The 144,179-nt window shown below is 33.9% G+C and overlaps 9 protein-coding genes and 1 pseudogene across 13 annotated transcripts in view; 6 read left to right on the top strand and 4 right to left on the bottom strand.

The window, feature by feature from the left end:
* The window catches only part of LOC136217275 (uncharacterized), a 12,981-nt gene extending 12,113 nt beyond the window's left edge, over positions 1 to 868 (top strand). Inside the window, exons 17-19 of the mRNA XM_066003872.1 lie at positions 1 to 33; positions 276 to 398; positions 658 to 868. The exon at positions 1 to 33 is cut by the window's left edge and continues 249 nt beyond it. Coding sequence (XP_065859944.1) covers positions 1 to 33; positions 276 to 398; positions 658 to 790 — 289 coding nt within the window. The 3' untranslated portion in view covers positions 791 to 868. The remainder of the gene's footprint in view (positions 34 to 275; positions 399 to 657) is intronic.
* Positions 869 to 1,485: 617 nt separating this feature from the next.
* LOC136217273 (glucose-1-phosphate adenylyltransferase large subunit 1-like) lies at positions 1,486 to 6,089 on the top strand. Of its 2 annotated transcripts, none has more exons than XM_066003868.1 (16): positions 1,486 to 1,739; positions 2,355 to 2,633; positions 2,730 to 2,855; positions 2,931 to 3,104; positions 3,197 to 3,289; positions 3,405 to 3,488; positions 3,583 to 3,638; positions 3,804 to 3,897; positions 4,014 to 4,126; positions 4,556 to 4,628; positions 4,833 to 4,913; positions 5,003 to 5,089; positions 5,173 to 5,277; positions 5,383 to 5,489; positions 5,568 to 5,628; positions 5,753 to 6,089. In XM_066003868.1, exons 2-16 carry the CDS (start codon positions 2,394 to 2,396, stop codon positions 5,852 to 5,854), a joined length of 1,596 nt encoding a protein of 531 aa, XP_065859940.1. In that variant the 5' UTR covers positions 1,486 to 1,739; positions 2,355 to 2,393; the 3' UTR covers positions 5,855 to 6,089. The 2 variants fall into 2 exon arrangements, with proteins under 2 accessions (XP_065859940.1, XP_065859942.1); XM_066003870.1 differs by lacking the exon at positions 1,486 to 1,739 and adding an exon at positions 1,858 to 2,128.
* On the bottom strand, positions 6,003 to 9,313 carry LOC136217274 (mannan endo-1,4-beta-mannosidase 4). The gene is made up of 5 exons (XM_066003871.1): positions 8,897 to 9,313; positions 8,399 to 8,593; positions 7,489 to 7,608; positions 6,723 to 6,919; positions 6,003 to 6,436 (listed from the first exon to the last, which is right to left on the bottom strand). Exons 1-5 carry the CDS (start codon positions 9,203 to 9,205, stop codon positions 6,082 to 6,084), a joined length of 1,176 nt encoding a protein of 391 aa, XP_065859943.1. The 5' UTR covers positions 9,206 to 9,313; the 3' UTR covers positions 6,003 to 6,081.
* A 30,634-nt stretch (positions 9,314 to 39,947) lies between these two features.
* On the top strand, positions 39,948 to 42,672 carry LOC136220240 (uncharacterized). 2 transcript variants are annotated; one of them, XM_066008026.1, is made up of 6 exons: positions 39,948 to 40,123; positions 40,479 to 40,553; positions 40,650 to 40,796; positions 41,030 to 41,103; positions 41,185 to 41,322; positions 42,316 to 42,672. In XM_066008026.1, the coding sequence occupies exons 2-5, from the start codon at positions 40,506 to 40,508 to the stop codon at positions 41,318 to 41,320; spliced, it is 405 nt and encodes a 134-aa protein (XP_065864098.1). In that variant the 5' UTR covers positions 39,948 to 40,123; positions 40,479 to 40,505; the 3' UTR covers positions 41,321 to 41,322; positions 42,316 to 42,672. The 2 variants fall into 2 exon arrangements, with proteins under 2 accessions (XP_065864098.1, XP_065864099.1); XM_066008027.1 differs by lacking the exon at positions 40,479 to 40,553.
* A 15,157-nt stretch (positions 42,673 to 57,829) lies between these two features.
* Positions 57,830 to 59,104, top strand: LOC136220239 (putative expansin-A17). The gene is made up of 3 exons (XM_066008025.1): positions 57,830 to 58,008; positions 58,096 to 58,417; positions 58,510 to 59,104. Exons 1-3 carry the CDS (start codon positions 57,885 to 57,887, stop codon positions 58,817 to 58,819), a joined length of 756 nt encoding a protein of 251 aa, XP_065864097.1. The 5' UTR covers positions 57,830 to 57,884; the 3' UTR covers positions 58,820 to 59,104.
* Positions 59,105 to 72,351: 13,247 nt separating this feature from the next.
* Positions 72,352 to 76,491, top strand: LOC136220872 (putative expansin-A17). Its single transcript, XM_066008701.1, has 3 exons — positions 72,352 to 72,489; positions 75,498 to 75,810; positions 76,068 to 76,491. The coding sequence occupies exons 1-3, from the start codon at positions 72,381 to 72,383 to the stop codon at positions 76,255 to 76,257; spliced, it is 612 nt and encodes a 203-aa protein (XP_065864773.1). The 5' UTR covers positions 72,352 to 72,380; the 3' UTR covers positions 76,258 to 76,491.
* Positions 76,492 to 80,852: 4,361 nt separating this feature from the next.
* On the top strand, positions 80,853 to 86,675 carry LOC136216736 (putative expansin-A17; annotated as a pseudogene).
* A 4,655-nt stretch (positions 86,676 to 91,330) lies between these two features.
* On the bottom strand, positions 91,331 to 92,643 carry LOC136217267 (germin-like protein subfamily 2 member 4). Its single transcript, XM_066003863.1, has 2 exons — positions 92,140 to 92,643; positions 91,331 to 92,026 (listed from the first exon to the last, which is right to left on the bottom strand). Exons 1-2 carry the CDS (start codon positions 92,258 to 92,260, stop codon positions 91,479 to 91,481), a joined length of 669 nt encoding a protein of 222 aa, XP_065859935.1. The 5' UTR covers positions 92,261 to 92,643; the 3' UTR covers positions 91,331 to 91,478.
* A 1,145-nt stretch (positions 92,644 to 93,788) lies between these two features.
* LOC136217266 (protein phosphatase 2C 32) lies at positions 93,789 to 100,522 on the bottom strand. The gene is made up of 4 exons (XM_066003862.1): positions 97,457 to 100,522; positions 96,909 to 97,022; positions 95,372 to 95,636; positions 93,789 to 94,563 (listed from the first exon to the last, which is right to left on the bottom strand). Exons 1-4 carry the CDS (start codon positions 99,620 to 99,622, stop codon positions 94,448 to 94,450), a joined length of 2,661 nt encoding a protein of 886 aa, XP_065859934.1. The 5' UTR covers positions 99,623 to 100,522; the 3' UTR covers positions 93,789 to 94,447.
* A 32,528-nt stretch (positions 100,523 to 133,050) lies between these two features.
* Positions 133,051 to 138,094, bottom strand: LOC136217264 (uncharacterized). 3 transcript variants are annotated; one of them, XM_066003861.1, is made up of 4 exons: positions 137,946 to 138,094; positions 135,355 to 135,569; positions 135,094 to 135,261; positions 133,051 to 133,373 (listed from the first exon to the last, which is right to left on the bottom strand). In XM_066003861.1, the coding sequence occupies exons 1-4, from the start codon at positions 137,959 to 137,961 to the stop codon at positions 133,167 to 133,169; spliced, it is 606 nt and encodes a 201-aa protein (XP_065859933.1). In that variant the 5' UTR covers positions 137,962 to 138,094; the 3' UTR covers positions 133,051 to 133,166. The 3 variants fall into 3 exon arrangements, with proteins under 3 accessions (XP_065859933.1, XP_065859932.1, XP_065859931.1); XM_066003860.1 differs by lacking the exon at positions 137,946 to 138,094 and adding an exon at positions 135,771 to 135,957; XM_066003859.1 differs by lacking the exon at positions 137,946 to 138,094 and having other exon boundaries at positions 135,355 to 135,957.
* Positions 138,095 to 144,179: the final 6,085 nt, after the last annotated feature.

Raw genomic sequence — 144,179 nt, 5'->3', positions numbered from 1 at the left:
AAGCAAATCAGATGTCGACAACGTTATTGACAAGTATGCAAATTTCTTTTCTTTCCTTTTTCTTGTACTAACTAAATAAGAACTTAAGTGATAATCAAGGCTTGCCAAGTGACAGGCTTTTTGCTTTTCTAATAAAAATAAAGAATTTGATCATGAATCATGCTGTAGACTTTCCTTGGTGGTTCAGTGTAGTTTTCTGTTTTGATTTCATTTCTACTTGGTCCTTGTTCTTGTAATTTAATTTCGAGTGCTGAAGTTGTTCCTCCGTTTTACAGGTGTGGAGGTGCCGGGCATTTACGTGATGACATTCTATATTACAATAAGAAACTCAGAAATTATCCCGACGATGATGACGAACAACACGTGCACCTCAGGGATATGGGCATTAAGGCATTACGGTAAATTCAAACACCTTTGCTATTCAATCTTCCATATTTGCTTAGTAGGTTAATTTAATGCTCCGCCTTCAACAAAAATGTGCTTAATAATGCATAGTTTGTCTTTCATTCAGTACGATTAACTTGAACAGACTCGCAATATTTCCTTTGTAATTGTAACTGAACAGAGTTGGTGCAGCTCAGTTTGTTAATGTTAATGTGCATGAATTATGAAGGTAGCAGACATATTTTTGTAACAAGTGTGTTTGTCCATTTGCAGGCGGTACTTCTTTCTCATTACATTCAGATCCTACCTATATAGTTCTAAACCAAGTGAAACAAAATTCAAAACTTGGATGGATGCAAGACCCGAATTAAGATATCTATGTAATAATCTCCGAATCGATAAGTAAATTTTTCGGATATAGCAGTCTCCAAATGTATTTACACATGTATCTATGTACAGCTAGTCAGGCTTTGTTCTAGTTTTCTTTGCTAATTTCCCCTCTTTTCCATTGCTTGCTTGCATGCAAATACATAACATATCACTAAAACCAACAAAACCCTTCTCAGCTAAGGGTGTGGTGCCAAAAATTTCAATATAATTCGGGTAGTTGCAGGAAATTATTCAGTCAAGCTGGAGTGTTTGTGATATTTGGATTGAAGATTTGACTTAATGATAAAATTCATGTAATTAAGCAGTTATTGGAGTGTTGTATCTCATTTGCATTTTATTATTTTAGTGTATATTCATAGCCAAAAGTACAATTTTTTTTAATCAGCAACAGTTTATGATTAGTAAAAGCTAACTATAACGGTAAAAAATTGCATCAATCCTCAGAAGATTTATTTGCTTTTTAGAAATTCTCGATCTTTTTTCTGGTACTAGTCAGTCAGTGACTGAATTATTACATCTCTATCAAATAAATAAATAAAAAACCCATGATTACTTAATCAATAAAGTATGATAAAGGCTTTGCATGTTTTTTTTTTAGTTTAGGAAGAAATAATTTAGCATGTAATTAATGTTAAAAAAGAAAACATCCTCGAAATACAAATTAAAGCAATATACCAAAAAAAAAAGTATAGAAATTGGTTTAAAAATTGGATTATCTGGGTATCCGTTAAACTTAGGTCTGAATTACCCGCTTCTTTTCAACATTTGGAAACTGCGGAGATTCTCCTGGGCCGTTATTCTATAAACTAATCGACCCTTCTTTTCGCTCTTCAAAATCGGACTCCAAAAATCAATTTCAACGAATCCATTATCATTGTTAGTCGGCTTTCTCTGAACGTGAAAAGTTCAATTTTTAATGGAATTTCTCTTAAAAAGGAAGCAATGAGAGTGGATATCAAGAATCGGTAAGTCATTAATTCCCTTTTTAGCTCTTATTGGGAATGATGGAGCTTTGAGAGGTCTGAATCTTTATAGATTAAAATAATAATAATAATCTGCAAATGCACATGTAGTACGTTATTGAATTTGAAACAGAAGCCCCGAGAAGAGGGAAAAACCTACGTTCTTGGCGTACGATGGACTTCGTAATCGCATAAATGGGAATGTGATCGTGGGGCGGCTTTTTTTCTAAGTTGCTGCGAATCTCGATAACTTAACTTTGATTGCTTTTTTACTTTTAATATTTTATTTAGGAGACACAAAAGACGGTGATGGTTATGGTTTTTGTGCTGCTGCCATTCTTTGCTCCATCTTGAGGCAACTCAAAACCCCAAATTTATTGTAATTTATAAATGTAATTGCTTAATTTTCTGAATCCTTTTTCTTCGGTTTTCGTTTTTTTATTGATTAGCTCGTTAAATTTTGTACAATTCGAGTAAGGTCTTTATCTCATCTTCATGCACGTAGATTCAGATCATCACATTTTGATAGGCTGTATTTGGTTTTGTGGAATAATTGGGGGTTGATCATCGGCACATTCCTGTTGGCACTATCAATTTATTTTCATTTTTGAATTGCAGTAAGAAAAAGCTGCTAAGGAATTGAAGCTGGGAATCAAAATGGCAGTGGCTGGTTTACAAGGATTCATGTCATTATCTTCTTCTGGGATACATTCATCTCATTACGATATGTGTCTTTCATCCTCATTCCTTGGCCAAAATGTGATCAGCATTGGACATTCACAATGTTCAGTTTCTGGTTTTCAATTAGGAAAGATCAATTTTCCAAGGAAAATGTACAAGTCTACCACAAAGTTCTCTATTACTTCTGTTCTAGCTGATGTTACTAACGATTATATGGTAATTGCATACGGTTTTTGAATGAGTATTTTGGTTGATTATGCTTTCAAATTTGAAGTCTTATGCATTTGGCTCTAATTTTGTACTGGAATATAGAATTACCAGCAGCCACAAGTGATTGGAAAACCAGATGCAGACCCAAAAACTGTTGCCTCTATCATTCTCGGTGGTGGAGCTGGAACAAGGCTTTTTCCTCTCACTCGCAGAAGGGCTAAACCCGCTGTAAGCTAACTTGATTAGATAAGTATTAATTGAAATCTTGTCGATGGACTTACAGATTTCTTGATTACATGTCAGGTTCCTATTGGGGGGTGTTATAGATTGATTGATGTCCCAATGAGTAATTGCATTAACAGTGGAATCAACAAAATTTACATCCTTACACAGTTCAATTCTCAATCTCTTAACTGCCATATTGCTCGAACATATAATTCGGGGAACGGTGTAAACTTTGGTGATGGATTTGTTGAGGTTTGAATCTCATAATAGAGACCATAGTCTATTTACATTTCGTGGCTACCTTTTTGCCTGTGCATGTAATTTTGCTTAGTTCGACACTGCAGGTATTAGCAGCTACTCAAACGCCGGGAGAATCTGGAAAGAAGTGGTTTCAGGGAACAGCTGATGCTGTAAGACAATTTATCTGGTTGTTTGAGGTATGGGGAAATGTAGTGCTGATGCAAAATGAAGCTTAATCACATTTCGTAATACGTTAGCTTATTGGCATTTGGTTTTATGTATTCTGAACTACGATTGTGGAAACTTTTGTAGGACACTAAGCATAGCCACATTGAAAACATTATTATACTGTCCGGCGATCATCTATATCGAATGGATTACATGGACTTTTTGCAGGTTGAAACTCCATTTCTAACTTAATTATCAATTTGGTTTGTTTATTTTATTTTTCGCCCTCACTCACACGATAGTAAATGCTCTGTATCTACAGAAGCACATTGATTCAGGTGCTGACATATCTGTCTCTTGTCTCCCAGTTGATGACAGGTAGCTAAATCTAAGCATGGTTTTTTCATCCTCTACTGAATTTACTACTGCCTTTCACTTTCAATATCTGTTCAAGTTTTATTCAAGATTGTGCTCTGACCTGCAAAAAGTTATTTGAATTTGATCTGTTCTATGAAAAATATTTTTCTTCCTTCTTAACTGCAGTCGTGCCTCAGATTTTGGGTTGATAAAGATTGATGAAACAGGACAGATCAGGCAATTCCTTGAGAAGCCCAAGGGTGAAAATTTGAAATCTATGGTTTGTTAATTAATCTTTTTTTTTTCTGCTTAATGAGATAGTAAGCAGAAATTTAGCATAAGCTTAATTTTTTCATTTTTAGAATAACAGCTAATTGACGATTTTGGCTGCCACAGAGAGTAGACACAACTGCCCTAGGATTATCTGCTTCAGAAGCAAAGAAACTCCCTTATGTTGCATCAATGGGTATATATATGTTCAAGACAGATGTTCTACTAAAACTTCTCAGGTAATTTAGATCTCTCTTAAAACAAAACCGACCTAGAATATGTTGCTTTTCCCCTTTTATGTTGTCAATAATAGTAGTAAATACGACCAAAGTAATTCGAGTATGGTATCATGGAACCATCAATCATATGAACTTATTCCACTAATATATCCATATAGTGGGATGAGAAAAATGCTTTAAGAATCATATGCCAGGGTTTTTTTGAGCTTTTCATAGATTGTGGCATGTGATTCCTTCTCATAAGTGACAGTTCGGGATTGGTAGCTTGAAATGCTTTTGTAGCCTGAAGTACTGATGATTTATCTCTCTGCTTTATAAGTGGATTAATATTGAAACCTTTTGTTAATGGGAAGTATTGCTTTTCCATTGTAACACATTACCTCTCAAGTAAGGAAGGCTGATGTACTAGTCTTTGGTATGGTACCTTAGGTGGCATTATCCAACAGCGAACGATTTTGGATCAGAAATTATTCCATTGGCTGCAAAAGATTATAATGTTCAGGTAAATGTTCTAATATTATCTTATAGTTTACTCAATTATAGAGCTGAAGGCCGTATATTAATCAAGTTTATGACACTTTCTGGCACTGTTTACATCAACATATTGATGTGAATTGTGAGATTGTGCCTGAAGGAGTACTTGAACGAGCAAATATTTCCATTTTAGTTCAAACTGCTGATTTGTGAGTTGTTCATTTCATGATAGGCATACCTATTCAATGGCTACTGGGAAGATATTGGAACAATAAAATCTTTCTTTGATGCCAACTTGGCTTTAACAGATCAGGTAGTTCTCTTTTAAGTTTGAATATAGTATTGTTCTCAGGCAAAACGAGAGATTTATAAGCTATCATTCCTTTCTCCATCTTTTCGAAGCCGCCCAGGTTTCACTTCTTTGATCCACTCAAGCCAATCTTCACATGTCCCCGGTTTCTACCACCAACTAAGATAGAGCAATGCAGGGTATGAATTCAGTTTTCTTGCTTAACATAAGCATTCTTGAGGCTATGTTATGTGCTGAGCTAATACAGTTACTCTTACCATAGGTGAAGGATTCTATAATTTCACACGGCTGCTTCTTGAGGGAGTGTAGCGTTGATCATTCCATTGTGGGGATCCGCTCAAGACTCGAATATGGTGTCGAGCTGAAGGTAATAAGTATTCCATGTCCTAACATCCTTGTATTTGGAATGACAAACTGAACTTTAATATGGAAATAGAGCTCATCGAAGATGTTTCTGCTTCTTTACATGCAGGATACAATGATGATGGGTGCTGACTATTATGAAACTGAGGCAGAGATAGCAGCCTCTTTAGCCGAAGGAAAAGTTCCGATAGGCGTTGGACAAGATACCAAGATTATGTGAGTGAATAAACATAGGTTTACAACATCCAAGCACCTTTATTTGTTTATATGATAATATTGATCCAAATCATGTAGGAATTGCATAATTGACAAGAATGCAAGAATTGGGAAGAATGTGGTCATAGCAAACAAGGATGTAAGTAACAACACTGCCTGATCTATTATTTTGTGACATTGACTCCCTAACATATAAGGAGACCTGTTCAATGTTTGTGTTTGATGACATAACTAATTGATCTCCTCTTCGGTTTGAACTGCAGCATGTGGAAGAGGCAGAAAGACCATCCGACGGATTCTACATTAGATCAGGAATAGCTGTGGTGTTGAAAAACGCCATCATAAAGGACGGTACCATCATATAGGAATGTTTTTTTTTTCTTTTTTTAAAATTATAATTATCATTATCAACTAGTGAAAAGGGAAAAAAGATGATCAGAGATGCATAAGAGATGTAGGTAGGAAAAAAAAAGTAGTAATCAGTGGAATAAGCTAAGCTGAATTTATATAATTTTTGATCTTTTTCTTTATCATGTAATAATCTACTCCATTTTTTCATAAAATTTATCATAACAATCCCATTTTAGATTTTTCATAACATAGATGATAGCTTTTGAGATTGTTGAGCAATAATAGCAGCAGTAGATGGGGAATCCTCCAAGATAATCTCATAACCATCACCTAAATTGTCTATTCCTTGGGCCAGGAGTTGCCAAAAAAGGCCACCACAAAATGGGCCTCCACTTCTAACACTGGTAAATATTGCATCATAGATTTTCTGGAAATACTTGTTCCTGTTCTCCAAACTGTATCCAGGATTCTTGAATGACTTTCCAAATTCCCCAACTACAAGTGGTTTCTTCAGCACTGAACCTGAATCTTCTACATGGCTCTGGATCCACTTATCCACAAATGCTGACTGCTCTTCTTCACTTGAGTTTGGCATCCTGCCATACCATGGATCAATTAGTCTCTAAAGTCAATTTCAATTATAGGCGGAATAGATATCTTGTTTCTCAATTTGCAGATATCTTGTTAGTCTCTAAACTTACTTAAAGTGATAGGATTAACCCTCAATTCAAAGGGTCTGTCTGTAACCACTTTAGCAAATTGAGGGCTAATAGATGATTTTAAGTAAGTTTAAAGGAGTCTCATTAGCGTTATGAAATTGACTAATATGATATGATTAGCGCTCTTGTTACATGTTGTGATGGAGGATGGATATGTTATTACCAAGTCTCGGGGTAGAGATGAATAGTTGCAAAATCAATGTTAGGGAGTTGATTGTTGGAGATAAAATCAGTTCCAACCAGATAAGCATAAGCATTGAATTGCTTCTTTGAGTCCCCATAAAAACCTTCTAGCCCTATCTCCAATAGATGATTGCTATCTATTGATTTTAAGTATGATGACATTTCTTCAATCCAGTCCTGAAACAAATCAAAATTATGAGTTTGACATGATGAGATGAGATCTCAACCATTGGATATATAAAGGTATTTTATTGCGTCAAGCAAGTATCATGTGAAATCAAAATATTCCAAAAAGGAAGAAAGATGCCTGATAATATACGAAAAAGAAAGGAAGTTTTGGAGACACGTTTCTTGCATACTTTATATCCATATATAACAGATTGAGTTGCTTTGGTCACTAAAAACAAGTAATTGACTTTCATCGCCTCTTTTTCTAGCCAAACAAATTTCCTCCATATATTCTTAACTATATATGCAACAAATTATACAAATCTACATATTCACCCAGCCTGCAATGCGGTTCACATCATGATGCAGAAACTGTATTGGAATGAATGCAAAATGTGTCGTAATGCCATATAAGCACATAAAGGGTACCAAGTGTTACATTTGTTGAGTTAAGGGCAAACTGAAGAAAAAATGACAATTTTAAGGGGTGCCAAGGTATAAGCCCATAACGAAAGTAAAGTCAAAGTTGAAGGATCATAAGTATAATTTGTCCTATTATGCGAAATTAGGAAAGAGACCTGAATTGGAACACCGGAAATGTCATTAGAACGAGGTTCATTGATAAGTTCCCATGAAAAGATGGTCGGATCATCTTTGTATGCCATTCCTGTTACTGTGTTCGTTCTCATCAACACAGTCTGCATATATTATATACATAATCAATAATAATAATAATTAAAAAAAAATTAAAACAACCGTGACACTAATAATTCTTATGATTGCTTTTGATATAGGAAAAATTGTATATTTATCTGTACGTGCTACAAAATTCAAATTGCAATATAATCTTGTGTTGCATTTTTTTTTTTTTTGGGTAAATATGTAGAGAAACTGTATTATAAGTATACTATGTTATTCGTACGTTAAACTAATAATTTGATATAAATATTATGTAGAGGCAGATCTAGGGCGACACTGGTATTTTCAGTAGCTAAAATTTCTCTAGAGTTTTTTCGGTGACTTGTTCCAGTGGCGGAGTCAACCGCCATTAGAGAATCGGGTACAAATTTTTCTAGCACTACCCCAAGTATAAGCGAATACAAACTTCAAAATTTGGGGTGCAAATTTGCACTCCTAGCATTCTCCTTTTGTGGAGACAGGGGTAGTTCCCGGAGACCGGGATGCTTCAACACCCCCAAACTCCCTATCTACATCTCTGTAGTCAAGTCAAAATGACGTTATTTTGGCTCTTGAAGGATAAAAAAAAAAGCCTAACCCTTCTTTTTTATTGAAGTGTTTTTGCACCACAATAGTGTCCTCCACCTCTGGCAAGAGGAAGAATCACTCCTAAAAGGGATGATTCCCAGCAGCAGGAGCATTCCGTGCCCTCCTACCTTTGCCCATGGGTCGTGGCTTGGTCTTAAGATGTAATTTGTACAACTTGAAATGTGAATTGTCACGTATTAATACAGTAAGTACTAAGTATACCTTGATATGATTTTTGTAAAATTGCTTGACAAGAGGGTTTGTGTAAAAATCATCGTCGCTCGTCAAATTTTGGCCACGTTCTCTTGCCCACTCTACGTACCGTGGTCTGCCTCCATAGTCTCCGAAGTTATTCACCAAGCTTAGTATCATATAAATCCCATTCCTCTTAGCTTCTGATATCACAAAATCTAACCCCTTCAAAAAAAAAAAAAAAAAAAAATCAACCTTAATAAACAAATATGGGTGATTTAGAGAAGATGGCTTTCGGTTTTTCGGTAACGCTAGCCAAGTCTAGGAAGGGAAAGGAAAGATTAGTCTGTCTGAAAGTTAGTGAAGTAACTCTCGGGGAGAGGGACGAACTTAAGGAGCTAACTTAAGCTTGGTTCTAGCCTTAAAGAGCTTTTTTTAAGTGAAAAATAAGGTCCTTCATAGCTCGATGTGCCCGTATCCTACTGGTAGTTTCATAAGGAATTCTTAAAACCCAGTTTTATAATATACCTTAAACATAGCCTCGTTGTAGGAACCCGGAGAAGTCTGCAAGGATCTATCTTCAGGACCGTCGCGAAAAGCCCAAGTTCTAGCAACATTAATCCCATATTTAGAGGCTTGTTGGAATGCAGAAGTGACTTTAACTCTTGTAGAAGGATCAGCAGCCATGTACATCATCCAATATGCATTGAAACCATTTAAGTAAAATGGTTTATTATTGGCGACGAAATTGGTTCCATTTGTTTTAGCAAAATTAATTGCATGAACCTGCAAAATTAGTGCTTCAATAAAAATAAAAATAATAATTAAGCACCTCATCTCTATTTTTTTATTATTTTTTTATTTTGTCACACCAAAAGAGTTGTGATTGAAAGCTTTTGATTTTGCTTATATAGAGGATAAAAAGTGGTGATTTGGTATGGGGTAGACTGATTTTATATAGGCCTTAGTAGCTCAATAACTCATCATCAAAATTGAATGACTCCTTTTCTTATAACAAATAAGAATATTAATACTTCTAATGAAATATTAAAATATTTGGGGTAAAACAGAAATTCCTTATTTATGGTGATTCCTAATTTTGGGTTATTATTGATAATAGCATTAATAAGTAGGCATCAAATTGAAAAGAGATTTTATTGAGATACAAACACTTAGCGTTCAAAAATGATAAAAGTTCTGTACTTGTCTTGTCTTGTCTTGTCCTCTCACAAGTTTCTTCTTTTCTTTTAGTTCTTGCATAAATGTTCATTTTTGTTCATCTAGAACATTATCAAGTAATTTTGAATAGTTGTTAGAAGATGAGGAGAATGCTGGAACAACGGTGCCGATAAAGATCTTAGTGTTAATCATCTTGATCTCAACTGGTCCTTTGTTTGAATGATTGTCTAGACTAGATGCAAACCTCATATTAGGGATGCTAATTGGCTTGTCAATGATGCAGGTGGTAGAGGTGGTTACGGTAGTTCTCCGATAGTAGTGGACGGATCTGGTATGGCCAAGATAATCAAGGTAATTGATAATTATGGTGGCGCTCAATTAAAAGCATTACTGGTAATTATGATGGCAGTAACTGCTCAATTAAAAGCGTAACTGATAATTGTGTTGTAGTAACTGCTCAATTAAAAACGTAACTAACAATTGTGTTGCAGTAACTGCTCAATTAAAAGCATTACTGGTAATTATGATGGCAGTAACTGCTCAATTAAAAACATAACTGATAATTGTGTTGTAGTAACTGCTCAATTAAAAGCGTAACTGATAATCATGATGATAGTAACCGCTTAATTAAAAACGTAATAACGAGAGTAGTAAATATGAAAGTTACTACTATTAATGTGGATTCAATTAAGGAAATAATTCAAGAGGTAGTTTTACAAATGGAATGAGTAGTTATCTCTGCGCCAAAACAACTAATGATGGAGATCTGCGAGGATTGCAATAACTTTGCGGCTATTTCTTTATTTGCCAACGAAGAGAAAGAGTCTTGGTTCTGGGCTCTAGAGCATAATGTGGCAGAGGCAATAACGATTCAGGAAGCATTATCGTGGATTAAATTGTCATGTAGAAGTAATCTGGTAGTTCAATCAAATTGTCTTTTGTTTGTTCAAGTCATTAATAAATCAGCTTATTATTTATCATATTTGACCGATGTGGTTCAGGAGTGTATCAATTTCAGTAAAGAGTTAGATAACGTGTCAATCTACTATGTCAAGCATTCAAGGAATTTTACAGCCCATTGCTTAGCTAAGATGGTAATTTCTGTTTCTGTTCGTGGAGTGTGGGAATCCCACCTCCTTTCCTTATCTATGTGTTGGTTTCAGATTTAATTTAATGAATTTTTGTTTCAAAAAAATATTAATAAATAAATTTATTGTTAGGAAACTATTATTTACTAACTAAAGTTAATTTTGAGTGGTTAAGAGCTCTCAAGTTTGAATCATAGTGTACTTAAAATAATTTAATTGAGAGATGATCACCTAAAAGAAATTTAATGAATACAATCTAAATAATCAGATAAATGATCAAAAGTCATTTTAATTTAAGGAAAGTATATTTACATCATAGTGGACCAGTATAATAATATCTACAAATATATGTATTAAAAGCATCTCCAACAAGTTCTTGAGTTTGATATAATCTTGATCGATATTTAGTCACGGTTAAGTAGGTCCAATCCTGACAATTTATGTCATAGATGAAATAAGAGATAAGACCTCATTTGATAAACAAATTATACTTGTATAAATTTATAATATATTTCAATAATAATAAACAAAAAATTATTTCTTTGAAGTATTATTACGTTCATCAAACCTTTATCTACCCAAAATCAAAAAGATATTTCGTAATTCCAACGATATGACTGAGGAATTTACTCCGTCTAGGGGGATCCGACAAGGGGACCCTATGAGCCCATTCTTATTCGTTATTGCTATGGAGAGATTATCCCACCTTATCCAAGAAGCTGTAGACAATGGGAGGTTCCATCCTGTTTCCATAAACAATTTCTGTCCCTCGATTACTCACTTGTTCTTCGCAGATGATGTTATGATCTTTGTGGAAGGTAATGAGGAGCAGATTGGGGTTGTTATGGATATCCTTAATTGTTTCTACTCCGCTTCTGGCCAGAAGATCAATATCCATAAGTCCCGGATGTTGTGCTCCAAAAACATGAGTAAGGGAGTCTGTAAAAGGTTAAGTGATATATCTGGTATCCCTCTGACGAATTCTTTAGGTAAGTACCTGGGAGTTCCCCTCCATAGTAACAGAGTATCCAAAACATCTTTTAAGGATATTCTGGACAAAGCTAATGGTAAATGTGCTAGTTGGAAAGCTAATACCCTTTTTCTTGCGGGTCGTCTTACTTTGATCCAGTCTGTCAATTGTGCAACCCCGAATCATATTATGCAAGCTTGTAGATTGCCGGAGCCTGTTATGAAGGATCTGGATAAAATCAATCAGCGCTTTCTCTGGGGGAACTCTGCTGAGGGGAAGAAGATCCACCTGGTTCCTTGGAAGGAGGTTTGCCAACCCAAAAACATGGGAGGTCTGGGAATCAGACAAGCCAAGGACAATAATAAGGTCTTATTAATGAAACTTCTGTGGAGAATGTGGCAATATCCTTCTTCACTTTGGGTTCGTTTCCTTTGTGGAAAATATAGAAAAGATAAGATCTTTGGGGGTCCTAAGGAGAGGGTGGTCAATTGTTCTTTTTTTGTGGAAAGGCCTCAGTTCGGTGTTTTCTGATTTTTGTTCCAACATAGGTTGGGAGGTGGGGAATGGTAAGAACATCAGCTTCTGGAATGACACATGGATTGGTGATAAACCCATTCTTGAAGTGTGTAACTTAGTTCCTCCAAGGAATATCCGCAATTGGATGATCGCTGATGTGGTGGATTCTGAGGGGGAGTGGATTTGGGACAAATTTGAGTCCTTTTTTAGTCTGGATACGCTCCTAAGAATTAGGGGGGTTAATATCAGTAATATGGAGGAAGATAGGGATATGCATTGTTGAGCTTTGACGAATAGTGGAGCTTATACTTGTAAGTCAGCCTTTGAGGCACTTAATCATCATGGGACGGATCCTCGGTCGGAAGTTTGGAATTTTATTTGTTCTTTAAAAATTCCTTACCGTATTAGGAGTTTCCTTTGGCTTGGTGTTAAGGATAGGTTGCTCACTAATTTGGATAGGAATAGACGACATCTGGTGGACTCAGGGGCTTGTAGCAGATGCAGAGGGAATATTGAAACTGTTTGCCATGCCCTAAGGGACTGTACTAAGAGTAAAGAGGTGTGGAGAAAGGTTCTCCCTCAAAACTTACTTTCTACTTTCTTGGATTATTCTGAGCAGGAATGGTTCATCGATGGAATTAGTGGTAAGTTATTGGCTAACCTTGAGCATGGTAATGTATTCTTTGCTATTGTCTGCCACCAGATTTGGAAGTGGAGGAATGAGGAAATCTTTGGAAGTAAATCTGTTTATACTCCTAATTTAGTTGAGTTCTTCTCGAGAAAATTACTCAATATTACTGATAGCTTCAAAGGTGATTCTTTGGTAAGGGTGTCACAAAAGAAGGCTGTTCATCTCCTTAGTTGGTGTAGGCGTAGGGAAGGAGTGATGAAATTAAACACTGATGGCTTTTGCCTCAAGAACGGTAAGCTTGCTGCTGGTGGCGTGCTGAGAGACGAGGGGGGTGCATGGCTGTCTGGGTTTACTCATAATCTAGGTTTGGGTTTGTCATTTTTGGCAGAGCTTTGGGGGATTCTTTCTGGTCTAAAGCTGGCCATGCATCTTGGTTTGAGAAAGCTGATTGTAGAATCTGACAACCTTGAGGCTATCAATATGATCTCAGATACTAAGGCTATCTGTCTGAATAACCTGAATCTTATTCAAGGTATTAGAAGGTGTATCTCGTCCTTTGATTTCTTAAAATTCAGTCATATCTTCAGAGAACAAAACTGGGTTTCTGATCGTCTGGCAGCTGCTGGTCATGATGGGATGTTGGGCGTCTCGATCCTTGCTTCCCCTCCTTCTTATCTTTCTTCTCTTCTTTTTGAAGATAGAGTGAGGGTTAGTCTCCCTAGGCTAATCCTAGGCTAGTTGTTTGTTTTTGTTTTTTCTTTCATTTCCTACAAAAAAAAAAGCATCTCCAACAAGTTCTCGAGTTTGATATAATCATGATCGATATTTAGTCACAGTTAAGTAGGTCAAATCCTGACAATTTATGTCATAGATGAAATAAGAGATAAGATCTCATTTAATAAACAAATTATACTTGTATAAATTTATAATATATTTCAATAATGATAAACAAAAAATTATTTCTTTGATAATTGTACGGTACGTATTATTACGTTCATCAAACCTTTGTCTACCCAAAATCAAAAAGATGTTTCGTAATTCCTTTAACTTAACTCTTAACCTATAGTCAAAAAATCAATCTGGCCTCTTTTAAATCTAAAATACCAATTATTTGGACATTTTAAAACTTAAATGGTATTAATATATGTATATTTTTTTTACTCCATATATAAATTTAGGGTAAATTCTAAAAACTCCTTGTGGTTACACCTTTTGTCAATCGCAAGTCTGTGGTTTTTTTACGACCAGAAGAAGATTGAGGTTTTTCGTTTTGCTAAAAACGATGATCCATTAGTTTGACATTTAAAAAAAATAACCATTAACGATCTTAAAATGAATATTTCCAATAATTAAAGTTGTGTTAGGCCCTGTTCTTTTTGACTTAATTTCAGCATAAGTAAGTTCAATTCAGTTAAGTTCAGTTCAGTTCAGTTCAGTATCATTCAGTTCAGTTTAGACCTGTCCATGGGCCGGGCTGGGCCGTGTTGAAACACCTTTCCACATGATTTTGATTTGACAAAATTATTTAAGTAATTGATAAAAAATATTCTAACACATTAAATTTAAATGCTTTGATTTATTCATACTAATGTGTTTGTTCAATGTTGAGTTTATTGATTTATAAGACATTAAGATATAAAGCCCATAAGTGGAAGTCAAGCCCAAGTCAACACATCAAGACCTCACGGCCCAAGAAGATGAAACGAAGTCGTATCAAGCAAAACGACGACTCAGCATGAAGAAGGATCGAGAAGCCTTCTAGCAAAAGCTTCAAGAGGAAGCTGCTGAGTTAAGCGACAAGCAGTCAGGACAGCGGTAGACAAGAACCAACTTCTAGACAAAGTATTTCTACTTTGGGTAAAGTTCAGAAGGCGCAGGAAGCTGTCTGGAAGATTTTGCCAAAAATGTCGAAACATTCTGTTTACCGGACGAAAAGCTGCCGAGCACTACCGCGGACAGAAGATGCAAGAATCTCATTGGCTAACGACACTGTGCACGTACTGAGTGACAATGACAGGAAGCCGTTTCCCTCCAACGGTTATTTCGAAATTCGAAATTAGCGGTGCCTCAAGTGTCACTATATAAAGGCCTCTCATTTGCTTCATTCGATGTAGATCTTCAATTAGTCGAAATGCTGACCAAATTCATACACGAAGTTCTGTGAGAAAAGCAAAGCAAAAACCTTACACCAATTTTCATATTATTGTGTAAAAGTCTAGAGTGATTTCAATAATCTAAAGTGTCTTAGCAATTGTTGTTTAGGACAAACACTTTATCATTTCTAGAAGAATAGAAATGAGAGGCTGAGTACTCGGTTATAGTACTCAGCGGTAGATATATGAGTGAGTAGAGGTATAGAGGAAGGTACTCTTGTATACTCAGCTTCTATTGTAAAAGGTTTCGTGCTCTACCCTTAAAGAGCTCAGTAGAGAATTCAAAAAGCTCGGAACGAGTTCCGGGGACTGGACGTAGGCGGAGAGGCCGAACCAGGATACGTCTGTTGAGTAACATATTTCTAACCTTTAAACTCCTTTATATATTGCTTGCTATAAAACTGACTAAGTAACAAACTCACGCTGAGTTGAGTGCACTAAGAAGCTGAGTTCAGGAATAGACTCTAAGTGCTATCTTCTGACTCAAGGTAAGAAACAGACTTAGTCACAAGTTGACTAAGCTTGTACCTTAGAATTACTTAGCGCCGCCCCCTTGGAACTAACCTTGTCACGTTATAAGGGACCAATAGGCCAGGTCTGACGGGCTTTTGTGTAAAAATGCTCGTCCCAAGCCCAGCCCAGCGCAGTATTAATTTAGGCGAGCTCGGGCCAGGTTGGGCTCGGGCTTAAAAATCAAATCCCAACCCCAACCCATATAAGCCCACCTAAAAAAATATACATAATTTTTAATTATAAAAAATCAAATTTATACTTAAAATAAAATTTAATTCTAAATATATAATTTTTTAATTAATATTAATAAGGCGGGCCGACCCGTGATATTTTCATGTGTCCCAAGCCCGTCCAAAAAATAGGCGGCTTTAGCGGGCCTGGACCTAAAAGTAAATTTCATTATCCAAGCCCGACCCAAGGGACACAAGCTTGGGTGGGCCGGACGGATACCCGAACCCGTGAACAGGTCTAGTCCAGTTCAGTTAATTTAATTTCAGTAATTATAATTATTTATTATAGTTATAATTATTTATATATAATTTATTATTATTTATATATAATTTATAATTTAGTATTATTTATATATAATTCATCATTATTTATTATAATTATTTATATATAATTTATTATAATTTATAATTTAATATTATTTATATTCATCATTATTTGTTATAATTATAAGTATTTATATATAATTTATATTATATATAATTCATCATTATTTATAAATAATGTATTATTATTTATTATAATTGATATATAATTTATAATTTAATAATATTTATATATAATTCATCATTATTTATTATAATGTATTATTATTTATTATAATTTTTATATAATTCATCATTATTTATTATAATTATAATTACTTATATATAATTTATAATTTATTATATATATAATTTATTATTTTTTATTATAATTATAATGTTTTATATATAATATATAATATATTATTTATCATTATATATATATATATAATTTATTGTAATTATAATTATTTATATATAAAATATATCATTATATATATAATTTATTATAATTATAATTATTTGGTGCATTAATAAAGAAATTGAATGACATTATAAAAAAATTAAGCTTTTATTGTGTTTGAGGATATTGCTTGGAGATTTCAAAAACTTTCACATTGCGATTTAAGTAAATCGTATTTGTTATCCATATTTATTTGGAGTTATTAATGAGATGTAGGATGATGGGTATAAGAATAATCTATATTGATTTTTCTTATTTTAAGGATTTGATTATAGAGGTTTTACGAAAATAAATAAGTCAATGTGATATTCATAGAGGAAATATGTTATCAATATAAGGTTTATATTTGAGTGATGCTGATGACTTGGAGTTCATATTAATTATGATTGGACTGAAAAATTATATATCTCATAGATATATGGTTGTATACTAACTATGAAACTCGCAAATATCAACTCCAAGTCATACTTAATATCATGTATGTAACCCATCGCCAAATATCCAATCATTTACGAATTTTCATACACCCAATATTTTACTCACCATCAAATCTCCCTCATTAGCTAGTTACTCAATCCTCGAAAAATTCCAAATTATTTCTTAGCTTTCACCAAATATCCATATTCCTCAATTACTATCAATCTAAGGTCCGAAGAATTTAACCTAGAGCTCTGATACCAAACTGTCATACCTGACCCTAAACGACCTCAATCGGCATCAGACGTGAAATAGAAAGATCATAAGCAATACGTAGGAGTCTCCAATTTAACCCAATATCAGTATATTACAATTGCAAGACCAAAGTTCTAACCATAATTCTAATAATAAGCAGCCAACTTCCAAATCTCGCCTAATCGGTCGGTAACCTTCTCTATATCCTGTACTTTCTCACCTAAAAACATTAAAACATTTAAAAACGTGAGACAAAAATCTCAGTAAGCAATTATCAACTATAAAAACCAACTTTACTTAACATAGGTACATTCACACCCGACCCTAAACGACCTCAATCGGCATCGGACGTGAAATAGAAAGATCATAAGCAATACGTAGGAGTCTCCAATTTAACCCAATATCAGTATATTACAATTGCAAGACCAAAGTTCTAACCATAATTCTAATAATAAGCAGCCAACTTTCAAATCTCGCCTAATCGGTCGGTAACCTTCTCTATATCCTGTACTTTCTCACCTAAAAACATTAAAACATTTAAAAACGTGAGACAAAAATCTCAGTAAGCAATTATCAACTATAAAAACCAACTTTACTTAACACAGGTACATATATACATTTATTCATCAAAACCTTATAAAACATTCTCAAAACTTAAGTTCATAAAATAAAATTTGTGTATGTGTAGCCATCCTCGAATTCCACCCGTATAGATCATAACATCAATCATAACAATATCAAGATATCTCATTTGTATCTCGCTCCTTGCCTAACAGTTAGGGCTACCAGCCATGCACTCTGGTCATACCGCCATTAGATATGGTCTTACAATTTACAACTCTTACCCCGGGCAATCCTTGATGGACAAAACCATTTTATCTTCCAAAATATCACAACTCATAAAAATTATATTTGGACTTCAATCCAAAATAATAACAACAATAACCGCAACAGATTTCTCAATCCAAAAATAATTCGTAAGAAATCATCAAATTCATTTTATTCAATATAGATATATATTGAAACCAAAAACATATATGTATGTATGTAAATCAACCAAATGAAGCCTTAAATCAACATAATCAAGTAAAATCTGAAATTCACAGAGAAGCATAGTCAATAGCTTCATTTGAACCATAATTTCACAATAAAAAGCAAAATCGTGAAAAATCCAAATTTTATAAAATTCCTGCATAACCTTAAAATATCAATTTCTGAAAATTTATATATATATATATATATATATATATATACACACACACACAAAACTCAAAATATAGTTGATAGGTACTTACCTTGGCTACTAATTGACCCAATCGATTCTTTTCTAAATCCTGTCTATGACGTTTCCCTCCAAACATTGCCGAAACTAAAAAAACTCTTCAGTTAGGACTTAGATATATGCATAAGGATACTATGGTTTCAATTTCGAGTGATTCGAACGGTCGAATCTTCGTAAATCAAAGAAACAGTGGAGAAACGGTCGAAGAACGATGAACAGAGAAAAGAAAAAAACACAAAAAGAAAAAGGATAATCATCGGTCACCTCTTGGATTTGTAAGATATATATCTAAATCCGGCAAAGATTCCATTTGGTCCTCTATCTTTCTATAATCTTTTAAAAATTATGCTAAACTTTTAATTTATACATAAAACCATCAAAGTAACTCCAAACTTTTCCTATAGCACCAAATTAACTTCACACACCCAATAATTATCATATATCCTAATATCAAAATATAAATTTTAGAAATTTAGACACAGACGTGACAATTCTCTCCACCTTAAGAAATTTCGTCATCGAAATTCACATTCTCTAATCTAAATTTTCTTCCTCAAATAATCTTCAAGCTCATGAAGTTATTTCTAATTATCAAGATTCCTCATAATCTGCATAAAACCACAAATTCTAATGTTTCCTTCCATTAACTTCATCCTTTATCCATATCCACATCACCGTACCAATTATTTATTCATAACTTTTAGTAACTCTCAATTTCAACCTAGTTAATTTCATCATCATAATCCACAATAAAACTTCAAATATCATTTATTCACCTTTATATAATATGATATACTTTATATTCATATCTTCCTCACATACACTAAATCTCACTTTAATAAATTTAAATCACAATTCCATATATATCAAATATATTTTACCTATCTCCAAGTTCTATAGACTTCAAAAATATCACTTTTAAACCGCTAATATGTACGATCTTATATTTTTCTTAAACTTCAAATAATTCGAATATTGATTTGCATCAATATATAATCTTACTTCATCATAATAATAATACTTGTATCTATAATTTTTTAGTCAAATCATAATTAATATGAACTCCAAGTCATCAGCATCACTCAAATATAAACCTTATATTGATAACATATTTCCTCTATGAATATCAGATTGACTTATTTATTTTCGTAAAACCTCTATAATCAAATCCTTACGATAAGAAAAATCAATATAGATCATTCTTATACCCATCATCCTACATCCCATTAATAAATCCAAATAAATTTAAGTTTCTCATCAAACTAGATGGATAACAAATACGATTTACTTAAATCGCAATGTGAAAGTTTTTAAAATCTCCAAGCAATATCCTCAAACACAATAAAAGCCTAAAATTTATAAATACTCAATTTGATCTTTATGTAAATTTAGATTATAATCCTCGAAACTTCAATCTTTTCTCCAAACCATAAAACCATATACCCAAGGAAGATAGAGTACCTAAATTACGATAATCAATGTTTTTTTTTCTATCTTCTCCAAACTCCAAATACTATCTTTACACTCATAAAAGTCAATAAATCTATAATATCATTCGATTTTCTTATGTGACCCATTAACACTCAATTTGATCCTTATATAAACTTAAACCATAATCGCACAAACTTCAACCATAGATCTGCACTTGAATTCAGATATCATTTATTCCAATTACGATTCCATAACTTGTTAAACTTCTATCATAATCTCCAATTTATAATCAACCTCCAAAACAATTAATTGAAATCTCCACATTTTCGCTTTCTTAATCACATATATATTAACTTCACAACTCATTATATCATTTCAAAGTCTCCTAACCTTACTTCACATCTGAGATACATATATTTTATATACCAGTAGCAGTGTCTCTCAAATAAGGAGAAAAATCGAACCAAAAACCAAATTCTGGTTTAACGCTAAAATGACCAACATATGCCGTTTCCAGCATAACTTTTTCATACGGAGTCTGATTAAGGCGATTCAGAAACCCCAAGAAACGTAAGATAAAAATAAAGAACTTTCATTTAGAACTCCATGACAGATTCGGCCTATATCTGATCGAAAAATGCATCACAAGATTCAGATACGAATCTGATTCTCCCGCAGCACCTATATAGACAATTCTCTATTATTTCTAGCTCAAAGTTCTAATTTACTCATATCTATCATATATCCTAATATCAAAATATAAATTTTAAAAATTTAGACACGGACGTGACAGTTAAGTTAAATTAAGTTCAGTTCAATTAAGTTCAGTTCAGTTCTGTAGCATTCAGTTAATTTAATTTCTATTAAGTTAATTTAATTTAATTTCAGTCAAAAAGAACAGAGCCTTAGTATCACATTGCTATAGAACCACATTTTTAATTTTTCAAAATCATAATTTTTAGAGCTTTCTCTCTCTAAACACTCACTTTCTCTCTCCTCACTAAACAACACCTAAATGACTTCAAAATTAAAAAATCGAAGAATTAAATTTGTTTAGAATATCATCAATTCTTGAAAAATTTCAATTTTGAAATCGTTAACGGTCAATTTAACAGTGTCAAACTAAAAGATCATCGTTCTTAGCATAGCAAAAAACCCAGTATTTTTTTGGTCGGAAAAAATACCACAGGCATGCAATTGACAAAAAGTGTAACCACATGAATTTTTTTTTTTTTAATTTACTCATAAGTATGTAGACGCACTAATTTCTTTTAGACCACTTCAAACCATAGACCATGGGTCATCGTACTCCTAGTCTAGGCCTAAAGTCAGTCTTGCATTTAAGTCTCGTCACTCTTTTCTACAAATCTATTTTGTGAGTCTAACCTGAGATCTACTCCGACAAGCTCAACATGCGATGCCAACTGAGCTTCAACCCATATGTTTTCTATTTTTATTCTAAGTTTTCACCTTTTCTCTCTTTGTATCAATTATTTCGTCTATTTTTATAATTCATAAACCCTAAACTCAACCTTTTTCTCTCCAAATAATATTTTTTTAGTGAAATTTTAATTTTTTTCATATAATAACATAAAACATTAGTATACTTAATTAATATAAAAATTGCATCAATTATGATTCATAAAAAAATCTTCCCCCGCCTTTAATAAAAAAATGATTCATAAAAAAATGTATTATTAGCCTAACCCTAAGTTTGGAATTTGAATGAGAGTATATCAGTGTAAAAATATTATTAAAAAAATAAATATGTACATATAGTTATATAAATATTTTTTATTCAAAAAAAATCTATAAAGATTTCCAAGGGGACATGATGGATCCCGTGGAGTTGGGAGAAAGGCCTCTCCCTACTCCATCCTCATCTTTGAGGAAATTTTGTTCCTCGAAATTTCCGGTTGCTAATCCCTACAGGGGACGGATAAGGTGCAATCCTATTTGACAACTTACAATAGATTTGGGTAAATTATATTCATAACCACTTAATTTTGTCCATTTTAATATTGTGATCATTGAATTTTACACTTTTTAACATCGATGGTTACTCAATGCCTCAAAACAACTGTTGATAGTCTCAAAAAAAAAAAAAAAAAAAAAAATTAAAGAGTTAATCATATTCTAAGGAACTTTAATTCTTGAAAGATTTGGTTTAGAGTTCATTTAGGTGTTGTTTGGTTAGGAGAGAGAGTGTGTCACATCCGACCCTAAATAGCATCGGGTATGAAAGGAAAACAGGATAACCAACGCTTATCAATCTAAAAGACGAACCGATTTTCTAATAGATAAATATTTATTTGGAATACCTAAAATTTTATTTATTATTTGGCTTGGACTTGATAATTCTATCAAGCTTCCTACGTATCCCGAACGTCTTTTGATCTTTAAATCGGGAATCAAAGCCACGTAGTTCTGCATATTTTAGGTAGTTCTCTTAACTTATTAACTCATTTTAACTTATTGACATGTTGATTAACTCGCTAATACTTTAATTGTATATTTCAATTGTTATAGTTTATATATATATAAATCATTTTATCAAAACGAATCGAATTAAATAACCGTTTTATCAAACCAATTCGTAAACAAATAAACGTTTTATCAAACCAACGCGTAATCAAATAAACTCGTAATCAAATAAATTGTTTTAACAACCAACTCGTAATCAAACAAATGTAAAACATTAAATTTCAAATCATCAAGCATTGTCAAAACGTAATACTAAATTTGTGTGTGTCCATCCTCGAATTACACTCGTGTAGCTTATCATAACATCAATCATATCAATAATCGAGATATCTCATTCATATCTCGCCTCGTCTAACATTAGGGTTACTAGCCGTGCACTCTGGCCATACCGCCCTTAAGTATGGTCTTACAACTTACAACTCCTACCCCGAACAATCCTAGATGGAGGAAATCATTTTGTCTTTCTTTCAAAACATCACAACATAAAAGTCATATTTGAACTTCAATCTAAATCACAGAAATAATAACAATAACAATCACAACAGTTTTCTCAATTCAAAAACAATTCGTAAGAAATCATCAAATTCATTTTATCAATCAAATTTTCAAAGTACCACGATAATAGTAATTATTTTTCAAATAATCAAAATCCAGAGCATTCATTTATTTCAAATAATCAAAATCCAAAGCATATAAATATTTTAAACAATTTAATAAAATGTATTTAAAACCACTTAAATAATTTTAAACTGAAACTTATTTATCTGTTACCAGAATAGCTATTTTAGACCGAATATAAAGACTCGTTATATTATCATAAGTCTATTTGAACTAATTTTGTATTCGAATTCTTATACCAATTGTATATTCTACTTTGTACCGACTCTAATCGGTAAATATCAGTATTAGTCATTCTAATTTGTAACTTATTTTAACTCGACAAATTAAAGTCATTTAAATATTGTATAAATAACTTAAAACTAAAATTTAAGCCAAACACTTTTATCGGACTATTTTCGTTTGTCACCGAAATTGTAATGTGTAAACTAAACTGATATCGTTAATTCCGACCAAATGTTCAGTTAGACTCGTGACATTACTAGGGGTCTATCCGTACAAATTTTTACTATCAATTTCTTTATATTATTTTTATTTTTCAATATAAAAAGATTTTAGACAGTGGCAATTTAATAATTAACTGGATTAATCTCTTATTTAGGATAGTTTTTATTAAAAATTACCCCATTAGGTTTGGTTGGGAAAAATTTCTCTAAAAGGGACTGTTTTTCCAACCATAGTTAACTTTTTAATTTTTTTTTTAAAAATATATTGTTATTATTTAAACAAATGGGTAGTGGCTACGCCACAACCCAAAAAGCATATATTAATATGTATTTGTTTTTGAATTAGTAATATGTATATAATTTTTATTTTTTTAATTTATTATATTATAAAAATAAAAATAAAATTATATATAAATTATATTGATATAGATTAAATTTATGTTTTATAAAATTTTGGTTAAAATTTAAATTTAATCTTGTTTGGAAATGTTAGGGTTAAATTTGTAAAATTTCATATGTTAGGTTAAATCTACACTTCGTTTGAAACGTTAAGGTTAAATATTTAATGCACTGTTGACAAAAAAAAATATTTAGTGTATTAACAAACTGTAAAATATTTTAAACAGTTTCAAGCAAAATGCAGATTTAACCCTAGCATATCAAATTGTGCAAATTTAGCACTAACGTTTCCAAGCAATATCAATTTTAACCATACGATACCAAAAATTTGAAAAGACTTGTTTGACTGTTATTTAGCCACATCGGGCCTTCTAAATCTGACACATATAAATTAATCACAATTTTTTTTTGAAATTGTCTAAAATATTTCACTATGTTATTAATGCGCTATATATTTAACCTTAACGTTTCAGGCGAGTGCAGATTTCATCCTAACATATGAAATTGTGTAAATTTAACCCTAACGTTTCTAAACAAGATCAATTTTAATTTTTAACCATACGCTACCGAAAATTTGAAAAGACTTGTTTGACTGTTATGGCTAAATCTGCACTTCGCTTGAAATTGTCTAAGATATTTTACTGTGTTGTTAACGCACTATTTTTTTTTGTCTATAACGCACTAAATATTTAACCTTAATATTTCAAGCGAAATACAGATTTAACCCTAACATATAAAATTATGCAAATTTAACACTAACGTTTCTAAGCAGGGTCAAATTTAAATTTTATAAATATAAATTTAATCCACATTATTATAATTTATATATAATTTTATTTTTATAATATAATAAATTAAAAAATTAAAAAATGAATATTAATAATTAAAAAAATATTAATATATATTTGTTTGGGTAGTGGCGTGAAGCCACTACCCATTAAAACAGTAACCATTCCGGCGCTAGGTGCGCCAGAATGGTTACTATCCTACTATATCACTGCACAAAAAGTTTTGTGCAGTGGTACAGTAATAATTCTGGCGTCAGATGCGCCGGAATGGTGACATTTCTCAACCATGGTTGAAAAACAGCCCCTTTTTTGAAAATAAATTTCAACCCAATCCAACCTTATAATAATTTATTATTTAAGCCCAAACAAAGATTTAATCCGTTATCTAGTGCTAATTCCATCCGTTACTGAAACCTCCAAATTATTCTTTCTATGACTGAACCTCTAATTAATCATTTATGTAACTGTTTAACTAGAACCCTGTTAAAGATAATAATATTAGAATCCTGTTAAAGAAAATAATATTAAATATTACCTGTAACGTTGTAGATTCTAAACTGTCCACACGAGACCTTTTACTCTAATTCAAGATCTTCATTATTCTTATTCAATAAAGAATTGAAATTAAATCTCATGAAAAATAATAAGTAATAAAAAAACCCATAAAAATAATAAGTGTTATTGAAATCAAAGCTTAATTTCTTTATATATATATCAATATTAATCTCTTTCCTTTTTTTTTTTTGTATATATATTAAAAAAAAGTGAAAATCATTATGTACCCAAAAAATTATAAAGAAATTAGCCACCTTCTTATTATGCAATCCATTTTCATAAAACTAATTTTTGTATAGAAAAACCATAAGGAAAATTCATTTCAATTTAAATGTACATTAAAATCATTTTTCTACGTAACTTTTTCCAAAATTATTTAAAACCATCTTTTTTCCCCTTAATTCCATTATCCATATATATATATATATAGTTGGTATGAAATTCAAAGATGCATGACATGTGTTACAATCATTGATATGTGGCCTTTAAATTAGCTAGAATTAGGATATGTAAGATAAAAGGTGTAAAAATGCAGAAATGCAGATTAAAGGCTGTCCTGAATAACATACTCGACTTCCAAAAAACTCTAAGTATAAGATTCAAGTCTATATACAGAGAGGCAAACCGATGTACTGATTGGTTAGCGAGAGAAGCTCTAAAGGCGCCATGGGAGAAGCACACACTGTGGGAACCTCCGGTACCTCTTAATCGGCTAATTGAGGAAGACTTTAGAGGCATAGTTCAATTTAGAAGGATCTCAGGTCCTAGTATTAGTTTGTCGTAGCTGCTGGGTTTTTTTTGTCCTTTCCTTTTCAGTTTTTCTTTGCTGTTGTGAAGCACCTTTTTTGTACCAAAAAAAAACGAAAAAAAATGAATCATATTACACATCTCTTGTAACCTACATATATGTTATACAAGTCACTTGTAATATATTGTGTAAGACATATCACATTCCACTTAAAATTTATCTTATAATAATAATAATAATAATAATAATAATAATAATAATACTTAAAATAAGGTCAAATGCATCAAAAGGTTTTGACCGTATATATATAAGGTCTAATTGGAAAAATATAGATTTTAATCCTTTTAATTTTATCTTTTTTATAAAAGTTACTCAAAACTTTTAATTTACACCTAAAACATTAAATTGAACCCTATAATATATTTAAATATATAAATAAGACTTAATAGGCACCTGTAGACACCGAGTTGGAGGACCTGTGACGAAAACCCATAACGGACGGTTAAAGCGGTTGATTCCAATAGTAAAAAAAATATAAAATAAAAAAACCACGAAAGGGTCTTGAAGGATTGCGTGTCGACAAATAGGCGGCTCGCGGGCGCCCAACGAACATGGGGCGTCGTCCAACGCATGCCGAAGGCGTTGGAGGCGCGCCTAATGATCGTTGGGCGAGCGCCCAGCAACGGTCGGCGCACGCCCGACGGCAGTTGGGTGCACGCCCAACAACAGTTGGACGCGCGCCCAGCCTGCGTTGGGAGTCCGCCCAGCGCCTGTTGGGCGTCCGTCCAATGTCTGTTGGGCGCGCGCCCAACCCAAAGTTGGGCATCGCCCAACTTGGTGTTGGGCGCACACCCAACTTTGGGATCCGTGCCTATAAAAAAGGCACGGATCCCCATGCAAAAAGGGAGAGGGAGGATTTTGGAGAGCTTCTCACTCTAGAATATTTTTTTTAGAGAGAGAAAGTAAATTTTTCGGAGAAAACATTTTTTTCCTAAAAATTGAAAATCTCCAAAAAGTTAAATATTTTACAAAAACACCGAGAAACCATAATTCGTGGAATTAACCGACTTCAGCCGTCAATACCGATCTTGAGGTATTATCCGAGGACTAGACTCGTTTTATTTATTTTGTCTATTTTATTTATTTATAGTTTTGTTTATTTATTTATTTAGTTATTTATTTATCACGTTTATTTATTTTTCCGAATTTATTTAATTTCCGTCTCGTATTAAATAAACGTTTGGTTTTGTTTTGAAATAAAAAACCTCGTTTTAAGTCCCAATACGAACCGTGACCCGATTTCAGGGTAGTTCGGGACTAAAACGTTATAAATATAGGATTTAAAAAGCTTTTTAAAATTAACGTTTTTAAATAAAATATTGTTTTGGGAGGCTCCGCTATAGACTATGACCCGATTTGGGTAGTTCGGAGACCAAAATGATAGTATAGAGTAGATCTAAAGCATTTTAATAAATCTGGAAAGTATAGGGGCTGTTTCCGTAACTTTGCTGTTTCTGTCAGTAAAGGCTGTTTACCGACGGATTTTACGTCGATAAAGCTGCGAATTTTAAAAAATGCCTTTTTAACCCTCTTTTCTTAACTTTTTGACATTTGGTCTTTTATATATATATATATATATGTATAATTTTGTAATATGTTTATTAAAAATTATTTTTAAGATATATAACTAGTAATTACTTATTATGGGGTTAGACTATGCTTACTTTGTTTTTGACAAAGTAACTCTTATTTTGCTTTTTCCACCATTGGATGGTGATGAACTTTGACAAAGTAAGCTCATCCAATGATAGAAAAAACAAAGTAAAGCTTACTTTGTAAAAAATAAAGTAAGCATAGAAGACACCACTTATTATGTATTTATTTATTTTATATATTTGGGCATAATTTACATTAATTTGGTTTTGTAAAGCTATTTGTATATATATATGTTTCCTTTAAAATCATTTAAACTAGATTAATTATGGTTTAGGGTGGGTTATTCTCTATATATTTGTTATGTAAAGAAAACACTACAAAAAAAGTGGTCTATTACGACACGTTTTTAGCGATGCTTATCGTACGTGTCTTGATTTTATTAAATTTAGCCACACTTTTGTATTTGTGTCGGATTTTGTTATCACTTAACGACGTTTTTTTATTATTTGATGGTATTTTTAGAAAATTAAATACGCTTTTAAAAAATGCGTCGTTATTTTTTTATAGTTAAAGACAACTAATAATTTGTGTCGTGATAAAGTGTCTCGATACCTAAAAATTCAACTATGCTTTTTTATTTTGTGTCGCCTTTTATAATCATTAATGACATTTGAAATTTTTTTTGGTGTTTTTTCAAATTTAACTACATATTTCAAAAAAAAAAAAGTGTTGGTACATGTTTCATTTATAAACAGTAGAAGAAGCTTTCTAGTTTTGTCCCCATATTTAAAAATTGGACTATGCTTTTTCTATGTGTCGTATTTTATAATCACTTAATGACGTTTTTTAATTTTTTGTTGCTACTTTTAAAAATTTAACTACAAAAAATCTTAAAAATTAAAATTTTTCAAAAAAAAAAATTAATATTAAATCTCGTTTATATCATAAATATAAAAAAAAATCCTATTTTTATATAAAAAATTTATTTCTCATTTTTTAATACTAGCATGTCTTACACGTTACAACCTATAAATTCGGTTGTGGTTAAACGTGATCCACAATGATAACCTCATTTGCAAAATAAAACCTAATCACTCCCAATAAATATTAACTAACCTCATCTCTCACCCACTAACTCAGCGGTTTAACATTTTGTCCCTTTGAATTCGCTTCCTCTTCTCCTCCATCTCTCCATGATAGGCGAAATTTATTTAACCTCATCTCCTCATGGTTTGTATCTCTCCATCTCTCTCAATCATTACAAAGTATTATAAATTTTGGCTTTTTAAAATTTCAATTTATCCTATGAGTTAATTTGTATTGATTTTCTTTATTTTTTCTTCAGAAAGAGCAGCAAGAAAAGCATTTGGCTCCACAAAAGGTTGCAGCAATAGATGACAAGCACACCTTAGTTTGAAAATTCTGAAAATTTGTATTGATTTTCTTTTTTTTTTCTTCAGAAAGAACGTGATGCTGTTGAGGAAAAGGGGTATAGGGCTGAATTCAGCTTTCAGTAGATCCAACGGTCGAAGCTTCAGATGTTGTTGTATATTGATACTTAGATCTATCTGAATATGTATTTATTTTTATTTCATTTTCAATATTTAGAATCTTTGTAATGATCTTTTTATGTGTACATATTTTTTTCGAGTTTAAAGTGGTTTAATAAAATATTTGTGTTTTATTGGCATTCAGATGCTGCATTGTAGATTCATTTTAGAAATACTATTTTATTAAAGAAATTTCATTACACTTGGAATAAAAAGAAATCCTATTGAAGTCTCTTAATTTTGGAAAGGTTAAAAAGAATGTATCATTAATTATTAAATGATATAATAGACTTTCATCTAGTTAAATTTAGATGTTTATATAACTTAATGTTGTGAATTTGGAGACATTTTAAATTAAAATGTTGATGTGTTTACGACGCTATGAATATTTTCTGAAGCCAAAGAGCGACGTAACAAAAATTATATGTCGTCAAATTTGCAACGATTTTTTATTAATACGTATTGGAAAATTATGACACTTAAAATACAAGCGTCGACAACATGACAACATTTGTATATGAAATGTCGTTAGATTTAATTTACCTACATAAGGTTTATGTGTCGTTAAATTTAACGACACGCGATTTAACGACGGTTGTGACGACACTTTAAAAAGCGTGGGTAAACACTTGGAGACGCTGAAAAGCGTCGTTAAACCATCTATTTTAGCGTCGTAATAGACTATTTTTTTTTTTGCAGTGAAAGCTATTTTGGATATTAAATTTAGTTTTCTTATTCATGAATTTTATTCATTATTTTTACATTGCTTTTTCTTAAATTAAAATCAAAGAATATTATAATTAGCATTATCTTTGTTTTCACTTGTATATATATTATTATTATTTTTCTTATCTTATTTTCTTTGATCTATAAGTATTATTATTATTTTTACCATAATGTATATTTATATAAATATGTATATTTATTCTTCTTTTGAATTTCCTATATATATATGTTTTAAAAGTATTTTGGTTGGGTGAATTTGGGTTTAATTTGTTAGTTGTTGTAATTATGTTCAAATGGAGGTTAATTGCGTGAAAAAGGGAAAATAAACCACAAAAAGAGAGTTCAATTTGCTTATTTAAACTAAAGGTTTCTAGAGGTGCTTAATGTAAATAAAATGTTTTTAGTTCTTTGCCATTTCAAACGACTTTCTAAAATCCCACGTTTTAAAACCTTGATCCGTTCCAATGACGGATTAAGCGAACCTTATAATTAAAATCGTTTTCCTTGTAAATAATAGAGTTTTGAATCGTTTTCCTAACTAAACGGTTTTGTACAAAAATAAATGGACTTGTATGCTTAATCACGTTTTTGGTTAAAACTTCTTATTCCACGTTTTCAAACACTCGAACCGTTCCAACGGCGATTTGAGTGAAAAACATGTAAATTAACGGGGTTTTGAAATGTGTCTAAATCGTTCCAACGGCGATTAAGGTACGAACCATGTAAACAAACACGTTTTTGGGGAGTGAGATTAGTTTAGACTTAATGTATAGCTTAAAGCATAATTCACGTTGTAAATAAACCAATTCTTCTTTCTATCTCTCTCTTTCTTCTACATACTTTAAATTCATGTAAAATGGGTGATTCTTTACTAATATGACTTATCAATAATATGCTCAAAACGGCTTTCAAAACGAGAAAGAAAAGGTTTCAAATGAATTTTAAACTTAAAGAAATATGCGATTAGTCCGTTAGCGCCTAACATGCTAAGTAGGAGGCCGGTGGTTCAGAACCAGGCGATGTCGGGGTGCCTAGTAGCCTTTCTCCGGAAAGGAGCTAGCCTTCTCGGCTCGTACCCAAATTTCCCGAACCCTCAGCGGTCTCTCGCAAGGGATCGATGTTCATTTCCCATTCGTGGGTGGCAACTCTTCCATACTCCGAGCTCCGGCCCAGCCGAGCAGCTTGATTCCGCGATTGGTTGCTTGCGGCGCCAATCACAACATCTGTCGTCAACGGTGTCCACCCCTTGGGTCTTTCGGGTGAGGCCGTGGCACCTACAGCACCCAACCCCCTAAACTTGTAACTTTTTTTCACCTGACCCCCTCAACTTAGGGGACAACCTCCCAACCCCCTCAACTCTCCAAAAACATCACATACAACCACTTACACCACTATGTTCGTGCGAGGTGCTGTCTGTCACACCCGACCCTAAACGACCTCAATCGGCATCAGGCGTGAAATAGAAAGATCATAATCAATACTTAGGAGTCTCCAATTTATCCAAATATCATTATATTACAATCGCAATACCAAAATTCTAACTATAATTCTAACAATAAGCAGCCAACTTCCAAATCTCACCTAATCGGTCGGTAACCTTCTCTATATCCCGTACTTTCTCACCTAAAAACATTAAAACATTTAAAAATGTGAGACAAAAATCTCAATAAGAAACTATCAGCTATAAAAATCAATTTTACTTAACATAACTACATATATACCTTTAGAAATGATTTAATCAAAACCTTATAAAATATACTTAACACTTAAATTCATATATATATATATATATATAATGTATCTTATCAAAACGAATCAAAATAGATAAACGTTTCATTAAACCAATTCATAATCAAATAAATGTTTTAGCAAACCAAGTAATCAAATAAGTGTTTTATCAAACCAACTCGTATTCAATCAAACGTAAAACCTTATATCAAAATCAATCATAATCGAAAACATAATCCAAATGAACTTAAAACATTGTATCCATCCTCGAGTTTCTCCCCTTAAATATCAATCCATAACCACATATATAGTCGAAACGTCTCTTAACATTGCCTATCCCATATGGTCTTACCTGACACTTCTTTCCCATACCCAATAGGTCTTTCAAACTGTGTACACATGCCATGTCCCTCACTGAACATGATCTTCAAATATAAAACCACCGATCCGGATAACTCTCGATGGATATAAAATCATAAAATCATAATGTGCTCAAATTTCCTTTCACAATCAAATTCCAAACTATTTCATAACCATAAATCATTTGGCTTCAATTAGCCCTTTTGTATCATAAAAATCATATTTGGACTTCAATCCAAAATAATAACAACAATAACCGCAACAGATTTCTCAATCCAAAAACAATTCGTAAGAAATCATCAAATTTATTTTGTTCAATATAAATATATATTGAAACCAAAAACATATATGTATATATGTAAATCAACCAAATTAAGCCTTAAATCAACATAATCAAGTAAAATCTGAAATTCACATAGAAGCATAATCAATAGCTTCATTTGAACCGTAATTTCACAATAAAAAACAAAATCATGAAAAACCCTAATTTTACAAAATTCCTGCGTAACCCTAAATATGGGGTCACAGCATCTGATATAATTTGGTGTTTGTTACTTTTATGCCATTAAAGTTTGAATCATGTAGTGTATTTGGTGTTTCTTATGCTTTGGATTTGCTAAATTTAAAGATAATTGTTCCAGGATGTTATTGATTGATGACAACATTTGGGCTGCCTGCTCTTAAACCAGATATCTTAGCTTATGGCTCTTATTTGGGCTGCCTGCTCTGTACATACTATGAAGTAGTAGTTTTAGTGTTCTACATTTTGGAATTTCCATTCCTACTTCCAAAAGATGTGCAGTTTATGCCTCAGAAACATGTAGTCAAACTCTTTCCTGATTGTTTTAGTGAGCAGCTAAATACCGCACTCAAATTACTATCACCGCCTTCATTTGGACTTTTTTGCCCTTCTCATAATTTTGATCAAAAACTAAAAATTCTCTCTCCAAAATCATAAACCCGAAAAACAATAATTGAAATTATGAAAATAATTGATGTGTAACAACCTGAACCACGAAAATGGACGATTACGAGTCGGAAACATTAAAATTTATGTTTTTTTATCAAAGAACTCATGAAAATAATACATATTTTCCATGACGATTTTGTATTTTTTGTCACAAAAAATTGGGGAATTTTGCATTTTTCGTCATAAAAAATTGAACGATTTAGTATTTTTCGTCACTAAAAATTTTACGATTTTGCACATTCAAAATTTGGCCTAAACGGATGCGGCATCCGTTCGGCCCATGGTGGGGGTGGACGTGGCACTCCGCCCCACCAATGGTGAGAACGGATGGCGCATCCGCCCGGCCCATGGTGGGACGGATGCGCCATCCGTTCTTGCCATGGGTCGGTCGGAGTGCCGCGTCCGCCCCCACCATGGGCCGAACGGATGCCGCATCCGTTTAGGCCAAATTTTAAATTTTTCTCTCAAATTTTTTTTCTCAAATTTTGAATCAAAAATTATGCAAAGGGTAAAATTGTCAAAAGATGGCGGTAGTAAGGAATTTAAGGGCGGTAAATAGCAATACCCCTGTTTTAACTATCATGTCTTCTGCTATTAAGAGCATTACCTAGAGAACAGATAAAGTTTTACATTTATGTTATGCTTTTGTTCTTGCTGCTTTCATATTTTGCAGTCCTCATATGAAATTTTCCATTGGATTTTCTTCAAGATACAATTGTGTCCTGTATGCACTATCTCATATTAAATTTTTTGAATACTGTAACTGGAATTTGTATGTTTTAGAAGGACACTACCTAGAGCTCGTAAATTGGTTAATAGGGATGAGAAGTGGACAACATGGGTTTTGCTCATGATTTTTCCTTCTAGAAAGAAATATGTATTTTCAACTAACCATCTAAATTTCCCGCAAGTTCACCCGAAATTTGAAGTAGAGACTCATGCTATCATCTTCTATTTTTCAGATAACTAACACCATTCCTTTTGGGTTTCAGGTAATTCTTCAGGTCTGTGTTTTCCACGGTTTCCTATTCTTTTTGTTCTGCTAAATATCTTTTTTTTTCTTTTGGATTTTGGTTATTAGTTGCAGTCTAGAAAAAAGCTTGTGGTTTTTTAGTTATAGATAATTAATTGATTTTAGTCTACATTGAATGAGATTCATTTGGGGTTAGAATCAGGTGAATAGTAATTTTCATTAGCTGGTTTACTGGTCATTCCTCTTTCCTGAAATTAATTGGTTTTGTATTTATTATTGTTGTTGATTAGCTTTAGTTTTGTATCTATCGCTAAGTTCTTACTCCTCAAGATACCACTGTATTCCTCTTTCATTTCCCTCTGTTTTGCTGATTAATTCCATTAATTGTGTACTTCCCTAATCTAGGCTTCGGAAACAATTACCCCTAAATTGATTGTGTTTGGTTTCTCTTTGATTTTTCCATAGAAATGTAGGGGGAATGTAAGCTCCCAACAGGAATTTAGATATGCTGTGAAGGAAGTTCTGGATGCGATGTTGCAAAAGGCTCCAATGAGAGGACCAAATTGGCGAGGATTTGCAGCAAAGAGAGCAACTATATTTGGTGCTACATCTTATGGCATGGATAGTTGCTAGAAGATTCTGGACAAAGAGTTGTGTGAAACCTGCCCTCTCTTGTTGTTTCCTCTGTATTGTCTTGCCTTTCATCAATGCAAGCTTGCATTCTGAATGCTGGATATTTTCTCCATTGTGCTGATTTCGCTTTTGCCAAAGAATCCTCATATGATAACAGAGGTTCGTGATTAGTTGCCGAATCGTTGTTGATGTTTGATTTTGAGATTTTTTTCCTCTTGTTTTTCAATTCGTTCCCTCTTACTCTTGCAGAAGAAGTATATACATATATAGCATTTTTTAGGGTATGCCAATGGTTTCTATAACTGCAATTTGTTGGTCTGTGGTTTGGCAAACACACCTAGAAACCAAAGAACATAAAAAAATTGAAAGGTAATTAATTAAGTAAATATGTATCATGTGGTGATATTTAGTAAGTGAATTGAAAAAAGAATGACTTGTTTCACTCATTTTTGCAGGGGTGGAGGACTTGCAATTGTTAGATGAAGGGCTGCACTTCTTACCGTTCAAGCATGCAATTTGGTAAGTTACAGAACAACTTTAGTTAAGGCTTGACCTCATCTTATTTGGTAAGTTGCAGAACAACTTTAGTTTCAGGAATAGAGGTTGTTGTATGCAGAGTTCGTATTATTCATCTTGACATTAAAGCTAGCAATATTCAATTAGACTTAAGATGTAAATGTTTCTATTCTTTCTTTGCCTAGTGATATTCAATTTTTTTGGGGTTGTTTTATGAATTACTTGTTTTTTAATTTTAATTTTCTTTTTTTCTGAGCCATTATTTATTTTTAAATGTTTTAGTCATTCGTTGGATACTTAATAGTTTAGTTATTTTCTCAATTGGGAAGGACTCTCTTCAATCCAAACTTAATATTGTGTTTTTTGTGCAAATTAATTAATTTTAAAATAAGAAAAATATATTAAGTTTAACGACGGAAACATGTGTCGCAAATTATGTCTATTCCGTCGGTATAGCAAGGTTCGGGGATAAATCAGAAGAACAGTTAACGACCACATTTTTTGTGTTTGCGACTGAATATTTAGTCGGTAATTTCGCGACTCTAGCCAAAAATGGTTACTAATAACTTACCAACCAGCTAGTTACTGACCGAACGATTTCAGTCAGTAACTCATGAAATTCGGTCAGTAAACGCATTTAGGGACTGAATTGCGACTGAATTTTCAGTCCCTAACTGCTGATTTTCTTGTAGTGATTAGTACGACCTTGATATGGTTTTTGTAAAATTTCTTGATAAGAGGGTTTGTATAGAATTCATTGTCGTCGGTCAAATTCTGGCCACGTTCTCTTGCCCACTCTACATACCGTGGTCTCCCTCCGTAATCTCCAAAGTTGTTCACCAAACTTAGTATTAAAAAAAATTGATTCTTTTGAGCTTCTGCTATTACAAAATCCAACCCCTAAAAAGAAAACAAGATCAACCTTACTTAACAAACAAATTGGGTGTGATATTTTATTTAACAATGTATATATTACCTTAAACATAGCCTCGTCGTAAGAACCGGGAGAAATCTGCAAGGATCTATGCTCATGACCGTCGCGAAAAGCCCAAGTTCGGGCAACATTAATCCCAGATCTATGGGCTTTTTGAAATACAGAAGTGACTTTATCCCTTGTAGAGGGATCAGCAGCCATGTACATCATCCAATATGCATTGAAACCATTTAAACAAAATTCCTTGTTATCAATCATAAAAAGGGTTCCTTTTGTTTTAGCAAAAATGTTGCTTGTATCATCAATATCTTTATCATGTCCTTGAACCTGAACCTGAACCTGTAAAATTAGTACTACAACAAAAAAACAAATTAAACACCTCATCTTTAAACCTACAAGAGAAAATAAACTTCTACTTATGATTCAAAGATTTTGATTTTGCTTATATAGAAGAGAAGGAGCGGTCATTTTGAATTTGCTATGTATGGGGTAGACACATTTTTTAGGAGCTCCACTCACTGATTTTCTTAACACAATAAGAATATTAATACTTCTAATAAAATACCAAAATATTTGTGGTAAAACAAAACTTCCTAATTTATTGCATTATCGAACTGGATGTATCAATGCTATAAGAACCGAATCGGACATCAAACCGGATTTATAGATGAGTCACGGTAACCAGGGGCGGAACCAGGATTTCTCTCATATGGAGGCAAACAATACAACTAAAATAATTTTTATCCAAAAAATAATAATTATAGAAAACGAGAGATCAATTCTCAAATTCAAGTAAAATAGTAGTAGAAATATAAAATCAAAATTCAAGTAGGAGCAAAAAAATACAAAAGCAGAGAGGCAAAGATCGGAGATGGAGTGCCAGATTTTGATCTAATGATCCGAATACGGAGGGATTGGCTGCCGATTTTGATATAATCTTAGTTAGGATTAAAGATTTCAATTTAGGCTTAAGAAGAAAGAAGAATTGAGGAAGAAGAACTAAAGAGATTAAAGAGAGTAAGAGAGACCGATAGTTTGTTTTAGGACATATTTAGTTTTACATTTAAATATTTACTTTTTATTTTTTTTATTTTTGTTTTAAACAAAACGACGTAGTTCTAATTAAATAAAACGACGTCGTTTTGCTTTAAAACAGAATTAAAAAATAAAAAGAAAATATTATATTAAAAACCATTCTTCATCCTCAATTATAGAACCAACAAACCTTAAACCTCCAGTGATGAAGGGGGCAAAACTCTAAAACTTCAAAATTAATACTTGAGTTTTTAAAAAAAATACAAATGTCAGCGGGGGCAACTGCGCCCAGTGCCCCATACTGGATTCTCCCCTGACGGTCACTTGGTCAGACCGGATGATGTAATAAATAAATAAATAAATAAATAATATTTATATATATAATTAATTTAAAGTTATTTTTATAAATTATATATATAAAAAAAATATATAAACAAATTTTGGTTTGTTATTTTTTTTTTACCAACTTGAAACTTAAATATACACGAGATAATAGAGTTTAGAATATAACTTGAAATACGTCAGTGTATTCTATGCCATTAGATCTTTTTAACGGTGTATTTTAAGCTTAAATCAGACAAATGATTAATGAGAAATTGATGCTCAAAGTGAACCACTTGAAATAATTTTTAAGAGATAAAAAAATTAAGCTTCCTCATCCTATGTAGAAAAGAAATTGTTTGTTGTTTTTTTTCTTTATTTCAAAAAGACTTTTACACGTGCATCTGGTTAGAGACGTACTTACATGATGTGTGAATGCCACACCGAATTGAGGTGCCTTAGAATGCCAGTTTGAGTTTTATAATTTATAGTTGGATTATAAGTCACTTTGGTTTAAGAGTCTTTTGAATTCATCATCACCAAGTTTCAGTTTGATTACAACCATTTCCGCAACAACAATAAACAATTTTGTAGGTTAAGCTAGTATTATTCTTAGGAAATTTACAAAAGTAGCCTTTGGAGAGTCCAATGTAAAGACCTATTTCAACACATGCTACCAAAGTAGATACTTTCAACCCGTATACCTAAAATGACTTTAAACTCTTCAACTTCTTATCCCAAACTCAATGCAAACTTCCAAAACATATCAAATTTCATTGGGCACCTCATCAACACGATCGAACCAGAGCATTTCTTTCCATTGATGTTGATTCTAACACCTCTAAGAAATACATTCTTTTTGTATTATGATATTTATTTACTCTTTTAATAAATTTGGTTCGGGGCTTTTTTGAGTCTGTGGTGGGGGTGCTAGCATAACTGAGATGTTCGCCGCTTGCCCTTCCTCGCTCACCAATCTTTAATATAAAAGAACACCTCTAAGGAATACATACATACTATAATTGGTTCGTGTCCTAAAATTTTAAACTGAATTCGAAATAGTCGATACTATGGAGAAAAGTTGAAACTGTACTTGACATCCACCATGATTATTGGTTCTCATTTTATGAAATGAGAAGCAAAATAGCTTCTCATTTCGTAAAATGCAAACCAAAACTATAAAATGAGAACCAAATATAGCTTCGCAAATCATAAATGTAAACCATTTTGGTTCAAATTTTATAAAATGTGAAGCAAAAAATCTCCTCATCTCATAAAATGCGAACAAAAATCATAAAATGAGAACCAAATATAGTTTCATAAATCATAAAATGCGAACCAAAATCATAAAATACAAACCATTTTGGTTCTAATTAGTGTTTTACAATTCTTCTCATTGTCTTTTTCGTTGAGATTATATGGAAATCTAGTTTCGATTCTATTAGTTTCTATTTTCTACGTTGTGTTTTAGTTATTTTTTAATTTACATTGAAGATATTTCTATTGAATACTGCAAAAATTATTGCTTCCTCTTCTTTAGTTTAAATTGCTTAATAGATTGTTCCGATAATGCTTCATAAAGTTTATGTCGGTGAAGAATATAATTGGGCGTTTGGTATTCTATTAGGATAGGGATAGGGATAAAGGTTGAGATATGGATAATGATATATCATTGGGATAAGGATAAAAATATATGATAGTCGAGAATTATTATTCAATGTTTAGTATGTGGGATAGAGATGAGGATAAAATAATACATTTTACTATTTTAACATTATTTAAACTACATAACATTAATTTGAAGGATAAGATGGACTTTTCCATCCTAAATTGCAGGAGCTTATCCCACATCCTTATACCACCCCCTCCTGGGTATAGGATTTGAGGGATAAGAAGCTTATCCCTCATCCGTCTCACTTTTCAATCTCCCAAACAAACGCGAGATAACTTATCTGATGTTTTTTTATCCCTATCTCACCTCCTATATCCCTTCTAACAAACACCCCGTAAGGGTTTGAAGAAGAAGATGATGGATTTGTGAGGTATTTTTAGAAAAATATATTAGAAGCGTCTAGTTTGGTAAATATGTCAAAACGAGTCTAAAAATATAAACGAACATCTTTATTGGACCAATTTTATAAATTTCTCTTATTTTTAAGCTTACGAACATATTTTTAAGCTTATTGTTCGTAGTGTCTCAATATAATTGACTCGTGACTAGTAGTACGCAATCATAGTTCGTTATGGGTCATGTTGAATTTGTTAATCTTCAACGACTTGACAAAAATCGGAGTAAACTTGAGATGGGAATAATCTCAATGGTTTATTTATTTAAAATAAATAAATAAAAGCCATCAATTTTGAAAATTTTTGGATTTTAAACATCGTAACTTTCATAATTCAATAATTTCTTTCTTTCTACCTAAATATTTTTTTTTTTTTTGAAAAATCTTTTTACGTTTTGGAAATTTTAAATCCCATCAATTTTTGGATTTTAAACATCCTAACTTTCATAATTCAATTATTAACTTTTAACCTTATTCTTTTGTTTATCAGCTTGTTTTGGTAGGCCCAAGGCCCATATCACCCAGCCAGTGTGAGTGAGGTATAAGGGTCCAAGGCCCACATTGCGCGGCCAGCGAGAGTGAGGTGTCGGAAACGCGAAATAGCGAATGCGTAATAATAGAGTAATGCCACATATAAAAGAACCCAGGCCAGGCGCGAGTAGACCTGATCCAGTTTCCTCGAGAAAAGAAAATTCCCGCGCATTTGTATTTCAAAATTTTTTTTTTCTGCGAAATCCCGTTTTGGTTAAAATATCATTTTCTCTCTCTAACAGAGTTTCAGTTATCGGCTGCAGATAAGATCGGCGATTTCAATTGAGGTAATAGTTTCATGTTTATCCGCAATTTGATTGGAAAATCGTAGTGTTGAAATATATTGGTCAATTTCCTGAGCTAGAAACTAATTTTGCAGGTTCATAATTAAAAGCATCTATTTCAAATCGCATTTAATCCGTTTTTAAGTCAGCTTCATGTTTGATCGATCATCCATATAGATATATGATTGACTTCCTTTTTTCCTTTTAAACAGAAAAACTAAACCGTGTTCAAATTGTTTCGGATTTTCTTATATAGATATTCATGAATTGATTTATTACTCTTTCGTAATAGAGGAGTAGGTTATATGCTACATAGGTAAATGATTTGATACGCTACTTCTGTGTCCACTTCTATCAGCTTCCGTGTTTCGCCGGAGCAACTGAAATGGACACTGAAGCAAATGAGTTTTTGAGCAAGCGCATGAAGCTTGGTGTACGCCTGTTCATCCTTCACTTTTGTACTCTCTTCCAGTTATGTGATTAATTAATCATGTTTTTCACTGGCACGATTAACTGTTCTGCTTTTCAGATGGAAGAGAAGGAACGTGAAGAAAGAGATGGAACGGCTCTAGAGATTGTAGAGATGGAAGAAGCTGAGACAAACACTTTAGGATCTGAAGAGATGCAGATCAATATTGCGCACATTCATGAGAAAATCGAGCACTTCACCCAAATGGTAACTATGCGGAAACGTGTTTGTTGTATAACTAAAAAAACTTACAGAAAAAGTGTTTCGTACGGTGTTTCCTGATTTTTGTGACATTTTCCCCAATTTCCAATTAGTTGAAAATGCTTATTGATTTGGTACTTTGAAATAGACATATGATCAACTCATAAATTCCGAGTGTACTTGTTCTTATACCCGCTTATTTCATTTCATGTTTTTAAATTCTTTTTCTGATCATGTAGGTATCTGAACTACTGGAATCAGGAAAAACAATGTTTAAGGAGCTGAGTAATGAATTTGAAGAGCGGTTGATTACGTCAGTTGTTAAGAAACTACATGCCTTACATTAATGTAATCGTGGATGTTTTTCATCTTATAATTCTTGCCTTGTTCATAGGTTGCATAAGGAACACATGGAAAAATGGCTTGAAGAGATCAAAGAACTCCGGATGATGGATGCCTCAAATGAGGAGGCCAGTGCTGTCCTGCATAATGCTAGATATTTGCTTCATAACCCTGCCATTGACTGTTGAAGGTAATTTCTCAATATACTTTTCATGGAGGGGTATGGATTTAGGGAAAGGCAAGTTTCAAATGATGCAACGTTCTTTTTATGTGATGATGCAGAAAGAAACGGAAGAAAGGATATGATATCCCTACAAATCCCCTTTGCTTTCTCCTCAATATTTCTTTAATATGAACATTTTAATCTTATTAATTATTTCTTTACATATGTTTATTTTATTCTTATTACTCAAAATAAGAGGTCACGGAGCGGCCTCTTGTCAAATAAATTGGTAGGTGAAGGCTTGCTCCCAGTACACCCTTATGGTGGGACCCCTCTCCGGCCTGGACGCATAGTGCACCGGGCCTTCCTCTATTACTCAAAATCTTTCATTATTCCCTCAAATATTCAAATATAACTGATCTTATAACCCTTCATTTCTTTCTTAAACAGAATGAATGTGCCAATAGAAATGAGGATAAAGAGAATTTGTCAGCAGTCATCCCTGCAACTGGGACTTAGAAAGAACCATATATTATTAGTTGGGTCAATCACTTGTGCTTGGGGGGCATCTTAAGGGCTTAAAACCGTCAGGCCCAAACAACGATGTAACTGTCAATAAGAACCTGGTAGGAGGAGTAGGACATCTTCTATATAGATAGGGAAGTAGCGTAGTGATAGACAGTGAGTTGCCCCCTATCTTGTCATTTGCATTGAAACAGGAATTTAAACATCTTCAACGTATGCAGTAGATAATTTTATCATCATAGTGATAAATATTTATTGCAAGCTGAGGAGGTCTGATTAAATAGAATGTTAATGCTCAGGTTGAAAAGCAAATTGTGCTGGGACAAACCGACTTAGCAGGGTAAACTTTGAAAGTGAAAGGGATAGCTTACTCTTAAACTGTAGTCTTAAACTGCATACAGCATCATTCACCAATTTGTGCCTTTTCCTTTCATCCACTGTGCAAAAGTAGCATGTGATTTGTGAAGAAACTAATGCCTTGATTCCATTCTACAGGTTTTGCTAGGCTGAAAGCCGAGTTCCCAGAGACAACGGCTTAAAGAAAAGAATTATCCTTACCATAGCATACTATGCATATATATAGATCCTTAGTTCAATGTGAATAAGTTGAAACTATATACAGAAGTTAAGTTGAAGATTCTATAGTTTCTGTTACCATTGTTAGCCAAGAGGTAGGCCAATGAGATATTATTTTCAGATCTCTCCAATTTTACATATATTTCTATACAGCTATAGGAAAAGACACCCCGTACATATGAACAGTCACCTGTTTATTCAAATCTTAGAGTGTTTGGTTGTATGTTTGTTGGATTTTCTTCTCATACAAATGGTTACTGACTTTTTTTATCTTGAGCTTAGAAACTTCATAATTTCTAGACAGATAATTCTATATCAGATAATACATTACACTTACACGATTTAGCGCAAACAGATGATGTTACAACAATTGTTGTTGCACCTTCAGTTTTTCAAGATCAACATTTTGTTAGTGATATGCCATCTTTTGTTTCTCGAACATCAACAAGAAATAAGAAAAGCACCACATTATTTTCATTGGAATTTAATAACCTCAAAAACATCTGCAGCTAAACCAACTTAAAGGTTGGTTATCCTTTATCCTCTTTTGTTTCCTGATAAGTTTTCTAATGCTTATAAGAGGTTGCCTTAACAGTATCAGTTGTTTCAGAACCAAAATCATATAAACAAGTTGTTAAAGAGCAATGTTAGAGGTTGCCTTAACAGTATCTCTTGCTAAACCAACTTAAAGGTTGGTTATCCTTTATCCTATTTCCCTTGCAGGCCGCCTTACTTTAATCCAATCTGTCAACTGCGCGGCTCCGAACCATATCATGCAAGCCTGTAAGCTCCCTGAGCCGGTTCTTAACGAGTTTGATAAGATTAACCGGCGTTTCCTTTGGGGAGAGTCTGGAGAAGGGAAAAAGATTCACCTGGTTCCTTGGAAGGACGTCTGCCAGCCGAAAAGCAGGGGGGTCTTGGTATAAGGCAAGCTAAGGACAACAATAAAGTCCTTTTAATGAAGCTTATCTGGAGAATGTGGCAATGCCCATCCTCTCTTTGGGTTCGTCTTCTCTGCGGCAAGTATCGGAAAGACAAAATTTTTGGTGGCCCTAAGGAGAGAGTTGTCAGCTGTTCCTTCCTCTGGAAAGGGCTTAGCGCTGTGTTTGCCGAGTTTTGCACGGGGATTGGCCTGGAGGTGGGTAATGGTAAGTCCATTAGTTTCTGGTATGACACCTGGATTGGTGACAAACCGCTTATAGAAGTGTGTAGATCCCCCCGCCTAGTAACATCCGTCCCTGGAAAGTTGCTGATGTGGTGGACTCGGAGGGAGACTGGATCTGGTCTAAGTTTGACACCTTCTTTAGCCTGGAGACCCTCCTTAGAATTAGAGGAGTGAAGATTAGTAATCAAGAGGAAGATAAGGACAGACACTGCTGGGCCTTGACCAACAATGGCGCTTATTCTTGTAAGTCAGCCTATGAAGCTTTTACCCCTAATAGGGTCGATCCTCCATCGGACATTTGGAAATCCATTTAGGCCCTTAAAATCCCTTAGCGCATTAGGAGTTTCCTGTGGCTGGGAGTCAAGAACAGGTTGCTCACTAACTCGGATAGGCACAGACGGCACTTGGCGGAGTCTGGAGCCTATAGTAGATGCAGAGGCCATGTGGAAACCTTGTGCCATGCTCTGAGGGATTGCCCTAAAAGTAAAAATGTTTGGGAGGAGATTCTCCCTCACCACACTCTCCCTTCCTTCATGGCTCATTCTGAGGTTGACTGGTCCTCTGATGGTGCTAGTGGGAAATTATTGGCCAACATGGAGCACGGTGACATTTTCTTTGCTATCATCTGTCACCAAATTTGGAAGTGGAGGAACGAGGAGTTATTTGCTGATAAAACTGTCCTTATTCCTAACTTACTTGATTTCTTTTCGAAAAAGCTCTCTATTATTACGAAGAGCTTTGAAGGGGATCCCCTTGTCAGACCTACCCAGGAAAAAGAGGTCCACCTAGTTGGTTGGAGCAAGCCTAGAGAAGGGGTAGTGAAGCTGAATACGGATGGCTCCTGCCTTAGCAATGGCGGAATTGCTGCTGGAGGAGTTCTTCGTGATGCAGGTGGCGCTTGGCTGGCTGGGTTTACCCATAACCTGGGGATGGGCTCATCCTTTTCAGCGGAGCTTTGGGTATTCTCTCGGGTATCAAGCTTGCCATTAGCCTGGGTGTTAAGAGGTTATCTGTGGAATCTGATAACTTGGAGGCAATCAACAGGATATCTGATAACCAGGCTTTTTGTCTTAATAGCCAAAATCTTATCAAAGCTATTTTAAAGCTTCGCCCTTCCTTTGAGGTCTTAAGTTTCTGCCATATCTACAGGGAACAAAACCGGGTTGTGGATCGCTTGGCAACTGTTGGGCATGAAGGGATGTTAGGTGTTTCTACCGTTTCTGTTTCTCCCATTTTTCTTTTGTCTATTCTTCTAGAGGATAGGATTGGGGTCAGCCTGCCTAGACTGATCTCAGGTTAGTCTTTTTGTTTGTTTGTTTTCCTTTCCTGTTTCTACCAAAAAAAAAAAAAAGAACAATGTTAGAGAGATGCAATGACAGCTGAGATTAAGGCACTTCAAATAGAAAATTTTATAATTCTCTATTTAAATCATAAACAAATAAGTGAAATATTTCCAAAGCATTCATAAAAATAAATTAAAATACATAAGTACGAACATAAAAATGCATGGAAATATAAGTAAATTTCAGATTTATCATTAACTTTTTGAATTTTTTATTTTAAGACCGTCAACTATCGTTTTGAGGCATCGAGCGGTCACTGGTGTTAAAAAGTGTAAAGTTCAGTGACCATACTATTAAGAATTGAAATTCAATGGTCACAATATTAAAATGGGTAAAATTCAGTACTCACGGGTGTAATTTACCCTAACATTTTACATAAGTTTCTCAATTCTTTGTTCTGACGTGCCCCAAACAATATGTAAAATATTTTCATTTCCAATCATCACTTGGTGATGAAATTTACATTGTATACTTAAATTAATTTTACCTTTAAATTGTTTCCAGCGGAGAGAAGACCATTAATTATTCACAAAAACTGTGGGTGTTGACATCGTTAATGTTGTTAATTAGTTCAAATATTTGAAAAATGAAATCATTTATTTCCTTGGTGTTCACATTGCATTTCAATTCAACAAAAATAAATTAATGACTAAATTTAGTGACCGGCGGCGAGTATGTCATGAGTAGCCATGTGGTATTTCGAAGAACATGGCACATGATAATCCCATAATATATGACATTCTATTTAGAATTTCGGGGAAAATAGGGACAAAAAAATGATTATGGTTTGTTCAGGAAGACTGTAATTTAAAAGTTTAAATAAAATATTATAATTACTGATTACAACTAAAAACACTTTTTTCTTAAAAAAAAAAAAATTTATTTTTACATATCGACTAAACATAACTCTTAAAGAATGATACGGATCGGTTTTGGACGAGTTGATTTTAATCTTAAATTAACAAAGATGGTTTTTTCTAACTAAATTAAAAGGAGTTAATTCCGGATTTTACAGAAATAGAAATTCTCCATTGTTGAAGGTATGAAACCCTAACAAAACTCTTAAAGAGAAGATAATGTTTTTGATTAATTGAAAGTTAATTGGTTATAAAGAAATAGATGAATTTAGGGTTAAGGTGCAAAAATGCCCCTGACGTTTTGGGCCAGGAGCAATTTTATTCCTAACGTCTAAAATGGTGCAATTTTACCCATAAGGTTTGTAACCAAGAGTAATTTTACCCCTAACGTTGATAAATTGGATCAATTTCAGACACTATTATAAAATACAGTCATTTTTTTTATTTTGCACCAATTGCATATCAATTTCTTCTAAAAAAAGATATGTTTTTTGTAATTTAATAATAAAATTGGAGATTAATATTTATAAATTCGGTGAATTTTTTAAATGTTTTTTGTCTAATTCGTACAAAGACAGTATATTTTTAATATTTTTTCTTATTTTTTCACATCCCAACATATGTTTGTGATTTATTACTGATAAAAAAATAACGCATGTATGAAGTGTAAATGACAAGATTCATGACCAAGAAGACAGTTTGATGAATTATTTCTCAAATTGACCCAATTTATCAACGTTAGGGGTAAAATTGTTTTCGGCTTCCAACATTAGGGGTAAAATTGCACTATTTTAGACGGTTAGGGGTAAAATTGCTCCTGACCCAAAACGTTAGGGGTATTTTTGCACCTTAACCCATGAATTTATAGCATTTTAAAACCTAAATGACAAATTACATTAAAGGGCAAGTGCATAAAATTATATGTATAGTAAAAAAAAGAAGATGTAAAATGGGTTAGAGGTAAAGAGGTGATATTAATGGTAAAGGACGGTAAAGTTATCATTAGGAAGGAGCTGGTGTGAGGGGCAAGTCTGATTTGCAAGACTTTTTAAAGAGTCCGACATGGCGTGTCAATGGATTAAAAAGAATCAGAAGCTTTGCGTCAAACCGACACGATGTGTCGACTATGTTTTTCACATAAAGAGTATTGTCTTTGCTTCGGTGCTTTCCTCTTTGATCCGGCTTCTTCCACCACTCGTCCCCTCTCATCTAGTCAACTAGATGCCCGCATCATACTGATCATCTGTTAGTGGGCAGAATCTTTTAATTTCCATTATTTTTTAGTTGCTGAAAATAAAGAACAGATAAATAAAGAACTGGTCTCAAGTAGGAAACCACTAGTAGCGTAAAAATATGTTAAGATATTGGGGAGCGGGTTGTAAATTATTGTATTTAATCCCCAAAAAGAATATCTCAATTTTGAATTATAAACTTCTTATTATGGTTTGTTCTTACCCGAAATAGAAATTAATTTCCTTGATTGAAGATCATCTCCTGATTGGGATCTAAACACTTCCTCCCATATTTCAATTTGTGACTTGCCCTGGTTCTCATCCTCCTTGATATTCGTCTTCCACTTTCTACCAGCATCAAATGGGATAGCTCGGTGAAGCTTGTCAAACCATTTCCTAACAATATCTTGCATGCCTTTCCACACTCCCACATTATATCGAATGGACCAGCCCCAAACCTTATTGGTCTCCACTCTGCTAACTTGAAGACTCGCCACAACCATCTCTCGATCATAGCTACCTCGAATCGAATGTCCCGGCGAAACATATCCACCCAATTTGAAGTGATCCCTTGAGCACTTTTCATAACCCCGTGATTTTGAATTGAAAATTTCCGGATATCTCTATACTTCACGTCATCAATCCAGATGCTAGGCTCAACCTCTACTCGCCTACGACCGACATCAAATGGAATATCCCGGTGACACTTGTCAACCCACTTCATAGTGATCCCAAGAACACTCGTATTAGCTCCCTCGTCACTTGGGGTTGATAATCTCGGGACTTCTAGACTCTTCTCTTCATCTTTAACATTCTTTTGGTTACTTGTATGATAAATTATTTATTAGTCTCTACATTATTACCTTATATATTATTTAGTCCTCGTATTTTTCATAACACGTTACAAAGTTTTTAAATTGTAGCCAGTTCAACACTTTATTCTATCTATCCATTTAAATTACTGATTTGCTTTTATAATAAAAGGTAAATTATATTTTAGTATATTACATTTTGATACCTAAATTTTATTTTTTATTTAAAATATTATTTTAAATATGAAAAATACACTTTTATACTTTTATTTTTTTAAATATGTTTGTGACATTTTTGTCTCTCTATTCTCCTCCCTCTCTCTTATCTAATTTTAATAAAAACATAATTTTAATATTTTAATATATAAAAATAAATTTTTTTTGAACCCAAAAATCGAAAATCTCATATAACAATAGGATTCGCATCCTCAATAATAATGTTTAACAACCATTCCGGCACTTCGGAAGATACAAAATCGTTAGCATTGGAATAGGCCTACATAGCTACCAAATGAGCAGCCCTATTCGCTAAACGAGGAATAAATGACAAATTAAAATCGGGATTGGATCCTAGAATAAACCAACAATCATGAATAAGAGATCCAAACTCCGAGATGTCTCTTTTTCTTGACAGAATCACATCCACAACTACTTTCGTATCTGACTCAAATTCAACATGTGTGTAATGCAAAGCCAACAACCAAAGCATACTAGTTCTTAATGCTAATGCATTGACCACTCGAGGCTCCCTGGAACCTGTGACATAGCTACTGCTACAGAATAAAAATGCTCCCATTGCATCCCTGACCACTACTCCCATCCCACAACACCTCTCCTCCATGAACAACGCCCCGTCAACATTACATTTAATTGAACCTAACGTTGGGGGCTTCCATTTCGGAGAGGGAATAGAAACAGGAAAGGAGAGTCTGGTTAATACCTGCGGGATTAGACGTGATGGACCTGCTGAATCCGGCTGCCGACGACGTTGATCTGCTGTTGACGGGTCAGAATGTACCGTGCCATGATCTCGCTGCCCAATCATGGGACTGGCGCCGGTTCCACGCTGAAATGCCCTCCACTCGTGGTACTCTTCGATTCCTAGTCGCCAACTGGTGTCCACAGGCCACCATTCCATATGCCATAATACCCGGTTCCGGTGTTCCCAAATAGTCTTTGAATCACAACACGTCCGGATGAGCCTGTCTTGATTTGGCATGCACAATTCACTACCAGACACAGGTGGGACCCCAAGGTCTGGGGTTTTTTTATTTTATTCAACTTATGCTTATGAAACCCCTTCTTAAAACGGATCTGGAATAATTGATTAATAGAGCTGCTCATTAAGTGTGTAATGTGATCCATAAAATAATGGATGATCTACCATTGTGTAAGGTTCATCAAGATGTATAGGTGCACCGCCATAGCCGCTCTCTGCCCAGCATGAATGAGAATGAAAGAGGTTTCGCGTCTAGATGGATCATCAGGATTAGGAAGCGAGCTCTTCTTTTATATTACCCATCTCTGCAACCACCCTACAGGGATTCTCCTCAAAGAGATTAAATTAAAACATATATTTAGATTTTCTCGTCTATTCAGAGGTAACAAAGTGGACTTATTCGCCCCTGTCTCTTATTCCCAGGAGTTTTTGACGTTACATGGTATTTTATCGGAAGTAAATTCCAGGGGGCTGAGGGAGAAGTCACATCTTCAAACTCTGGCAATTGGCGGCAATATCTAAACGTATCAGATGATAAGGAAAGAGATTCTGCCCCCGAACCCTTCACAGCCCCGGCCCCCGCCTTAAGGGAGGCCGTAATAGCCAATCTGCAACAGTTTGTCCACCAAGTTGAGGGGTCGATAAGTCGACTATCCTCCATAAATCACCTGCAAAACTGCAATCAACAAATAAATGGTTAGCCGTTTCGTCCTGCTCCACAGACACATGGCATTCAGTCGTGATGGGAACACGTCTTTGAGCCAATCTAGCTCGAGTGGGTAAGCAGTCTGAGCAAACATGCTAGATAAACAATTTAAGCTTAGGGGGGACATCCAACCTCCACAAACCTCTCCAGCCCTCATTACCCACCTCTTCTTCCTCCCCCTTCATCCCTTCCGTGTACCCTGACCTCACGGTATAGAAACCATCTTTTGACTAATGCCACACCCTAGTGTCTTCTCTAACATCAAAAGGTAGGATGATATCACCAATATCACTCACTCCTGCTTCATTTAAACACCCATGAAGCCTATCCAGATCCCATCCCCTACCATTTTCAAGTAACAGGTCGGCAACTCTCATATCTTGCATCCCAGGGACCAAAAATGAATTTATGAAGAAATCATCTAGTTTGGGCACCCATGCATCCTTCTAGACTCTAATAGTCTTCCCATCTCCCACTCTCCATCTTAGTCCCTTTTTCAATAACCACAAACCATTCTAGATACTTCTCCAAACCATACTAGGATTATTGCCTAATTTGGAGAAAAGTAAGTCTTCCTTTGGAAAATATTTAGCTTTGAAAACTTTACTTACTAAAGTATTTGGCTCACTCACTAGCTTCCAACCCTACTTTCCTAACAATGCCAGGTTAAACATGTGCAGATCTTTGAAGCCCATGCCTCCAACATCCTTTGGTCGACATAATTTAGCCCAATCAAACCAATGGATACTCCTTTTTCCCTCAGGTTTTAAACCCCACCAAAAGGAGTTCATCAATTTTTGGAGTTCATCACAAATAGACAAGGGTAAAAGGAATGTACTCATACAGAAGGTAGGTAAAGCTTGAGCCACTGACTTAAGCAACACCTCTTTGCCAGCCTGAGAAAGAAATCTGAGACCCCAAGCTCCAAACTTCTGACGCAGTCTATCAATCAGGAACTTGAAAATGCGCCTTTTCGACCGCCCAATCAGTGAAGGGAGGCCAAGATATCTCCCAGTATCCAAAGGGGTATGGACCTGCAGAATGCCTTTGATTTCATTTGCCAGATTCCCACTAACATTCGAACTAAAGAAAATCCCTGACTTATTTCGATTTACTGCCTGACCTGATGCCCTCTCATACTCAGTTAGGATGCTCAAAACTTTTCCTGCTTCACTAGCCAAAGCGCTAAAGAACAGAAAGCTATCATCTGCAAAAAAAATAGATGTGTGACCGACGGAGCTCTGTGACAAATACGACAGCCAGATAATAATCCCTCGCTCTCAGCTCGCCTAATTAGTTTGGATAGAACTTCTGCGCACAGAATGAATAGGTAAGGTGACAGCGGGTCTCCTTGCCTGAGACCCTTGCCCGGGATGATTTGCTCAGTACATTCTCCATTTACTGCCACCCTATACCTGACCGAAGTTACACACAACATCATCCAACTAATCCAGGTGTCATTAAAGCCCATTCGAGTCATTACAATCTTCAAAAAATCCCAATCAACCCTGTCATAGGCCTTACTAATATCAATTTTAAGAGCCACCTGACCCTTTCTCCCTCTGTTTTGCCTCTTCATAAAGTGAATGGTTTCGAAGGCCACCTGCATATTATCAATTATGGACCGACCAGGAATAAAAGCAGATTGTGTATCCCCAATTATTCTAGGCAGGACCCCCTTCAAGCGGTTAGCCAAGGCCTTTGCAACTACTTTGTAAATCACATTACACGGGGAGATTGGACGAAAATCCTTTAGCAATCTAGGGTTGTCAATCTTTGGAATAAGAACAATAGTGGTATCATTAAGTTCAGAAGGAAAACTCCCTGCCTTCAGCCAATCTGCGCAGGCAATAGCCAAGTCCTTCCCAATGATATCCCAAAAAGATTGGAAAAACTCAGGGTTCAAACCATCAGGCCCAGGGGATTTGTTCGGACTCATCGAGAATAGTGGATTCTTGAATTCATCAATCTCAAAAGGTGCTGTGAACATCTCATTTGTCGACAAGTCAACCACAGCTTCAATAACATTAGCAGTTTCATTCTGAGTAGTAACAGGACTAGCAAACACTTATTGAAAGTATTGATGAACCAAACCCATTATCTCACCCTGATTTGTAAGTTCCATTCCAGAGTCATCACAAAGATAGACAATTGAGTTTTGTTGTCTCCTTGCTTTGACACTAGCATGAAAAAATTGAGTATTTCTATCACCCTCTGTCATCCAAAAAACTTTGGCCCTCAGCTTCCAAAAGCTCTCCTCAGCTTCCAATACCTCATTCAGCCTTCGTTTGGCTAAGAAAAACTGAGCTATAGAAGCCCCGTCCCCCTTACCATGAAGATCCTGCATTTGATTCCCCCACTTTCTGATTCGGCTCTTGAATCTCAAGTTGTAAATTTTCCCCCATTCCGTCATTTTCCTCACACACTCCTTTAGTTTCACAGGCACAGGCCTTTGACCCTGACTATTCCAACTACTAATCACCAGGTCCTTGAAATCCTGCTCTTTCAGCTACATTTCCTCAAAATAAAACCTCTTCGGCCTTTGATGTGACTCTTGTTGGGTCATTCGAAGAACTAGAGGAAGATGATCAGAATACCCCGACATGCAAGAATTAAATTGATAGTTAGCAAACATGTTGATCCAGCCTGCAGATGCAAAACCCCTATCAAGTTTCTCTCGTACCCACGTCTCAGTACCTCGACCTCTCTCCCAAATAAACTGGTTTCCTTTTAGCTCTAATTCTGACACCCCACACTCTTCAATTGCCTCACGAAAGTCACTCATCATATGGGTAGGGAATTTTTTTTTAGAAATATAAAAATAAACATATAAAATATATAAAATTTTATTTTTAATATTTAAAATGATAGATGATTAAGTATAAAATTTAAATTTAAATATAATATAGATGATAACATTTTTAAAATAATAATTTTTTTATTTTTAGGAGAAAATAATAATATCTTAAAATTTTATTTTTATATACTAAATTTTTACCTTATATTTTTTGTTAAAATTAAATTGGAGATAAAGGAGGGGAGAAAGACAGCCGAGAATAATTATTTTGGACACTAACTAAATGTGATAAGGTAATTATTTTTGGATATTTTGAAAAACTATAGACTTGTTTATAGACTTTTTTTGATCAAACAAAACAGCCTAAAGAGTACTTGTCATCCTAGGGATACAAGTTCCATATAGAGATCAGAAAATTATCTTGGATGCCTGCAGGCGGCACCTCACACTCGTGAAGACCCAAATTTAAACTTCATGCGTAGTTTGCCATCCAATCCGCAGCTCGGTTGTCTTCGCGTAAAACATGAATTAACTGAACTTCCCAATCTTGCTTGAGTCACTTCTGACATTCCACAATAAGCCAGTAGAATCTATGCCTATGCTCCGTACCCTCCTTGACCGTGTTAACGATAACCAGAGAGTCCATTTCAAAAATCACCCGACGGTAATGCATGTCCCAAGCAAATTTCTGACTTGTTTATAGACTAGGCAACAAGTGAATATATTTAAGAAACCGTAAATTGATCTTGTTATAACTCTAGAAATTTATTTATAACATGTTATTATACCTCTGTTATTTATCGTAAAAGTTTTTTTTTTTTTAAATCAAGTCGTTTATGAGCGGTTCGATGTTCGATTCAATAAAAGTTTGATCATGTTTATCTCGATTATAAATGAGCCGAGCTTGAGCATGGTGAAACTCGGTTTGAAAACTTGATTATAGGTTCATGAACAAACTCAAGAGCAAACTCAATTATAATGTTCATAAACATGCTCGTAAGCAAGCTTGGTTCAATTTTTCTTTAATAATAATATTTCTATAAAGTGGAAATGTAAAACACGTACAAGTTTTGAGTAAACTTTAGTTTTGTAGATTTTAAAATCATGTAGTTTTGTGTAAAGAAGTTGCAAATCAACAAAATTAATGAATTGTTCGTAACTGAAGTTCATGAACTGAATTAATAAGCTGCTCGCGAGCAAAAGCTCGTGAATAGACTTGTTAACAAGCTCGCGAACAACTTGAGCAGCTAATGAACAAAATGTTGAGCTCTATGAATTTTCTGAAGAGCCAAATCTAAACATACCAAAACTCGGTTAGGTTCGACTCGATTACATACTTTCAACTCACAAACTTAATATTTTTTAGCAAACAAAATTAATAGTTAACCAAGCTAAATTATTAATGTCCTTTTGTTGACTATTTTATTCTTGTTACACCGTCAAAAATTCTTGTGGTTTGGTTAATTTAAAAATGCAGTTTTTGTGTTTTAGAAGTTTGTAAACATGAATATATACTTTATGAATTTTTCAATTAAAATGATATACGAATCAATTTTTCAATCAAACAATATTTGTGATTTAATTAATTTGTAAAGTTGGATATTGAATTTTGAATAACTTATAATTTTTTTTTTTAATTTCTTAAATTCGCTTCATTTTAGATTAAATAGCTATACAATAACTTTTGACAAAAATGAATAAATCTATAAACTACAAAATACATAAATCTATATTGATAAACTTTTAAACTTTTACAAATCCAACAAATTACAATGTTTATTCTTCTACATGTTCCTTGAAAAAAATAATTAAATTTTTTCAAAAAAAAAAAAGAAAAATAATAATTAAACAATTGATTTGACTTAGAAAATTTCAGTTGGAGAATCTTCCGTTCCATTTGGTGTTAGTAGTTAATTAGTTGTAATAAAATTATATTTGAATCTTGCGATACAATTAACATTATAGTTTACATCTCATCTGTACTGAAACGTACTACGGATTATATATAATTATTAGTAGTTTATATATATATATTTTATTTATGTCCAGCTTCCATGAATATGAATTTGAACCAATATTGGAATATTTGCATGTGACAATAATTTGACAAATTAAATAACCCAACTGTCCTCCATATTAATAAGTTTGACCTTAATATTTCATTTACACATCAAGCACATGCATATTGGGTGTTTATTTTCTCACTATTTTTAATATATAATTAATTTAAGTAATCAATGGACCGAGCAAGGAATAATTGATTTTGACAACTACCTATTAAGCTATCCTGTAACTTTTATATTAACATATAATATTATTATTTTTCTTTTGGTTCATAAAATATAAAATGTATGAATACTTAAATTATCAAGAATAGAATATATGGATAAGATATAAAATTATGTTGATAGTGAGAGAATAATTTTATTTTTGATATCTAAAATTGTGTAATTTTACCATTAACGTTGACAATCAAGAGTAACTTTTATCAGTGTTGTAAAAGTCGATCAAGTCAGCGGCCGATTAGTCGATATATCAGTCCCACCGACTGGAACACTTAGAGGAGCTTTTGTGTCAATCACTTCCATTCCTCTTGTTAGACCATCTGTAGCACTCATAGCTACAGCCCTAACTCGATACAGGGTGGAGACAATGGGGTCGGTCCATGGATTTTCCTTCCTTTTGCTGCCCAAGGATTCCCTGAGTAAGAACCGTCGTATCATCACTTATTCAATCAATAAATAGAATCACTAAAAAATCCAAAGAAAGGACAACACCAACCGATTTTGTATAACTGGTCGATATAAGTCGGGAACCCGATTTTCTTCCGTCTAGGCAGTTCAAATCGGGTTAGGCGGGAAAAAAAATCGGTTTAGGCAGCAAAAATCGGTTGAAACGAGTTTAAATCGGCTCAATTTATATAAATTATAATTAGTAAAAAATAATACAAGTAATTAGTATTAACTAATAACTATTTTAGTATTTATTTAAAACAAATATTTATATTTTCTATTATATAATATTTATTATTATTATTTTAGATAGTATAATTTATATTTTAAATGTTTTTATATAATATTTATTTAATATAAATCTAAAAAATAGAAAAATACAAATACAAATCTGATTAATCTTCTGATTTACCTAGCGTGCTCTAGTCTTATGACGCTGACGACTTTATGGACAGATCCGAGGTTTTCTGCCAGATGTGGAGAGATTTCCCCCAAGAGCCTTTGTTGTTAGGGTTCTAGGGTTTCATCTTCTTCCACTATTTTTAGAATTAGACTGTGATTGCCCTGTTGTATTTGGGGTGCCTCTTCTTTAGTTGTTTTCTGGACTCCCGTTATGGGGAGTGCACAGTAGAAGGAATTTCAATGGAACTATTCAAATGAGTCATCGCTATGTCAGGCCACATTCATTGCACCAATTCAATATGATTGAATCATGCGAGTCCACTTGTCAACCTATGAATGCACAGGAACAATGCCAGAGGAGGTTTGTTGTCCGACGAACCTACTCTGTATTGGGTATACATCTCAAGTCCCACATTGGAAAGATACAAGGGAGTTGCATAGTTTATAAAGAAGTTCACCAACTACATTAGTATGAGGCCTTTTGGGAAGGAGCCCAAAAACAAATCCGTGTGGGCTTGACCCAAAGCGGACAATATCATACTAATGATGGAGCTGTTGGTGAACTCGTGGGCCCTACAAATGGTATCAGAGCCGATGATTCGGCTGAGAGAACGTGCATGAGATCTAAGGAGATGTGGGAGGCTCTCAGTGTGACCTTGCGATGGGAAATCTGTGCTTGGTGCCTTGTGTCGAAAGTCTTCCTGATATTGTGGTGGTCAGACGGCGTGTTTCGCGGGTTGGCGACGGTACAAAATGATTAGACAGATTATCGCTGAATGGGAGGCTTGTGGTCCTTGGTCTGAGGGGAGGATTATTGGGTATACATCCCAAGTCCCACATTGGAAAGATACAAGGGAGTTGCATAGTTTATAAAGAAGTTCACCAACTACATTAGTATGAGGCCTTTTGGGAAGGAGCCCAAAAACAAATCCGTGCAGGCTTGGCCGAAAGCGGACAATATCATACTAATGGTGGAGCTGTTAGTGAACTCGTGGGCCCTACACTCTGATGGCTAAATCAGTTTATGAATGGACTAAAGGATGATCACAATCACTAAACAAAAGATGTAATATAAACTTAATAGAATGAATGAACATGTGTACATGAAGCTGCGTGATTATGGTAACGAATGGATTCTTAACTAGGTCTAGTGAGACTTCTCGAATCAAACTTCTTAATACGTAATTGTAACACTTTGTTCTGTTGAGAAAATGTCACGTGTTCCGAAAATTGATTTCAACCTCTTGAGCGTCATGTAATAGAGTTATATTTATCTAATATCATATAATAATAATAATAATAATAATAATAATAATAATATTTACATATACATATATGACCGAGTCTTTGTTTTTGAAATATGTAGCTTCTAGGGTGTAATTGATAAAGTATATGTATTTTAAAAAATTACAAGAGAATGAAATTGCTAATAAAGTATCTTTTTTGAAAGTTTAGTACACCATTTTCTTTCTGAACTTGTTTAAAAATTTTGATTGACCTTTTTAACTTTCAAAGAGTTCGATAGCCTCCTCAACTTGCTTAAAATATAATCAATTAATCATTCGGTTTTAAAATAGTAAGCTATATAGAGAATAAGTGTTACACACACCTTAGAAAAGTAAAACCACTAAAGTCAGGATATAAAGTTCTAATATCAAAGATAACGAGTTTTACCGTTGAACAAGTAATAACTTTTTAACATATCTTGATATATTCTATGAATTATGTTATAAGCGCATATTGAATATAGCTTTTTTTTTTTCTTTTTCTGTAACCTGACGATCAGGAATCCATTAAAACGCGTTGAAAATTTAGGACACCAAACTTTTTAAAATTATGATGTAGGGGCTACTAAAAGTAACTGAAAATTAAACTTAAAATGTAACTCAAAATTATAGGGAATTAAAGATCCTTATAGCTATAATCTCACCGACAGTAGTTTAATCCAACTTGTATACCGAAGAGCCCCATTTGCTATATTCTTTTAGACGCTTTTTTAGGGAGTTTGACTTCCAATTTTTTTTTATTTTTAATAATTCAATCACGTTACTCAATTAATCTTCAATCATAAACTATATAATAAAATTTAACATCGACCCTTCAATTAATTAATTAATTAATTAGCATATGCTATTATTATAAATACCTGCTCATATTTCCTACCGTACTCAAATATTCCTTTAATCACAAACATACTCAATCTCACATACATTTTGCTGAAAAATGGCACTGCCTACCTTTATACTTCTCCTTGCCCTATTTTCCGCATCAACCTCCGTCGCATCAGCGGCATGGCTGAGAGCCCACGCAACTTTCTACGGTGGTAGTGACGCTTCTGGTACAATGGGTGAGTCAGGATCGCTTAATATTGACATGTTATCATTTGAACGACTTTTACCATTCTAATTAACTTATCATTTTGTTATATGCGTAGGCGGTGCGTGTGGATATGGAAATCTATATACCGACGGATATTGGGTCAAAACGGCAGCATTGAGCACAGCATTATTCAACGATGGAAAATCATGCGGTGGATGCTATCAGATGGTGTGTGATGCAACTCAAGTTCCTCAATGGTGCCTTAAAGGAACTCACATTACTATTACTGCTACGAATTTCTGCCCACCGAATTATAATCTCCCGAGTGACAATGGGGGCTGGTGCAATCCTCCTCGTCCCCATTTCGACATGGCTCAGCCTGCTTTCGAGACTATTGCTAAATACAGAGCTGGAATTGTACCTGTTCTCTATAGGAAGTAAGAACATATGTTCTCTTAATCGATTAATCAATTCATTATTAATTATCGGGAAGATCATAATTAATTGTTTTTTTTGGTGTTGATTTCAGGGTCGGATGCAGGAGAAGTGGGGGAATAAGATTTAGTATAAACGGGAGGGATTACTTTGAGCTGGTGCTCGTATCAAATGTCGGTGGAGCGGGAGATGTGTCGAAGGTTTGGGTGAAAGGGTCTAAAACTAACAAATGGGAGAACATGTCAAGGAATTGGGGAGCTAATTGGCAGAGCCTAAGCTATCTAACGGGTCAGAGCTTGTCCTTCAGGGTTCAGGCTAGTAACGGAAAAATCGTCACTACGCTTAACGTTGTTCCTTCTAATTGGAAGTTTGGCCAGTCCTTCAAAACCAATGTTCAATTCTGACAAAAACATCTGTCATGATCAAGGAATCCCGTCCAATTATTTTGTGTCGGTAATTCATGGATCGGTGTCTATTTCCGTCGGGAAATAGCTTTTATCTAATAGATCCTATACTATACATATAATATGATTTGTTTTTTTCCTTTTAAACCCTTAAATGTGTGTGTTTATTTGCCTTTTTACAATTAGGCCTTAATTGGTTGAGGCTTAGCATTAGGCAGTGAAGCCCACCGAATTGGAAGAAATTAATTCTTAATTATGCAAAGATTATACCGATAAGTTCCAATATCTTCTTCATATGTAGAAAATTGTAACACAATATTTATTATTCAATTTTCATTAATTCAACTTATGTTTTTTATTTTACCATTCCAATTTTTTTTTTCAACTATCAAATCTAACAATTATAAATGTTTCTAGTAATTAATTATAACAATTAATTATCTAAAATTTCTGGCAAAATATTTAGTATATAACTATATATTATTGATAGGGAGACACTATGGTTACTTTGCTTTTTTGACAAAGTAACCATTATTTTTTTTTGTTCCTACTATTGGATGATGACTTTGTTTTTTTTTTTTCCACCATTAGATTAATTTTGCATCCCATCATAAAATTGTGAAAAAAATAAAGTAAAAATAAAGTAATAATTACTTTGTTACGAAATAGTAAAAATTCTTTCCATTCCCAAAGGTGAGAATCAAACTTGGACCTTTGGTTAAGAGAGGAAAAGTCTTTACCACTCTACCACAACCCTATGTGTCCTAAGTATTTTTTTTAGAACTATATATATATATAATATATATATATATATCATAAGAAATAGTAAAATTTTGGACTCAATGTTTTAAAGCAGAAGCTATATTAGATTAAAGTAATGGAACATATAAACGAAATGATTATATGAGTCCAAAATTATTTCAGGTTGAAAATATTGATAAAATTTTACGATTAGAAATATATTTGCACTCAAGAAAAAAAAAGTTAGGATAAACTTGGACATTATCTCAACTTTAATTAATCTCTTTATCATATACTAATTACAATTTAAATTTTTCAAATTTGAATTTATCTTGTGATGATTTTAATTTTCACCGCGTGATTTTAATAAACTTAAATCTAACGATGATTCATCAAATTTATTTAATCAGTTATTGACTATGTGAAAATTACTTGTATAATACCAGTACACTCAATTAAATCCAATTTGTAGAAATAAAAAGAAAGTTAATTTCAAAAAATATCTGTAGTTTCACTAAATTGTAAGTGGGTATATATATATATTATTAAAGATAGCTGAGATTTTTGTCGATTTTGCAAATCAATAACTTAACGTAAACTCAAAAATCTTTGATTTACAAAGTGGGTTATTAAACCTAGCCACTAATTTATACTTCCAGCCCTGTGAATAGATCGAACTACCCTTTGCACTAAATTTGAAAAAACCCAAAACCTCTTAAGAACTCTATACGATTTTTGCTCAAATCCGGACAAATTACTGAACCGAATCATGGATGGTGACAGAAACCGTAAAGGAAAAGCTAAAGTGGTAAGATTTACCGCTTTATTTCGTTGATTTTTACACCGAACTAAATCTGTGGGATTTTTTTATGTATTCGCCGGAATCGCAGTCGAGCGTATGAGTATCACGCCTGCACCACTGGTAGGGCGTAATACTCATACGCCCGAACCACTGATAGGGCGTGATGCTCATACGCCCGCACCACTGATAGGGCGTGATGTTCATATGCCAGTCCAGTGGTTCGAGCGTGATTCCCTTACGCCCACGTTGCTTTTGTATAAAAATTTATATTATTTAAAATTTTAGTAATTTAGTGTAATTTTAGTAATTTAGTTTAATTTTAGTATAGTATTAGCATAAATTTTACAATGTTATTAATTTAGGATAATTTTATAAATTTAGTATAATTTACATTATTTACAATTTTATTAATTTAGTGTATTTTTTTTTGTACGGCCTACTAGGGGTGGGAAATCCATCCCGTCATCTGCTCGTCGTCTAGATATGAACGGCGAGGATGATACACCACGCCATACGAGATTGCGTGGTATTGATATATCTGATCGTAGGCGGAGAGGGGCTACGACGGACCAGTTGAGGAGGGGAACGATTGTGGCACAGCCCGATATTGATGGATCGGAGGGGGCAATCGATTTTGATGACAGAGAGCCTGATAGCGATTCTTTTCAGGACTACCTGGATGTGGCAGCCCGGGGTGCGACAGTCTGCAGTTGCACATGATCGCGAGGTTGAGGATAGTGATGAGCAGCCGACCCAGCGCGTAGGAGGTCGTTTTGCGAGTACAGGTATTTTTTTTTATAATTTTAGTATAATTTTAGTACAATTTTAGTATATTAGTATAATTTAGTATATTTTTGTATATCAGTATATTTTAGTATAATTTTAGTATAATTTAGTATATTTTAGTATAATTTTAGTATATTAGTATAATTTTAGTATATTTTAATATATTAGTATATTTTAGTATATTTATAATTTTAGTATAATTTAGTATAATTTTAGTATAATTTAGTATAATTTAGTATATTTTAGTATATTAGTAATTTTAGTATAATTTAGTATATTTTAATATATTTAGTATAATTTAGTATATTTTAGTATAATTTTAGAATAATTTTATAACTTTCAGGGACAAGCAAACGTCCCAAAGCTAGTGAGGACGAGAGCTGGTTAGTTACTGAACCGGTGGATGGTGGCCCCGTTGATGGTTCCGTGATTCCTAGTTTTCTAGGACATATTACTGAACCGAATCATGGATGGTGACAGAAACCGTAAAGGAAAAGCTAAAGTGGTAAGATTTACCGCTTTATTTCGTTGATTTTTACACCGAACTAAATCTGTGGGATTTTTTTATGTATTCGCCGGAATCGCAGTCGAGCGTATGAGTATCACGCCTGCACCACTGGTAGGGCGTAATACTCATACGCCCGAACCACTGATAGGGCGTGATGCTCATACGCCCGCACCACTGATAGGGCGTGATGTTCATATGCCAGTCCAGTGGTTCGAGCGTGATTCCCTTACGCCCACGTTGCTTTTGTATAAAAATTTATATTATTTAAAATTTTAGTAATTTAGTGTAATTTTAGTAATTTAGTTTAATTTTAGTATAGTATTAGCATAAATTTTACAATGTTATTAATTTAGGATAATTTTATAAATTTAGTATAATTTACATTATTTACAATTTTATTAATTTAGTGTATTTTTTTTTGTACGGCCTACTAGGGGTGGGAAATCCATCCCGTCATCTGCTCGTCGTCTAGATATGAACGGCGAGGATGATACACCACGCCATACGAGATTGCGTGGTATTGATATATCTGATCGTAGGCGGAGAGGGGCTACGACGGACCAGTTGAGGAGGGGAACGATTGTGGCACAGCCCGATATTGATGGATCGGAGGGGGCAATCGATTTTGATGACAGAGAGCCTGATAGCGATTCTTTTCAGGACTACCTGGATGTGGCAGCCCGGGGTGCGACAGTCTGCAGTTGCACATGATCGCGAGGTTGAGGATAGTGATGAGCAGCCGACCCCAGGGAGACAGCCGACCCAGCGCGTAGGAGGTCGTTTTGCGAGTACAGGTATTTTTTTTTATAATTTTAGTATAATTTTAGTACAATTTTAGTATATTAGTATAATTTAGTATATTTTTGTATATCAGTATATTTTAGTATAATTTTAGTATAATTTAGTATATTTTAGTATAATTTTAGTATATTAGTATAATTTTAGTATATTTTAATATATTAGTATATTTTAGTATATTTATAATTTTAGTATAATTTAGTATAATTTTAGTATAATTTAGTATAATTTAGTATATTTTAGTATATTAGTAATTTTAGTATAATTTAGTATATTTTAATATATTTAGTATAATTTAGTATATTTTAGTATAATTTTAGAATAATTTTATAACTTTCAGGGACAAGCAAACGTCCCAAAGCTAGTGAGGACGAGAGCTGGTTAGTTACTGAACCGGTGGATGGTGGCCCCGTTGATGGTTCCGTGATTCCTAGTTTTCTAGGACATATTGCCTCACGGATGTTGGGAGGAGAGATTCGGTCGTTTCTGACATGCTACAACAGATCATCAGCATGCCGAGATTTGTGTCAGTGGTTTTCTGGTGTGTCACCCGAGGTAAAAATAATATAGTGTTTCAACATTTATTGTAATTTGTATTTTTAATTATAAACATAAAAAACATTCAATAATTTTATAAATTGTATATGTGTCATTTTACAGCTGAGGAAGATGATAGAGAGGACTGGCTTGTCTCACCTTCCACATGCCATGTTTAAGAACCTCAAAACTCCGTTGTTGACTGCGTTCGTGGAGCGGTGGCAGCCCGATACGAACTCCTTCCACATGCCGTTCGAGGAGATGACTATCCAGCTGCATGATGTGTGGCATATTCTTCGGATCCCGATCGACGGTCCGATGGTGTCCGAGTCTCCCCCTACTGACGGGCTTCATGCCATGTGCATGATGATGTTTGGGGTGAGTCAGGCTAAGCTTCTGTTGCCGGCCCGACGTTTATGGGGTGTGGAGGTGTATTTGTTGGGGCTGTACACGGGCTTCTCACCGAAGGTAGGGATGACGCTACTCGGGCCACAGCATGGATGTGGCTTATGCTTGGATCCACTCTGTTTGTTGACAAGAGTGGAGATAGGATTAGGCCGGACCATCTTGCTGAGGTTTACAGCGGTGTCAGCGGGGCAGCTGGACTATCATGGGGGTCTGCTACACTTGCCATGTTGTACCGGCAGCTGGGGATAACGAGCAAAGGAGACTGTTCAGGTATATGCGGATGTTTGACCCTACTGCAGGCATGGATATACGAGTATTTTCCGGTGTTCCGACCGCATAGAGGAGCTCACTTGATCCCAGCTGACCATGCCCGTGCACTGAGATGGGAGGTCGGGGTACCAGGCAAGACGACCACCCGACTAGATACCATACGCGGGCAGTTGGACCGTATGACGGCGGCAGAGGTATTTTAAAAAAATTATTATTATTAATGTAAGTATTATTTATAGTATATTATTATTTTTTACTGAGTATTATTTTTTTCTAGGTGACGTGGTTGCCTTATGGTCTTGTCCCCGATGATGATCGGCTTCGAGTGTCATACGCCGATTGGATACGGTGTAGAGACATCGTCGAGCCGTATATGCCCGATCGAGCGCTGCGACAGGTCGGATATACTCAGCCTATCCCAGCTGAGCGTATTAGACCTGATAAAGCAGTACAACCATGGAGATCTATAGCGTATAAGCTCACACATTCCTTAGTCACAGTTGAGGATACCTGGAAGAGATTTCCATCGGCTCGGGGCATTGATCGGAGGAGATGCCGACCAGTTGGATATGATCCCACTGCTTGTGATCCTGCTTATATGGATTGTATAGGCGATACTCGCATCCCCATCTCCTTCATGCACCACAGGCTGGACTGGTACAGCATGCTCGCGCCAACAGCGAATTTGTAAGTTTATTATTATTTATTATTATTATTTAGTATTAGTTTATATGTGTTTAATTTTTAATATTTGTTTATTAAATTTTTTTTTTTTTTGCAGTGGGTTAGCTGGTTGTGGCGTGTCACCCAACTATCGGCTACCCACCGATCTGACGATGATGTTCCACCCATTAAGAGGGAGATGGATGAGTTTATGGATGCATGGCGTCAGGCGAACTGAATTTTTGTTGTAGAAATTCATACATTTTAACTTTTTGTTGTAGATATTATATTTACTCTTTTACGTTTATTAATGTTTATTTTAATTTTTATGTTTTTAAATTTTATTTGTTAAGTACAATTCTGTAGTTTCGGGCTTAACGACCTATTTACGAGTTTAACGGCCTATTTACGGGTTTAACGAACTATTTACGGGTTAAAAAGCTTTTTTTTTTGCCAATCCGACACGCGGGCGTGTGGCTATCACGCCTCACCGCGTGGTCGGACGTGATAGACTCACGCCTCACCGCGTGGTCGGACGTGACAACCAATTGCCCGACCACACGGTGAGGCGTGGGGCTATCACGCCCTTCCACACGGTCAGGCGTGATACTCATATGCCCGACCACGCGGTGAGGCGTGATATCCATACGCCCGCGTGTCGGATTGGCAAAAAAAAATAGAAATTCCCCTCCCCAAAATCTATGAAAGGGCTTTTTCGTCCCTTCACAAAGCTAGGGGTGGGAATTTGGGGCTGGGTTTGACAACACCCTTTGCAAATGGGGAAAACCTCAATCCCTTTTTAAAAAATAAAAAACCACACATTCATGTGCACTTAATTTTTTTAAAAATTAACTCTAAAAGTAAGATTGAGGTTCAGCCCGGCCATCAATTAGGGAATATCAGTTGCAAATAATCATTCAATCACGTAATTCACACACAGCTTACACCATTAATTTTGAAACATAAACATTGTATGGACTATATAATATTTAACACCAGAAGAGTCCTTAAATATATGAATCAATTGTCATATGGTTTTAACTATATAAATGCCTGCAGATATTTATCATCAAAATCAAATTTATAATTTGTGTTACAGAAGAAGAAATTTGAAAAATGGCAGTGCCTAACTTTACCATAGCTTCGATTTTATTGGAGTCGACGGTAATATTTCTAAAAATAACAAATTTTATTTTAGATCTACTTAAATTTTTTAATTCCCCCATTTAGTCTGTATTAATAAACAATCTAAAAATTTCACTATAATCTTCATCAAGGTCCGCGGCTGGACAATGCCTGTGGATATGACGATGTTAACTATGATGAGTTCGATCATGATGGAGACGATATGGATTCCAAAGAGCAGACATGAGCATAGCTTGTTCAACTGTTGAATATCATGTGGCGGACGCTATCAAATAGTGTGTGATGCAACCTAGGTTCCCCAATGGTGCCTCAAACGAACCTAACTATAGATATATAAATTGTGTTGTCTTAAAATGTGAACACTAACAAATGCACTTTTTTTTAAAAACCAACATAATTATGAAAACCAATAACATGTATGTTCGTTTACATAAACGATAGAATAGTTCAAAGACATTTCATCTACTAGGCAACCGGTAAAGTAAATATACTTTTCGTAATAAAAGATTCAATTGTTGTTACATCGCTATCCTATGCAGATATTGACGGTGAAAAAAGTTTATCATCGCATCGAAATCTTTTTGCTTCCAATTTCATTCATGTGAGGGATTGTTAAAAAAATTATATTAAACAACAACTTTCATTGTTATTTTTTATCAACTTGAGACTTAAATATATAACGGATAAATGAGGTTTAGAATAACTTGAAATATGTCACCGTATTCTATGAAATGAGATATTTTTAATGATATATTAAAAACTCAAAACGAACAAGTGATGAATGAGAAATTGATTCTCAAGATGATACACTTGAAATAGTTTTGAAAAGGATAAAAGAAATTAAGTTTCATCATCTTACATATAAAAAAGTGTGAGTTTCCATAAGTTTGTAAGTAAAGAACTTTTGCAAGTCTTTAACTAATTACTAAAGCAAATGCTCTCCAACACGCGCGGGGGAGGTGGGATTGCAACCGAAGCACCACTGGATTAGGGGACACACCCGCACGAAGTGGGCAATGTGAATACAGCTCCAAGATGGGGACCTTTGTGTCGGTCTACTTTTACTTTAGTCATTAGTTTTTTTATCATTTAAATACTTTAGTTGAGTTCTGTTCATAAGCTCGTTGAATTGATTTTTTTATTCCACGTATTATAATTCCAATAGAGCAATCGTGTTCGTTCATGAATAGTCGTGTCCGTTTGAATTATATGTCACACCCGACCCTAAACGACCTCAATCGGCATCGGGCGTGAAATAGAAAGATCATAATCAGTACTTAGGAGTCTCCAACCTCGCCTAATCGGTCGGTAACCTTCTCTATATCTTGTACTTTATCACCTAAAAACATTAAAACATTTAAAAACGTGAGACAAAAATCTCAGTAAGAAACTATCAGCTATAAAAACCAACTTTATTTAACATAGCTACATATATACATTTATAAAGGGATTTAATCCAAACCTTATAAAATATTCTCAAAACTTAAGTTTTTTTTACTGAAGGCTGGGACGGAGACGAGAACCCAGACATCCCAACTAGGTTAGCACCCCTGGGGCTCGACTAACCCAATAATATTAAAAAAGAATAAAAGAATACAAAGAGGGAGAGTCTAAATGGAACGAAAGTGAGAAACATTACAAAAGTCTTCAAAAATAAAGTGATTGTAAAATTGTGGTGCAGATGGCCACCAAATTATATCAGATGCTGTGACCCCATATTTGGCCAGACAGTCAGCGGATTGATTGCCTTCCCTGTAGATGTGCGAAATCGTGATTAATATAGTCAAAGTAGTAAACCAAAACCATAAAAATATATAATATTGTATTCATTCTTGAGTTTAAAATCTTATAAAATATTGTAATCAAATAAGTGTTTTATCAAACCAACTCGTATTCAAATAAATGTTTTATCAAACCAAATCGTATTCAATCAAACGTAAAATCTTATGTCAAAATCAATCATAACCGAAAACGTAATCCAAATGAACTTAAAACATTGTATCCATCCACGAATTCCACCTGTGTAGCTTATCATAACATCAATAATCGAGATATGTCATTTATATCTCGTTCCTTGCCTAACAGTTAGGACTACAGCCGTGCACTCTGGCCATACCGCCATTTAGAGAAAACTGATGATAAATATAAAAGAAAAAAAAAAGAAAAAAAAGAAATGAAATGAAATGATAATTGTGCACCGCCAGTGATTTGATTTGAGATATATATTCTCAAATTTGGTAAATATCATATTTGATCTTCCATCTTTATATAATCTTATAAAATTACTCTAAACTTTTAATTTATACTTAAAACCATTAAATTAACTCCAAACTTTTTCTATAACACCAAATAAAAATCACCCACCTAATAATTATAATATATAGTACTATCAATGTATAAATTCTAGAAATTTAGACCCGAACGTGACAATTCTCCCCACCTTAAGTTCTGTCTAAGATGTTTCCTCTCCAAACATTGCCGAAACTCAAAAACTCTTCGATTAGGACTTAGATCTATACATAAGGATACTATGTTTTAAATTTCGAGTGATTCGGACGGTCGAATATCCGTAAATCAAAGAAACGGTTAAGAAACGGTTTAGAGAAAACTGATGATAAATATAAAAGCAAAAAAAAAAAGGAAAGAAAAGAAAAGAAATGAAATGAAATGATAATGGTGCACCGCCAGAGATTTGATTTGAGATATATATTCTCAAATTTGTCAAATATCATATTTGATCTTCCATCTTTATATAATCTTATAAAATTACTTTAAATTTTTAATTTACACTTAAAACCATTAAATTAACTCCAAACTTTTTTTATAACACCAAATAAAAATCACCCACCTAATAATTATAATATATAGTACTATCAATGTATAAATTCTAGAAATTTAGACCCGGACGTGACAATTCTCCCCACCTTAAGAAATTTCATCATCGAAATTTACATTCTCTAATCTAAATTTTCTTCCTCAAATCATCTCCAAGATCACAAAATTATTTCACATTATCAAGATTCCTTATAATCATAACATGACCACAAATTCTAATCTTTCCCTCCATTAACTTCATCATTTATCCATATCCATAGTACATAATTCTTAGTAACTCTAAACTTCAACCTAGTCAATTCCCTCACCAATAAATCCACAATAAAACTTCAAATATCATATATTCAATTTTATATAATATGATATACTTTATATTCATATCTTCCTAACATACACCAAATCTGACTTTAATAAGTGAAATCACAATTGATTCCATCAATTGGATATATATCAAATATATTTCACCTATCTCCAAGTTCTATAGACTTCAAAAAAAAATATATCACTTTTGAACCGCTAATATGTATGATATGATATTTTTCTTAGATCTTCCAAATAATTCGAATCAATCAACATCATACACCTGTAATCATATTTCATCATAATAATACTTAAATCTATAATTTTTTTCACTCCAATCATGATGAATATGAACTCCAAGTCATCATCGTCAATCAAATATAAACCTTATATCGATAACATATTTCCTCTATGAATATCATCTTGACTTATTTATTTTCGTAAACCTCTAAAATCAAATCCTTATAATAAGAAAAATCAATATAGATCATTCTTATACCCATCATCCTACATCCCATTAATAACTCCAAATAAATTTAAGTTTCTCATCAAATCATGAACTCCAAATATATTCTCTACTTTACTTTCCATTGATTACTAACATCGGTACCTCTCTAAACATCATTGTAACTCTCAATAATTCTAAACCTCAATTTCGGATCTCATTTATTCAACTTAAGATTCTATAATACACTAAATTCATGTTATATTCTCTCAATCAGTAATCAACTTTCAAGTCATACTTCATATCAAGTATGTAACCCATCAGTAGTATTCACATGGACCCTAATGACCACGGTGAATTTGATCATTCATCGTTAGATGTAGGCTAATTAAAATCCTAAGGTGGAGATTCAAAGCATCCTAAGGCTTAGATTTAATCAGCCTACATCTAACGGTGAATGACCAAATTCACATGGTCATTAGGGTCCATGTGAAAAATACTGTGTAACCCATATCACCAAATATCAAATCATTTGCTAATTTTCATACACCCAATATGTTACTAACCATCAAATCTCATGTCTACCCCTCATTAGCTAGTTACTCAATCCTCAAAAAATTTCAAATTATTTCTTAGCTTGCACCAAATATTCATATTCCTCAGTGATTATCGATTATTTCTTAGCTATCACCAAATATTCATATTCCTCAATGACTATCAATTATTTCTTAGGTATTACTAAATATTCATATTCCTCAATTACTATCAACCTCAGGTCCGAAGAATTTAACCTAGAGCTCTGATACCAAACTGTCACACCCGACCCTAAACGACCTCAATCGGCATCGGACGTGAAATAGAAAGATCGTAATCAGTACTTAGAAGTCTCCAACCTCGCCTAATCGGTCGGTAACCTTCTCTATATCCTGTACTTTATCACCTAAAAATATTAAAACATTTAAAAACGTGAGACAAAAATCTCAGTAAGAAACTATCAGCTATAAAAACCAACTTTATTTAACATAGCTACATATATACATTTATAAAGGGATTTAATCCAAACCTTATAAAATATTCTCAAAACTTAAGTTCATAATATAGTCAAACTAGTAAACCAAAACCATAAAAATATATAATATTGTATCCATTCTTGAGTTCAAAATCTTATAAAATATTGTAATCAAATAAGTATTTTATCAAACCAACTCGTATTCAAATAAATGTTTTATCAAACCAAATCGTATTCAATCAAACGTAAAATCTTATGTCAAAATCAATCATAACCGAAAACATAATCCAAATGAACTTAAAACATTGTATCCATCCTCGAATTCCACCCGTGTAGCTTATCATAACATCAATAATCGAGATATCTCATTTATATCTCGTTCCTTGCCTAACAGTTAGGACTACCAGCCGTGCACTCTGGCCATACCGCCATTAGGTATGGTCTTACAAATACAACTCCTACCCCGGGCAATCCTAGATGGACAAAACCATTTAAACTTTCGAAATATCACAACTCATAAAAATCATATTTGGATTTCAATCCAAAATAATAACAACAATAACCGCAACAGATTTCTCAATCTAAAACCAATTCGTAAGAAATAATCAAATTCATTTGATTCAATATATAAATACTTTGAAACCAAAAACATATATGTATATATGTAAATCAACCAAATTAAGCCTTAATTCAACATAATCAAGTAAAATCTGAAAATCACATAGAAGCATAGTCAATAGCTTCATTTGAACCATAATTTCACAATAAAAGCAAGATCATGAATACCCTCAATTTTACAAAATTGCTGCATAACCTTAAAATACCACTTTCTGAAAATTCTTTGATTATATATATATATATATATATATATATAAAACTCAAAATATAGTTGATAGTTACTTACCTTGGCTATTAATTAAACAAAATATACCCGATCGATTCGCCTTTAAATTCTGTCTAAGACGTTTCCCCTCCAAACATTGCTGAAACTCAAAAACTCTTTGATTAGGACTTAAATCTATATATAAGGATACTATGTTTTAAATTTCGAGTGATTCGAACAGTCGAATATCCGTAAATCAAAGAAACTGTGAAGAAACGGTAAAGAGAAAACTGATGATAAATTATAAAAGAAAAAGAAAAAAAAAAAGAAATGAAATGAAATGATAATCGTGCACAGCGTGAGATTTGATTTGAGATATATATCTCAAATTTGGCAAATATCATATTTGATCCTTCATCTTTATATAATCTTATAAAATTACTCTAAACTTTTAATTTACACTTAAAAGCATCAAATTAACTCCAAGCTTTTCCTATAACACCAAATAAAAATCATCCACCTAATAATTATAATATATAGTACTATCAAGGTATAAATTCTAGAAATTTAGACCCGAACGTGACATTATATATATAATTCAAACTGTCAATTGAGATACACACTACTGCAAAAGCAAAATTTACAGATTTTTGCTCTCTCTTCTATTCGAAGTGTTGTTTCTTCTCTATGTCCGATGATAACGTCTTACACACAGTAAGAGTTCGCTTACGTATCTATTATATCATGAGAGACGATCATCAATGCAATAAATTTGTCTTTAGGAGACTGTTAATACATGTTTTAGGATTCTTTTTTTTTTTGTCAATCCACGAGGTAATCCTTAGGGTTTGCACCATCGCGGGGGCATCTTTAAGTAATGTCCATATGGTATGGTTGTCAGCGACAATAAAGGATTAGTTTCCATGTCAGGTGGTGGCCCAGTTGGTAATACATTATCAGCCCTACAGCTAAGTTACTAGTGATCCTTTATTCGATATGTGTGGTACGGGATTGTGTCTATTTTGGCAGCTTCTGGTTCAGCTTCAGCTATTCAATTACTAAAAGGGAATGTGATGTTGTCAAATCGGTTGGATATTATTCTAAGTGATATGTTTGAGGTAACTGACTCTTTTAAACCTATTGAGCTCGTGCATGAAAACCATCAAGCGAATACTATTGCACATACTTTAGCTGCGTGGGCACGTTATCTTTTACAAATAAAAAATCTTATTTAAGATTTTCCTTAATTAGGGAAAATCGTCTTACAAAAATATTTTAATCCCCTTAATCACGTAATTCACACTTAGCTTACACCATTAATTCTGAATCATTAACATCGTATGAACTATATAATAAAAGAAAAAACTAACATGAGAAGACCCCTTAAATATTAATTAAGTGTCATATGATCATAATTATATATATATATATATATAGAGCTTCCTAAATCAGCAAGTCATTTTTGTTTTATAGAATAAGAAATTTGAAAAATGGCAAAGCCTAACTTTATAACATTCGTCGCCCTATTTTCCACCATAACTTACATATCATCAGCGGTTTGGTTGGAAGGCACTGCAACTTTCTACGGTGGTGAATCCGGTATGTCTCTCCATTTCTATAAATAATAAATACTCCATCCGTTTCATATTACATATTTTTTAAAAGTTATATATAAATAAAGAATATTATAAAAAAGACTTGGATGCCTCTTATTTATTGATTCCGCTATTTTTTATTTTATAAAAGTTTATTATTTTAATTAATTTCAATAAACACACGTTTTATAGTAGAAAGAATGCCACTTAAAGTGTATTGATCATATTAAAATGATACGTATTATGAAACAAAAAATTAATATCTAAAAAGACATATAATATGAAACGAAAGAAGCATTATTTTCTTCGAATTAAATAGTTTTCAGTAAAAATATCTTGCAATTATTGATTATTCTAATTATGATTAATTTATACTTCAATGTATTCGGATTTTTTTTTATTTTTTATATATGAACTTTAGTCACTAAAAATATTGTTTTAGATATAAAACTCAGATAATAAAAGTTATTTATTTATTTATAAATTTGTATTTTTAACGGTTTGAAAGCGATTTTATTATATGTAATATATTATAGTGAAACTGTTAAAGTAAAAATAAAACAAAAAGAAATGTACAAATAAAAAAACTCACGTGGTTGCAAATAAAGAAATTCCAATTAATATACTTTTCCAATTTTATATGCATATCAGGACTATATATATATATATATATATATCTGAGAGATCAGGTGTGACACATTTCTTATGGTGTGGTAAATTTTATTGTGTGACAATGACCGATTTTATAATTAACCAAAAGGAGGTAGCAAATTTGTAAATAAAATGAAATAGAAAATTGTTTTATTTTTTTTCTTTAAAATGTATTTTCCCAACTTTTTCAACCTTGTTTTTCAAAAAAAAAATTATACCGTTGGACTCGTCTTAAGTAGACGGTCATTTTAAGATCCCAGAAGCTCGGGTAAAAAAATTTCCGGTGAATAGAATCCGGCGATCCGTTCTTCTGTGAGAAAACAATGTCCTGAAAATTCTCAAAAAATTCCAGAAAATGTAAAATATTATTTTGAGAAATTTTAATTATTGACTCAAAATAAGATTCCTTACGGTTTAGTCCCAAATCAACAAAATCTGACGGTTAGTTGGGTGTTTTCCGATAAAAAAAACCCGAAAGTGCCCAGGAAATTATCAAACAATTTCAGAAAATGTAAAACATTATTTGGAGAAACTTTAATTCTTGAGTCGAAGTATTATTTCTTATGGTTTAGTCCCAATAAAACGTTTTTCTTAATTTTATCCATTTTACATCCTTCAACAATTTATTGGGTCAAAACCGTAAGAAATTCCGCTTCGTCCCAAGAATTAAAGTTTCTTAGAATAATATTTTACATTTTCTAGAATGTTTTGAGAATTTTTTGGGCATTTTTTTTCTCATCAGAAAACGCTCACCCGGATTCCGTTCACCGGAATTTTTTTTACTTGAACTTCAGGGATCTTAAAATGACCGTCTAAATGTATAAAATATTTCGAAAAACGAGGTTAGAAATATCGGGAAAATGTATTTTAAAGAAAAGAAATAAAATATTATTCTGTTGGAACAATATAAGTATTATCTTGGAACAAATGGTACACTGATTTGGAACAATGTAAGTAGAATAAAAAACGTACCCATAAAATTATCAAAAAATTTCAAAGCATGTAAAACATCATTTTAAGAAACTTTAATTCTTGGCTCAAAGCGAGATTCATTATAGTCTTGACCCAATAAATTGTTGAAGCATGTAAAATGGATAAAATTAGAGAACAAGTTTTATTGGGATTAAACTGTAAGAAATACCGCTTCGACCCAAGAATTAAAATTTCTTAGAATAATGTTTTACATTTTCTGGAATTTTTTGAGAATTTTCTGGTCACTTTGTTTCTCGCCAGAAAATGCCCACTCGGATTCCTTTCACCGGAATTTTTTTTTACTTGAACTTCAGGGATCTTAAAATGACCGTCTAATTTAGACGAGTCTAATAGTATAAAATTTTTCGAAAAATGAGGTTAGAAATGTCGAAAAAATGTATTTTAAAGAAAAGAAATAAAACAATTTTCTGTTAGAACAATATAAGTATTATGTTGGAACAAATAGTACACTGATTTGGAACAATGTAAGTAGGACAAAAAAACGTTCCATAAAATTATTAAAAAATTCTAAAACATTTAAAACATCATTTTAAGAAACTTTAATTATTGGCTCAAAGCGATATTCCTTACAGTTTTGACCCAACAAATGGTTGAAGCATGTAAAATGGATAAAATTAAGGAAAAAGTTTTATTGGGACTAAATCATGAGAAATCCCGCTTCGACCCAAGAATTAAAGTTTCTTAGAATAATATTTTACATTTTCTGGATTTTTTGAGAATATTTTGGGCACTTTTTTCCTTGCCGGAAAACGTCCACCCGGATTCCGATCACCGGAAATTTTTTTACTTGAGCCTCAAGGATCTTAAAATGACCGTCTAATTTAGACGGGTCTAATAGTATAAAAATTTTCAAAAACAATGTTAGAGATGTCGGGAAAAGGTATTTTAAAGAAAATAAATAAAACAATTTTCTCTATCACATGATTGAGAGGTCATGGATTCGAATCACATCCGGGTCTGGTGGAGATTTTTCTTTTTTCTTTAATGTAAGTGCATTGTGCGTAAATTTTTTTAAAAAAAATAAAAACTCATATCGTTTCATGGATTTACAAGGAATATATAAAAAAAAATGCTTACAAATATCGAGCATGTGAAATTTAGCAAAAAAAAATGAAATTAACTAATAATATTAGTTTTTTTATGATATAACATTGTTGATTTGTTGATTTTGTTTCGAATGTTGAATTTTTCTGCGGTAACACATGTTGACTTAACGATATAACATATCAACTTAATGACATATTTGTTTGTTGACAAGATGACATGTTTAGTCGTTTGTTGACTAGATGAAGTTTATTCTATGTGCTTATTTCATAAACAATCGAAATGATTTGGTAGTTTATACATTAACTAGTGTGGCAAATATAGGCGGTGCCTGTGGATTTGGAGATGAATACGGAATTCAAACAACAGCAGTGAGCGCAGCATTGTTCAACAATGGGGCATCATGCGGCACATGCTATCAGATAGTGTGTAATGCAAACCAAGCTCCCCAATGGTGCATCAAGAAAACTCATGTAATTGTCACTGTCACAGACTTCTACCCGCCTAATTCTGATATCCCAGGCGATGGCTGGTGCAGTCCTACTCATCATCACTTTGACATGTCTCAATCTGCCTTCCAGACTATTGCGGATTTCAACGTCGGGGTTGTCAGCGTTGTACCCATTTACTATAGAAAGTATGTTTTCGTCTATTCATTAATTTTATTACTTATAGGGTACTATTAATTTCCGTTTGTTTCCATTTTGTTGAATTGCTTTTTGCCTTTCAATATTAAGCAGGAGATAGAAAGTGTGTGGTAAAATTCTGAAACAGTTGCTTTTTATAGAAAAAACAACTGATATATATTGTCTTTCAATAATAGCAAACAGTAAACAGGAACAACTGAAATAAAAGGCGTAACATATGTTAAGATACTATATGTGTTGTGTGCAGAGTCCATTTCCTTCATGAAGGGTGCGCGGGACTCACATTAATGAACCAAGCTGAAGGCCGCGCGGGACTCACATTATCCTTCATGAAGTTAAGGGAGCAATCATCGAGTCCATTTCCACCACCACTCTACGATAACCCTTCTCCCAAACTAAACGGAGACCAAAGAAAAGACCCCACAATTTCGCCATAAGAGCATTGCAAATACCAATATTAACAAGGAAACCGCAACACCACACTCCATTGGCATCCCTGAGAATGCCACCCGCACTAGAGAACCGAAGATTACCTTTAGAAGCACTGAGTCCAAAATTTTAGAAGTATATATAACTACCCGAATTTGGTATAATAAACCGAATTTGATATTAGCTACTTTTTGAATTTAGTATTAAAAACCGATTCTATCTCTTAAATTTTAAACGTGTTTTGCAGCTTCTTGATTGTTTAAAGAGCTAATTAACTATAGACATATAAATTGTGTTGTTTTAAAATGTGAACACTGAAAAATCACTTCTTTTTAGAAACGAACATGACCATGAAAACCAATATCATGTTATGTATGTATCTGTGTAGAGTATATTATCGAAACGACAAAATAGTTCAAAGACATCTTATCTATTAAGCAGGCAATAAAGTAACGCTTAATCTAACCTGTGCCATAAGGCACATGTTTATGTATTAATTAGGATATGAAAAAAGAAAAAGTAAAATCTAGGTATTAATTATGCTATATAGGTATTAATTACTTTTGGTAAATCTCTAAAATTCCACCAATATATGTAGGGTAATTAATTTATTAGTCCTAATATTTTGAAAAAACATATTGTTTAGTCCTTGTATTTTCAAAAACACATGATAAGGTTCCTAACTTTTTTTCGATAAACTGTTTAGTCTTTCCGTCTTTTTGTTAAATTTTTTACCGTTTAGGAAAACGGTAGGGACTAAACAGTTCACTACTGTTGGCGATATTTTCGAAATATCCCAATTTTCAACCTTGATACGCGTTTGCGGGGGATTAAAAATGGTAAAAATAATGCGGGCGTGCCAGAGAAGCTAATTCTCAAAGGGTAAAATGGTAATTGAACGAAGTAAATAAATAAAATGCGTCTAAATTACTTGAATTCTAAACAAAAAATGATTGACGACCGTTACAAGGACTGAAAATAAAAACAACGGTCTTGGGTCCCGACGTTACTTGACAGGTCGGTCGGAAAAACAAATTTTTAAAATAAGTACTAAAAATAAAGGCAATAAAACAACACAAAGATATAAATTTTTTAATTTTCTTTTATATTTTTATTGATTTTGTAAATATTTTTCAATGTTTTTTTGTATTACAAATAATAATAAAGCATGAAAATTACAACTTAAAATGAAATAATAACTTCAAAGCTAGAAATATAAATAAGTCACAAAAACAAATATGTACGGGATGAAATAAAATTAACCGATCTCTTCGATGTCGTTGGGATGCGTGAAATTGAGGATTGGACCTCCAGAAAATCGGCTCGGGGGCTGTAGAGTTGTCCGGGTAGTGCTGGGCGAATTTGAAGTAATTCGGAGAGTTCAGGGATTTGAGCAGAAATTTACCACCAAGTCAACAGCAAAATTGGACTAAATTGATACTTTTGTGGGACTTTCGGGCTCAATTTCGGGAGCTGTAGCGAGACGAAGACTAATATTTAAAGTTAGTGTGAGAAGGAAGGGTTTAGAACTGGAATTTCAGAAAAAGATCGAGTAAATGAGTCGGAATAAATTATTGAAAATTGGGCGACAGAATAATTGTTTGATGGTTGGAAAAACCAAAAGCTTGATTCTGTTTCGTGGAGGGTACTTTGGAGGCGATTTAGAAGGCTATAGGATGTCGTTTTTAACGAAATAAAAATTGAGAGTTCTAGAATTGATGTCAATAAAGATATTAAAATTAATTTGGGCTAGAATGATCAGCTAACGAACTCTAAATAAAATTTGGAAAACGGCTCACCAGAAAGGTTGTTTGATGAATTTTTCAATGATGAAAAACGCAAAAGTTTATTTCTGGGTCTTTTTAATTGATTGAGATCAATAAAAAGTTCTCAAATATGATTTGGAATAGGTGTGTAAACTAAGAATGACTCGAAAATGGGGTTTTGATGATCTTGGTTTCACGGAAAATGCTTGAAACTTTGAAGAACTTAATAATCGTGAAATTTGATTTAGACTAAGAAAGCTCGAACCGAGGATTGGGTAATGATTTTACTGACTTAACTAAGAGATTGCAAAAAATGATTTGAGAATTGGTTGATTAAACTAAGAGAATTTCAGATTTGAAGTTTCTGAGAATTGAAAGCTTTTTTTAGGAACTGAAGATTAAAGAACTAATTCTGGGAATTGAGACCTTGTTTAGACTAAATAGATGCTAGAGAACGATTTCTATGAATCTAAGGATTGATAAAGAGGCCGATTTTGGCAGAGAATTTGAGAGAAAAATTTGAGTTGTCTGTGTTTGATTGATTTTGATTGATTTTTGAGTGGGGATTGGAATGAAGGAATTAAGCTCTATTTATAGGATTTTGATTAACAAATTCCAAGTTAGTGGCCCTTGAATTTTTCACCCATGATCCCATTACCTTCCCATTAGTTGAAGAAAGAAAGTGGTTGAGTTGGAAGTTGGAAGAATGGAGATAATGCCGTGAAAAACGTTCCTGTAATGTGTTGCACATGTTCAAACCCGTTTTTCAGCACTACTTCCCTTTGAAAATTCTACCGGCTTCGTTTTAGCTCCGTTTTGCTCCATTTTTGACATTCCGGAAAGCTAACATCCAGAACTTTCTGAAAAAAATAATAACTGTCTGATATCTTGCCGTTTCGGGATCTGTTTTCATCGTCGAAGTTGCTGGACGGGTTACTGAAAAAATGGTGCAAATATTCCCCTGATTTTTATTATTTCTTTTTTCTTTTCTTTTTATAATAATCTTTTGATATTATTTTCCATTTTTGTCACATTTTTATTTCATTACAAAATGAATTTAATTAAAATAAAATAACTATAGACTAAAAATTATAACCTATGCTAAAACACAAAAAAAATTTAATTAGCCCCCAACAACTACGAAAAACGTTAAGGTCATCAAGAAAAATGTTAGGGATCTTACTGTGTGTTTTTTAAAACACATGGACTAAACAGTGTGTTTTTTAAAACACAGTGACTGAACAGTGTGTTTTTATCAAAATATAGGGACTAATAAATTAATTACCCATATATGAATGAGTTTTTTTTATTAAAGTTCTAATGACTGAGTTAGTCCTCGTATTTTCAAAAATACACGGTAAGGTTCCTAACCCTTTTCTCGATGAATTGTTTAGTCTTTCCTTCTGTTTGTTAAATTTTTTTACCGTTTAGAAAAACGGTAGGGACTAAACAGTTCACCAAGAAAAATGTTAAGGTCATCGAGAAAAAGGGTAAGGACATTACTGTATGTTTTTTTAAACACATGGATTAAACAGTGTGTTTTTTAAAACACATTGACTATACAATGTGTTTTTGTAAAAATATAGGGACTAATAAATTAATTACCCATATATGCATGAGTTTTTTTATTAAAGTTCTAATGAGTGAGTTAATTATGTTTTATTAATTGCATATGATTATCTAGAAAAACTAAACATTTTGTGAATAAAAAAATGTATTAATTATGTCTTATCCTATGCCTTATGGGATAGGTTAGCCGGACCGATAAAGTAAATATACTTTCACAATAGAAGGTTCAATGGTTGTTACCTAGCTATCATATGCAGATATCGACTGTAAAAAAAAAAAATTATCACCAAATCGAATTCTTTTCACCTCCAATTTCATTCATGTGAGGGATTGTTAAAATTTTTGTATTAAATAACAATTTTCATTATTTTATTTTTTTTTTTGGTCAGCTTGAGACTTAAAAACATAACGGATAAATGGAGTTTAGAACAACTTAAAATACGTCAACATATTCTATGACATGGGATCTTTTTAACGATATATTAAAAACTCAAAACGGACAAGTGATAAATGAGAAATTGATGCTCAATGTGCACTTGAAATGGTTTTGAAAAGGATAAAAGAAATTAAGTTTCATCATTACACATATGAAAGAAGTGTATTCATTAGTTTATAAGTAAAAAACTTTTGTGTGAGTTTCATTAGTTTATAAGTAAAGAACTTTTGCAAGTCTTTAACTAATTACTAAAGGAAATTATCTCCAACACTTGTGGGTGGGGGGTGCAACCGAAGCAGCATTGGGTTAGGAGACACACCCGCACGACGTGGGCAATGTAAATGCAGCTCCGAGATGAGGACCTTTGCGCCGGTCTACTTTTGCTTTGTTCATTAATTTTTTATCATGTAATTACTTTAGTTGAGTTCTGTTCATAAGCTGGCTGAATTGATTTTTTTATTCCACGCGTTTTAATTCCAACAGAGCAATCGTGTTCATTCATGAATAGTCGTGTTCGTGTGAATTCTATATATATATATAAGTTGAACTGTCAATTGAGATACACACTACTGCAAAGCAAAATTTACAGATTTTTGCCCTCTCTTCTGTTCGAAGTGTTGTTTCTTCTCTCTGTCTGGTGATAACGTCTTACACACAGTAAGAGTTTGTTTACGTATCTGTTGTATCACGGGAGACGATCATCAATAGCAACAAATCTGTCTTTAGGAGATATTAATATAGGTTTTAGGATTCTATTGTTTTGTCAAACCACGAGGTAATCCTGAAGGATCTGCACCACCGCGACGGTATCTTTAAATCATGTCCATATGGTATGGTTGTCAGCGACAATAAAGGATTAGTTTCCATGTCAGGTGGTGATCCGGTTAGTAATACATTGTCGGCCCTACAACTGAGTTACTAGCGGTTCTTTATTCGATAGGTGTGGTACGTGGTTGTGTCTACTTGGTAGCTTCTGCTTCAGCTTCAGCTATCCAATTGCTAAAAAAGGATGTGGTTTCATCAAATTGGTTGTGCGTATTCTAAGTAATATTTTTGAGGTAGCCGACTCTTTTGAATCTATTGAGTTCGTACATGAAAGACATCGGGCGAATAATGTTGCACATACTTTAATTGTGCGGGCGCGTTCTCCTTCACAAATGAAACATCTTATTTAAGATTTTCCTTAACTAGGGAAAATTGACTTACAAAAATATTTTAATCCCTTAATCACGTAATTCACACTTAGCTTACACTCTGAATCATAAACATTGTATGAACTATATAACAAAAAAAAAAATTAACATGAGAAGAAGAGCCCATAAATATTAATTAAGTGTCACATAATCATAGTTACATAATCAGCAAGTCATTTTTGTTTCATAGAATAAGAAATTTTCTTATTTTGGCAGAGCTTAACTTTATAACATTGGTCGCCCTATTTTCCACTATGACTTACGTATCATCAGCGGTTTGGCGGAAAGGCACTGCAACTTTCTATGGTGGTGGATCCGGTATACCTCTCTATTCCTATAAATAATAAACACACATTATTTTATAGCAGATAGAACGCGACTTAAAGTATATTGATCATATAACTACAAAAAAAAATATATATATATATATATTGATCATATTAAAATAATTAAAATAATATATATTATGAAACAAAAAGATATCTAGAAAGAGATTTAATATGAAACGGAAAGAGTATTATCATGAGTATTACTTTTCGATTTTATTTGAATTAATTAGTTTGCAGCAAAAATATCTTGCAATTGTTGATTATTCTAATTCTGATTAATTTTTATTTCAATATATTCGGATTTTTTTTATTTTTTTACCATATTAACTTTAAATATAAAACTCGGAGTTGTTTGTTCTTGTTTTGTCTGTTATCTACCAAAAAAACAAAAATATAAAACTCGGTTAATAAAAGTTATTTACATTCGAAATTTGCATTTTTAACCGTTTGAAAACAATTTTATTATATGTGTAATGTGTTATAGAGAAACTGTTAAAGTAAAAACAAAACAAAAAGAAATGTACAAATAAAATTCACGTGGTTTGTAAATAAAGAAATTTCAATTAATATAATTTTCCAATTATATATATATATATATATATATATATATATATATATATATATATATATATATATATATACTTGGGCAAAGTACGAAAAAAATGTTCGTGGTTTACCTTATTTGGAAATAAAGGTCCGTGGTTTAAAAGTTTACAAACAGAGGTATGTTGTATATTTTTTTACAAAACAAAGTATTTAAAATTAAACTTTTAAGTAATCGATGACAATAACAGTATTTTTTTATTTTTTTTCAATTATATTTATATATTGACAAAACATAGATCCCAAAATCAAATTGAAACGGTGTAAAATGAATTTAAATATCAATTTAGTTCATAAACTGTTTACAATAGTAAAAAACGTAAAATTACAACATATTATTTATTGTTTCAATTTAAAAAGTTATTTTTTGAGGGGTTTATGTTTTGCTGATATGTAAGAATAATTTTTTTAAGATAAAAATGTTTTTAGTTGTAATCAAAACTTAACTGTGAAATTGTAATACTTTGTGTTGTAAATAAAACATATCACTGATATTTACTTGTAAACTTTTAAACCACATATATCTCTGTTTGCAAAATGAGCAAACCACATGCATTTTATTCGTACTTTTTCCTATATACTTTTATCAATTTGCAAATGAAGGAATTTGATTTTATCTTTGTAAAAAAGAGTATGTGGTTTTGTTTTTTCAAAAAAAAAATGTGTTTTACAAAATTAGCAAAAAGAAAGAATTTGATAATGATGTTAGAGCATCTGCAATGGCTTCTTAATTTGGCTCTTAATTTAAAATTTGAGGAGATATAGTTAAAAATCAACTCCAACAGTCTCTTAGTACAGAAACGGATACATAATTTATAGATAGTGAGAGCAAACTAAATTCTACAACAAAAAAAAAAAAATCACAATTGAAATATACTTAGTCTTATTTAGACTAATAATCTAACTTGCTGATAAAATCTCATTTTAGAAAGTTTTCCATGTATATATAAATAAAAGTCCTCCAACAACTAAGTGAATGTGAAATATCTCAAAATATGAAGTCTTACCATTTACAAAACACGTAAATAAAAATTAGCAACTCATATAAGTCTTACAAATTAAGAAGTACATGAACAAAAATAAGCAATCCATATAAATTGTGCAGGTGGAATTATTTATGGATTTGGGCTTCAACTTCTTATCTAGCTCAAAGAGGAGGTGTGTTATAATATAAGTCATAGTCAATTGTCTGTTCTTCTCTTGCTCTTATGTAGTGGTGAATCCAGGATTTGAGGGAGCGGGAGGCAAAATTCCACGTAAAAAAAATTTAGACAAAAAATGTTAAATTGTTCAATTTTTGGTGACAAAAAATGCAAAATTGTCAATTTTTGGTGACGAAAAATGCACAATCGTTCAATTATCATGCATTATTTTCATGATTTTTTTATGAAAAACGTATTATAATGTTTCCAACTCGTAATCATCCATTTCCAGGATTCTCGGGTCGTTACACATCAAATATCCCTAACGTTTTGGGTCAGGTGCAATTTTACCTCTAACATCTAAAATGGTGCAATTTTACCCCTAATATTTGTAGCCAAGAGCAATTTTATCCCTAATGTTGATAAATTTGATCAACTTTAGACACTAGTATAAAATACAGTCATTTTTTTCTTTATTTTGCACCAATTGCATATTAATTTTGTAATTTTGCACCAATTTTACCTCTAAAGTTGATAAATTGGATCAATTTCAGACACTATTATTTATGACCGAGAAGACAGTTTGATGAATTATTTCTCAAATTGACCCAAATGATCAATGTTGTGCGTCATTTTATCATTTATAAATCACAAATATATATTGGGATGTGAAAAAAAAATAAAACATATATACTGACTTTTGTACGAATTGGACAAAAAAATTCAAAAAGTTCATAAATTTGCTCTTCGGCTACTAATGTTAAGGGTAAAATTGCATCATTTTAGACGTCAGGGATAAAATTACTCTTGACCCAAAACGTCAGGAGTATTTTTGCATGTTAATCCGAGTTAGTATTATGATTTTTGTATTTAGTTGTTACGGAATAAGCAAGTTTAGGGAGCTGGTGAGACATTTGCAAAGTTCAGGGAGCTAATAAATTTGTATGGACAAGTTTAGGAAGCTGGTGATACGAAATAAGCAAGTTTAGAGAGCTTGTGAGACATTTGCAAAGTTCAAGGAGCCAATCTACTATTATGGACAAATTCAGGAAGCTCGTGATGTATTAGGCCTATTTATAAAGAATGGACTAAAAGTTTCATAGAGATGCTCTTAGTCTTCAATGATAGGACATGTTACTTTGATGACATGACATATTGGTTTATTGACTTTATCAATGTGACAAAGTAGAATTTTAATTTTTATTGATGCGTCATGTTGACTTAGATGATGTGTCGAACAATGAGTAAATTACACCAATGGTACTTGAACTTTATCCTAATTCACACTTTGGTACCTAAATTACATTTTGTCTCAAAAATATACCTGAAGTAATGATGACTGGACAATTAAGTATATTTTACCGGTTAATGGCCGGTCAATGCGATTTTGATGAGTAAATTTCACTGATGGTACATGAACTTTACCCGAATCACATTTTGGTACCTAGATTTCATTTTGTCAAAAAAATACACTTCAAGTAAAGATGACTCAATATTTTAGTATATTTGACCGATCGGTGATTGATCAACCCGAGTTTGACCATTTTAAATTAAAAATTGAGACTAATCATACACTCAATTAACATAAAATTATAATACTGTCATTTAGATGACAGTATTATAATTTTATGTTAATTGAGTGTAGGGTGAGTCCCAATATTTAGTTAAAGCACGTGCTTTTGTTTTACGAAAAATAAAAACGCATTCCTCTACATGCAAATCAATGAAATGATTTTTTTTATACTTGAAAAGTAATGGAATTTCAGAACGAATATGAAATTAATTAAATTTTTACATCTAACTAATTTGACAAGCAATAGTTTAACTTCTTTTTTAAGAAATTTTTTGATTACTCGTTTCGAAATTCATCAGGCACCCTTAATAATAGTTTAACTTTAATATGATAAAAAAAATAAACAATGAGAAAAGTAAAGAAAAAAATAAAAACTCATGCGGTTTCATGGATTTACAAGGAATATATATAAACAAATGCTTACAAATATCGAGCATGTGAAATTTAGCAAAAAGAAAATAAAAATTAACTAATAATATTAGTTTATTTTTTTTAATCAGTAATATTAGTTTTTGATGACATGACATTGTTGATTTGTTGATTTTGCTGCAAATGTTAAATTTTGCTGCTCACTTAACGATGTAACATATCAACTTAATGACATATATTGTTTGTTGACTAGATGACATATGTAACATATCAACTTAATGACATAATTGTTTGTTGACTAGATGACATGTTTTATCGTTTTCTGTTTGCTAATCTTTTTTAAGCATATATCTTTTTTACCAGAAAAACAAAATACCACATTCAATTATTTGATAAATCTGATAAAACCAAGAAGTTTATTTTATGCATTTATTCCATAAGTAATCCAAAATATAATTTGTAAATCCAATAAAAACAAGAAGTTTAGTTTATGTGCTTATTTCATAAACAATCGAAATGATTTGGTAGTTTATACATTAACTGGTGTGAAAAATATAGGCGGTGCCTGTGGATATGGAGATGAATACGAAATTCAAACAACAGCACTGAGCACAGCATTGTTCAACAATGAGGCATCATGCGGGGCATGCTATCAGATAGTGTGTAATGCGAACCAAGCTCCCCAATGGTGCATCAAGAAAACTTATATCACTGTCACTGTCACAGACTTCTGCTCGCCCAATTCTGATATCCCAGGCTATGGCTGGTGCAATCCTACTCGCCATCACTTTGACATGTCTCAATCTGCCTTCGAGACTATTGCGGATTTCTACGTCGGGGTTGTCAGCGTTGTACCCGTTTACTATAGAAAGTATGTTTTCGTCTATTCATTAATTTTATTACTTATAGGGTACTATTAGTGTCTGTTTGTTTCCATTTTTTCGTAATTGCTTTTTGCCTCTCAATATTAAACAGGAGATAGAAAGTGTTTGGTAAAATTCTGAAACAGCTGCTTTTTGTAGAAAAAACAACTGATATATATTGCTTTTCAGCAATAGCAAACAGTAAATAGGAACAGCTGAAACCAATTGACCTTAATGTAACATATGTTAAGTTGCTATATGTGTTGTGTGCAGGGTTGGATGCAGGAGAAGTGGGGGAATGAGATTCACTATAAAAGGGAACGATTACTTTAAATTGGTGATGATCATGAATGTAGGTGGTGAAGGAGATATATCAAATGTATGGATAAGGGGATCTAAAAGCAATGAATGGGAAAGCATGTTAAGGAATTAGGGATCTAATTGGCAGAGTTCAAGCTATTTAAATGGGCAGAGTTTGTCGTTCAGGGTTCAACTTACCAATGGCGAGACACGCACTGCTTTTAATGTGGCTCCTTCCTCTTGGCAGTTTGGCCAATCCTTCACTGCCAACGTTCAATTCTAGATTTTTCTAGAACCATCATGCTTTTCATTTCATACCATGTTTCTCAACTCTTCAATTAGAGTATAATACTATACCTTGCTTTACACAATTACAACTCATTAGTCGAGGCTTAGCATTAACATTAGGGACCGTAGTGGTCCAGTAAATCTATTCATGGGTTGGGACTGAGTTCGGACAGACCTAATCAAATTTTATATTAAACTATGTGGGTAGTTATTTTTTATTTTTCCTGAGCTAGTTATTTTGTTACAAATCTTGGGATTTGTTTTTTTATTGAATTTGATATGGAAATGGGAATCATATTTGATTAAAAGGAACGGAGGAGGGAATCCTTGATTCCCATAGTGGGGTGAATGTGATATCCATTCCTATACCAAAATTATAAAACCAAACATTAACAAAGGTAATTAATAAATGTCATTATCATTCCCTACTATAAATGTGGCTAACCAAACACCTTCTTATGTTCAGAGGGCAATAGGCAACTTTAAACAAATTCAGACGGCTAATAGATTATTTTAAGCAAGTTGATAGAGCTAACAAGATATCATGTAAGTTCAGGGATCAATCAAAAATCTTGAACAATTTTAGGATTTTTGATGTATTACGTCTTGATAAAATGAAGTTTATTAAATGAAGAGAAATGTGAATAAGAAACAAGGGGATGTTGCTCTTAAAGTGGATATTAGTAAAGCATATGACTGTGTGGATTGGAGTTACTTTAGGTTCATCATGTTACCGTTGGGTTTCTCTATTGAATGGGTTGAGATTATGATGCTCTGTATCTGTAACGACCCGGTCCGGAGTGGGTGGCGCTGGGGTAAGAAGGCCTGAGCAAGGAGCGGCCCTAAGGGATGGCGATGAGGGCAGGAATGAACCGAATCCCACATCGGAAATGGAGAGGGAGTGATTGGGGCTTATTAGTAAGATGTGAATCCAATACATGCAGACGCGTTTTAAAGCCGTGAGGCCCAATGTGTTGGAATTGGGCCAGAGCGGACAGTATCTACATGGTATTGGAACAGGGTGTTACAATTGGTATCAGAGCCGACTCTCCACGTACGATGTGTGGTTCGGGGACGAACCAGGCGGAAGCTGGTGGGCCTGTAACGACCCGGTCCGGAGTGGGTGGCGCCGGGGTAAGAAGGCCTGAGCAAGGAGCGGCCCTAAGGGATGGCGATGGGGGCAGGAATGAACCGAATCCCACATCGGAAATGGAGAGGGAGTGATTGGGGCTTATTAGTAAGATGTGAATCCAATACATGCAGACGCGTTTTAAAGCCGTGAGGCCCAATGTGTTGGAATTGGGCCAGAGCGGACAGTATCTACATGGTATTGGAACAGGGTGTTACAGTATCACTACTATAAAGTATTCTATGAAGGTTAATAATTATCTCACTGATTCTGTGATTCCTCATAGAGGACTGAGGCAGGGAGATCCCCTATCCCCATATGTCTTCTTGTTGTGTGTTGAAGGATTGTCAGCTATGATCTCTGATGCTAAGGCTAAGGGTTTGCTTTATGGGAATAGGGTCTGTCGTGGTGCTCCGTCGGTTACTCATTTACTTTTTTGTCGATGATGCCTTTTTGTTTTTTCGTGCTAATATTGAGGAAAGTCGGGTTATGGGGAATATTTTGAGAAGCTATGAACTTGCCTCGGGGTAGGCCATTGATTTCGATAAATTCGGGGTGATGTTTAGTCAAAATGTGGATCCTATGTTGGCTGATGGCATCTTGGCCATACTCTGAGTGTTTTCTCCTCTGACATCTAGTGGGTATTTGGGTCTTTCGTCCTTAGTGGGATGCGATAAAAGATCAATTTTTGCTCATTTGAAGGATCGGGTTTGGAAACAAAATACAACACTGGTGTGGGAGACCAATCTCTAAAGCGGGAAAGGCCACATTGATTCGATCTGTTGGACAAACAATCTCTGTTTATTTTATGGGAGTTTTTTTACTACCTTCATTAACTGTTAAGGAACTTCAGAGGATGTTGAATTCTTTTTGGTGGGGCAACAAACGGAATGGAGAGCATTTGATTAATTGGATGTCATGGGAAAGACTATGCTTTCCAAAATTACATAGAGGTATGAATTTTCGTGATTTCACGGTTTTCAATCTTGCAATGTTGGTTAAACAAGGATGGCGATTTATGTCTGATTCCAATTCTCTTTCCAATGGAGTTTTCAAAGCTAAATACTACCATCAGGGGGACTTTATTACTGCTCGATTTGGGAACTCACCTAGTTTTATATGGCGGAGCATTTGGCATTCCCAATTATTGCTCAAAGATGGTTATCGGTGGAAAATCGGTAATAGTACCTCCATCAATGTGTGGACTGAACCTTGGCTTCGTGAAGTGGGTAACCATCGTGTTCTGACTCCTCTCAATTTGGATTTGGCTGATTTAAAAGCCTCTGATCTTATTCTACCTGGGAGCCATGGGCTAAAATATTGAAAAAGTGGAGAGTATTTTTGAACTTCGGGATTTTCAGGAAATTTTTCGATTACCATATGAGGGGGGAATGGATACTATTATTTGGAATGGGAGTAAAACGAGTCGATATACGGTTAAGAGCGATTATCGATTAGCCATGGAAGTGGTTGCCTCGAATGTTGACAATTTTATACCTAGTAATTGGAGACGAATTTGGAATGTTGGTATACCAAGTACGTTATTTTATCTGGCAAGCTGTTCGAAACTGTCTGCCTATGCGCCTTAATTTGATTCGTAGGAGGGTTTCGGTGGCTGATCGTTGTTTGTTTTATGGAGGAGACATTGAAGATTGTTGGCATGTGTTTGTTGAATGCCCATATACCCGTTTAGTTTGAGATGTTGCTGGTTTAAGGTCTTTGTTGTTTCGTTTAGCATCTAATGTATGAAGTTTTGCTGATCTGGTTTTTTCTGTACTAGTTGGTGTTCGGGCGGATTAATGTGATATGGGCAATGTTGATGCGGCTCTTTTTCTTGACACTGGTCAATTTGGTATTAGTGCAGCTATTCGAGATGATGTTGGGAAATTTGTGGCTACAAGAACTAATTGTTTTGCTAGTATACCTACTATGCCTGATTGTGAAGCTTTAGCTGTGTTAGAGGCCCTTAAATGGTTGCAGTCAACTGGATATTCACAAGTAATTTTAGAATCTGATGTTAATGAGATCGCTCATGCATTGGCTTAGGATTCTCGGTCAAATGTTTGTTCTCTTGATTGATATACTGAATTCTTTTTACCTTTTAGTGGCTCATTAATCTAATTTCCTTTAAAAAAAATGAATTTTACATAAATAAGTATATTGAATAGTTAGAGATATAAACTCATCATGAGTTGTTTGTTTTATTTTAGCACGCACAAACTAAGCACTCTTTTTCACTTATTTCTCAAAGAGACTTTCTCTCACATCACAATCACAAAACCCATTGCCTAAAGATTTATTTCTAGCTTAAGCATGTCGGTTGTGTACTAATTTTCTAATAATTACCCACTCAAATATGCTAAATTATTTTTTAATTCGTTAACAACCACGCACTAGAATTTCTTCTAAAAAGTGTACTATAATCATTATTCAAATTTCTCCTGATGATTTTCAATACAAAATTACCAAACTTATGTTGTCTCATTAAGCATATGTATATGTACTGCAAAAATTAGTAAATAGTTACATGATCCAATTTTATAATCATATTAAAACAAAGTGCAGGGATAAATGGAGTAAACAGCATTGGTCCATTTACTGATTCATTTATGGTCCGTTCGTAACCTAATTCAAATAGAATTGGGATGAGAGTTAGAGTTTAACCTAGTTATAAATAGATAGTTAGAAGACAATCAAGGATGATTACCCTTTTGGTATGGTAACCTCCTAGATCGGTGATACGGAACCAACACTACAAAAGATAAGTTTACTTATTGATTAGATTCGGATTCATTACCTATTTTTTAGAGGTTAGAGAAATAAAATGGATTTCTCCTTCGCAAAGGAATGGTTAATGATTAAAAAAAAACAGTCATAAAAGTTATAATTTGAGTAATAATTAACGTGATCATTTTCTTCGGTCATCAAGTTTTTTATAGTTATTCCAGGCTTGGCATGTATAAATATGAATTAAAATGGGCTATTTTTTGGGGAACAAAAGATGGGCTATCAAAGTTGTTCAGTTAACCTATCATCGATTTAGTTAAAAAGAAAATCGGTAAATGGTCTCACTATCTTATTTATATTCAGAGTTTTTCAAATGACATCAAAACCTAATATAAAAACTCAAAAAAATCAAATCTAAAATTCGAGTAATTAAGTTGATCTGGACGTGAGTTTTAAGGGCATCTGACCCCTTAATTCAATACAATACAACAACAATAACAAAGCCTTAGTCCCGAAATGATTCGGGATCGGCTAACATGAACCATCATATGAAACTGTGCAATACAATATCAAGCAAAATATTTGTGCTCAATTAGATTTTTGCAAGAATGTATAATCTGAAAATAAAAATAAAAAAAAGTTTAATTATTTTTGCAGTAGAATACGAAAGGACGATGATATTGTCTATTACACACACCTAAATTAACTTGGAAAATACTTCAGTTCACGTTGCTTATAAGCAATAGTGTGAAAATATTATATTATATTTAGGGACCATATTAATTCAAAGAACATATAATAACATCTGAATTTAATTATTCGATTAAAGATAAATACAAATATATCCAATTCCATTATTCAGTCATGAAAAATTAATACATAATAAAATACAATTACATGAAAAATTTTAAGCAATTTAAATAACATAATATAAAATTAAAATCAAGACTTCTTCGGAGCCAGCTTTGTTTTCATTTTCTCAATCTCCTTAGTACCAACTTGAAAAGCTTTAGTCAGGACATTATCAGGAACAGGTGGATTTGAAGTAAACAATGTCAAAGCAATAGATTGAGTACCAGGTAACTGACTGTTAAATGCTGAAATTACCGAAGCTGATTTATCTCCATTGTTCTTTTGAAAGTGAACCAAACCTTTTGGAAACACAAAAATTTCACCCACTTTCACTGTTTTTGAAATCAATTTATTAGCTGTGGTGATGAATCCTACATCTAATTCCCCTTCCAGGACGAATATCATTTCGGTGGCGCGTGGATGCGTGTGCGGCGGGTTTAGTCCACCCGGAGCGTAGTCTATCCGGGATAGTGACACTCCTAGTGTGTTTAGCCCTGGGATTTTTTCAACATTGGCTCCTGTAACTAGTGATCCTGCTGAATTGTTTACAACTCCCGGCTTAGCTAGCCCCGCGAAGAAAAAATCGGCTTCGGTGACGTTGGCTTCGTTCTTGCAAGGAAATCCATTCAATTTAATTTCTGCCAAAGAAAAAAAAAACACAATGTAGTTCTTTTTATGGGTTCTTGATTCTTGTTTTCTAGGAAATATATAAATAACATAACACGATTATGATACGATAATCCGAATATACCTGATGATTTGTCGGCGACGCAGAGATCCTGAAGCGTATCAGGATCATAAGCAAGGGTAGAAGTGATTGAAGAAAAGATGGCTAGAAATGTGAGAATGGATATAGATGCTGGTGGTGCCATTAATGTAAACTAGAATAGGACATAAAAGGAAGTTGTTGGGTTAAAAGGGTAGGAGGACAAGCTATGGTTTTTATAGTACAGACATTGCCATGGTTGGTTAGTAAGAGAGACAGTTTAGTTTTCAACTTATTCACAAAGTAATGCTTAAGAAACTTAATTAATTAAGTAATAAAACAAACTAGTTATAGTTCAAAACACTTCAATTATCTCATCATTACTTCTTAATACATGATTAGAAGTTTTTTTTTTTTTTTTAAGTTGTGTGCAGTGCACTTACATTAAATAAAAGAAAATTACATTAAATGCAAATGAAAATTTCAAACTCACCACACTCATGTGATTCGAACCATACCTCTACAGTGATATGTTTATTCAAGTATTTAAATCGTTTAAATTAGAGATTTCCAGTTAGTGGAGTAAAATGTACGGAGTATGAATTAGGTTGATGATGAATTAAAGGTAAAAGTGTCTAACTAGTAATGAGTTGAAGCTAACAGAGAAAGCATTAATAAAAAGGGTGACACATGGCAAAACCAGACATGAAACAGAGAGTCAAAAGAAGGCTCAAAAACAAAATGCACTAATAAACTGGAAACAAAAAAAGATGGTCCCTCAGGATAGGACATCTCTACCACCGCACTTTAGCCCAACCCAATACATTTTCCCTTGGATTATGTATTTTTTAAGAAAGTAGGTGGAAATTTCAACATGAAATCCACGTTTTCAAGAAGGTATTCAACTCCGGTATTCAACTATTTGGACAGCCTGTGTTCACGGTGGCGTTCCTCTTTCCTCCATCTAAAGATTTTGTTTTATGAATTATGTTATCTGAGCCGAAAATTATTTATTGTGATCAAAATTAGAAACATGATGAACAAAGTTTTACCATTTTTTATGCTAGTAGTTTATTTCTAAACTTTTCTAAAAATGTAAAGCAAATTATCCTTTTCATAAAAAAAACAAAAAGTGGGTTAAGCAGGTCTGTATCAGTGGTTGAATGGTCTGTAGGTAATCTTTTACTGAAGTATACTCCTTTTCTGTCTGAATTACTAGGACTTTCCTTTATGGTCCATCATGTCTTTATCTTCAATTCAAATACAAAGGAAGGTATGATTAAAATAATGTTGTGCTTGAACATGGAAATGCAGTTCCTATAACTCTTTCCTAAAACAACCCTACAAACTACCAAAAAATTCAAAACTGCCTCACTCTCTTTCCATTTCTAACATGGAATTTAATCAACCTCTATCATGATCCTTTTAAAATCGCTCCTTATATCTTCTACCCTAGCACCATCCCCTCAAACCGGATCATTACAGACTCTCCAGCTTTCATTTGATTTGTCCAACACATCGCACATGAAGAGTCAGCTTTGATACCAATTATAACAGTCTAATCCATGAACAACCCCTCAGTATTGGATACTACATATTGTAAACTTGTAATAGATGATATTTTTATTTCACCAAGCTTATGATGAGAAAGCAATTTGAGTATTAGAATAATGGTAGTCTATAATCAGCACAACTGTAAATTTTACATCATAATGGGAATTGCAGACTTGAAATCACGGAAAATTGCAAGTTTTTATACATCAGAAATTTTCCCTTGATAAATTCAATCGAGGGTATATGAAGCAAGGGATGGTAATTTCTGACACGACAGTACAATTTACAAAGATAATCTGACTGATATGATACTATTATCATTTTTCCTACATTTCATATGGAACATATAAATAACATAACACGATTTTGACACTATAACTCAAATTGCCAGCCCTGTATGAAGCTGCCTGAGATATGAATGTATATAATAAAGTAATAAAAGAGCTGCTACTTGGCACCGAAAGGGTGTTGTAAATGGGAAACTTTGGTCCCAAAGTTGAAAATGATGGAGAAGAAAAGGCCAAATAATATTTATCATCTACTCTAACATCTAAAATATATTATGGATTTAAAACTGGATGCCAGAAATTAAGGAGGCAGCCAAGTAACAAACCTGGAAAGATCATATTCATCATATCCTGCTCTGCCTCAACTAATGTTTAACAGAAAAAAAAAAAAGGAGGAATTGGAATTGGAATTGATAAAAAGAGAAAAATTTGATATTCCCAAAAAACTCAAGACCCATTTCTAAATCTGGAATTGCATAGATGATTGATTACCCCTTGCGACGCCAACACGATTATCCTGATGATCTCCAGATCCTTCCCTCTAGAGAAACCACCATGACCGATACATCATCGTGATATTTACGCCTATCTCCGTGAGGAATGTCCAACAATTCATGAAAATCCATTCCTGCAACCACCATTAAGATAAGAAGCCATTAACAATTACTACAGAATTCAGTTCATACAAGGATGGTATTAATTTTAAATTTGTAAACAGGCATAATCAGTCTGCAACTTCATCAAACAGGGAGAATTTTATAGTAGCAAGCTATTTGCCATATAACAATATATCCAAACCTCTCCTACTGATTAACAAACACTGTCTGATGCAACATTTTTCATTAAAAAGAAATATAAGACTACTCATAACAGAGGAAGTCTGAATAGCTGTTCCGAAGTGGACTTCAATGTAGTGTTACATAGCTTCAATATACTTTGTTTGGTCTAAACCACAGGGCTTAGTCACAGTTAAGGCTCCCCACCCCTCCCTGCATATGTATTTAGTGAGCATCAAACCCGAGAACTCTTCTCACAAACTCGGCCTGCATTTCCAACTAAGCTACAAGTAGGTGAGCTTCAATCTACTTAACATGCAATGCAATACATATTGTTATTACCTCTGCAGAAGGTCAATATGATGTAAATTCTAGAAGATGGGTGGATAAAAATATTGGAGAATTGATAGAAACAACAGAGCTTTGATCATACCTTGAGGGTCATAATTCAAGACAAACATAAAATTTACATCCAAATCAACAAAACTGAATTAGATCAAGGTCAAACACATGAATATGAAGTGTACCAATGTGTGTACCCATGATATCTGAAAAGGGAGCAGGCTATACTACTGAATGTGAAACCTTATTATATTGCTTTTTCTTTTCGAAATTCCTTAACAACAATATCAAAGGAGACTGAAAACATTACTTGCTTACCATTCTTTTTGGCAGCACGAAAGAGAAGTTCTGCAATCAGATACTGTGCAGGATCGCCTTCTGGAACATTTTCCATAAACCATGTAACATGAGCAACAACCTCCTCATTGCTGAAGTACTGATAAAGCCCATCAGAGGAAAGAACCAAGAATCGATCACTTGAGGAAAGACGATGATGAACAACAGATGGAATGCAGCTCAGATAAGGATCAGTTCCCACGTAATTGATCCGGAAAATCTCCAAAAGAGCTTCGTTGCAGGTGGGCTGCAATCCATTAAAAGAATAAGCCAAGGTTGATCAACACTACAGCAATGCATGAACAAAAATATAAATAGTTAATGAACTTAAGCGCTAAATCAAGGCAAATCATTTAAGATAATTCTTCAACTAAAACCGTGAGAAATCCTCTGCATAAGAAACCGTTAAGATTCAGCAGAATTGACAATCAAAAGCCATTAGATTCAGCAGAATTGAACTGCACAGTTTTCAGATTGCATTCAATGAAAATAATAACACGGTACTGAATAAACTTTCAACCAATAACTACAAATGTATTCAAATGAATGTCCCACTAATCATCATTTTCAACTACCTATTTTAACAGCAATCAATTTATGGATAGGTACAACACTATTCTCAAATATCGTCAGAATACTGATTGCGGTCCCAAAAACCAGTAGCACTTATGCAAAAGAAATTATCATTAACATAATAATGATGAAGCACCTCCACTCCAAGCTTTCTCTAGATTTATCACTTGAAAACAACAGTTCATACTGCAGAAAACTTAATCAGGTGACACAAAAGTAAAGCCCTAATACCTACCTCCTACTTTCTATATGCTGATACATCACCAATTAATAGTTATAATATTGTTTGGGAGTTTCATTTTATGACTATAATGGTTGAAATTTCAATTCAATCGGAAGAAATTACTCAAACTTCCATAGGAAAACAAGCCAACCTCATTTTATTTCAAAACTCTGCCTGCACAAGTGGTTTAAGTAACTAGATTTTTGCCAAGGTTGAAGTTTCATCACCCATTCTTTCACAGTTTATTAAAAAGCATAAAATGCTTCCTCAAATACCCTAAAGCTGCAAACGTAATCTGTATTTGAATAACGGTTTCTAGTTCATCTACTTCAACGATCTCCAGCAACTATCAAAATGCAAGGAAAATTTCATAATAGCTTCAACATTTCCTTTTGAAGCAATGAAGGAAGCAGACTTATAACATGTTATAGTTCTTTTGTCCTCAATACTCATGTGATCACCGGTTTCTGAAGCATACTCAGCCCCGCTCACAACTCACATATCCTTAGTACACAAATATAGTGTAAACATAGATAGAAACATTAATAGGAGCATTTATATAAACAATAAATTGAAGCTAAGAGTTGTTAATGGATAAATAAGAAAATAACAAATGATAACTATAATACCAAGAGTTCTTTTACTAGCTAATGGTATTTTGAGAAGTATAAAGAAGAAAAACAGATCTAAATGACTAAATCATAAATTATAATATTTACTGGCCTTCTTCAAAAATCCCGCACCAAATGCTCTGGTTACTTTCAGTTGCCCCTTCACTCGATCATTTAAAACCGCTTGTTTGTCATCAGGGTGTTCTGCCTTTACCCTAAGCACTTCCTGCAGAATTAAAACAAAAATATTACATTAACTTTTTCATTATAGCAGATCTCAATTTTAGTGCAGATCTCAATTTTAGTAATTTATGTAGCTGCAACAGCACAGTTATCTGGTACATTATACTTCTACTAAGTTCAAACATCAGTTACATCACATCACATGTCATATGAATCAGGTGGATGTTAAAATACATACAGGAGAAGCAAACAATTTGAGTAAAGTTTTATTGTTTTGTTAATAACTGGAAATGAATTTGTCTGAAGACTAAATCAGAAAAGGCTTCATACAAGAGTAAGTAGCAAACTATTTACAGCTTACGAATATTTATGCTAATTGATACAACTAACAGAATACCATTCTAAAATCATGCTAATGAATAAATGTTATTGGAAAGGTCAAGCTAACCACTATACTTAAAGTTTCAATGAATGCACCTGTTCAATACTTGTGCAATGATCAGTAGAAAGTTGCACAGCCCTCATCTTTAATCTGCAGATGGAAATCTCTCTATTCTTGTTTATCATATTAACTTGACTGTTTTGATTATGCATCGGTGACTCCTCAGAAATCCTGTCCAGCTCCATGCGTGCTAATGACTCTCTAGATCTAGTTCCGTGCCTCAAGTCATCCTTTGAAAAACTTGGATTCGAATGGCGATCATTTGGTCTCTCCTGTGCTAAGATTGCACGGCTATCCCCAAGGTTCATAACATACACATCTTGATCCTTCATTAACATCACTAGAACACAGGATCCCATCAACGCAAGTTCTGCATTTTTATCGAGGGTATTTTCCACCATTTCCATATAGGCCTCTTCGGTGTGTTCAAGTGCACGAGACATTGCTCTCAAAACTGCATCATGATCAACAATTCCAGATTTACATTTCCTTATAGGTCCAGGAGGCTCAACTACACTCTCATCAGCACAAATCTCCTCTCTGTGCCAGTCATAACTCCAAGGAAAAAGTTTCTTACGCAAGGACTTCTGCTTCCTATACATTTTTCTGATCTTCAAACTGATATTAGACTTTATTGAACTCTGTCGTTGCACCAAAACAGAAGGATCTGTAAGGGCCTCTGAATTACTAGATTCCAACCCAATCACCCCGTCCTCTCCAGATGTTGAGGGATCTTCTCCTTGTTGATAAGAACCATCTCCATTGCCATTGTTAAATGAACAAGATCTTTGTTCTTCCTCTTGTGACGGCATGCTATTCATTGAAACAGAATCTAACCCATTGAATGATTCTAATTGTAGCAGCTCATAAAGCCGCATACTTTTCCTTCCATGGCCAGTCAAGTTGGCAGTCGGAATAGAAGCAGAAGGAGAACCCGGCATGCAGGGGGTTTCAGAGTTAAATGATTCCTGTTGACTGATCCTAACATCATCACTTTCCTCTACTATTTCACACTTAGAATTTTGATCCCCAACGACTCCTGGATTAGACGATTCTTCCAAACTAGAAGTTACTTGAGTTGAATCAGGCTGATCATCTCTCTCACAGTCTAGACGAGGCTCAATGTTTACATTATTGGAAACTTCAGGTTTCATTGTGTCACTTACAGACTTATTTTCATAATCCCATAGAACACCTTCTAATTCCTTATCTATAGCTCTATAAAGATTACTCATTAGAAATTCAGGTGCATCTGGACCACTAAATCCATCATATATACCAATAAACAACCATCCTTGCTCTTCAGAAAGAACAACATGAACTCTATCCTCACCAGCCTTCCCATGGGCCCATTGTAAGTTACGACCATTGACATACTCTCCTTCCGATGATGCTGCTTCAAGATTCCGTGAAGCTTCTGTTCGAAACTTTGGCTCCCTAACATGCCAGGCCAACTGGGTCACTGGATGCAAGAAAAGCCTCTGCATCCAGCCTGTCCCGATCGAATGTTTTGAGAACGTCCGAGACAGAGTGTTTTTCATCGGCCCGCTCACACTCCGCACTAGGCGCTGGAGGCGGGGTCTTCTGCGACCACGAGCAAGAGGAGCAGAGAAGTTGGATTTATCAGTATCATCAAGAGGACCTGACATTACCCCCTTCTCAATGGGTCCAGACATAAAACCACCGCCCCTTTCTAAAGGACCTGAAGCAAAACCTCTCTCAAGGGGTCCGGACATGAAACCATTTAAAGGTCCAGAGCAACGAGGAACCGGCTGCAAAGGGATTGCAGCAAATGAGGAAGTGCTTTCGAAAGATGCAGCAGGCTCTTGCATCTCACTAGTAAACAATGCACTCTGGTTACCAGTCCTAGCAGTTGAAACATTAGCACTAACGGATGCCCCCGAAATGGATTTAAATGTTGTCTCAGGGAAAGTCTTGTTTAGTCTATGCAAACCAGGATCATCAATTGCATCATGTCTAAATGACCCACTTAATGTTTCTGAATCTAGAGTGCTAGAATCAACTGTATACCTCTCAGAATTTGAAGGCGTAATGGCAGGGGAGTCAAAAATTGATGGCCTAACATAACAGAATGAATGGCCTAACCCCTCATCCAGCGGCTCCAAAAACTCTAAATCAACACCATTTTTGGCATTAAAAGGCACAAAGCAACCAACAACACGAGAAGTGCCGTTACCCATTTTGCAAATATATACCTCACGAAAAATAGTTACAGGACCTCTGATATGGAGGGCTTATCTCACTTTGCACCATAAGGAAATATAAAATGAAAAAAATTAAACAAAATCTCAAAAACCCATTAAACACCCCAACCACCTTGTAACTTTTCAAGTAACTATACATCATCAATTTCTCATGCTCTGAGCATTAAAATCCAGTCCACCCCCGAACTGCACCTTTTGAAATTCAATCAACAAAAACTCCAAGCTCGCTAATCAGCTAGAGTAACTCAAACTGATACTATCGAGAACTAAAAATTAACAGAGAAAAAGGAATATGCAGAGAAAAAGCAATAGTTGGATAGCTTAAAATGTGATGATCTGACCTTGAAAGGAAGTAAATAAACCAGTGGATCGAGCACAGCAGCAAACAGATCTAAGAGACAGTCTCAAAGTGACAGTAAATGGAACACATCAGATACCAACAAAGACGCAAAACCCATTGAGGAATTTCTTTTTTCTTTTGGGTGGAATCTGATAGAAGTCCCCCAAACAAAAACCCCAACCTAGATTGATTTCGCCGATACGAACATGTGATTGAATCTTGCACTCACATACGACACTTCAAGACCCATTATCACTATAAAAAAAAATTACCCAAAAATTAAACTGAAAAATAAGGGGGGAAACACAGAAGGTTTTTAATTTGGGATTTGAAGTGAATAAGGAAGGAAGAAAGAACAGATAGAAACAGCTAAGAGAAGAAGAAAGAAAATGTGGGTATTCGTTTTTAAAGAGTTACCAAAATAAAGAATAAAAATAAAAAATTTGGGATTTGGTGTGATGATGAGGAATCAAAGTTGAGTTCATCAAGAAGGGGTCTCTTTCTTGGGGTTTTCAAATGAATTGGGAGGGTAAAAAATAAAACTCCCAATTAAAAAAAAAAATTAAAAGTTGAAAACTTTGATTAATTATATGAATGGGTTTGGTTTGAATTTTAATGTAATAAAACTTAATTTTATGTTAATTTTCTTGCAAATGATTGGTGGTGTATTTGGTGCTGTTGGAGTCAATAAATTAGAACTACTCTACTCATCAATCATCATCAAACAAGGGAAGAGAAGTGGGCCCAATTATTTTTAATATTTTTTACCCTTAAATTAGTTTACCATAATCATAATTATAATTATAATTATAATTTTAACCATTGTGAACTTAAATAATGACAATGACAATTTGGTGTTGGATTAGATATTATAATAGAAAAGATTGCAATCCATGAAACATATTCTAATGTCTCTCTACCTATATTTTTCAATATACTATCATTGAGCTTCTCTTTTACACTCTATACAATTACAATGTCAATGTATTTTTAAATGTTTTCTTTCAATTTAATTATTGTAAATCAAGATTCTTAAATAATTTAGATGTGGTTGATGGAGAAAAAATGAGTTGTGCATCTTGATTATTCTTAGCCATTTAATTTGATTTCTTGTTTGGTGTTAATGTTAGAGGTGAATCCATAAATATGATCTTAAAAAAATCAATGTTGAAAGATATTAAATTTTGAAAAAAAAAAAGTCATGATTGTAAATATTTTTTTTAATATTTATACAATAGTTTGGGATAAATTAATTATAGATCATCCAGATTGTTTTTTTTTTTTAGAAACTGAAAAAGAAAAAAAAAACAAACAAAAAAGAAAACATATCCTGGGATCAGCCTAAGGAAGCTAAACCACAATCCTATCTTCTAAAAGAAGAGAAGAGAAGAGAGAAAAATAGGAGGATCAGAAAGGGTAGTGACGCCCAACATCCCCTCATGACCAGCCGCCGCCAAGCGATCAGCAACCCGGCTCTGCTCTCTGAAAATATGGTTGAACTTTATGAACTCAAAGGAAAAGCAGAGCCTTTTAATAGCTTTGATAAGGTTTCGGCTATTAAGACAAATAGCATGATTATCAGAAATCATTTTAATGGCCTCCATGTTATCAGACTCAACAGATAACATTTTTAAACCCAGACTTTTGGCAAGCTTGATACTAGAGAGAATTCCCCAAAGCTCCGCTGAAAAGGAAGAGCCCAACCCCAGATTCTGGATGAACCCAGACAACCAGACGCCCCCCGCATCTCTAAGAACACCTCCTGCAGCAATCTTCCCATCATTGAGACAGGAGCCATCCGTATTTAATTTCACCACCCTTTCTTTCGGTCTGCTCCATCCAAGGAGGTGGACATGTCAATATAACGATTGATATTTTAAAAATGTATTATATCTTTTTTTTTAATAATATTTTTTTTTTCTTAATTACCTCACTATATAATATATATGATGAGAAGTTATGAATAAGTGGTTTTTATATTTAATCTTATTTTCTTTCTGGATAAAGATATGTTTTCTTATTTAGGTCATGTATTCTTTTACTTAATTTCAGTATAAGTAAGTTCAGTTCAGTTAAGTTCAATAGCATTCAGTTAAGTTAAGTTCAATTCAGTTCAGTCAATTTAATTTAAATTCAGTAATTTATCATTATTTATTATAATTATAATTATTTATATATAATTTATAATTTAGTATTATTTATATATAATTCATCATTATTTATTATAATTATAAATATTTATGTATAATTTATTATTATTTATTATAATTTATAATTTAGTATTATCTATCTATACTATATATAATTACGGAAGCAGAGAGGAATGAGAAGAAGTGTTTTAGAGGTCTTTTTGATGAGTTGTCAACGTAGTAAAAAATCAAATTAAAAATATTTAATTAATTAAAAATAAAAAATTTATATTTATAATATATTAAATAATTACTAGCCTATTAATTAAAATAATAAAAGAAATCAATAGATACGGGAAGATGAAAAAACACAAAGCAAAGAAAATCCAAAAGTCACAAATAAACTTCTATATAAAGCATGATAGATAGTATTCCACCATTATATTCATTGGTCATGATAGATAGTATTATATTTTTGAAGGTAAATATTCGATTTTTTTTCATATGTTGTAGTTATTTTGTTCTCAATTATGTTGTTGTTTTATTTTTATTAAACAATAGTTGTTATAGTTTCATCTTTCAGATTCATTTCTGTTGTTAGTCAGGTTCTATACCTCTCGCTATCTTATCCATGTTTTCTTTTTTATTTGTCTTTTTTTTCCAAACTGATAGCTTCAATTGAAGAAATCCGACAGAAATAGAAGATGCATGAACAACTAAAACCGGAAAACACAAAAGTGTCAAAAATTACAAGAAATTTTTATGTTTCTCAAGGTAATTATTCGATTTTTTTTCATATGTTGTTATTTTTGTTCTCAATTGTGTTGTTTTTTTTTTTATTAAACAATAATTGTTATAGTTTCATTTTTCAGAGATGAAATTCCATTTCTATCGTTACCCAGGTTTCATACCTCTCGCTACCTTATCCGTGTTTTCTTTTTTATTTGTCTTTTTTTTTTCAAAATGACTAAAATAAAGATTTTGTAAATTTGTATTCCTTTTTAGTATATGTTGCTAGGTGTTATCGTTTCGATTGCTAACTCTTAACTAAAATTTAGATTTTCGGCTTTATATGAACTCAATTTTTGGCTTTCTCAATTGTGCTGTTGTTTTATTTTTATTAAACAATTGTTGTTATAGTTTCATCGTTCAGAAATGAAATTCCATTTCTGTCGTTATCCAGATTCCATACCTCTCGCTACCTTATCCATGTTTTCTTTTTTATTTATTTATTTTTCAAAATGACTAAAATAAAGATTTTGTATATTTGCATTCTTTTTTAGTATATGTTCCTAGGTGTTATCGTTTTGATTGTTAACTCTAACTAAAATTTAGATTTTCGGCTTTTTATGAACTCAATTTTTAGTTTTAATTGAAGTTAGATCAATTTTTCTAATTCGGAACATGTTGAAATCCACTCATTTTTTTAGTTTCAGTTTAGCTAATTGATATGGATTGTATTTTTTATTTTTATGCATTTTGGTACAAATAGATATAAAGTTTCACACAATAGTTGTTCATTGAAATTTGAGACATATTAAATAAAATATTAAAGAGATATTGAAATATTAACTTACAATAAAGTTTATTTCAATATAAATTATGTTATATTATTATTATCTAGACAAGAAGATTGTAAGCGTCTAATACGCTTGATAAGATGTTTATTCTTGAAGAATGTGGATTATGTTAGATACGAATTCAAAATCAAGGTAAATAAAAATAAATTTTGATGCTCAAAATCCTAAAAATGTACATTAATTATGGATATTGAGATAATTGTTTTTGCAACATTGGTTTATATAATTTTTAACTATTATATCATGGTTCGTACAAAATTGTTAGTATTTCAAGAGTTTTTAACAGATGAAAATGAAATATGATCAAAGGACAAATTATTGAAAAATATTAATTAAGAAAATATTATTATTTGAATCTCTTCAAATTCTCAAATATTGAGCATAATGATTCTAATTAATATAATTAATTTCACATATTAATTATAAAACGTTTTTTTTGTACTGAGTGGTTACAATTGCGATTTAATTCTATTTAACTAAAATTAATTTATGGACTTAATACTTCATTAAGAAAAAATAAAATGTTTAATTAATGGGCAAAAAATATTTTCACTCTCCTCTTTGTACGCTTATGTCTCGACATTTTCTCTTATTTTCAAAAAAAAAACCCCGAGAGGAAGATGGTTCTCTCCTAATTATCTTTTTCGTCCCTTCATTTTTTTTAATTCTTTTATTTGTTTTTCTTACTTACAAAATTCAAGAATATATAATTATTAGAAAATATTAATGAAGTCAAATAAGTGATATCTGCGAGTATGATTAATAAATATAGTGAAAGAATGAAGAACAAATTGATCGAATGTCTTGATGAGATATTACGAGATGAAAATATGAGAACTCGTCATCTTAAACTGATTCAATTAGATATATTGAGTTATTGTAGCAGAATGAATAATTGAATTCGAATACTTGGTGATCATGAAATTCCATCAACCAAAATAATTATCATCAAGATGAATTTGTGACTAATTCTTACGAATTTTATTTTTTTATATGTAATATATTGAATTGATAAAGTTTCTTCATATGCAACATTAGAAAAGTATTGATTGTAATAGTTTATAGAATAATATATTGATGTTGCTTCCATTTTAACATAGATTGTAATTCTTTTGTATCGTAGATATAATATTTAATTTTAATTGTAGTTTAATTAAATTTTTGTTTAACCTATATTGCAATTCTTTTGTATCGTAAATATAATATTTAATTTTAATTATAGTTTAATTCAATTTTTGGTTTTTTTATTATATTCTAATATATTTCTTAATTAATCTGCTATTTTATTATTATTGTTTCACAGAATATTTGGAATATGAAAATGTATTAAAATTCCTAAAAAGTACAAATCATTGAATTTTGTAAAAATAAATAAATCATTCATGAAGGAGTAAAAGAACATCCAGAGGTTACAAGGGAGCAGACATTTCATAATAATGGACCAGCGTTACTCCTTCATGGCATCATTGATCAAGTAATTAACAAAAGTGAAAGTAAAAAGAAGATACTTGTTTATTTGGACGATGAGCGACTCTCTGGAAAGAATAATGAGCGGCGGCTAGGGTTCGATGGCGGTTGTTAGGGTTTTCGACTGGTTTCTTATTTTTTCTTCTTCGATCCTTTCCTCATGGAATTCTTCAGTCACGCAGATCTCTTCTCTCGTCGAGAGCAACGCCAGCAAATTCATTCTCCAATCTCTAATCAACCAAAATTGGCACTTCCAAATAACACAGTGCCGATTTCATTCAAGGAAGCGCTAACAAGAGAGGTAATTTCGACCAAGGTCACTCCGACGGCACAGCCTGCAATCTTCGATGTGGGGGGGTATAAAGCGATCAAGGTTTCGCAGGCGGTTTACAATTCCCGTGTTGAGGCGTGTAAGTTTGCAGTAATTGGCCGTTTGACATTGACAAAGGGTGATACCCCTTGGAAGCAACAGGAACTTAAGCAGAAATTGAACAATATTTGGGGTCGTTCCTTAGATTGGAAATTAATCTCAATTGGCAGAGGTTTCTACACTATCATTATGCCTGATGATGAGGCTTTGAAGGATGTATGGAGCAGAGGACCGTTTGCTTTGAAGCCTGGCATTCTGCGCCTTCAGCCATGGGTCCCCGGATTCGACCCCATGAAACATAAATCCACCACTGCTCAACTATGGGTCAGAATCTTCAACCTTCTTTGGGAATTTTGGGATAAGCAGATCATTGCAGACATCGCTAGAGTTATCGGCATTCCTTTGCGTTTTGACAAAAACGCAGTGGAGGGGGAATTTGGGCATTATGCGAGGGTGTTAGTTGATGTGGACCTATCCAAACCTATACAACATACACTGCGAATTGATACTGATACTCTGATGATCTGGGTAAATATTGAATATGAAAATCTTCATACCTTATGCTCCGAATGCAATTCGGTAGGGCATATTACAGTTAATTGTAGACACAATCTGAATAATAGAACTAGACATGGTCATCGGGAGCATGACAAGGTGTCTGAACCAGTGCAAAACAAGGTTTGGCATCGCAAACCACCTCAGATGACCCATACGAACCTGCCTGATTCAATCCCTGCGGTTAGAGAACGCGGCACGGAGGCAGCTGCTTCATCTGAAGACATTGATGAACAAATTAACATGGAGGAACCTTCCCCGAAAGCGCCTGAGTTACAACTAGTAATTTATCAGGAACATTCTATTCCAGTGGTTGTTTCGTCGAAGCTAGCAGCATCAGTTTCAAAGACTCAAACGCAAACGGATGTCTCTGATACGAGGGTGGTAACCAATACAATTTCTCCAACTCGCTCTTGGGCTGATCAATGTGAGTCGGATTCCGAATGGCATTTAATGACCAACAGAAAGAAGAAAAACAAGGGAAAAAACAAATTATTAGCTAAGGCTCCGGGCATACTGACTTACAAAAGAGAAGTCCGTCCACCAGCCCGTTACCAATGAATGTGCTGTTCTGGAATTGTCGTGGGGTAGGTAACGCTGAAACTCAGTGTCGCCTGGGGAATCTTTGTCAACAACATCGTCCGGACTTTGTATGCTTGGCAGAACCGATGGTTACTTTTTCCTCTGTTCCTTCTCGGTTTTGGCAACGACTGCAGTTGAATTTCGTTGCGGTTAATTCTATTTTTTCTATTTGGGTTTTAGCACGGACTGGTTATGCACAAGTGACTGACGTATGGTGTCATTCCCAACATATTACGATTAACTTTTTGGTAAATAATACTGCACACTGAATCTCTTTTGTTTATGGTCATACTTCATAGCTTCAGCGTCGTGATCTGTGGGATGATTTGAGAAGGATATCTTTACAATGTTCGGTTCCTTGGTTATGGATTGGGGACTTTAATTCTGTGCGTGGTGCACATGAGAAATCTAGAGCTCCACCCACCAGTATTGCCTGTAGGGATTTTATAGCTTGTTTAGACAGTTGTGACATGTCTGATGTGGAAATGAGGGGCTCTATCTACACCTGGAGTAATGGTCGGTGGGCTATTAACAGAGTCGAATGTAAACTTGACAGAGCTACAGGTAATATTGCTTTCTATTATTGCTGGAGTTCGATTAATGGGGTCACACTGCCTAGACACACATCTGACCACACCCCAGTCGTTCTGTCTTGCACTACTAGATCTCCAAGTAAAGTTCAATTTCGTTTCCAGTCCATGTGGATTCTGCACCCTGATCTTCGTACCATAATCACTCATTCCTGGAATCAGCCGGTACTATCATCACACCCCATGTACATTATTAGTGCTAAACTGAAGCGTTTAAAAGGGGTGCTTAAAAGCTGGAATAAAGAAACCTTCGGTCATCTTGCTGTGAACATTGCTTCGGCTTCATCACATCTTCAAGAAGTCCAGAACAGTATCTCGAGAGAGGGTGTTTCTGATGACTTACACTATGCAAAACTTCAGGCACACGAAACTTTAGAGACTGTGTTGAAGCAACAAGAGAGTTTTCTCCGGGAACGCAGTCGAGTTAAGTGGTTGGCGGCTGGGGATAGAAACTCGTGGTTCTTCCATCAACAATTTGCCCGGAAAAAATCTAGACATGGCATTCGGCATCTCCAAATTAACGGGGAGATTACTGATAACATCATTCTGATTCAACAACACATCGTGGATCACTTCAGCTCAGTTTTCACATCCACGGCAGATCCGAACAGGGATATGTCTGATATTGCGGACATCATTCCATCCATGGTGATGGAGGACGAAAATGCAGCCTTGACACGACAGCCTGACTTTCAAGAAATCCATGATACGGCTTTCCAGATGGACCCCGACAGCGCACCTGGCCCTGACGGTTATACATGAATTTTCTTTAAAACTTTCTGGGATGTGGTTGGGGCTGATTTATGTAGAGCAATTGGGAACTTTTTCACTAACGGGTCGATTTCTACAGGCTGGAATTCCTGTATTATGATCCTCATCCCAAAATCACCGGATGCAATCATGGTTGATCAGTACCGTCCTATTGTTCTTAACAATTTTTGCTTCAAGATAATTACAAAGATTATGGCATCCCGGCTGGCTGGCATATCAAACAGAATCCTCTCTCATAATCAGTTTGGCTTCGCAAAGGATAGAAGCATCTCAGATTGTATTGTTGGGGCTTCAGAGGGTGTTAATCTCCTGCAGAAGAAGTGTTTTGGGGGTAATTATGCAATGAAAATTGATATTCGGAAAGCTTTTGATACCTTAGAATGAGATTTTCTTGCGGAAGTTCTTCGATGCTTTGGCTTGAATGCCAAATTCCGTGAATGGGTATTAACCATCTTCTCCACTGCCAGGATCTCCATTGCCATTAACGGTGATGATCATGGATATTTTCCTTGCTCTAGAGGTGTCCGCCAGGGAGATCCTCTGTCGCCACTTCTCTTTTGTCTAGCCGAAGATTTCCTCAGCAGACTAATCCATATGCAGGTTGCTTCGGGTGCGATTGTTTCGTGTCAATATGCGAACAATATAGCTTTCCCCACTCATTTTCTATATACGGATGATGTACTATTTTTTGTCAAGGCTACGGCTCGGAACCTTCGTGAATTGAATCGGATTCTGGATCGGTACAGTCTCCTTTCAGGGCAGGTGGTCAACAAGCAAAAATCGGATCTCTATGTTAACAAACACTGTTCTGCTAGACGTGCGATGGACCTCAGCTCTCTTCTCGATGTGAAACTTGGAGCGCTGCCTTTCAACTACCTTGGGGTTCCGTTATTTTTGGGTGCACCTAAGAGAAGATGGCTACAACCGTTGGTGGACAGAATATATGGGAAGCTAGCAACATGGAAAGGAGACTCACTGTCAATGGCGGGCAGACTCACTCTAATTCGGAGTGTAACCTGTAGCTCATTGCTTCACTCCTTCTCTGTCTATCGTTGGCCACGATATTTACTGGATAAGCTCATAAGAGCTATGCGGAATTTTCTATGGACTGGGGATGTGAATAAACGCAAGTTGGTTACCGTGGCTTGGTCTTCATGTTGTTTGCCTATGAAAGAAGGGGGTCTGGGTCTTCGAAACCTGAGCAGCATAAACTCTGCTATATTATCCAGGATTAATTGGAATCTTATTTGTGGGACAAATACGATTGCACAGCTTATCCAAAGTCATTTTCTGTATGCTAACGGGTGGCCGAAGTGCTACACGGTGAACTCCTCTATTTGGTCTTCACTGAAATATTTACACCATGAGGTGAGACGTCAGATTCACTGGGTACTTGGCACGAAATCCGACCGTAATTTCTGGGTCGACGAATGGCTTTACCCGACAGTTGCAGATAGACTGGAGATACCGACATCGGAGAGAAAGTTGCTTACTGAAAAAGTGCAACAGTTTAAATTAGACTCGACTTGGCAGGAGTTACCTATCCCTCAGTCCGTGGCTGTGGCTGTCCGAAACATAAAAATTTCACCTAATACTGAGGATCTATGATGCTGGAAACCAGCACTGAATAGCAGATTTTCAGTGAAAAGTGCCTACGATTTCTTCAGAGATAAGGGTCATCGTCTGGCCTGGGTTCCTTTCATTCGGGGTGACTTTATTCCACCATCCCGTTCGCTTATCGGCTGGAAAGCTTTACACGGCAAACTTGCAATGGAAGACGTGCTTTCTCAGCGTGGTTGGTTGTTAGCATCAAGATGTAGTCTTTGTGGGGCTGCATCGGAATCACTAAACCACTTACTAGTCACTTGTCGGTTTGCTAAGTGTGTTTGGAAAGCACTTGAAGATGTCTTTCTAACTTACATTGGAACGCCTCAATCGGTCTCCGATTTATTTCATCAGGCTGCAACTCTACACTTTAGCTCTCAAATCAAGTGTCTTTGGCAGAGTGCAGTTCTACACGCAATTTGGGCTATTTGGAAGTCTCGTAATGACAATATCTTCAATGTTATTCCAATGAATATCTCATTTACACTCCGGTTAATATGGAAAGGGATCCGAGATGCTGATTTCTTTAATCACGGGACCTTTGCCTCGGCCCGTGATGCCTTGATTCTAACTAAATTTGGAATTGCAGGTAGATCAGCCCCTCCTTCAACTCACCGACTCCTGCAATGGCGAGCTCCTCCACAAGGGTGGAAAAAAGTCAATACTGATGGCTCGGTCTCTGTAACATCTGCTGGTATGTGTGGTATTTTTCGTACCTCCCGTGGTTTTTCGAGAGGTTGCTTTGCTGCTAGGCTCCACACGGACAACCCGTTATTTGCAGAAATTTCGGCGGTAATATATGCAATCCGACAGGCTGATATTCGGGGGTGGTTCCCTCTATGGATTGAATCTGATTCGCTGAGCACCGTACAGTTATTGCGTAATCGTCAGCGAGATGTTCCCTGGCAGCTCATGGGAGATTGGCTCTTTTGCCTTGACATTCTTCGCCTTAATCAGGTTCACATCTCGCATATTTTCCGTGAAGGAAATACTGTTGCAGACTGTCTATCTCGCACAGGGGCAAATATGACCGGGGAACAATGGTGGCCAAGCTATCCTAGCTTTTGCGCGGCTCATGTGTTCAATGACTTTAATAGGACTTATTATAAACGTTATTTATAGCTGAGATGGGTTTGGGACATGTTGTCCACTGCTATTTTCATTCTTTATTCTTTCATTCATTGTTATTCTTTCTTTTCTTTTTTACTTATTAATAAAATTTCTGGGATGGGGTGTTGTGTGGCTACGACTGGTGCCAATATAGTTGGGATGAGTCTAGACACTTGTCATCCCGTTTCAAGCTCTTACTTAAAAATAAATAAATCATTCATCTTTAGTTAAAATTCTATAAAAAAAAGTAGTCAATTATTTTTAAAATTAATTTAATTTGAATTATCATTAAAAAATATATATTAATTTCAAATATACATAATATCAATTTTTTTTTCATAGCATGATATAAAATTATTTAAAAGTAAATATATCAATTTATTTATTTATCTAAATTATATAAAAGTTTCATACCCCGTGCATCGCACGGGTTTTCGACTAGTTTATATATATAATTCATCATTATTTATTATAATTATAATAATTTATATATAATCTATTATAATATATAATTTAGTATTATTTATATATAATTTATCATTTTTTTATTAAATATTGGTTAGCGAGGAAGGGTAAGCGGCGACCATCCCAGCTATACTGGCACCCCCACCACAGACCCAAAAAAGCCTCGAACCAAATTTAGTAAAAGAATAATTTAGTATTATTTATATATAATTTATCATTATTTATTATAATTATAATTATTTATATATAATTTATAATTTAGGGGTTAGGGTATGCTTACTTTGTTTTTGACAAAGTAAAGCTTACTTTGTCAAAAACAAAGTAAGCATAGAAAGCACCTTTAATTTAGTATTATTTATATATAATTCATCATTATTTGGTACAATTTAGTTAAGTTCAGTTAATTTAATTTAATTTCAGTCAAAAAGAATATGACTTTAATCTTATTTAGGATATCTATTTATTTTTAAGATAAATACGAAAATAGTTAGAATTAATTAAACACCAGTCATTAGTCATCCGAAAAGAATTTGCTCAACACTCTCACTCATATGTTCAATTAGGAAAAAAAAAATCTTTTATTTATAAATTTTAGATCCCAAAATATAAACTTTAGACTCTAATTTATAAACTCTAGCCATTAAATCCTAAAAAATAAACTCTAAGTTCTAAAATATAAATTATAGATCCTTAATTATAAACCCTAGACCCTAAAATATATTTTGTTCCCTGCAAAATCTATATTCTAATTTATAAATCTTAGACTTTGAAATATAAACCTTAAACCTAGTTTAGAAAATAAACATCAATTTTCAGTTATTGGAGGAATGTACTATGTATAAAGAGAAAAAACAGAAAAAAAGGAAGAAAATAACTCGTAAAACAATAGGAATGTGATAACGAAAAAGTAATAAAACAAACTTTTTCTAATATTTATTTAATGTTAACCGTCTACATTGACAAAAACAGTATGAAAAATTGTTATTTGATAATAGTATTAAAAAAATATTGATAAAAACAATAAAAAAATAAACTATTCTAATAATAAAATGTGATTTACCAGTTAATTTTCTAAGTTTAGGATGAATCAATTAGGTGTATTTAGAGAAACAAATAAGAGAAAATTGAAGCATGTGATTTGTACTGTCACGATAAAATCATAATAAATTTTTACTACAAAATTTAGAGAAAATTACATCAAAAATCATATTTCAACTTTTTTTACATTTATATAAAATCTTTTTTATATATTTTATTATCATATCACTTAAAAAAAAAAGTATTTTCCAACACTTTAATAGCAACACTTTATTTAAATGTAGCTATAAAATACTCTAATTTAATTTGAGACTTATTTTGGGCTAAATATTTATCAAGTCCAACCCACTTAGAAACTAATCCCTAACCCTAACGCCAATTCTCCCTCACACTCTTCTTACTCTTCTTGCCGACTTATCTTCTTCCCTATTCTCCCAAACCTTCATTGTTCTCTTATGGCTCTTAATTTTTTTTATCTAACCCTACCTATCTTTTTCTCATAAACCCTAAATCAGCTTCTTCTCGATCTTCCCTAAGTTCTCTCTCGTGCTCTCTCTCCTGGCAACAAAGGCCATCTGCGTATGAGCTTAAAGAAGATCGCCCCGAGTTATCTCCCATTGATATTCAAGCAGTTTCCATCATCTCATTTCATCTAGATCCATTCTAAGCTTTGTTTTCTTCACATCATAGAGGTGTTTGGTTCTAACTCAGTTATTCAATTTTCAATTCTAAATCTCTGCTGCCTGCAATTTAGCTCTAATCTCCTCTGTTTCATCTCATATTTGGGTCTAATCATCCATCAATCTAATTTTCAAGTGATTTCCATTATCAATGAATCAATTCAGGTGGTTGCTATTGGTTTCAATCATCTTATTTCGTTGTCTTGGATTAATCCAACCTCTGTTGATTCTAATCGAGGTGATCAATTTTTAATTTTAAATCTTTATTATCTTCCATTTAGGTATAATTTCCTATGTTTCATCTCTGATTTGGGTCCAATCTCCTCTATTTCATCATTTAAAGCTATGATGTCTTCAATTTTAAACTTTATAATTGACTTGGATAAAATCTCCTTTGTTTTATTAGTTTATAGGAACATTAACTGATTATAGTGGTCCTAATTGAGCTTATTATTATGACGGTCTATTTATGTTGTTATTTGACTCTTTTCTATTTCATCAGTTGCCTAGTTTCCAAGTACATTAATTGATTATAGTGGTCCAATTTAGTTTTTATATATAATTTTTACAAAAAAAATATGGAATTAATATGACAGTTGTTTAGTTTCTGAAAGTGGATCTTATGCACCCATTTGACTATAGTTTGTTGTAATTGTTATCTAAGGTTTCAAAGCCCGTATTTTTACGCTGTAGATTCACCCTTTCTGCTTTCTCGCGATACACTACAACCCAGGTTTGGTGATGCTATGACCTGTAAAGTATTTGACCTTTCTCATATTACTTTTTGATTTGCTTTTCTCCAGGTCTTGAGCTTTTCTTTTTGGATTTTTTGCTTAATGACATGGTTGTCTGTCTAATGACCAAAAAAGGGTTGGATTAGTTTTGGTGCAAGATCCTCTCTCAATCATCTACGAAGTTTTGTGTTGGAATTCAGTGGAATTCGGGTATGTTTTAAATGAGTATCACCAACAGCAAGAACTTTATGTTTACTTTAATATGTCTTGTAATAGTTTTGAGCTCTCTAGCTAGATTTTCATGGCCTTTTGTGTCAGTTTGTAATGCATTGGTTTTGAGTAACTCTTTATGAGAAATTACAGTTTGTAATGCATTAGTTTAACTTAATTACATTTTTTTATTACATTTAAGCTTAGTTAGAAATTTCGTTGTCCGAGATGTAAATCAGTAATATGACAAAGAAAAATATCATCAACAATTGATTCATAGAAGCCAAAATGGGCAACGAGTAGGGGCTCAGCCACAACCCTGAAAATATTATAATAGATCGCCTTATTATTGATCACTGGATTTTCTTTTTTATGTTTGCAGGTGAATGAGAATCTTATGAATTAGCAAAGTTTCTGCTATCTTACAACAAGTAAGTTTAACAAAGCCATGCAAACATTCATTGATTTAAATACTATTAATAACATATAAATGATGTGTTGTAGGGAATATCAGTACTAAAAGAAAGTTATTTTTTGGTCGAGACCCCTTATTATAGGCACATGTTACCTTCTTGGGGTCCATCACTAGAATCTTCTTGTGGATTGGATTATATTGAAGAAGCTGAAGACTCTTGCTGGTAAGATCTTCATCTATTGACTCAAACTAGATGCCCTTCGCTTTTAGTGTCAATTTTTGGTTTTTAGTTTACTTGGGGACAAGTAAAATTTTAAGTGCGAGGAGGTTTGATAGGGGGTTAAAACCCCCTATCTTTTGGTACGGTTTTTAGGGTAATTTTACACTAATTTTAGCAAATAAATAGTAATTTCCTATGCTTTATTTCACTTATGTCATTTATTTAGTTTTTACTTCCGGTTTAGCACTTTTATCACTTTTTATATCATTTATGTCGTTTTTAGTAAAATAATGATCAGTTAACACGCACCTAAAGCTTTCCCTTAATTATTTTGGCTAATTGATTTACCAAATGTCACTATAAAATGGTTTGGCACTTAAATCCTAAGTTTGGTGAAGCAATTCAGCCCTTGGACTATAATGTTTTTGGAGTTTTAGTGCGGTTTTGCAGGTCGAATATGGAAAGGGAAAAGTCGTCATAGCATCGAAGCACGTCTTAGGGCCTCTGGGGGCCAGCTCCGTGAGCTGGCCATCAGAGGAAGGTTTCGCTTCCCCTAGGGGCCAGCTTGGTGACCTGGCTGTCAGGGCAGGCAATGCCAACCCTAAAAGGGCCCAGCTTGGCAAGATGGACACGAGAATTAGTCTAATTCTCACTCCTGAGATATGGGGATTTTCAAATTTCATCTTTCCAATTCAAATGTAACGTTAACTTTGAGCTTCGCAGTCTATTTTCATCCTATAAAAAGACTATATTTCAACTGTAAATTTCATCTTTTACTATTGTAATCATTCTTCCTCATCTTGAGAATTCATCCCCAATTCCTTCATCTGCCATTGAAGCACCAAGGTTCCTTCCGTCTCCATCTTCAAGGATTCTCAAGCTCCATTCTCCAGTCTCAGAAAGATGATTGTTTTAGTTGACAGGTTTTAAAAGGGGATTTTTATCCTCTTTAGTATCTGTTTACTTTAGATCTTTTCTATGAATTTTGAGCTGGTTGTATTCATATACTCTGTTCTTCATCTTTAATATAAGTTTCAATTTGATTTCCAATTGAGTTTCTTATCTGTCTGTTTATGCTTTACTTAATTGAATTAAATCATTGAAAAGTCCAAATATAAACTAGGGTCACATTGCGAGTCTATTTGGCTATCTATACTGAAGCCTGTGATATTAACAACATCACAATTTAAGGACCCAAATTCCCGAACCTTAGAGCTAGTTACATCATGTAACAAAGGAATCACGTACTAGGGACCCTAGAAGGATAAGTAGGTTTAATTGCCTTTAGTATATACAAAAATCAGATTAGGCCTTTAATCCAATTGGTTAGTTAGGTTGATTTTGGTATTATTGTATCATTCTGCTTTTCTATTATATTGATTGATTGGCTTAACATTGTTGGTCCCGTGTGATTAGTTCCAAGGGGGGGTTAGGAACTAATGTAACTTTTTCGCTTAATTGTGCTGACTTAATTAATTCTTTAAGTTACTTAACTTAGTTTAGGTCAGCACGGCCGAGAGATGTAAGACAGCTTTAGTCAGATGCTGACTAGAACTGTTTTACTTGTGAGTTGAGAATTAACACTTGAGGTCAGCTTCCAACTCAGCACCAAGATTACTCAGTGTCAGCTTTTACAATTTATATCCTGAGCAATTTAATCAAGCAACACATACATATATATATATATATATATATACTGAGAGAGAGTTAGAAATTACTCAGCAGACTTATCCTGGTTCGGCCTCTTCGCCTACGTCCAGTCCCCAGAATCCCTCCGGGCTTTTTCAATCCAATATTGAGCTCTTTAAAGGTAGAGCACAAACCGTTTACAAGGCAGTTGAATATGCAAGAGTATCTTTCTCTATTCGTCTACTCAACTCCTACTGAGCGCTATAACCGAACACTCAGATTCTCTACCGATGAGTACTAAAGCCGAGTACTCAGCACCAATCTCTCAATTTTACAATTGATACAATTTTGTTCTTTCTAATTAAAGAACACTTTAGATGAAAACAAATTCAATCTAGCTTTTACACAGAAATGGAAATTTGGTGTAAGATCTTTTTCTTGTTTGAATGTGCTTTGAATGTATGCTCTTTTTCTCTTGTATTTTTCGGCAATTAGTCCAAGTGATGGACTTGTCCTTTTATAGTTGATTCTGAAGCTCTAATGATTTGAATCTGGAAGTATCCGTTGGATTCAAACGGATCTATTGCGTCATTTCCTTGGTCAGCATTCAGAATTGCAGGCCAATCCTGTCTTTTGAAATTGGCAGGCGTCAGGCTTGTCTTCTTCCGGCAGGTTCATCTTCTAGCGCTAGTTCGTCTTTTAGCTAACGGACAGTTGACCCATGCATCTCGAAATTGACTCTGTGCGTAATTCCAAAGCTTATGTTATTGGTGCAGACAGTTGTCGGATCTTGTCTTCTAGCAAACAGATCAATCGCGCTGTCCTGATGAACAATCAGCTTGACTTTATTGACGTTGCTTTTGTTCTTTGTTTCTGAGTCATATTCTTACTCAGCTTCCGTGGTCAGCTTCGTCTGCAAGCATTAGTTTAGAGGAAGACTTCTCTTCTTTGATACTGAGTTGCGTTCCACTCAGCTTCTTTGGTCAGCTCCATCTTCAAGCGTTTGTTCTGAAGATGACTTTTCTTCTATTATGCTGAGTTGCACTCCACTCAGCTTGTGCTGTGTTCTCATGCTGACTTCGTCCTGTTTTACTTTTTATTTCTGTTTTCATTTATACTTATACTCAACATTGAACAAACATATTAGTACAATTAAATCAAAGCACTTAAATTTAATTGCCTCTTAATCATGGATTAACTTAAATAATTTTGTCAAATCAAAATCATGTGGAAAGGTGTTTCAACAAACATCACCTTAGGAGTAGAATAATTTAGAAACAAAAACTCAATTCAATTTTCACCGCCTAAATAACATTAGAAACCAGTAGTTTGGTAGTTGTGATATACATCCTGTGGATTCCATACCTAGACATTCCAGATTTATTACTTGATAACGACATAGTGTATTTATCCCTTAATGAGCCTTTGAGCGTCAGCTCAGGATGCATCAAGTTTTTGGTGCCATTGCCGGGGATTTATCTTCTATCAATATCAAACCAAAAGTCAAATTTGTTAGTTTAGGCATTTACCTGTTTATATTGTGCTTGTTTATACCTACCTATACTTGCTGAAATGGAGCTGTGAGTTTTTTTATTATATCATATGGCTGCACCTTTTAATTTTATTAATTGCTCTATATTCAAAAAATATACATAACCTTTGCACGTTATAACCATAACTGCCATATACGGCTTATAACTGAAATTTATAGCTTAATTTGAACATTCTCATAGTTGTAGTTTTTTCTGATTTGTTTATAAATATTGCATTGCATTTTCATAACACATGCATCTTATTTCTAAAACTATACTTGTGAGTTCTTACATTAGAGCTGTAATTTTTAGATCTATAATTGTGAACTTTGAACATATTAATTATTGGAATTGTTACTTTTGTGATTATAACTTTTGCCTTATGTTTCTATAAACCATTCTTATCGAGAGATAGCTATTAGCTTTACCCTTCCCTTTGAGAGCTGCCATTATTTCCTCCATTTCATCTTCCATTTCAAGCTTGCATCTTCTATCAATTTCACTAGTGATCAAGGTTCATCCTCAGATTCAGATGACGATTGCTTGAATTACTGAAGCTCTAAAGGCGATTTCCTCTCCTTTGTCCTTATTTAACTTCTAAGATCTTTTCGAATTTGAATTGGTTGTAAACCTTATTACTTTTATTCATCTTTAATATGAATTTGATTTAATTCCATCCCTCTTCGTATGAGTTTGATATTTGTATATGTTTGGATTGTTGGCTGAGGTTTTCATAATTTTGAATATTAATATGAGTCAATATAGAGAGTTTTAATGATTTTCATACCGAAAATTGTAGGTATTGACAACACCATAGTAAACAGACCCTAGTTCCTGAACCATTTGAGTTAGCTATGACCCTGTTAGGGATCACGTGCTAAGAACAGTCATAGGATAATTTGGTTCAACCTTTACTCTATTTGGTCAATTCATAATTAGGTTTTGATTATTAATTCAATCTTCTTATTATTGTGGATCATTCATTAGAAATAGGAGTAGAATTAGTTGTTAGACTTAAAAATAGCATAGTAATACAAAAAAAATCCAACTTTTCACCGCTTAAATAACGATTAGAAATCAATAGTTCGATAATTGTGGTATAAATCCTGCGGATTCGATATTTGGACTTCTCCAAATATTACTTGATAATGGCGGGGTACATTTATCCTTTAGTGAGTCTTTGAGCGTTAGCTCGAGGCGACACCATATTCCAATCCACGTGGAAGAGAAAGCCACCAGAATAAGGCTATCTTGATTATCCTTGTTGGGGCCAACCAAAAACCACTTCATCTTGAACTCATTAAAAGTATCTTTCTTCTTGATCAAGAAGTTAGTTCGTTTCTTATATCCCAAATGATGAGACCATCCATGGACTTTAACTTGGGCCTCCAAAGGCAGAAAAATATGGCCCCATTTAGCGGGATATTGAAGTCATGAAAAATCTTGGCAAAAGTAAGCAGCTTCACCTAGGAGTTCAAGGATATCTGGGAACAAAGAGCAAACTGTGCCTGAATATCCTCCACACTCCTCAGAAGAGGAAATCGCAGCCCCATCTCCATATGTTACCCAAGTAACCTCGGCAGCCGGTACCTACTAGAGGAAAGGGTACGAATGTCCATCCTTTGAAGACTAAAATAACCTTCAATGGATGACCTAATCTTCATCTTAGTTAGCATTGACGGTTTCTCTTTAGCATGCAAATAAACCTTCTCCGCTTCAAAGGTTTTCTGGGTTTTGTTTGTTTTGCTTTTTAGGAGCCATAACCAGGAAAAGGAAAGCAAAGAAAATAGAGAATAGAAGAAAGTCTTACACTTGAAAGTCAAAATCGCCAAGACGAGTTCCAACGAAAGATGAAGCAAAAACGAAAACGAAGTGAAAAAAACTCTCAAACAAAATCCTACCCTTTTATACTATTGGGAAGACAGCCAAAATCATTACTTATTATTAATGATTAAATGTCTCTGACACACACCCTTAAAAAATGCAGTATTGCGCCACGTGACTAGGGATGACAACAGGTACTATACTCGCGGGTACCCGACACTATCCGACCCTAATGGGACCACCAGTACCCTGTATAAAAGGGTATGTGATGAGTATGAGATTAAAACCATTACCCGTTAGGGTAATAGGACGGGTATGGGAATACCCCTCAGGGTACCCGTTACCGGTCATAACACTTTTATATATTAAAAAATATTATTATTTTTTAGATGTAAGATATAAGATTTTAACTCCAACCTTTTGTTATTCAACCATTGAGTGATATCAATAAGTTACTTTATTCTTATTGATTAAAGTTCAATTTGTTCAATTTTTAGATTGATGATTTATTAAATTTATACTTCATTAAAATTGTAATATTTTGTGTTTTATTTATTGATTCTTAATGGGTAAGGGTACCCGCAGGTACCCGTAAATTAAATGGGACGGGTATGAGATGCAAAAGGTATACCTGTTAGGGTAATGGGACGAGTACGGGTAATTAAAACTTAAATGGATAAGGGTTTGAAATTGACACTATCCACGGGTACCCTACCCGTTGCCATCCCTACACGTGACGCATAACGAAAAATTATCGTCAACTCGAAAGACTCCTATAAGCAAAAGGAAATGTACTCTGACAGTTGCATTTATGATCGTTGAACGACAAATCAACTGCTAGGAGCTCGCATAACCTCCATACAATTCCTGCATTCCCTAACAAATTTCCAAAAGGTACCAAAATTCAAATCCCCCCCCACAACTTATTAAAAAATGACAAGGACAACACTTCCCGAAGCCAATGACTCTATTTATTTCATCCTAAAGAATGATAATTTAGACCCAAGGGGATATAACCTTGCCACATGGAACTGCGAACACCCGAACATAGCATCTAAAAGATAGAATATTTAGCTTCTCATTGTATAAAACACAGCCAAACAATGACGTACTAGAAGCTTGATTCGGAAGACCTCGTGAGACCCAGTCAATAATCGAGTTGTTGCCATAAGCACTCCCAATCCCGAGAATCACGAGCCAAATGGCCTAAAAGGACATCATGCCCCGATATTTTTGTTCACTCTCTCCTAACAATAGGAGACAAATGGCTCACCCTGCTCCGTAATTCATAAACGCCCTCTATAGCTCAACATCAGTATAAATAGAGTAAGTTCAGCTCGAGGTAAACCAGTTCATTCACATTTACATTACAAGTTTAAATTACTGATTGTGATCATCCTTCAGTCTTCTCCTCAAATCAAACCGACTTGGACATCAGAGCGGGTTTACTGTACAAACGGCCGCCCATTTGACTCTGCTTCTGTGTAGTTGCATGTTGACATGTGAACTTTCAGAATTCAACCACATGACATCTCATTAGCCCTCTAATTATACTTAAAATAATATATTAACTTCATGAACTTATTTAAAGTGATATACTAGCCTCCTAACTTGCTTAAAGTGACATATTGGTCTCTGAACTTGTTTAAAGTGATTTATTAGCCATTGAACATGTTTAAAAAGATATGCGTTTTAACTTATCTAAACCACCCCTTATTTTGCAACATAGTGTTAAGAGTTTATTGTATCACTTTAAATAAGTCCGGAAGCTATCGAGATATAATTAAAATTTATGAACTTAATAAGTTTTTATTTTTATAAAGTTAGAGTAATATTGAAGCTTGAATTTTATAAGAATATGATGGAAGGGTGCACATGAATGGTTAGATGAGAGTGAAAGATGATATGTAACATGTGTGCTCTGCATATACATCCAAAGTAGTTAAACTGTGAAGTGAAGAAGCATGTCATCATATATTCACTCACAGGACATGATACCATTGCCAACTCCTTCCTAATTTTATTGTTGACTTTAACCAAATCCACTTTCTTTTCTTTTCAACGCTATTTATTTTTTATTCAAGATTTGCCCACTCATTAATTTAAATAATCTTAACATCAATTATTAATTAATTAATGACCTTTTATTATATGGGGGTTCAAGTGGGCATCTCCAAAAACCTAAGTCTAACCCAAACAATATTATATAATTTTCTTTGGGTGTTGCACCAAATAAATAAATAATTTATAATAAATGTCCCAATGAAACAAAATCTGAAGTCAGAATTAATGGGCCAAAATGGCTAATTATAATTAAGGAAAAAGCATAGGAGATTGGAAAAAAAAGAAAGCACAAACTCTATTTTGATTCTCACATCCTTCCACACCATATATATATTTCATCAAATATAATATAATATAATATAAAAATACTACTTTTTCTTTCCTTTTTTTATGAAATAAAAATAAAAAATAAAATGTTAGATTGCAGATGGATGAAGTATAATTTATATCGGAGTAGTTAATGAAAGTGTTAGATATGTATCTTTAGATCAAATCAATCTCCAACTCCACTAATCCAACATTTTCTAGTTGGATTGGTTTTTAGTGTTTTTTTTTTTCAATTTACTTTAAATGCTAAATTCTAATTTTATTTTATTACGAGGGTATTAAAAGTTGGAAGAAATGTCAAACTAACGCCGCCCTTCGTCTCTCTCGAGTAGAAACGCTCGATCGTCGCCGTCGCCTGCGCTACTAGGGCTGCACCGCCGCCGTATGTTCTGCCGCCGATGAGAGTGTCCTTCCGCTCCGGTGAAGGTATGTCTCAATCCTGTGAGTGTTTAGCTGTTGTTTGCCGTTGATTTTCCTGGGTTATCGCGATCTGTTCTTGATTTGTTTATCGTCTCTCCGTCGTTGGTTCTTGGTGATAGAGGTTTTATTGTTTCAGTGAGGGGTCGGTGTAGTTGGTGGTTTGTTGATGGTTGCTGCTGTTTCAGCGTGGTTGCAGCGGTCTGTTCTTGATTCGGCTTTCGTGTTTCCGTCGTCGGTGCTTGGTGGTGGAGGATCTGTTGAGTGATTGAGGGGACAGTAAATCAGGGCAATTTGTGCTGGTTCTCTTCCCCTGGGCCCGGTTGTGGTTTTTATGCATTGTGATTTATTAGGGGCAGTAGAGAGTTTTATTTCTGGATTGTGATGGAGAGGGAAATGGAGGGGCTCAGAATTGAAGGAGAAGAAGGGGGCCACCTGGATTTAGTAACGCCAACTATAGCAGAGGTTGTGGTGGACTCGGGTCTTCGCTTTTTGGGAAGATTTGTAGCTGATAGACCACTCAATTTCTTGAGTATGAGAAACAGGCTGGCAGTACTTTGGAGACCGGTTAGAGGCGTCGAAATTCAAGAGGTAAGCTCCAACCTTTACTCCTTTGAGTTTTTTCATCCGATTGATAGAGATAGGGTGATTGCTGGAGGTCCATGGTCTTTTGACAACTATGTGTTGATTATGAATATCTGGAAATTTGGAGTCCATGTGGATGATGTGCCTTTACTGAATTATTCTATCTGGGTTCAAATTTATAGTCTACCTGTGGGGACTATGTCTGAGATAGTTGGTAAACAACTAGGGAACTTCCTTGGGTGTTTGAGGAGTATGACGTGAACAATAATTCTGGTCTTTACATACAGTTCATGCGTATCAGAGTCAGTCTAGATTGTGAACGACCTTTGAAAAGATTCAAAAAACTTAAGAGTACAGGAAATGTCTGGGCTTTAGCAACATTCAAGTATGAACGCTTGGGGATTTTCTGCTATGTTTGTGGCTGTCTGGGTCACACAGAACGCTTTTGTGAAAAAGTTTTTAACCTGCAGGGTGTGGAAGTTCAGAGGGAATGGGGGGACTGGTTAAAGGCACCAGTTAGGAGAGGAGGGGATCAAAGTGGGGCGAAATGGTTACGGGATAACACTGGGGGTAGTATGTTAGGAGGGAGTCAGAGGGGGAGTGGAAGTGGAAGGGGAGGTGGGATGGGAGCCCTGAGGGATATAACTAATATGGGGAGAGGGAGAGGGGACCATACAAACAGATGGGGGTAGGGGAGAGGGAGGTTCTGATTTGCCCATTTTCAGGGCCATTCTTTAAAATAACTACAGAAAATGAGGGTAAAGGGAAAGGGGGAGAGGAAGGGATAGATGAGGGGATTTCTGAGGATACTGAGATGGAGCTAAATGATGTTAGGAAGAGGAGAAAGGAGGGGCAGGGGCAGGAGAGGGAGCAGGAAGGAGAGAGTACGCAGGGGGAGGGAGTCTTTGTTCTTGGAAAGGATAAGGGGATTTCTAACGAAAAAGAATCGGCGAGCCCTATAACACAGGGCCGCCGGGGAGAATGAGTTGTTTAAGCTGGAACTGTCGTGGCCTGGGAAACCACCGGGCAGTTCGTTCTCTGAAGGAGTTAGTTTCTTCCCAAAAACCCGCTATTGTATTTTTAATGGAAACATTTGTAGAAGATCACGGTTTAATGGTAATAAAACAGCAGTTGAAGTTTGAGGGAGCATTCCCTGTTTGTAGAAGAGGTCGCAGTGGAGGGTTAGCTTTGCTGTGGAAGGCAGGAGTTCAGGTCGTAGTTAAGAGCTTCTCGGAACACCATATTGAGGCAGTAATTACCGATACGGCTCATGGAGATTGGAGATTAGTTGGCTTCTATGGGCTTGCGGATCGCAGTAGGCATGGAGAGTCTTGGGATTTACTGGGGAGACTGGCGAGGGAGTCGTCACTACCGTGGGTGGTGATAGGAGATTTCAACTGTATCTTAAATAGTTCTGAGAAGGTAGGGGGAGCTATTTACCCTGCTTATCTAATGCAGGATTTCGCCAAAGCAGTTGAAGATTGTAGTTTAAGTGAGTTGGAGCTGAATGGTAATCCATTCACTTGGGAAAGAGGTAGGGGAACGGCAATATGGGTGAGAGAAAAACTGGATAGGGGCTTCGCTTCGGCAGAGTGGCTAGATCGGTTTGGAAACTATCACCTCAGATCATGTATGTCGGGATACTCGGATCATCTTCCACTTACTCTTAATCTAGAAAGGGAGAGTAGTAGAAGCAAAGTCAACAGATTCTTCTTTGAGGAATCGTGGCTTAAGGAGCAGGAGTTTAAGGTATTGGTATCAAGGCATTGGAGAGGGCAGGGTAATAAACCGATGCAAGAGAAATTGAAGGGCTGTGTACAGAAAATGGCAGAATGGGGTAAGGGGTTTAATACGAGGTTCAAAAGTCAGATCAGAAAATGGAGGACCCAAATGGAGAATTTACATGGTAGCAGTGATAGGGAATCTATTGCTTTATATTTCCTTGCCAAGAGAAAACTTAATGACACCCTGGAAGCTGAAGAAACCTATTGGAGATAGAGGGCTAAGGCTTTCTGGCTGACAGATGGAGATAGAAACACACAATTCTTTCACGCTAATGTTAAAGCAAGAAGACAACAGAATTCTGTTGCATCTTTGACTGACGAGTTGGGGGGAGTGGTCGAGGGTCAGGCAGCGATGTTGGGCCTTGCGCATAATTATTTTCGGACTGTCTTCTCTGCTTCGAATTTGATGAGGGGGGAAACGGTTGAGGTAGTTGACACACTTATTGACGCTCCAACTAACGATCTTCTTACTGCTCCTTTTAAATTGGAGGAATTCAAACAAGCCCTTTTTTCAATGAGTCCTAATAAATCCCCTGGTCCTAATGGGTTAAACCCTGGTTTCTTTCAAGCATTTTGGGACACATTGGGAGTGGAATTGGGTGCTGCTTGTGCAAAATGGCTCCAGGATGGAGAATTTCCTAATGGGATTAATGACACCACAATTGTCCTTATTCCAAAGATTGACAACCCTCAAATGCTTAAGGATTTTCGCCCTATTTCTCTGTGCAATGTCATTTACAAGATAATTGCCAAAGCCTTAGCTAATCGTTTGAAAAAGATCCTTCCTTAAATTATTGGAGATACTCAATCTACTTTTGTCCCAGGCTGATCCATAATTGACAATGTTCAGGTGGCCTTTGAAAGCATACATTTCATGAAAAGATTGAATATAGGAAAGAATGCCCAGGCTGCCCTAAAGATTGATATTAGCAAAGCTTATGATAGAGTTGATTGGGAATTCCTGAAAGAGGTTATGACTCGGATGGGCTTTCACGAAATCTGGATCCGTTGGATGATGTTATGCATCACAATAGTGAAGTATAAAGTTGCAGTGAATGGGGACAGTTCTGATCAGATCATCCCAGGAAGGGGTCTAAGACAGGGAGATCCATTGTCACCTTACCTATTTATCCTGTGTGCTGAAGTCTTATCTAAACTAATAAGGAAAGCCGAAGGTGAAGGGCTTATCTCAGGTTGTCGGATTTGCAGTAGGGCACCAGCAATCACACACCTTTTCTTTGCAGACGACAACTTCTTATTTTTTGGGGCAACCGCAACTGAGGCTAGAAAGGTGTTGGAAATCCTGTCTGAGTATGAAGTGGCGTCAGGGCAGGCTGTGAACCTGAACAAGTCTGGAATTTTCTTCAGCTCAAATGCGCCAGAGGGAGTGAGAAACGAGATTAAAACGATTTTGGGGGTGTGCATTCCTCTAGACACGGGACGTTATCTGGGGTTGCCTTCTCTTATTGGACGTTCCAAACATCGGATTTTCACCTTTCTGGTTGATAGGCTGCGCAAGAAATTTGGCACGTGGGGCCTCAAATTCCTTTCCCAGACGGGGAAAGAGGTATTACTAAAGTCTATGGCTCAGGCCTTGCCAACTTTCTGTATGAGTACGTTCCTTTTACCCTTATCTATCTGTGATGAATTGCAAAAATTAATGAACTCCTTTTGGTGGGGATTGAAACCTGAGGGGAGAAAAAACATACATTGGTTTGATTGGGGTAAATTATGTATGCCAAAAGATTCAGGTGGGATGGGTTTTAAGGATTTGCATGTGTTTAATTTAGCAATGTTAGGTAAACAAGGTTGGAAATTGCTAAAGTTCCCAAATACTATAGTAAGCAGAATGTTCAAAGCTAAATATTTTCCTAGAGATGACTTACTTTCCTCTAAATTAGGCAATAATCCTAGTATGGTTTGGAGAAGTATATGGGAGGGACTTAGCATACTGAGAAAAGGGATTAGATGGAGGGTGGAGAATGGGAGATCTATTAGAGTTTGGGAGGATGCTTGGGTACCTAATTTAGAGGGCTTTTGCATAAACTCATTTTTAGTCCCTGGATTGGAAAACTTGACAGTTAATGACCTGTTATTGGAGAATGGGAGAGGGTGGGATATGGAGAGATTGAATGGGTGCTTCAGTGAAATAGAAGTGCAAGCAATCAGTGATATTATTTTGCCATATAATGTTGGGGAAGATGTGAGAATCTGGCATTGGTCAAAGGATGGGCATTATAATGTGCATTCAGGCTATCTAGCTGGTATGGGGTTGGGTGATGTTAACAGGGCGGAGGAAGGCTGGAAGAAATTATGGAGGTTGATGTTACCCCCTAAGCTGAAACCGTTTATTTGGCGAATTTGCTCGAAATGTATACCAACTAGAGCTCGTTTGGCCCAAAGAAGAGTCCCTATTACAACCGAATGCCCTGTTTGTGTGGAGTAGGAGGAGACGGATAATCATTTATTCACTGAATGTTGTTTTGCAGGTGACATTTGGAGAATCGCAGGTATTCCTTCTCCGGTGGTGGGCATTTCAAATCTGGCAGAGTGGCTCTTGCAAGCTTTATGCGGCTCAAACCAGGAGATAATTGTCAGAACATGTTGTGCTTTGAAAGCAATATGGGACCACAGAAACAGAGTTCTTTGGCACATGAGGTGGTGGCCGGCAGATACTAGCTGACGTACTAGCTTGGAGGCGGTTCATGATTAGACAGCATACCAACAACGAGAGCCACCCAGACAATCAGTAGCGGTACCATCGCAAAGCAGGGAGGGGCAGCTGCACCACGGCCTCCACAGCGCACAACCGGCGGCACTCGGTCCCGCTCCTGATCAACAACGTCTAGTGAGGCAATCGGTTCCGGTTCAGAAATGGAAGCCACCCAACCCAGGTTTTGTGAAATGTAACATCGACGGCGCAATTTTCAAAGTATTAAAGAGCAGCGGCATGGGCGCGGTAATCAGAGATGAAACGGGCACTTTCTTACTCTGCAACAGCAGTTTCATTCCAGGTATCAAAGAACCTAGCATTATTGAAGCCCTTGCTATTCGAACGAGTTTGCTTTGGCTTATCAATTTGGGCTATACATCTATTGAGTTCGAGTCTGATGCTAAACTTGTGGTCGATGCTATTCTAGCGGAAAAAAATGATATATCTGAGTTCGGAATGATTATACAGGACTGTCGAGTGTTGTTAGGATCCAACCCACATTTTAAATTAGCTTTTATTCCTCGTTTAGCGAACAGTGCAGCTCATTTGATAGCTAGGCTTGCCTGTTCCAATGCTAACGACTTTTTTTCAACTGTTGTGCCGGAATGGCTTGTGAACACTATTGAAATGGACGCGAGTCCATCATCTATATGATTGTCTTTCTCTGGTCAAAAAAAAAGTTGGAAGAAATTTTTTTATTAGATTATGTTTATATTTTTTTAGGATACATACAAAAATAAATCTTGTTGCTTTATACTTTTATATATCAAACGTTTTCATAACATGATATTAGAGCTTTTTAGACCAAACAGTTGAAGGTTGGAATTTTTACAACCTAATTATTTGGTGGAATTAAAAACACATGGTGATATGAATCTGTATTGTATACCGTGCAAGCTTAAGGGATATTTAACTATCAGTTTAGGGCCCGTTTGTTTTACCTACTGTTTGCTGTTATGGTTTGCTATTTGCTGTTGGAAACTGCTGCTTTTCCAAAAAGCAGAGATTCTCTGCTTATGTAAAGGCTGTTTTTCAGGTGTGAAAGGCAAACAGGAGGTTACTAACCAAACACCTAATATTGCTTTTCAGATTTAAAAGGCAAACATGAGGTCACTAATCAAACACTTAAAACTCTTTCTTTTGAAATAAAAAGGCAATCAGGAGCATGAAAATGAGCAAACAAACACCCCCTTAAGCTTGAAACTACTTCATTGTGTAAAATAACAAATACATACATTGGTTGTTTTTGTATGACTATTATTTTCTTTTTTAGTAATTCATATTTAAACAGTGAGTTGCTTGTACAAATAGATAAATGTCCATATTTTTTAGAATTATAAAAATAATTCTTCCCATAAATTAGTGTTTAATATATCACATTCTTCATCACCTAAAGAAAACGTTACAAACACATAATAACTTAGATATTTATCAATACATAAAAAATATATTTAAAACAATACAAATTATTCTTAAATCTTTGTTAATACATAAAGTTAATTGACAAGAGTAGCAATTAGAGATAAAATAGTTTTTTTTAATATACATGTTTGAATCCTCCATTTGAAAAAGCTCATTTCATTGGTTTTTTTTCAAATTAGAAGTTTGAGTCTAAACCATTTTCTTAAATAGTTTTTCATCAAACACCACTATTAAAAATTTCCATTAATAATCTTTAATAAATGTCAAAAATTTTAATTTTACACCATACTCTTAGGTGATTAGTAATTCGGAGAAATCCCTCCCATCTCTAAATTATTGTAGAAATAAAATAGATGTTCTTATTTTAGTGGGTTTGCTCAAATTATAAGAAGGCACTACCCTGAATCATGGAAGAAAAAAGGGAAATAGAATTTCCTAATCCTCCATGAACTCTTCTTCCATTCTTATTCCTCGTCCCAAACAGATCCCAATCAAGTAATGGATTATATATAATAAGATAAAAAAGATTTACCAAACAAAATAAATACTAATAAAAAGAAAAAAAAAAAGAAAAAAAAAAAGAGTTTATCAAAATAGAAATCATCAAGAGTTGGCAACTTTTAGCGGTTAATACTAACTATAACATGGACAGCACAATGTAATGATGAGTCTTTTTCTTTTTCTCTTGCATTGCATTGCCACATTACGAAATTAAATGAAAACTATCATTTTCAAAAGCAGACTTTCCTTCCTCCATTCACATTTTTTTAATAAATAAATCAATGTTATATGTTGTTGTTCTAATTAACTGACTCCAGTTAATATGAATCGTTTAGTTCAATTAACTGACTCGAGTTAATCTGATTAGATAACATTAGTCTTGATCACATGCACCTTAATAACATAATAAATAAATAATTTTTTATATAAAAAATAAAATTAGTATCTAAAAAACATTACCACTGTTAAAAAATATATAAAATGACAATAAAATATATAAAACAATTAAGTTCTAGATTAACAAAAATTAAATGCTAAATTAAACATTTAGAAAAAAAAAGGATAAGAGAAGATACAAAACTATGATTTTTACCGTATTAGGGTTTTTCTATTTCAATTTAAGAAATTTTATGTTTTTTAATACCGGTGGAAGATGTTTTTTTTATAAACAAATAAAAAATTGCAATCACTACGGTTTTTGTTTGGGGTCATCGGGTCACGGGTTATTCTAATTTTTGTTGGATTATTATATTTTAAAAAATTCAACATAATCCAGATCGTGCATTGTTAATCTGACCGACCGATTCGATTTAGATCTGACAACATTGCCTTAAACAATATAGATATTGATTTGGTATTGGGAAAATCCAATTAATCAAATAAATTAAAATATCCATCTTGCTTTCAAAGTCACGGTTTGTAACAATCACAAATCACAATCATATTCATCTACATTATGGATCTTTGAAAAATGGTTTAGTCAATATTGATTCATAATTTGTCATTCCTTGTGATTCCATCAGTTTAGAAAAAAGAAAATCAAAAGTCCACGTGTTTAGCTAAATAATGCGAGTGAAGTTTAATTCTTGTCAGCCATTTAATTTGTTTAAATTGAACAATTAATCCTTTGAATTTGTTTTTTTTTTGTTTTTAATAAAGACAGGAAGCTGGCAAAATAAACGAAGCTCGGACATCCCAACTAGGTTGGACCCCGAAACTAATCCTTTGAATTTGTTTAAATTTACCGATTGATCATTTAAATTTTTACTTAAAATACCTATTAATCTCTTCAACTAACTTAAAGTGATATATTCAACCCGAATCTGCTTAAAGTTGCACGTGTTTCAAGTTATCCACATCACCACTTTGTTTTGTTAAATAAGACTTAAAGGATTAATCATATCATTTCAAATAAAATCAATATCTTTAAAGTTCAGAAAACCAACTGAATTAGACAAAGCACAGGACTGTGACATATTAAACCAAAACAAATATGGAATCTCACTAACTAATTTGCAAAATTCTTATGATTCATGATGACGAAAGTCCAAATCAAAGATAAGTAAAAAAGTCAAGTATCTAAAATCCAAATCCAGATAAAAATTCAATTCAACCCATTTGACAATTCCTATATTTAAAAGATGAAATCAAGCCAAGAAGGTTATTTGAAAGTTCAATGCACTTATTCTAGCATTTGAATTTACTTTCTGATACTAAAATTGGATACATTGAAGATGGATAGTGAATGTGATAGCTAACCACAAAGGTCAGACTCTGCAATAGCTTTTTGACAAAGAAACCGAAATTTGTCATTTCAAACACAAGAATTCTAATTTTGGAATCTTAACCAACCTTTTTACAGTCCCAGCAATGTCAATGTTGCTCCCAATCAGAATCCAAAAATAAACAGTGCCAAACAAGGCTAAGTCCCTGTCAAATGGGTCAAGGATGGATATTCACGTTCTTCCTTTCCTTATTGCCCAATTATTACTGCACTCTCTGTACTGTGAAACAAAAGCAAAGACAAATAATCCAACCCTTTTTACTCATTCAATCAAAAACTATTACCATAGATTGCGCTATCTTTGGTTCCCTTTTGACCCCTACTTTTCACTTTAATGTTTCCTTGTGGAATAATATTTTTGTTTTTTCATCTGTCATTTTCTGGAAAAGATTCTTATCATCATATATTTGCTCTGCCACCCTTATAGTTGATTCTTCACTATGTCATACCCAAAAAAGATAAAAGAAAAAAGAACAATGTGTTTGAGTTCATTTTGTCAATTTTGAATTTTCAACCTCTAATACATAAATTGTGAATTTCGTGTTGATTTTTACGTCTTCTTGACAGAGAATATGATAATAGGCATAAGGGTAAGCTCTGCTCTATGAGTAGGGAGGAAAGAGTATCTTCCTGTGGGGGTTGAGTTAGTCTCAATTCATTTATTCTATCTTTGTCTTTCATTTCATTAGCAGTGTATTAGTTCTTTGAATTCTTCAATCTAATAGACTACCGTTTGGTAGTTTCGATCTTTTTCTGTGTTTGTATTTCGTTTTCTATCACTTCTAGTTCCTTCACTAATTAGGTTTCTGGTCAAAGGCTCTTACATGACTATCCTGACACAATGAATCGTCAGCTGGGGAAGAAAAGGTTGGCTTACCTGTGTTCTTCCTCTTAAGAAAACGTAATCTGACCTGACTAGAATATGGGTGCAGGAGGAAGAAACCTACCAGACGATCTTCCATAGCTACCTAAAGGTGTGTTACCAGAGCCCCTGGAAATAACGAGATTAACAAAAGACTCATATACTATATGAAGACATAAGCTTTTTTTCTTTTATGCATTTTGGCCTATGTTTATGCTGTAGCAGTTTGTGGTATGGGCTTCAAAGACTGGTCTACTTACTGCTCGCTGAGGATCATTAGGCCGGGTCAGAGAGTGGTTTGGTTCATGTTCATTGATTTCAAATCCAGCCAATTCGTCTTTGGTCTTCCTGTTTATTTGTGTAGCTTCTATATCTAATTTGCTATTTTCCCTACATCTGAACTCTAAAATAAGAGAATCCCTAAGCTTACTTTACCCATATAGAGCAGTTGGTGCAGCAAAAGTAGACACTGAACTTACCATGAATAGCTATCAACCATAATGATATTATCTAATATCTAAGTAAGCAACTTTGAGTAGGGTAAATGAAAAGTAGAAAGTGCACACTATGGGGTTTATGTGCCTAAATTGCATATTAGTGAGTGAGAAATCTCTGTTGTTAAGTTAGCATCTTACATTTTATCTAATATCTAGGAGTTGCATACACTAAATGGTTTCTCTCGCAACTACATGCCAATGGCATGGTGGGCAGTGACGGATGGAGAGTTCACTGACAGGAGTGCTCCAATGCCTATGAGTGGTTAATTGAAAATTTTCCGGTTCCTTTACCCTAAAAAAATTAAAGCTCCATACACAGGTTCAATGTTGTTTTCGACTAGATTCTCGAACCCCCTCCTCGAGCCCCCTACATCCGTCCCTTATGATGGGACAATCATGCAGGGTTCTAACCAATTATGAAGGGCTGAAAAGGCAATTATATAACTAGATTACAGAGGATGCAGCTCAAGAAGAAGACCGTCATCATTTCCCCTAAATGGGCTATAGATTTAAAAGAGGAGATACACATCATTTCTTCAGATTTCTTGCTTCTCCTTTCCTTTACACGGACAATAGGGCCTTTTAAGCCAATACTACTAAAAATGACAGGAAAATCACATATCTTTGTATTACCAGAATTTACATTATAAAATCATTGATGAAATACACTAGAAGTAGGTATAGTATTCTGCATGAGCTACTTAATAATGTCAATGGCACTATTGAGCATGTAGAGTATTGTCAATCACCTTTTCTGCTTCTTCGCGGATGGAGGAGAGGTTAGTTTGTATCTCCTTGCAGAGCCTGCCTTCAACTAGATGAACAGGCAGCCATAGTTTGGGTTTTGCATCAACAGAATACGAAAGCGTTGTCTCAAATGCTTGATCAATTGAGCAATCACTGTCTTCTAATCTGGGCTTACAGACCTGCATTTATCATCAATATTCTATGATCATCAGGCATTGCATTGAAAGCAAAACATTGCTATATCATGCGTCCAATAAAAAAAAAAGAAACATATCAAGCAAAGCAAGTCCCTCAAAGTAAGAGCATGTCTGGAAGCCCAATCATTGACAAATTATTGCTGAATGCAATAAATACCGAGTATAATATAACTGGGGAGATCCAAGAGGAAGAGAATGTTGCTGAAGATATTCAGGAGGAATATAAGATGATGATTGAAGAAGAAGAAGAAGAAAAAGAAGAAGAAGAAGAAGAAAAAGAAGAAGAAGAAGAAGAAAAGGCTGATGCTGACGATGAAAATGTGATGTTGAAGAGGAAAATGAGCAAGAAGATAATGCTGAAGGAGGTGAAGAGGAGAAGCATAAGAAAGTTTCTACGAAAAAGCAAATACTACAAGAAATATGACATTTTATGACAATGCAGGTGGTTGGTCGAACAGGTAAGAAGCATAAAAATATGTTGAGGAGGATTCTGTTTCTTTGTGATAATAATGTTGAATCTGTTAAGGTTGATAAGAAGAAGAAACGTGCATTGGCTGTGAAAGAAGTCGTGACAGGAAGAACTCTTAATCAATGAGTTACACCGAAACAGTTCATCGGGACCAGGGGCGGAACCAAGGGGGGGGGGGGGGGGGGGGGGGGGGTTAGGGGGGCTCGAGCCCCGGCAGGCGGCCGGAGAATTGAATTTTTTTTTTTATTTTAGTAATGGTGTGTGGTAATATTTTGGATAGAATTATATTGACTCTATGTAGTATTATTTCAATGTTTAAAGGTAGATGAGATGGTTAAGGATGTTTATTTCTATTTGAGAGGTCCTATGTTTGACTCCCTTTAACCTTTTCTTTTTTTAAGTTTTTATTTATTTTTATTTTATTTTTCAATAATTATAAAAACATGTTACCATTATTTTTTTTTGGTAAGAAAAACATGTTACCATTATTAATTAGTTTAAATTAACTTTTTTTTATAACACTTTTGAATTCATTTTTAATATGTCTTTACCATTAAAAAAAAGTAAACATGTTTAATTTTCTGTTAGTTCAATGCTAGTTTCTAAAAAAAATGATAACATTTTTACAGTTTTAATGCATTGGAGTCTAAAAAAATTTTGCTCACTTTGAAAATTTACCGTCAACCGCACACTTAATTTCGATTTTTTTGTTTATGACATTTTGAATTTTTTTTTACTGATATATTTGAGCCCCCGGGTCATCCAGGACCCTAGTTCCGCCACTGCTCAAAGATATAGCTCAATCTCAATAGCATATCAAAAGGGCCTAACATTATGCCTACCTAGGGCTTGAAAAGGAGGCATCAAAAACAAGATTATAACATTTAACTGTGTAATTTTGAACTAAGACATGCATTATATGAAAGAAATGTATGGTAATAATGTTTTTGAAATTCATAATAAGTATCCACCTATGAGGCAAATTTCTAGAGAATAAAAGATTCTTACTCAAAATGCTGCAATTCAATTCAACTAAGACATTTATTTCATGAATGCAGACTGTGTAGGCAATTCATCTAAATATATGCAGGAGAAGGTAAAGCAGAGCTAATCAGAGTGACTGAAAGTCATGACAAAGTTCATGGCTTAGCCAATTGCAACAACCAATCAGTTTGAATTAGATTTATAAATCAGAGTTAGTGCATAAGCAGTAATAACAAAAAAACAATTCACCTGTTCAATCGACCATTTTCCTTCAAATAATTTGAAGTCACCTTCAATCATTTTAAAGTCAATATCACGCTTCTTCTTTGAATTAAAAGTCTCAAGATCTTTCTCGAAACAATCTAAAATTGCTTTGGCATTAAATTTCAGCCCAAGCGGCAAATTTTGTTGTCCTATCTGTTGATTAGAAAAAAAGCTATAATTCAATTTTCACCGTAAGAAAAACTCCGAACAAGTTTCACAACGATACAAAATTGAATTGAAGAATACCTGGTAAAGGCGAGCAAAATTATCCTTCTTGTCAATCAATTTACTAACAGCCAAACCAGGAATGAAATCAGCCAATTTCTCATAATCAGTCAAAATTTTCCAAATATCATCGAGGCTGGCGTTAATAGCAATCTTGGAGCGAATTCTCCTGGAATTCCTTCCAAGCTTCTGTATTTGAATAACAATCCCATCGCCTATAGAATCCAAATCCTCACCTACAAAACAGTAACCATCACCAACATCATCGTCACAATCATTAAGTTCGACCAAAGAGGAATCGGCGTTGGAACAGAAAGGGGTGAGCCTGGATGAGGAGTGAAAGTAGCGAAAAGAAGAACTTTGAGAGGTTAGGTTAATGAATTTAGAAGGAAAAGGAGAAGGATTGATGGAGGAAGAAGAAGGTTGAAGAAGGAGACCAGGATAAGAGGAGGAGCAGTAGTAAACTGACAGAGGAAAGGCGCACATTATTTCGCCCACAGCAGATAACAACCCCGCATTTCTTCGTCTCTTTTGCTTTGTTAGGATGCTGTTTCTATCATTTGGGCCTTCTAGCCCAATTTTTGTATTATTGCACAAAAAGCTTACCATTTTCCTCCACTTTGTCATTAGGCCCATTAGGAACAAATTTTAGAGCTCCATTAATTTTGGGTCAAATACATGAATATCATAATTAATTATAAAATTACAACTAAGTCATATCACCAAATTTAATTCTTAATATGTCATTATTTTCTATTTATTATGATTTTACACTATAATTTAAAAATTCTAGACTTCAATTCATAAATTATAAACCGTAGAAAATATATTCTAGACTTCTAACTTATAAATTCTAATCCTTAAAATATATTAAAGTACTGATTTTACTAATTTTACATAATCTAAAATTATAACTTGACATAGTTGTAAATAGTTTTTAAAATATGAATTTCTGTGTAATTTTTCCCTTAATTTTCCATTTTATAATTTTAGAGGTCCATTAATTTTCCATTTTATAATGGGTAAATTACACAATGATCATAATTAACAAATTATTTATAACTATGTCAGACCCTTAAATAAATTTATTTAAATGTCAAACAAATTTATTTAAATGTCATATTTGGTGGTTTTTTTAAAACTGTTTTTATTTGCTGCAATTGAATAACTGAAATTTTGACAAAAATAAAAATAAAATTATAATATTCTGATATTTTAAAATTTTAAAATTTAAAATCATACAATGATAAAATACATAAAAGCGATTTTTATAATTGTAAATAGTTTTTAAAATATTAATTTCTGTGTAATTTTCCCTTTTATAATTTAGAGGTCCATTAATTAGAATGTATATATATAATTTTCCATTTTCTTTATAATATATGCCATTATTTCGTTCGATGTTTGTAGGCAGTCTTTAGATAAATTCGTTCTCAATTAAAATTTATTACATAAACTAGTTGTATTACATATTTAGATATTAGTTGTTATATATTGATAATAATCTACATTATAAAGAAGTATTAAAAGTCAGGGTTGATGGGAGTATTAACATTCATCACCGAAGATTGAAAGAAGGTTCAATAAAAGATTAGTCTACTATATATATAGTAGAATATTCTAGAATAATATTAGCTTAAAAAATATACATTGTACAACCGATATAAGTTTATGATTATGGCTTGTTCCATAACCTACAAAATCTAAATATAAATAGTTGTTTGGGTATGACAAAATCAATTTTAGATAGTTCTTTGGGTTTATGATTGTGCATAACAAATAATTGTGCAATGCGAGTGACATGAAAGTATGATGTGTGCACTTCAAAATTTTAAAGAAAGACTAATACAATTTTTTTTAATTCAACAAATTGTAACTGACATAAATTTGTTCCATAACTGATGAAATCAAGTATAGATAGTTGTTTGAGTTTGTGATTGTACAGAATAAATAATTGTATCATGTGAATGAGATGCAAATATGATCCATGTGCATCAAATCTAAAGAAAGAGTTATATAATTGTTTTTTTTTTTTTTTTGTAAATTTAGTAAAAGCTATTTTATTTAATTAGATCCTTCGTATTTAATTAACAAATGACATAAGTTTGTGATTATGGTTAATTTTATAACCAATAAAATCAAGTATAGATAATTGTTTGATTTAGGATTGTGCAGATCAAATAATTATGTGATGCGAGTAATATGAGAATATGATGTGTGCTCATGAATTATATAATTGTTTTTTTATAAAATTAATATAAGTAATTTTTTTTTATTTAATTAAAATTTTATAACAAAACGATATAACAAAACAAAAACAAAGACCAAAAATAGATTCAAGTGTTGAAATAATGAAGGAGGAGGAATATTTTCGGTCCATAATTACCGAGAGCTTTGAAGTTATAAAGAGACTTACATATCAATTCGCGGGAAGTTTAACAACAAATGTGTAAAATCGAACACAAATGGAGTAATACAATAATGGTTTCCTTATAGTTTTTTCAAACAAATCATCATTAATTTTATATATATATATATATATATATATATATATATATATATATATATATATATACTTTTGCAGAATATAAGAAGTAAATAAAAGTAAATACCTCCTCCAGCAGCCATATGAGTGTGAGAAAGAAAGGTTGAAGACTGTATGTTTAGAGTGTATAATAAAAGTGAGATCTCACTCCATTCTTCAAATAATATATATACTACAACTTGTTAGTTTATGCAGTGCCCAATGTCTTATAACTTCAATTAATAGATTAGATCTCAATTATTATATTTCCAACCCACATGCTACTGTGGTCCTCTCCTTGGCCTTTCTATGTTTTTTTTTTAATTGTCTCGAGTTTGTTTAAGTGTTCTGAAACGAGTAATTCGAAGTAGAAGGTCTAAGCAAGAAGTTATCCTAAATGATTAGATTGAATTTCACGTAAGAAGTAGAAAAAGAAAATTAGAAATTAGTTGTTAAAAGTAAACTCAATATTTTAATAAATAAAGTGATTGCGGTTTGTTGGCAGCCTCCTCCGGAGGACTGGATCAAAATTAATACTGATGCATTGGTGGTTTCTGGTGTTGCAGGTTGTGGTGGTATTTTTAGGGATCGTCATGGTCAGTCGTTTTGGTTCGTTTGCTTTCCCGCTTGATTGCGGTTTAGTGCATATGGCTGAACTTCAGGTGGTGTTTTTTTGCTGTTTCTGCGGCTTATCATCGGGGATGGCAGAAGATTTGGATTGAGTGTGATTCCTGGTATATGGTTTATATTTTACGCTTTCGTCCCGTTGCGGTCCTCTGGTCTATGCAATCGGACTGGAGGACTTGTTTGCAGATTTTGAATCAAATGGAGGTTGTTGTTTCCCATATCTTTAGGGAGGGTAACCAGGTCGCTGATGCTCTTGCGATTGGCCGTCTGAGTTCGGATCAGATTTGGTGGGATACTTTTCCAGATTTTTGCTCTCTTCTTCTTCGGGATAACGCTATTGGCAGGACTTTATATCGTTTCCGTTAGTTTTTACATTTGTTTTTTGTTCTGATATTTGTATACATTTCTTAATTTCGCTTTTATATAATTTCTGGACGTGGGATGCCTGTGGTTTGCCTTCTCCCCTTCTTTATTAAAAAAAAAAATTTTAATAAATAAATTAGAGAAAAGTGAAAGAAGAAAAGATATTTGGAGTTTTGACTAACATTATATAGGAAGTGTTTGTTTACCTACTTTTCGCCTCATGTTTGTTTTTTCACTTTAAAATGAAGAGTTTTAAGTGTTTGGTTAGAAATCTCCGGTTTGTCTTTTATACATGAAAATAGTTTTTTAGAAAAAGTAGAGAATCCAAACGGACCCTTTGTAGAGAATTAACAGTGAATGTTGTAACACTGGATTATAAACTCCAGCCCACTTGTCAAGTTGTTAATTTAGTTAGATAGTTTGTTAGATGGTTAGGCAGTTTATCTTCCTGTATAAATAGAGTGCTAATACACTGAATTCATTGAGTTGTTATAATCAATTTCAGAAGTTTAATACAGAGCTTTCTTCCTCATTCCCTTTCTTTCAATCATCCTTCTATTTTCTGTACATGGTATCAGAGACCAAAGGAATTTCTTGATTCCTAACGATTTCTTAGTAAAATTCCGCATCAATTTGGAAGGTTGATGGTTCTGAAAGGAAGAAATAGGAGCAACAACACATTCGCTTCATTGTTTGCTGAAGAAGTAGAAGACAATCAAACTGAAGAAATGGTGAACAACACTGAAAATCGCAGCGGTGGTTCTGGAGCAAGAAATAACAACGTAGATCCACAAAATACTCAGCAAAATCGTGAATCTTCTTTCATGGATTTACCTAATTCTGATAATCATCCGGGTTTATCTCTGGTGAGTTCTCCTCTAACTTCTAGCAATTATATTTCTTGGATTAGAGCAATCAAGATAGGGTTGTCTGCTAAGGATAAGCTAGAATTTGTGCTGCGGGATGATATTCAACCTGATCCTGCAAACGTTGATTTGTATAAGAGATGGAAGAAAGCTGATAATATGGTTTTATCTTGGGTCTTGGGGTCACTATCAAAAAATCTCGTTGAGTCTTTCTTGTATGTGAAAACTGCTCGTGAATTGTGGCTGGAATTAGAAGAAAGATTTGGTGAATCAAATGGCCCATTAATATACCAAATTAAGAAAGATCTAAGCACTCTTGTGCAAGGAAATCTCTCTGTTTGTGTGTACTTTACCAAGATGAAGAAGTATTGGGAAGATTTAGCAGAGCTCAATCCTACTCTTGTTTGTGAGGGTTGTGGAAAAGCTGCTAAGAAAATAATGAAAATGATTGAAGCTGATCATTTGATGCAATTCCTTATGGGATTGAATGACATGTATGAACATACGAGAGATCAAGTCTTGATGATGGAGCCTTTACCATCTGTCAACAAAGCTTATGCCATGATCCAGAAAATGGAGAGGCAGAAACAAAATGTCAGTGCTGTAGCAGACAAGCTGGAAATTGCAAACATGGTGACTGGAAATAGGTCAACATCAGATGAAGGAAAAAGCAAGGAGGATTTAGTGTGTACTCATTGCAAGAAACCAGGTCAACTGAAAGAAAGTTGTTTCAAGTTGAAAGGATATCCTGACTGGTTTAAGCAGAAGAAGAAAGGAGGGAAACAGTCTACTGCACAGGCTCATCTGGGTTTTGAAAGTGGTAATGTTAAGGAAGGAGCAGTACAGGATCAATCTGCATTATTCTCACAGATGTTCCAGAAAGAATTTCAGAAGTACATGACAAATCGAAACACAAATGAAATGGCAAACATGACTTCTTTTTCTGGATTCGCAGGTAATGTACATCTTACTCAAAATACAAATATTGGTGATCATGTTTGGATTATAGATTCAGGAGCTACATGTCACATGTGTGGTGATATCAAACTTTTTGATAGCTTTGATGTTATATCAACTGTGAGATCAGTTACATTACCAGATGGCAGCAGTAAACAAGTGCAAAGCATAGGAAACATTAGTTTTTCTTCAAAATTAAGATTAACTAATGTGCTTCATATACCCTCGTTCAAATACAATCTGTTATCAGTGGGCCAAATGTTGAAGGATACAGATATTATTGTTAACTTTTGCCCTGGAAAATGTGTATTACAGGACCAGAAGACTAAGGAAATTCTGGCTATTGGACATTTGGAGAATGGGTTATATCTACTTACTAAAAGATCATTTCAGCCTGAAGTTTTAGCACTGTTTGCTACTACAGAGCAATCTATAATTCATTCAATAAGTTGTAATACTTCTATTTCATCTGTAATGGATAACAACTTACTTTGGCACTATAGATTAGGTCATGTTTCCTGGAATAAGTTGAAACACATAGAAGGAGTAAAGTATAAGGAGAATTTGTCTGTTTGTACTATCTGTCCAATGGCCAAACAACACAGGAATGTATTTCCAAATAGTCAATCTACATCTAATAAAGCTTTTGATCTTTTGCATACTGATGTTTGGGGTCCTTATCATAGAATTTCGATTACATGAGCAAAGTATGTTCTTACAATTGTAGATGATTACTCAAGAGCTTTATGGACTATTTTGTTAAAAAGTAAAGCTGAAGTGAGTGAAGCTATGCACAAATTTTTGCTTCTTGTTCAGAATCAATTTTCTTGCAGAGTTAAGGTTGTACGCAGTGACAATGGGACTGAATTTACAAGTCAAACATGTCAGAAGGTCTTCAGTGATCTTGGCATATTGCACCAGAAATCTTGTCCCTATACTCCACAGCAGAATGGAGTCATAGAAAGGAAACACAGGCACCTTCTCGAAGTAGCAAGGTCATTGATTTTTCAATCCGGATTAACAAATAAATTCTGGGGAGAAGCAATTACAGCAGCCACACACATTATAAATCTTCTACCAGTTGAAAGCTTGAATTGGCAAACACCATTTGAAAGACTTCACAACAGAAGTCCCAATTATGTTAATCTCAAGATATTTGGCTGTTTATGCTACATTACTACAGTTCAACCAGGCAAAGACAAGTTTGCACCTAGAGCTCAAAAGGCAATATTTTTGGGTTATAAGGGTGGTCAAAAGGGGTTTGTGGTATATAATTGCAGTTCTGGGGTTATTCAGGTGACAAGAGACATTGTTTTTCATGAGGACGTTTTCCCTGGAAAAGAAGAGCCTTCTATGTTTGCAGATGAGCAGCATGATGATGATCATGTCATCTTACCCTTACTACCCCACGACTATGAAGAAAGTACCCCAAACGCTTACATTTCTAACAATCATGATTGTCTTGATGTTGTTACAGGAGAAACGGTAAATGATGATGTTTTATCACGTCAGCATGTTACTTATCAGGGTTCGAACTCTCAGCTACTTAATTTAAAAAATTGTGGTACCATATAAAAAAAACCAATTAAAAGGTGAAAGCGATAGTAAAGCCTAATTAAAATTTAGGTGTACAAAGAATAAAGATATAGTACAAATTTATTTCCATAATTTTTGAGGAAATACAACTATACACTAAGCCTATTCTACGAATGATGAAATTCTATGCAATATTAATCCAAAAACGAAAGGTATATAAGAGGTGGACCAATTTGGGCTACTACTAGATGCGAGAATGGAATGCTGGGCATTTCACGGCCATCAATTCCATTTGGGAAATTTACACAGAAATTCATTTTTTAAAGGCAAAAAGCATATTTAAGCCCATGAACTTTACCTGTTTTAAGGATCAAGCCCTTGATCAATTATTTTTCCATATTGAGCCCCTGATCATTGATTTTATTATGGATTTGGCCCTTATTTAACTTTTCTGTCCAGTTTGGACTGGATACATTGTTAGGGCGATTCGGCTTGTTGACATGGACAAATAAAAAAAAGAATTCATTGACTAGGAGAGTTAAAAATTAAAAATTAAAACGAAATTATAGTAATTAATTTTCAGTATATTCCTTCCAAACTCGATTTTCTTCTCTCCCATTTTGTGATTTTCAACATTAAAATCGCCAAATAGATTTTCTCATCTCCTACACTCGACAAAAAAGTGAAATAAGGGCCAAAACCATAACAAAATCAATGTTCAGGGGCTCAATGTGGAAAAATAATTGATCAGGGACTTGATCCTTAAAACAGGTAAAGTTCAGGGGCTTAAATATGCTTTTTGCCTTTTTTAAATTATATCAAGTTATAATTTTGAATTATATCAGATTAATAAAATTATTATTTTTAAAGGTTAAATTTTATAAATTAGGAGTCTAATATATATGGTCTAGAATAGAATTTATGAATTTAAATTTAAAAGTTTTAAATTAGGTGTAAAAGCATATTTAGAAAAAAAAAAGACAAATTAAGAATTAAGTTTGACAATATGATTTAGTTATAATTTATAGTCAATTATGATATTCATATAAAAAGCACACTCCATTTCGCCTCTCTCTCTTTATTAATGGGCTTTTTACTTTAGAAGTACGAAAATTTAGATACAAATGAAAAATTATCTTTATATCAAACTATGGGTTATAAATTAAAAGTATAGAATGATTTAATTGTAATTTTATATTCAATTATGATTTTTATATAAAAAGTCGTTAATATCTTCTTTGAATTTCCAAATGTTGATAGATGTTTTGGAAAAAATCCAGAATTCTGAAAAAATTTAAAATTAAAAAAATAAATGAAAAAGAAGAAGAAGAAAAAAAGGAAGAAGAAGAAGAGAAGAAAGGACGAGGACGAGGACGAGGACGAAGAAGAAGAAGAAATGAGGAAGAAGGAGAGATAAAAGTTAAAAAAAAAATAAAAAAAAATCGTTTTTTCCCAAAATGCTCTTATATCACGTTAGCAACTTAACAAAATCCATCTATTTACCTTGATTTTGTTAACGGTAACAACCACACGGTTTGTAAAAAAATTTACCACAGGTAAGGATCTTCAAATCGGTCAAACCACATGATAGTTTTTGTAATTAACCCTAAAAAAATTAATTAAATTGTGACAGTTTTTTAAATCATGACATAACTAGATTTTTTTTAATATTGAAAACTTGTAAATATTTAATTTATTCATAATAGTTATGTAAATAAGGCCATGTTCTTTATTACTTAATTTCAGTAACAATCAGTTCAGTTCAGTTCAGTTCAGTTTAGTTCAGTAGTAATCAGTTCAGTTCAGTTCAGTTCAGTTCAGTATTCAGTTTCAGTATTCAATAATTTATCATTATTTATTATAATTATTATATATTATTATTATTTATATATAATTTATTATTATTATCATTATTTATTTATAATTTCAGCAATTTATTATAATTTATTATATATTAATTTATCTATTTTCAT

The sequence above is a fragment of the Euphorbia lathyris genome, chromosome 2 (genome assembly GCF_963576675.1).
Source record: "Euphorbia lathyris chromosome 2, ddEupLath1.1, whole genome shotgun sequence".
In the NCBI taxonomy this organism is placed as follows: domain Eukaryota; kingdom Viridiplantae; phylum Streptophyta; class Magnoliopsida; order Malpighiales; family Euphorbiaceae; genus Euphorbia; species Euphorbia lathyris.
This window is presented reverse-complemented; position numbering and strand designations above follow the sequence as displayed.

Bases quoted from the DNA above. Each gene is read 5' to 3' on its own strand.
- LOC136220872 (XM_066008701.1), top strand. From the start codon at position 72,381: ATGGCAAAGCCTAACTTTATAACATTCGTCGCCCTATTTTCCACCATA. The intron at 72,490-75,497 runs GTATGTCTCTCC...TGGCAAATATAG, and splicing joins TTTCTACGGTGGTGAATCCG to GCGGTGCCTGTGGATTTGGA. The intron at 75,811-76,067 runs GTATGTTTTCGT...TGTTGTGTGCAG, and splicing joins GTACCCATTTACTATAGAAA to AGTCCATTTCCTTCATGAAG.
- LOC136217274 (XM_066003871.1), bottom strand. From the start codon at position 9,205: ATGAGGTGCTTAATTATTATTTTTATTTTTATTGAAGCACTAATTTTG. The intron at 8,594-8,896 runs GTATATTATAAA...TTTTTTTTGAAG, and splicing joins ACAACGAGGCTATGTTTAAG to GGGTTAGATTTTGTGATATC. The intron at 7,609-8,398 runs GTATACTTAGTA...TAATATATGCAG, and splicing joins TTTACAAAAATCATATCAAG to ACTGTGTTGATGAGAACGAA.
- LOC136220240 (XM_066008026.1), top strand. From the start codon at position 40,506: ATGGACACTGAAGCAAATGAGTTTTTGAGCAAGCGCATGAAGCTTGGT. The intron at 40,554-40,649 runs GTACGCCTGTTC...TCTGCTTTTCAG, and splicing joins GCAAGCGCATGAAGCTTGGT to ATGGAAGAGAAGGAACGTGA. The intron at 41,104-41,184 runs GTCAGTTGTTAA...CCTTGTTCATAG, and splicing joins TTTGAAGAGCGGTTGATTAC to GTTGCATAAGGAACACATGG.
- LOC136217264 (XM_066003859.1), bottom strand. From the start codon at position 135,942: ATGGTAAGCTTTTTGTGCAATAATACAAAAATTGGGCTAGAAGGCCCA. The intron at 135,262-135,354 runs GTATTCTTCAAT...TCTAATCAACAG, and splicing joins ATTTTGCTCGCCTTTACCAG to ATAGGACAACAAAATTTGCC. The intron at 133,374-135,093 runs GTGAATTGTTTT...TGATAAATGCAG, and splicing joins GAAAATGGTCGATTGAACAG to GTCTGTAAGCCCAGATTAGA.
- LOC136217266 (XM_066003862.1), bottom strand. From the start codon at position 99,622: ATGGGTAACGGCACTTCTCGTGTTGTTGGTTGCTTTGTGCCTTTTAAT. The intron at 97,023-97,456 runs GTGCATTCATTG...TTAATTCTGCAG, and splicing joins ATTGCACAAGTATTGAACAG to GAAGTGCTTAGGGTAAAGGC. The intron at 94,564-95,371 runs GTAAGCAAGTAA...TGGTGGTTGCAG, and splicing joins TCGTGCTGCCAAAAAGAATG to GAATGGATTTTCATGAATTG.
- LOC136217273 (XM_066003868.1), top strand. From the start codon at position 2,394: ATGGCAGTGGCTGGTTTACAAGGATTCATGTCATTATCTTCTTCTGGG. The intron at 3,639-3,803 runs GTAGCTAAATCT...TCTTAACTGCAG, and splicing joins TGTCTCCCAGTTGATGACAG to TCGTGCCTCAGATTTTGGGT. The intron at 4,629-4,832 runs GTAAATGTTCTA...ATTTCATGATAG, and splicing joins CAAAAGATTATAATGTTCAG to GCATACCTATTCAATGGCTA.
- LOC136217267 (XM_066003863.1), bottom strand. From the start codon at position 92,260: ATGGCACCACCAGCATCTATATCCATTCTCACATTTCTAGCCATCTTT. The intron at 92,027-92,139 runs GTATATTCGGAT...TTTCTTTGGCAG, and splicing joins CGTCGCCGACAAATCATCAG to AAATTAAATTGAATGGATTT.
- LOC136220239 (XM_066008025.1), top strand. From the start codon at position 57,885: ATGGCACTGCCTACCTTTATACTTCTCCTTGCCCTATTTTCCGCATCA. The intron at 58,009-58,095 runs GTGAGTCAGGAT...TTATATGCGTAG, and splicing joins TGACGCTTCTGGTACAATGG to GCGGTGCGTGTGGATATGGA. The intron at 58,418-58,509 runs GTAAGAACATAT...TGTTGATTTCAG, and splicing joins GTACCTGTTCTCTATAGGAA to GGTCGGATGCAGGAGAAGTG.